This window comes from Oreochromis niloticus, linkage group LG8, assembly GCF_001858045.2.
Source record: "Oreochromis niloticus isolate F11D_XX linkage group LG8, O_niloticus_UMD_NMBU, whole genome shotgun sequence".
Taxonomy (NCBI): domain Eukaryota; kingdom Metazoa; phylum Chordata; class Actinopteri; order Cichliformes; family Cichlidae; genus Oreochromis; species Oreochromis niloticus.
This window is the reverse complement of record NC_031973.2, coordinates 24198696-24342874: the sequence shown is the minus strand read 5'-3', so window position 1 is coordinate 24342874 and position 144179 is coordinate 24198696. Positions and strand designations below refer to the sequence as shown.

Sequence of the window (144179 nt, the reverse complement as noted above, 5' to 3'; positions counted from 1 at the left end):
TACTTACATTAGCACCCAGACCTGAGTGACTGAATCTCATTCTGTCAGTTTTTCTTTTTGCCAACTCAAAAACCTGTAATTCCACTAAAAATATCACACTTGCTTAATTACTTGTATTGCATTTTTTGCAATTTTGCAGTCTGGCTCCCCTTCTGATGTTTTTGTGCATGTGTAGGTGCATGTTCTTGAACTGTCTTATGTACCAGGAGATGGAGCTGACACCAATTATCCTTTTATACCTCAATCATATAAAAGGATGCAGTCATGGGCGTGCGCACATCTCCGTGTGATGTGACACATATGTGCTCTACCATGTACCTTTGTGAAGACATTGTGTTTGAACACTGAATCTGATTTGTTATGAATTGTGTAATAAAAATCTGTTTTGTAATCATCTCAAGTGTCTCCCGTGAGCTTTTACTGCATATGTGCATAAACTGTCCTCACTGTTAGCTATTTCCACCCTTCTTATATAATGTCATAATAAATGGATGTGTCAGAGTGGCTACAGGAAATTAAAACGAGCCAAGAGCCTGCCTACATCGATGTACAATTCATAAAAAAATATTGATCCTTCCACTTCTGGACAAAATTAAATCAAACAGAAAACGGTAACAGCGTTGCTTATTAACATCACACTTTGTGTAGGCTTCATGTCATGTGTGCATGTGCGGAGGCAGGTGCTGTGAGTTGTGTAATGAGATCAGTTTTTTTTAAAAAAGCAACAACAACTCAAGCAGCACCTTCTTCGTCTGTCATGAGGTACCCTTGTCTTTTTTGCACCTTCATTCTCTCTCTGCATCATCCCATGCAGGGCGCAGGGAATGGTCCTTACAGGGCTCCGCTTTTCCAGCAGTCCGCCCACAGCCGCTGAGAGAAAGGTGTGAATTAACATGAGGATTCATTACCAGTCTGGTGCTGTTCTGCCTAGCCAGCATATGTGTGACATGGTGTTCCATATGCAGAGCGTGAGCAGAATTTGGTGGTAAAACTTTATTTTTTGCGTCAAAGAAATAATGGCTGCGGGTTTAAAAAATACATCGTATTTTATCTGGAGTTGACTAGACATTTATTTCACGTTATTGTTGTTTGACGGCACCACAGTAAACAAATCCTTCGGCTACAGTGTGCTCTAAGCTCTGAAATAAAACAGGAAATGCTTGAGTAATTGAGCTTTTAACTCTAAAGTGTAAAGGTACTGTGTCTACAACTTTATGGAGCGATATGGTGGTGGTTTAATACACTGAACATACAAACAATGTCTCCTGTGGTCCTTCTGTCTTTGTTTTATTGTTTCTTTGGAGTGTGGGCTTATTTGGGGGCGGGGGATTAACTTTACTTCCTTTTCTAAAACTTTGAAACACGTGTGTGTGTTTTTTAATTGTGTGATTCATATAACACTGTATACACATGTTTGCTATTAGCCGTTTACTGTTAGCTTGTCACTTCCCCAACTGTTTGTCATGCTATCACATCCTGCAAACCTCTTCCATTGTTTATTGAGGGGTTTTTCTGTTGTGTTTCATTCAACTTTTGTTGTGTTTTGTGTGCTTTTCCGTGCCACCATTGCACCATCTTGATATTTGACTTACTTTTCTCATTTTTTCCTGCGGTGCTAATGCCTTTTCTTTCTACCTTTCACTTTTTATTAATGTACTTTTTCATTTCGCTTCCCCCGTCCCCCGTTTTTTCTCTTTATGTGTGTGTTCTTTTTATTTGTGAAGAGTATTATCACTGTCACATGAGTGCTGTTAAGTTAAGGGACCCGATTCAGTATGTGATGATGGCATGCGTGGCAGACTAAACTTCTTTTCATTCTTCGGTAAAGATGTGGATGCTCTTATTCTGGTGTTTATTTTCAGGCATCAAGGCTGTTAGCTTTTACCAGTGTGCTCCTCACAAGTGGCTTCCTCCTCCACACCTACTCCCTCTCTAATCCCTGTGTGATACCTTAAGTAGCTCTCTCTCAGGATCACTTTTCTAAATGGTAAAGAGCGGTGTGGGAGGTGACCCAATGGAGGGCACTGAAACAGTGAAACCGTCTTTATGTGGTTTCATGCCACTTATTGGTGACTCATCTCTTACTCATTTTTACTGTTGCTTTTCATTGAGCCAGCTGGGGCTCAAAGGTACCTGTGTACCATTTAATGGGTACTTTATCTAGGATGCCACATTGGGCGATGTTTGCAAGATGTAAACAGGAGTGGTTTGAGTGGGGATTGACCTTTACCAGCGATATTTTCCACACTGTTATACTCTTCATACTGAGAATATACTTTATATTCTCAGTGTTCATGGACTGATGCATAATTAGTTTTTGCATGTGAGCTTATTTTCTAAATAACACCAAAACAATACAATAAAGGAGGTGCAGCCAAATGTGCCTTCTGGCATTGAAGGTGATGGTGAAAGAAAGAAGCAGAGAGGTAAGAAAGAGCAAGGGATGAGGGAACACAAGTAGCTCTGTTAGTCACAGCTCCTGTCTGTAAGATGGATGTATATGCAGCCACGATCACTGACTCCTTGGGCTGCTTCCCTGCTCTCCATCATGTCTGCCCCTTTACAGTCTGGAGGGTTTTCATACTCCACCTGGCTGCATATTTCATCTGTATGGCTCACGTTCACTTAGTACATAAGGTAGTCATCAATCCATGCATGCACGCACATCGTACGCTATAGTTGTCTGAAAGAAAGGTTTGTGCATGGAAGCGAATTGGGGAAAAACTCAGTATTTCTGCAAAATTACTACAGTAATATATCACTTTCTTAAAATATATCTTAAAATGTCTTAAAATAATTTATGTAATCCATCCATCCAGTCAGTTTTGCTTCTTTACATCAGGGCCACAGGGAAGCTAGACCCTATCCCAGCTATCTCAGCAGGGTACACCCTGGACATGTTGCCTGATGCAGAGATACCAGAGAGACAGACAGCCATTTGTATTCACATTTACACCTATGGGCAATGTAAAATTAACAGTTTACCTAACCCCACTAAATGCATGTTTTTGAACTGTAAGAGGAAGCCAGAGTACCCAGAAAAACCAACCTAAACATGGGGAGAACATGAAAACTCCACACAGGAAGGCCCTGGAAGCTCCAGGATCCTCCTGTGAGGCAGCAGCGCTAACCACCACGCCGCCATGCTGCCCTGAATTTTACGTAATACGGTAAAGTGACTACAAATCAAAACAACCCATTAATGTCGTGCATTAAGATCATCAGGTCAGTTACTCCTGGCCCAACCTAAGTTTAGACTGAAGACCAGAGGCGATCGTGCCTTTGCTTCAGCTGCACCCAACCTTTGGAATAGCCTCCCCGCTTCTATTCGAGCCTTGGACTCTATCCAATCTTTTAAATCAAGATTAAAAGCATATCTATTTGACTTGGCTTTCCTGACCAGTTAATACCCTTTTAAATCTTTTAAATTTTAAACTTTTAAATCTTTTATTAGATTTTATTAAATTTATTATTTTTTATTAATTTTACTGCTGTTTTCGTCTTAGCAGATTTTGTATTTATCTAACTCTCCTGGTCTGTTAGTGCCTCTATCCTGTCTGTGCTAGTGCCCGATTTGTACCCTGTTATTGACTTATGTTGACTCTCCATATTACTGTGAAGCACTTTGGTGTGCCTTCGGGTTTTTAAATGTGCTTTATAAATAAAATTGTATTGTATTGTATTGTAACAGTTGCCTCAAGGTGCTAGAGAGAAAACCCCCAACCATCAGACAACTCCACATTAGCAAGCACTTGGCGACAGTGGGAAGGAAAAACTTCCTTTTAACAGGAAGAAACCTTCTGGAGAACCAGGCTCAGAGCTGGTCGAGCCATCTGCTGTTGTGGGTGAGGAGAGGGAGGTGATTTGACAGTTAGTACATCATAATTATAAGCATGGGCCCAAGTTGCTCTCTGATGTGATTGTGTTAGATACAAAGCGTTTAAGAATAGAGAAATTTCTTGTATGAATGGCTGAATGAGGCAGACTGTCTTACAGCCATACTGCTCTGAGCAGATCCAATCTCATCTGATCCAAGAAGCTAAGCAGGGTTAGTGCTGCTTAGCTTCTGGTATCAAATGCTAAGCAGGGATCAACCAGGACTTGGATAGGAAACTGTCTGAGAATGCCCTGTAGTACAGAGTGCTGAAGGAGAAATGTGCTGTGTAAGAACCAGTCCATTCATTTTCTCTCCATGTTACAATGGTGGATAATTGTTCAAACATGGTTCAAGTCTAAAATAATGAGGTCAGCATATGAGCCAAAATCCTCAGACCTGGCTACCAGTCTCTCTGTGATATCAGCAAATAGCCCTTATCTGGTCATCTCTGCACAAAAGCCCCCCACAGTTTGTCTCTCAAACTTAGGGGGAAACAAAAGAACATTGGCTTCATGATAAATGGATTTGGTTTGATTTTTCATCTTTAACTAACCAAGCACACAGAAGGATTCTAGCTTTAACATCCAGAAAAATTCCAGTTGGGTAAATGATGAAGAAGTGGAAATGTTAAAATGTTTTTTGAGTGTTTAACCAGTCCCATTTTTTATTTTATTTTTTTAAGAGAAGTGCCATTGTTCACACTGAAGTGATATGTGTAGCTCTTCTGGATTAAAATGGAGGCTGTGCTCCTTAAAAACCACCTGTTGCCATGGTGAATCGTGCTACCTGAGCTGCACCGATGATGGCTTTTTATTTTCGTTATGTACATATGCATTTAGCTCAGAGTGAACATACTCCGAGTTTATTGTCATGTTCAAATTAGCTTCCCGTACTTCACATTTATTAGAGGCGATTCATTTCGCTGTTTGTCTATTAAACTAATTAACATGTTCTCTGTTGGTTGCACAACACAAGCTACCCAGACACGTGGGAGTGGTCAGAAAAACTGGCAAATACAAGGTTTCAAGGGGAAGGTTTGTTTGTTTGTTTGTTAAGCCGATGAACACTGCCCTATGAATCAGGTAAGGATAAAAAAGGTCACCTCAAGGAATGAACCTGTTTTGACAATTTCTTTAGCTGAAACACTTTTAAAAAAGCCAAAGAAAACACAGTTTGACAGGTGTAAAATTGTATTTTTGCACCAACAAAGTGATGTTCAAAGAACTAAAATTGGCATATCCTAGCATGCATTGTTGACCTCATAATTTGAGCAAACTGGATAATCAGAGGATTAAAGAAGAAGCTGCAGGCCTTCTTCTGTAAAAAAAAAAAAATGTAGCAAATGAATAATATCTAATATCTAAAGTCATGTCTTCAAAGGTACAATCGGTTGTTTTTTTAAGTTTATTATTATTGATTGATTAGAGCATAATCATATCTTCCAACAAACTGATGTTTGTCTCATAAACCTGGAATTAGTCCAAGACAATTAATGTTGCTTCTATATATTAACAATGAGATGAGAAGGCACTAACAGTCTCAGTTCATACCAAAGCTGTTAGAAAATTATCTTAAGTTCACTTGCAAGAATGCATAAGCTTACACAGTGAACATTAATGCAAGTGCTCGCCGGGCAATCCTGCGGGTTTCATTTATACACTTCTTCCAACGTTATACTGGGATGTGTGTGAAGCTCTTACACAAAAGCAGTGCAGTTACATGATGTACTTGTACATCATGGTTAGTGGAAGTCAAGATGGAGATGACCGTTCTGCCTAATCGTGTGTTATGTATGTGGGTAGAGACTGGCCACATATGTGGTGTGTCAGAGGTGGAGGATAAGAGAATTTGTAGGTGCTGGAGTGCTGTGGAGGCAAATTTTTAATTTGTATCTCCACCTTCAGACTGATGATACGATACTTCATACTTTTGTTTGAGGGGATCCCCTTCACCAAAGAAAGAGGCAACAACATGACCAAATGGCCATGAACAAAGACCTGACACGTTACTTGAAAATGATCCATCTAATCAGATGAAGCCCAATCCCAAATGGTCTCGGTGGAAGGGTGCCTGTAAGAAGCCAGCATTGAGGAAGGGAAACAGGAAGAAAAGCCTGATTTGTGCCAAATTACACAAGAGCTGGACTGAGAATCAGTGGCAACAGGTCTTATTGAGTGATGGAACAATTATGGAATCACTCAGTGTTGTTTTTTGCACCTCCTCCAGCTGAAGGCAGTGCTCTGAAAATGATCAAAAGTACCAAAGAACAGAAAAGGTGTGGGAGTCATTATCAAGCATCATGTGATGGTTGGTTTTCTGACACATGGTCACAGGAGCACATGTTGTAAGAAGAAGGCATGATTTCTTTGCTTAGAAAGCAACTAAAGTGATCTGGAAATAGGACTATATATGTGGACGCATGTGTGTGTGTGAAGGTGAAGAGAAGCCTTCTGATGTGATATTTTTAAAGTTGTTGTTTCTATTATTTTGCACCTTCAGCCGTTCTTTTGCTCTCTTTATATTCAAATGCCACCACATATATTATCACAATGATATTCACACTACAGGCTCAAAATATAATAATAATAATTTTTATTTTACTGGTTTTCACACATTTTTATTGGAAAAAAGTGAACATAATGTTGTTTTTTTGGACAAAATAAAGGGATTGCCTTGTTAGATCCTTCTCCCAGCGACAGCGAGACAGAAAACAATCCACATGAGAAAAAAGTGCGACTCAGAGAAAGCTTTGAGCAGACGTGAAAACAGAGAGGGTTTAAAATATTAATGCTCTGTGACTGAAGTCATTTATACACATCTGAATCAAACGTGCAATAGATGCTTTGACAGGACGTCTGGATGCTATTCAAATGACAGCTTTGTACAGCAGATGGCACACAAAATATTAAGCTATAGTCATAAAACATAAAAGAGGCGTTTTATTGATGTTGCTTATTGACAGTTTTGCGTAGTTTATTATTTCAGTAACAGAAGTTCAGCCTTCACCAACCAGCTGACTGCTGATATCAGAGGCTGAACGTGCCGCTGTTCTCGTCTGTCACACTGTCAGATTTTAGCAATCAAAAGAGTTCAATATAATTTTAATATTATGATGGCAATTTAAAAAGAAAACAAAGAAAATGAACGTTGTTTATCAAATTCATGTTTAATTAGAAACAGTGCCTGTATAATTAAAAGTAAAAACAAACTGTGTACCATACAAAATTTTCAAATATAATGAATTTGGGGTTTTTCAAACTATGCCATGGCTGCGGCTGCATCACTTATATTTGCTAGGAATTGACCAATCACACAAAAGGTACAAAGAAAGGTAAAAATAATGAACCTGTATTATTTAAACAGAGTGTTTTAGTATTTTAACATTGAAGCATCAAGAATAAAAAACACACATTCATTGGAGGAATTGATGATGAGCTGTACACAGTGTAAAACTGACTTTAGTGTTTCTGACTAACCTTTCAGCATTTAGCTGTATCTTTTTTTATCTTTTTATCTGATCCGAGCGTCTGACGTTACTCAGTTCACATTACCTCCCTTACTGTGATAGAGGGCCTTCATGCACACGTTAAAGTACATCGTTGTTGTACAGGCCTACATTCCATGGAGACCTCAAAGAGAAAGCACAGTGCCAGGGAGAGAGCTGTGCCTGGGCCTCGAGTGTTCACGGCAGGCTAAAATGACCCTCACACCAGGAAATGTCCCGGTCCACTCCTTGGTCTGGATGTCATTAAACTGTTGAAGGACAGTTTAATGACATCCAGACCAAGGATACTGATATTAAGCTGTAGTCACTGGCAACTTTGAAAAAAACAAAACAACGAGTCACTCAAGATGCATGTATGCCTGCAAAATACATTAATCTCAGGACATGGTGCAGGGTGATGAAATGTAGACACGTGACTCACCCTGGAGGTTTGCCAAGAAGGGCTGAGTAAATAAAGCATAATGTAGTTCTCTTGCCAGCGTCAAAGACTCACATATATCACAATGATGCGTTCTAAAGCCATTAACAGTTATGAACCTTAGGGAGGAATGATATTCTGCACTGATGGGCTTGTGAGAGTAACAAGCTCTTCCCTCTCTTCTTGAGCAGCTGGTGCCCTGTCCTATCTACCAGTTTCAGTTCTTTCCATCCACTTTCAGTCAGACTGAGATCAGGATTCAAATGAGGCTATTTCTAAATGCTTAACTGTTTTCCTCCCATCTATTTTAGGTGCTTTTAGATTTTTGTTCAAGCATCTTTGACCTGCGACTGAGACAGACTGTCTGACATTGGAGGTATCTTTCCCTCGCCTTGATGATCTATTGATTTCATTGTACCCTGCACAGACAAAGCAGAGCAGGCCCGTAATACAACTAAATCTCCTCTGCGTCTCGCAGCGGGAAGCTGGTTTATTCTTCAGAAAGCAGTTTGTTTCTTTTGTGAACGTAGAATTGATGTGACTAACCAAAACGTTGTGAATTTGTTTTGTCGAGTCAAAGGACATTCTTTCAGAAACGCTGCGAGCTGCCAACATAAATTATGACACACTGCAGAGTAGGGATGGAAAGCAAGCAGTGGACAGCCAATACCGGATTTCAGAATCCATCTGAGCCGCGTGCCTCCGAGGGATCAATTCGTTCTGATTAACGCTGGCATGTTTATCTGACAGTTGCTCGTTGTAACACAGTGTTGTCAGATTAATGACAGAGGAGCTTTTGCACACCTGAGTCTGCTTCACATTCACAGATGATACTCATTTCACACAGAAAACCCAGGAGAAAACAATAAGGACATTGATAAATAATGAATAATGATGACATATCCACAATCATCCCATCCATGCCCATGGACATCATGCTGGGACATCATCAATTACACCCTGTTCACTATTCTGCTCAATTTCTTGTTTTGACCACATGCAGAAGGCTCGGTCAAGCTGCCCTCGAACCCTGAAAGTGTGAGCAGCTGTACCGGGGAAGAAGGAGGGTGCTGTGCAGCACTTATTTTGACTATACTGGGAAGTATGCAAAGCAAACACTTATTGTTTTATTATTCTTATTTTGTTTGTTTGTTTGTTTGTTTTTGCTTTTGGCTTTTTATCTCTAAAATTGATTCTTTTGGTTATGGCAAGAATTGACTTGAGAGACAAAGTAAATAAAATCACTGTGATTTTGTGCATGTTGTGCTTATGTGTGCTGGAGTGAGGCATTGAGAGATGGAGACAGAGAGGAAGATGCAGAAGGAGAATGCTCCACTGTTCGCTGCGCCTGATGACTCATATATGGGTGGTGCTCTTATACACAGGACTGCATTTCTCCCCGTCTTCCATTCAGTTCTCTCAGATTTTTACCGGCCTCAAGACCGTAGCTGATATTGTGATTGTGCGTGTGTGTGTGTGTGTGTGTGTGTGTGTGTGTGTGTGTGTGTGTGTGTGTGTGTGTGTGTACCTATAATGGAAAAAATGTTTTCCTGGAGACACCTGCTGTAGCTGAAATATTTGAAAAGATGCCTTTGTGTCAGTTGGCAGATGTCTTACTTGTCTCTTAGCAGTCTTTGTTGACATAATCACCTCACTAAGTACCCACAGGCTGAGCTCATACTGAGTACTCCGAAGTGGAATATTAACATACCATGGCTGGTGTGTTCCCATTGCAAGATCGAGCCTCTAGATCGGAGTGTTAAACTCAGCCACATACATCACTTTGTTTGTTAATACAAAAATATCTAATGAGCCAATCACATGGCAGGAAATCAATCCATTTAAGCATGTGGACACAGTTGGGATGACCCACTGAAGTTCAAATCGAGCATCAGAGTGGGAAAGAAAGGTGATTTAAACGACTTTGAAGGGGCCATGGTTGAAACTGCTGATCTTCTGGAGTGCTCCTACACAACTGTCTCTAAGGTTTACAGAGAATGGCCAGGCTGCTTTGAGCTAATACAAAGGCAACAGTAACTCAAATAACCGCTTGTTACAACCAAGGTATGCAGAAGAGCATTTGGTTCAGTTTTGTTGCCCACATGCATGAATCTTGGCCGCCCATGACCACAATGAAGAGATCAGCAGTGTTATGCTACTCACCTGTCAGTGTTCATAATGTTATGCCTGATCAGTAACTGTATAAAGCGTTATCAGTCCAACATGAGCTCTTTGGTTTCTCATGCGTGCCAATGCAGACAGATTGGCATGCAAGTATAAATGTAAAATATGATGTTGCCCAGTGACATGGTGGGTTCTCAGATCTATTATAACTAATAACTCTAAGAACCACATAATGACATAATTCTCCACAAAAGCACAGTGCTTGTTAATGCACAACAAAGGGAAAAGTACAAAGAATCGCGCCCTTCTCTTCCACCTTCAGTTTTCAGGGTGATAAAGTCTGCAGAATGGGACCTGTTTTTCTCTGGCGTTCTCATCGTTTGACACTCTTACCCTGCTCTAATCTTATTTGAATATTAGAAATTTCAAGGGTGCAGTGTGCATGCACAATGACCGTGCACTCACCATATCCCCACACATAAAACTGGCATTCATAAAGCAGGAATCTGTGGTAAAAATTGTGAAGGCTCAAAAAACACCTCTGACCTCTGCCACACATATTTCTGTTTTAAAGTACCTTAAAACAAAAATACTACTTTCCATCCTTTATTGGAAATCATTTAGTATGCACCAGTGCTGTGTGATACTGCACATTTTGATCTCAATCTGATACTTATTAAACACAAAAGACAATATTGTCAATACCAATACAGATACTTTTAACTTATAAACGCAGCTTTCGTAGAGGAGAAAAATGTTATGACTTATGAGATGAATCAACATCAATTTGCAAACTCTGAATACATTTTAGTGACTAATAAATCATTGTGATTTTTACTTTCCACAACAATTAGTCAGCACAACAAAATCTAAGGAGCTTGGAAAGAAAAGCAACTGGACTTCTTTAAGTTAAAGACACTTCTTCCTTGCTGTTGTTTCACGACTTATAACATGTCTGATAAGCTGTGGTACAAACAAGGATTTTATGAGCAGATAATGACATGTGAGTGTTCAGCCCACTCATTGCTGAAAATGGAAGCAGAAACAAGGTTTGCATTTTCATATTTTTTAGACTTATAAAAGATCATCATGCAGTCCACGAAAAAGAATGCTTATGCATAGTTTCAGTTCTGAATCTACACAAGTTTTCATGTTTATGGCCCCACATGTCATGAATATTGCCTTATTGTGGGTGGGTGTGTGAAGTGGTTGAAAAGGGAAGCATTTGTGTATATGTGAAAGTGTCTGCCATGCCCTTCTCTGTGTAACATACAAAGGAAAAAGTTCAATCAGGCATTGGATTGAAGTCAGTGTGTGTGTGTGCAGGCGCAGGGTGAGATAAGAAACTACCCTTTAAAGTCCTCAAGTCACAGCTGTAGTGAGCACTGATTTCACAGCCTTTGCATGGTCCTGTTCATCTGTCTGTGAAACATTCTGCATGTCTGCGTGTCTTTGGACATCTGTGACAGGTCAGACACAGAGCCTGTTTACAGAGCGTGTCTCTTATTCATGTCATTCCGTCTGAGCCACACGCTGTGTTTCGGTCCATTTTATGTCAACTAGTCTGGTAGAGATGACCTTTAAGAGCGACACATGACAAACTGTAGATGCTAACAAAAGGAATTTCTTGATAAAGAAACAGGATCAGTGGTAAAGCATTTTCTGCAAAACAAACCTTTGTAGTCTGACGCTGTCCACCTCCTAAGATATCCCAGACGAGCCATTTGCACTTTGGCTCAGATAAAAGGAGCTATAGCAATTACTGACCACTTTTTTTTTTGCAAGGTGCATGAAGTCTGTGCAAAGTATGAGATTTGCTGCATAACACTGCCACCTTAGTAGAAATTATAGAACCATTAGTATTTGCTCTGTATAAATAATTTATACTGTAAAATAATGTACCATGATGCATATAATATACAGTGTTTCCAACCATTTTCTTAACCAATTACCCAAAATGGTGATTTGGGGGGGCTGGTTGGTAATGGTGCCAGGCACGAACACTCTGGACAGGTTGCCATTCTGTCACAGGGCTTAGTTTTGTCGTGGTAGATAAGAAAATACAAATGAAACTTCAGGTCGATTCGTTAGATTTTCTACAAAGCCAAATACAGAATTCTTGATGAACATTACTGTAACCAAGGATCCACTGTGTCCACTGCTGTCTACACTAGCAACTGAACCTTTTATAATATGTATAGTGGTAGAGGTAGCACTTTTCTTGTTATCAGCAATATGCCATAGGTGAACTCTTGGCACTACTTCTGATATCATCTTCGCCTTTCAGATGTTCTCTTTAGGGGGGATCGTCTGCCTCCATCTCAGTAAGTCCCCCAAATTTTCCTTTGCCAAACAAAGAATGTCCTTTCTCTAAGTTTGTCTCCAAATCACTCAACCTGAGCTACACCTCCGATTTACTCATTTCTAAACCCTTTTCTCTTGCTCACGCCCAACAGAAATCTTAGCATCTTGTATATTGTACCATTGCACCTCATAACTCTTTCCCATGTCTTTGTGGAGTTCATTGGGTTTATCCCTGTGTACTTTCTCCAGCTCTGCACATCTAATACATTTAACACATCTTTCACTCGCTTCCTCTTCTTAATTTCCTTAAAGTCATCCTACAGACATCCGATACTGCCTAGCTACATTCTCCCCTGACAGCACCTTGCAGTCTCCTATCTTTATCAGACTGCACTTTCTGCATAAGGTGTAGTCGATCATTTTTACAAAATCTGCTACCACCACTCCTTCCACATTTCTTTCCTTAATACCATACTAACCCTACAACTGCTTTTCACCATTGTTCCCTTCATCTACATGTCAATTGAAATCTGCCCCAATCACCACTCCTTCCCCCTGGGGACATTCTTGCCAACTTCATCCAACTTACTACAGAATTCCTCTTTCTCTTCAAACTGATCCAGCTTCCAGTTTCAGACTTGGGACCCTACCCGACAATCTCTTCCTCTCCAAGATTACCTGTACTCCATTCCTCCTCAAGAACAGCTTGAATCAATCTCCACTGTTCTTCCTTCCTTCCTGTCCACCTGGTCTGTCGGCGGCACAATATATCTACATTCATTCTCTCCATCTTGGCAGATGGATGCTTGGCAAAGAATTTACACCAGATGCGTTTCCTAATCCAACCCTCTGCATTTATTGGGCTTGGGACTGCCTCAGTGTCAGCTGACTAACCAGATAAACTTAATAGTAACGATACTGTTGTTAATTTTAGAATAATTACCCTAATCTTATCTACTAATATTAGTTAGCTTTAGAGATTTAGGAGTAAATCAAAGCTAACTGGATTGCCAGTCTCCATTTGTCTTTTGATGGCTGGGCAACTTGTCCATGGTGTACCCAGTCTCTTACCCACTCTTTTCAGGCATAGCAGCACTCCCATGACCCTGAATTGGATAAGTGGTTTTAAAAATGAATGGATAGGTAAAATGTCAGGCCTGAAGTGACAGGGTGGGCCAGGGTAAAAACTCAGGAGAGCCAGGGTAAAAGGGCTTTCATGACATTTATCCACTTGCGGTGGGCTTAAATGGCACTGGGTGAATCACCAGCCTCTTTGTAGGCCACGTTAAATGCCCGTCCCTAGTACTATGTATCAAAGTGCTATCAGAGTGGTAAACGGAAAGTCCCTTGGCTTCCAACTGCAGAGTTACCATTTCTTCAAATGTCGCTCCAGTGGTGCTATAACACATATGTGAGTCACTAAATTTTCTTTTTCCACTGTATATTAAGCAAAATGAATGCAAGGATCACACTGATCAATACTTATAATCTTTGAACTGAAACTCCCACAGAAATAATGGAATAGGTATGGCAGAAAACTGATGAATAAAAAGTACATTAAAAGCAATTTATTTATTTAAAAATAAAAATAAAGTTAATTAAATGTTAATTCATTTTGAGACTATGTGCAGGTCATTACATTATGTCTGTGGAATATTACAATCATTTTAACCTTGTAACTCCAAGTATATCATATCTGATGTATGAGTTTTCTGCTTTGAGACATCTGTTATTATCAGTTTGGATATTATAAATTAAAATGCATTCAACTGAAACGTCCGAAACATTAAAATTACAATTATAGCTCTGATATGGAAGTTACACCAGTTCAAAGTATAATAACAGTTTTCTTAAACTTTCTAGTTCCTCCACAAAACCTGCTGAAATTATCATAACATCAAAAAACATTACAATATGCATTTAACTAAGTTTTGTAAACTGAAAACTGCTGTGTAGCCTCTGTGCATTAAATCCACAGAAGATTAAGGAACACAGTTTCATTGTCTTTGTCAATGCGGAAAAATTAGAACATTATGGGAAGAAGTGGAAGAAGGGAATTGTATAAAAATACAATTCAAATAAAAATGGGAAAACATTGTCACTCAATACATTATGAAACATTATGGATTATGGATCTCCAGTCTTACATGACAAAGAGTCAAATGCATACTGAGGGACAAAACACTGAAAAGGTTAAAATTTTGTTACTCTGTTTAATCCAAATCTTTTACAATCAGAAGAAAAAAAGAGGACAGGACTATGTACAAAAAACAGGACTATGTACACAAAACAGGACTATGTACACAAAACAGGACTATGTACACAAAACAGGACTATGTACACAAAACAGGACTATGTATACGAAACAGGACTATGTATACACACGGGTCTGGGTCTGGACACACTGAGTGTAGAACAGACTACACAGGAAATAAGCCAAAGACAGCAAACAAAATACCAGATATGCACAAGAAATTTTAAAAAACAGTAAATAAAAATAACCAAAAGTTAGTCTTGTAAAATAAAACACAAAAAGATACCAGAACATGTGTAGGATTAAAATTGTCTATTTGAAAATTGTCCTGCCCTACAGTTTCAATATATTGCAGCTGTAACACTCCACTTACTGTACTTTGAACAAAATTGGTAGGACAAACCCACGAAACAACACTCCTAATGTTGTTTGCTGGATGGTAGGTGACTGTTTGCTAACACACTCAATTGAAGACTTAGAAAGATGCTAATATTGTGTTTTTACCGTTCGGCCCCTGTATGAAAATCAGTTAACGCGCATATTACTAAATAAGCTTTTTAAACACTGGATCAAGTCTCTACAATCTTTACTTTAAAAATCCTTTTAGGATTTGCTGCTGTGACTGAACTGGACTAACAGGGATAATTGTACCTAACTCCTGACAGAGAACCAACAAATCTGCCCTGAAATGCTAAAGGACCTGCTCTTTCAAGATATACTGTGTTTGAATCAGTCTTCCAACAAAAGCCTGCTGAGTGTTATTGATTTGGTAATGTATCAGCAGCTTTCCTTTTTCCTCTTCTCCTCTCACTCAGCTTTCTTGTGCCAGAGTTTTTATTTATTTATAGAACTCAGTTATTTATACCACCAAGAGGATTAATTGATGACTGGATAATGAATCCATGGGGCGTTGATGTCTAATTTTGAAGAAGTTTTCAATAATGTTCTTTGTACATTTGAATGTATTTACCTCTTTGTTCTCAGTGTTCTGTTTTTGAGAAGTGTTATTTATTGGTTTTTCAGATCGCAGCAGGGCTAGTTAGACCAAATGACAAAGGCGTCTACTTCCACACATGAAAAAACAGCATGTTACCCAACAACTAGCTGAAAAATAATTATGTTTCTCTTTTTTCTGCACTTTGAACACTGACAAAAGGGATTAACTCTGATAAGTGTCTTTAGGCAGAATAGGGGCAATCCAGCTTATTACTGATGAAGCACTGGTAGGGTCAGAGTACTGAAACCCAGAAAATGAGTTAAAGATCATGAAAAAGGTTAAAAAACATGTTTTTAAAAACAGCAGCTATATAACAGGATCCCTCACGTCCAGTCAAAGTCATTTGTTAGACACAGACTCAATATATATGTAAATTCTAAGGTAATGGGACTGCTGATCAGAATATTTAATACTTCACTATCAGTACTCACCATTTTATAAAACTAGATGGCTAGTAACACCCAATCACATTCATACCTATTTTCCAGATGTGCAAAAAACATGACCTTGATTTGCATCTTGGCAAAATTTACATCAGGCTTTGATTTTTCCACATGAAGTCATGAAATGTAATGATCACAGAGAAGTCATGTGCGATACGACTGATTTGAAACCAAGTAAAATTCAGGGTGGTATCGACGATACTGATCCCATACCGATACTTTGTACAAAAACTTAATGTGTTATTGTATTTCAGATTATAGCTTCATAGTGATTACAGGACATCAGACTACTTGTTCTTATCATTTAAAAATGAAGAATTATCATATAGAAATTTTAAAAAACTGAAGTTGTGTGTTAATTGACACTATTTGAACACATGTATCTTGTCATCTAACACGTTTATACTTGCCTGGACATTTTAACAAAAACATTCAACGTTCACACTTTCCCTCATTCACAGTAGTGCTGTGCCGACACTACAAATTTTGGTACTGATCAAATACCAAGTAAATACAGGGCCAGTTTTGCCGATATCAGTACCAACGATTACCAACAAGTTATTCAGGCAGCTGATTGGGGGAGAGTAGTGTGCCATGACTTATGAAATGAATTCTCAATTTGCAGATTCTGAACACCGCTATACCACTGTGAATGTTACTTTCCACAATAATACTTTCAGCTTTTCGTTTGTTTTATAACTGGGTTTTTGGAGACCTGGAATATAAATATTTCTGTCTTTAAAGCACACAAAAAGGTTTGGACAGTTTTCATAGTGCCTGTTTGAGGTTTATTTTTCAAAAAAGAAATAATTAACACAGTTCAGCGGGCTACATACTGAACTTGATGGATAAAAGCAAAGTATCGATCCAATTGCGCTAGTATCGATCTGATACCAGTACTAGTGTTGGTATCGATACTACCGATATCTGGATCGATCAAGCCCACCTCTATCACAGAGGTTTTGTAGAAGACACACTGCCATCCAAATCATGTGTCGCTCAGGCAAGACTTTGCTCATTTCAGCAAGACCACGCCAGACCACATTTACCACATATTACATCAGCTAGGTGCCATAGTAAGACTCAAGCAGAAAGGTTGCATGAGCGGCCTACCTACATCGAGGTCATCTACTGAAATCATTTTATACAACATTGTAGATGTACATTCTATATGAAAACATATGACAGGAAAAGTGAAACAATGAAAGCTCAAAAAATGCTTGGAAATGGAAATTCTATTTTAATGAGCATCATAAAAGTATTGCAACTGATCCCTTAAGTTTAAAAACACTTGTGTGGTGCCAGTAATGGAAATACATCCCTATCCCAGTTTTTTTGCCATGTGCTCCTGACACCTAATTCAAAACAAACATTTCTTTTTGCAATGAAAAAAATCAGTTTGTCTTTGTACAATCTGCAGGTCTTGTTTGTAGCATTCATATATAGGATAAATTGATTTGCTAATTATTTCTGTCTGGTTTTACAGTCAGGACTCTGTGCAATGCTAAAAACTCAAGCACATCCTGCGAGAGGAATTAAAAGGGTAAGTAGCAGCCAGGTGCTGCTAATCAAATACACTTGATTTATTGAATATTACCAAGTGTGAGTGCCTCTATCAAAGCAGAGGTTTGGGCAGTTTGTTTAGAGAACTCACATGAGCTAGATATCACACCCTACAAGGCTCAGTTAGCATGTTAAATGTTAAGGTTCATGACAGTACAATTGTAAAAATGACTGAACAAGTATGGCTTGTTTGGGTGGGTGATCCCTGTTAACAAAAAAAAGAGAAAGTATATGGCAGCATGGTTTAAGTTTGCAAAACCTTTGTCTGAACATGGAGAGCAATTTAATAGAAACAAACAAATCGTATTAGTGAGTTACAGTAAGGAGTAGGATTAGGATTAGGGTTGTGACCTCAGAGGATTAACATTCATCCATGTCTTGACATTAGGAAGCGATTAACTCTCGACAGATTTTTTAATACCGCTTGAATTTTTTTGTGAGCTCCTGTAGAAAGCCAAGCCTTTTTCGGCCCAATTTGCTTGCTATAATTGGTCAATTCCTTCACATAAGTGTCTCTGACTCAGCTGACACAGGCTGCTAATTGGTAATTCGCCCTCATTAGCCACACCTTTGTTATTCTGTTTACAACAGTAATGAAGTTATTCAGAATTGAGGTTCCTTGCTAAACTGATTAGAGTTTTTTTGTCTTCCAGCTCCCTTCTGGTTATTTTTTTCTCTGCTGCAGCACATTACTGAAACATAACTGTTTTATTTTTGTATCTTCAGATATATTGTATATGACAGATTTTTTTTTTCCTATCATTTCTATTGAGTTTCTTACATTGTTTACAGTACTTCCAACAGCAAAAGGGCTTTTTGGTGACTCATCCCAGAACTCCAGGAGTGATTTTCTCCCTTAGCTGTCTCATCCTCTCTCTGGTTTCTACATCGATGGCCAACAGAACAGGCCTAATTTCTCCTCCACAGCCTTTCCTAGTCATTACTTTTACTTTCACATCACTCTCTCTTCCTTTGTGCTCCTCTTGTCCCCCACCCAATCCCCTCACTCAAGCCTTTCTTGCTGGTTTCACCACACCCAGGATAAATGCTTTCAAAGGGTGAAAAATGAGTCATCATGCTTCCCTAGGAGGTCACTGTTAATGCATACCGATGATGGTGTGGCCAGATGGCTAGTGTTCTATGAAGGATTGCGTAAGGGGAGCAGTATTACACAAAATCAACGGGATAGAGAGGAAAAGGAGAGCCACATGGACTTTGAAACCAAACTAGCTGTATATAAAGGCTACCTGAGAAACTCATCATAAATAAAAAGAATTTCTGCAGATTCACCAAAAGTTAACATTTAGGAGACGCAAACATGACAACAGCGATCACTTTTTTGCACACACCCTACAGGTTTTTACAAGTATATGTGAGGAGTGGAGTAAAAACTTGGACACAGTTATAATCTGTTAGTGCTGTGTTGTGCACAGCACAGACTGTTCTGGGCTTTCAATTAACCCGGCCTTCTTTCCAATACAGATAGGCCACACTAGGGAAATTGTGATGGAATTGTGAAGGGTGTAGAAAACAGCTCTGGTACTAGTGTTAGTTCATTTACTTTGTCATTTTTTTTCTTCTGTGTTTGAAAGGATTGGTGTAAATTGTCCAAGGTGGTATTTGAACTTCACCATGTCATTGTGACCGTGTCTACATGCCTAAATGTACCTAATGTATCTAAATGTGCCAAAGAAAGTGTCCAGTGAGTGCATAGCATATAACACCTTAATCCTGCTACCCCCACAGCAATTTATATATAAAATGATGAACCTTCTGAGTTATATCAGTTAGTCATTTTCTATTTTTCCCTTTGCATTATATAGTATATAGTAGGTTAGGTTTCTCACATATTGTGTTTTCAAGTGCCCAAAGTGTTCTTGAGTGATGATAAAAAAAGATAGAAAATGACGCTGCTGGTCAGCAGGATGTTTGCAGGAGTTATGTTTGTACCTGCCATACTTTTTGAAAATCTGATGAAGGTGTAAGCTAGGCGACCAGACTTTGATTCATGGTAGTAACATCACACCACAAACTTGGAGTTACATTTGAAGGGGTGCACATGAGCTGTGACCTACAGCTGGATAGAATATCATATCTACAATTGCAATTTAATCTAATCTTAAGATGCAGCTTTAAATCACCATTTAGTCTCACATTCTCTTCGGAAACACTGGCAATGTACGGAGACCCAACTGCCTTCTCACCATTGCCCTTCAGAAATAACCCAGTTTACTTTTGTGCACTTTTAATCAGGTTTCTATTGTGAAGAAGATTCGTGACATGATTTGATTCAATTTTTTTTTAAAGGAGGGTCGAAATAACATCCACAGAAAAATAGTATCCAGTCCCAGTGCTCTCTGAATCCATTGTGCATGCTTGAATGGTTTGCTTCTCCAAATCACAGACAGCCAGACAGGAAAGTGAAAGCAGGGGTGAAACACCACACTGGAGCCAAAATTTTATGAGTGGAAGAAAGCTTCGATTCCACTGGCAGCACAGTCACAGTCTGTAACAAACAATAACAGTCGGTTAACTTCTAGCAAGCTACCAACTCTCTTCTCTCCTGTGCATATTCTCCAATTAATATAAATGAAGAGGGGCTGTGCAGTGAGCTAACGCAGACAGATCTCCCAACTTTATATCATTATTATTAAGTGTCTCTGACCTGTGGGGGAGCTGAGAAGCCTCCTCCTCACCAAGGTGAAAAAATAAGAAAAAAACAAATGCATGGTGGCTTTGCAGAGGTGGATGTGTAAGACTAGAGAATATAGGAATTTATTTTTGTTATATAGTGTTTTTACTTTTCACACCACTAATTATTTTCCCTTTGAGGTCTACTTTCTGAGGCACGTTTCCATGGAGTGCACCCAAAGGACTCCAGCAGCTGTCAGTTGTTCGGCCACTTTGAGGAGCCTTGTTAAGCTTTCCAAATTATTCAGGGAAAAGGAGGAGAGAAGAGAGTGGCTTCTGTTTAGTAGAACCATAGCATTTTGTAAAATTCCATTTTCATATACAAAAGTGAATGTTAGCTAAAGTCATTGTGTCAATAATGCCAAGTCATTTTTCACCATACAGTCTCTGCCCTTCAATACAATGAACCTTATATTTACCCTTAATATCTGAGTGACATTTAACACTGTAAAATGACACGTGGAAAGGGTTTAATTGTGTACATGATGTAAGATAAGTGACTGTAGTGACGTGCTGTTGTACTAGGGCTGCCACAAAAGGATTATTTTGATAGTCGACTAGTCACTAATTATTTTTGCAATTAGTCGACTAATCGTGCATGCATTGGACGTAAAACGTACATGTTATTGCACCAGCATGCATCTGCTCTTATAGAACTATTATTAGCTTACAGCTTGAAGTGTTTAAGGTATGTGCTAACTAAAAATAAAGACAAGATGATAGTTTATTAAACTTTCAATGAAGATTGTCTCTGTGGAGTTTAATAAACTCACCAATCTGCTCTTTGCTCCCTAAATATAACAGGACACTGGAGTAAAATCTCGACCATCTCACACTTCTGTTTAATCAGTTTTCTGTTTGACGTTTATTCAGCTGTGTGAAAACTATGAGTTTAATCTCAGCCAAACAAACAAAATACTGAAAAAAGCCAAACAATAATATTTTTAAGTTATCTAAGTGACTTATATATCATGTTTAAGCTGAGTAGCGAAAGACCGCAGGGATCTGAAAAGATGTGCTGGGAGTTTGCTGTTCTCGCCAGATCTAGTGAGCCTTGACCTCCCTGTTAGCTATCAAGCTGGTGGGTAACAGACGTCTCCAAAAACGTTGGAGCACTTTTGCAAATGTGATGTCTTGATAAACCAAGCAGATATTTGAAGTTTACACATCTACATTCTTGCCTGAAAATATCTTAAAAGTTTATTTTGTCACCCAAAAAGAGTAATAAGAGTAATATTAAAACGAAGTAGCTGCCGCCATTGATGGAAACTGGAATTGGCTAAGCTGCGCTATAAATTCTGGGATAGGCTGGGCCACGAATGATACACCCGACCCATCCTTCAAATCTCGGGAAAAGGAGAACGCATTTGGAGGAGTTTTGGAGAAGGCTTTGGACAGCTTTCATCTCGCTGTCGCGTCATCAGCCTATAAATGCGGCCTCCAAAGGATGCGGCCCCTGAATTTGGAAACAGCTACAATACCCGAGACTGCTTCTTCTTCTTCTTTGGCGTTTAAAGCAGCTAGCATCCTTGTAGATGCATTGCTGCCATCTTCTGTTTCAGTTTGTTATTACACTCTTAAATCCTACTACTTATTCCTGCGTCCTTCAGGATCTTACAAAGCTTCAAACGACGCCTCAACTATTAAATTAGTTGTCGATGATTTTGATAGTCGACGTAGTCGTGACCAGTCGACTAATCGTGGCAGCCCTATATTGTACACAATCCCCTTTTTTTGTTTTTTGTTTTTTAAAATCAACCAATCCCTGACAGCTTTGTGAGAGTTTGCAAAGAATTTCCCATTTAAAACTTTATTTCAGCACTGCTGCCTATAACCACCAAAGAGAACTTTGATACACAAATGATATTCCATGTCATTTATATCAGTCCGTATCATTTTTTTTATCAGTAGGTATCCCAATTAGGTGTGAATGCTCATTTCAAAAGTATTTATAGCCCTTATGAAGTTGAAGCTGGCATTTCCCAACCATATCTGTATTTCATAAGTCACAATGACAAAGCTAAAATGTGCTCAGCTGTTTTTGCAAAAATCAGAAAAACTCAAATTATAAAATGAAGACACTCAGACCCTTTTGTAAACTTTTACACTATTACGTCTAGAAAATCCTTTTTGTTGACAAATGTCAGCCATTATTAGCAAATATTCTTTCAACATATTGATTTCATTATATCAGCACTAAACCTAATTCTCATCTTATACAAGGGGACTGCTGGCCTTTTGTGAACCTTTGTCCACAATAATTACAGCTTCTTTAATTCACCAATCCATCCATCCTCTTGACTGCTTTTCCATTTCATTATTTTGAATTACTATCCTTCAAAAATCTAGTTTGCTACACACGTTTAGCATTACCAAAACGCTGAAATCCTGCACTGATTTCTTGAAATATTTCTCCTGCTTGCTCTAATCTCTTTTCAAATTTGACGAGATTTTTTTAGTAGCAGACTTGAACTTTCATAGCAACAATCCTTCAGGTTGTAATGACACAGAATTTGCATTTCATTTCAACTGGTTGAAGATGTTAAAGGCCCTCATGTGACCGTGGGCAAACCCTGCATATGTCTGATTTTGACACAGCTTTATTGTCATTCCAGAAGCAATCTGTATGGTCTTGCATCTTTGATGAACCGTCAGCAGCTAGCCTTTCCGCTCGCTTCTCTGATATATTCATATCAAAACACGGGTTTTCCAGTTTTCATTTGACTCGAGTAAGTGGTTTAGTTAGTCTTAGCTCATTAGCTCTAGATAAAATACGGATTAGCCTAAACTGTCAATCCTTCCTCTTGGTTTACTAAGTACATTTGTCGCCACAGGAGAGAGTGTAAGAACGCTGAATAGAGATGCAAGTAAACAAACTTGCTCACTGTCTTCACATGATAAAATTATCAATTACGGTCAACGAACTTTAACTCCATCGACCAACTAATTAATCCCACTCAGTCTGGGTTTCCACACACGTCTTCTTATGACTGTGAAAAGTTTCTAAATGTCTTTGTTAGCAAAATAAATGGTGTCAGATTAAACTTCAGCCCTGGAGCTTATCAACCTGACCTCTTTACTCACCCTGCTCTGCTTTCCGAGTTTTACTGATTCCGATAACAGATTTCCTGGACAGAGATTATTATATATGAGTTTTCTTCTTGCAAGAGGGTCTGTCAGTAATCTCCCCTTGTTTTCTATTTTATTATCAGTCAGTCTCTTTCATCTTGTTGCATGCCTGATATCCCCAAGAGAGTCAACGTGTTCCTTTTAGCTGGTTGTGGGCATCTTTCACAAATCCTTATCTGTTTTCTCTCAGAATCATAACTAACAGCAAAATTAGTAATGATGCTCTTGGATAAAGGTGAGCCTTCCGGTTTAGTATGTATGTAAAAATGCTTAAATGTACATTTGCATATAGTGTATGTTGAGAGGTAAACACTTATTTAGTTGTGGGTTTTTTAATCTGCAATGATTTACTATACAAAATTGTTATTATATTACAATAAACAGAAAATGTCAGGACAAGCCTGAAGGTTGGCCTGAGACTAGAAGTCCGCAATAGAACTGCGACCCCATAGACCCTCAAGCTTTCCTTGTATAAAAGATATCCAGGCGGGATTCAAGAAGTACACTGAACCAATAGTGAACTTCCACCTTTCACATTGGCAAAACTCACATTTTGAAATAATTTTTCCAAGCAAAACTAGACCACCAGCTGCAGGTCATTCAATGTCAAAATGTTTGCTGGAATCTCCAGAAAAGAAAAGCAGCACAGAAGTCAGTTAGGTTAAAAGGCACATGAAAGACTTCAGAGTCTGCAAAACTGCATTTAAAGCAGTCAGGAACTGAAGTATGTGGGCAGAAGTCCAGGTACTTGCCTGATGCCCCCCAACCCAGCAGATCCCGAGTGATGTGGTGCTTCCTGGATCTCCCCAAAGGCAGAGTATTCCTGCTTCCATCATCCTTCTCCCGCCTATTCCACATAATATTATAAGCTTCATTGTATTTAAAATTGAATGGCTCCAATTCTTCAGCATATCGTTTTGGTGCTATAATAAAAAACAGGCGTTCTTCGTTACCTTCTAGTGTTTGTGGTTTCTACCTGCTAATCATGATTCTCTGTCTACTTCCTCATTACCTGCTCAAGCTCAGTTCCAAAAAGCTGTTTGTCCCTCAGCCTCTTCTTCGGAGATGTTTGGTGCACACCACCAGCCACTACTGAACTTACAAAGAGAAAGAAACCACAGTAACTCACCTATGTGTTGACTCACCACTCTCTGCTACTTAGAACCCTGAGTTTGAAATCAGAGTGCTGAAATATAACAAAGCCACACATTAGAGTACTTGATTTGGAACTACAGTTCAAACACATTTAGGGAAAGGCAGATTTCATAACAAGAACAAAGAAAGTCAAGACATCATTAATCTTGAGATAAGTCTCAGATCTAAAAATTGCCCAATATGCTGTTGTATTACACTCCTTTCTTATTACAGTGCTGGGAGTGCCAAGATAGCGAATAGAAGTTTTACTGCAGCTGTTTGAAAAAAGATGAGCTGCTGAAAGACTTGCATTGGTTTTTAATACTGGTGGTACCGAGGCTGTAGATATAATGATAAATGTGCCCCATACGTCCTGTTTATTACTAAGCATGGATCATTTTCTGTTATGGAAACAACAACAGTGGGAAATGATTGTGTTTTCAATGATAATGGCACAATATCTGGTAGAATTGCTTCTTCTTGCCACCATAGAGCAGATTGCACAAAGCAAATAGTATTTATTGCTGGCCTAAAGCAATTAATTTACAGTTTCTATGTCAACTACATCTCAATACACTTCTTTCATATTGTCCAATAAAAATATCACATGCATTATAAAATTTCATAGGCGAAGAAAACAAAATGCAAACATCTTTTTTTCATTAGTTAATAAGCCTTATCATAGTATAAAAAGGTATTACAAGAGCAAAACTAACCTTATCTTGCAAAAACCTAGCTTTTATCTTTGTTAACAAATCTACTGTGTTTTTATTAAAAAGAAGTAGTAAGGAAATCCTTCCTCACCTGAGTATTGCTCTTCAATGTATTATTAACCCTGACTCTCCAATCAGAGAATGACTGATTTGTGACTGAGTTTGTGACTTAAACAAGTTCAAAGACATGAAAAAACAAAACAAAAACACCGTTCAGGTTAATGAAACCCTGACTCTCCAATCAGAGAATGACTGTAAGGAGCACCTGTGGCCCATTGTCCAGTGTATATTGGTGTTTTGGTCTCATTCATGTGAAAAATGGATTTAATGTGTTTAGGCCGACTGTTTCCTCTCGGGTCCCAGTGACATAAATTTCCTCATCAGACGTTACCGCATGATTCCGTGACGATGTGTGCGTGCCTGTTTTCTTGTGGCCACACAGATGCTTCTGTCTTGTTATTAGCTGTTAGCTATTGTATTTTAGATTGTATTAACTGAGTTGCCTTATTTTCTTTTTTTTCTTTGGTTTCTTTAGAGTTGATAATCTGTTTTTATTTAGTTCCCCACCATTATATAAGTAAACAAAAGCACTGACATAAATATGACCCAGTCACTACCCTCCACCATGGCAATGTTGGCATTACAGAGGAACGTAACGTCAATAATTTGCACTCTATCCAGCGCAGTGAGGTGACATATTGCCAATGTAGCCTATAAGTGCTGCGTGGGTGGTTGTAGCTCCTACACAGCAGACACCTGTTTGCTCAGTGGGAAGAGGTTGTTTCTCCATAGTACTACTTTGCCATGTCATAACTCTCTTTGCTCTACCCACATGGAGAGGGACCCTGTAGTGTTATAATAACAGTGACAGTACTGCTAATACTGTTTCCATTCAGTGGCACCATCTTGGATTGCTAGCTGGAGATATGTTGGTCTGCTCCAATTTTCCATGTGAAAAATCCAAGTTGAGGGGACGTTACACAAAACATTTCCGACTGGAACCTCAAAATTTCTGACTTCTGACTTATTCAGGAACAATGCTTTGTCTTTCTTTGTATGACCCCACCTGGGAGGCAGTGGGTAACCTGGAAATCATTTGGGGTGTGTGAGTAGTGCACACCAACGTGTTTGGAACAGGAGATAGCTGAAATTGGATGTTGTTTAGATTAACAAGCTGTGTGTCAGATGTTGAGGATTTTGGATATATTGATGAGAAGTGGGCTGCTGGAACAAGCCATACATGAAGAGAGGTCATATGTAACGCATGTGGGAACTACAGACTCAAAGAACACCGTTTTGTTTTGCGGTGAGAAATATTTAGTGAGTAGCGGCTAGCACTCCAGGGCACTCCTCAGTTTAGATCGTGTCCCCAAGTTGCTCCAAGCTAGCTGTATTAATTTGTTAGTTGGTTGTCCTGCTATTTCAACAATTTTAGTATTGATATTGTTGTTTTTTGATAGTTTTTTTAAAAATATATATTATATATTAAAATAAAGTAATATATCAACAATCCTGATGAGTTTTTTGTTTTGTTTTTATTTACTGATTTGTGAAACTATTGAAATGAATATGTCACATCTCTGCCTTGTCATGAATGAGTTTTTACTATCAACTGGCAATATAATTAAGGATCATTAGATTACTATTTCCTGTGGTGCAGTTCCCCAGGTGGCATTGTGGGTCTTCCCTCCAGACTTCTTGCTACTGCCTAAGGAAAGTAATCAGCCAGTACCGTGCAGCTGTAGTGCAAAAATGACTCGAGCTCAGATATTCAGACATCCAGGGTTTTGTACATAACTAATGAACAAAACCCCCAAATTGTGGCCTTATTTATCAAAGCTGGAAGTCTGCAGCAAGGTTGTTCTAACACTAGTGACTCACCAGTGATTAATTGTCAGGTGTTTAATTATGCCAGAAGAGAAGAACAAAAAATGTACTTAAAAAAAACAACCTTCCTCTCTCAAAGACTGTCAAGTTTTCCAACCTTCCTTCCACCCCATCGCTCAAAATCAGCAAAACACTGGGTCTTGGATTTCAGTGTGATGGCGCAAAAGCAGGCTTCTAATTTCTAGCTGTCACCTACTGATTTTCCAGCTCAATTAACAGTACTCTAGATAATTACGCTAATGTTAGCGCCACGAGCTGGTTGAAAAGTGTCTCTTGCTGATGTTTTAATGTTTACAGCGGATTCATTGTAGAGTGTCCTGTAAACGAGGTATTTATTATGCGCTTCATTATGTTTCAGGAGAAAAAGCTTTTTAGGAAAGGGGTAGCTAATGTGTTTGGGGAAGGCTATCTCAGGTAGCACAACTGCAGTAACTGGGGTGTAAACAGAACCTGTAGCCTGACAAAATGATGTAGTGTAAAATTATTGCTGGCCTTGGTAGAGAAGCTGTAAGTAGTTCTGCTTACACAAGAGCAGATAAGAGTAGAAGATGCATTTACCAGAGTCTCATCAATGCTGCTTGATGATTAGATTTATGATACTTCAGTCAGAAATATTGTGAGTCAAGGTAAACTTGAGGATACACACATCGATGCTTTGAGGACAGGGTCTCAATGGCTTGTGAGTAAGAACAGTGTCTGTCTCATAAAAATATTAGCAGTGGCGTGATTGGCTCTTTAGTGTTTTGGAATGTTTTAATTCTTTTTATTTAAGAACAGAGGCCTTAACTGGTGTAACAATGTGATAATTATCATACATGTGGACAAGCAACAAAGTTGGAATATTATGTCAATACAGTAGTACTAAAAACTGTTTCCTCAAATGACCACTTGAGGCTGTCTCCAAAAGTGAGTTAGTCCCCACATAATGCCATGATAAAAATATCCAACATACACTTTGTACTTCTTTGTGACAGCTGTACATGGGGTGAATTGTTTCATAACTAAAACATCTAAGCCACTGAAAAGGACCTTATAATTGTATTTGTCCTGTTGCTGTTTTTGGAACCCTTTTAATGCAGTTAGCGCTAATACCTGGCGCCCTGTGCTTTTTACAGATGAGAGCAGGTTCACCCTGAGCATGACATGAAAGGGTCTAGAGAAGCCTGTAGCATCGTTCAGCATGACCAGTTTGGTGGTGGGTCAGTGATGGTCTAGGGCAGGGGTGCCCAATCCCAGTCCTCGAGAGCTACTGCCCTGCAGCTTTTAGATGCGTCCTTGTTCCAGCACACCTGAATCAAATGAATGGCTCGTTATCAGGCCTTTGCCAGACTTGATGGCATGCCGAATTGGTAATCCAACTATTTGATTCAGCTGTGTTGGAGTAGGGATGCATCTAAAAGCTGCAGGACAGTAGCTCTCGAGGACTGGGATTGGGCACCCCTGGTCTAGGGAGTCGTGGAGGGACAGGCTAGGCAACGGCACCATTAGCTCCATTAGGTATCGAGATAAAATCCTTGGATCTACGGTCAGAAAATATGTCTGGTGGGATGGGTCCTGTGTTCCTCCTGGCACACAACAACGCCCAGCTTCATGTGGTGAGAGTATGCAGGCAGTTATTGGAGGGCCTAACTAAATCCAATAGAACATCTCTGGGATACCTCAGTTCATCTGACATGCACCTCAGACTGTCCAGGAGCTCAGTGATGCACTGATCCAGGGAAGCGATCGCCCAGAACACCGTTGGTCATCTCGTTAGGAACATATATATACAAACACACAATGTGGTTTTTTTTAATGTACCAGTACATATTATACTCTACTCTATTTGAGCACTAAAAGCACTTTTAATAATCAAAAGCAACAACTGACAGCTTTTCTCCAATGCTGAAACATTAATCATATGATAAGCATGTATAAATGCAAAATATGACCTATATGCATTTACAAATATCAAAGCACCGACAAACATATAGGCAGCATCATCAAACACCTCTCGCACTCTAAGCATATGGGCTGACTCTCCATTATATTCAGCTAATGACAGCTATGCCCAAATTGGATGAAAATCTGCTGTTAGAGTGCTCGCCAGGTGCCTCATTATGTTTGCAATGGCTCTCACTCGCTGCTAAATGCATTCCCTCCCAGTGGTGGGTGATGAAGGACAGAGATGATGTGATTTCTCTCCATCACCCTGTCATGATATCCAGAGGGACCTGCGAGGGGTGGTGGGGATAATGTAGGAGCTAGACACCTGTTATAACTGCCTTCTCTCAGGCTGAAGAGCATCATTTATATCATTTAATAATCGCTGGGCCTCCCCTGGGTATATCAGTCATGGCACGAGGATGCATATGCATTGATTAGCCTTTTATCCACTGTGGCATTTAGCTACAGGTGCCATTTAAGCTTCTTTTTATATTTTTGTTGTCATTCTTCATCATTATTTTTCTTTTATCTTCTCTGTTCCTCTACTTTCATCTTGTCAGAGATCAATACATTCATTGGTGAATGAGTGATCTGGTTAAATAAAGATTTTTCCCTAAAATGCACACTATATTTTGCAAAAAAAATACTACAATAGCAGTACAGTAATAACAAATTAAAATTCTTTCTTTGGCAATAAAATGAACAGAGGACATTGGCATTATTTTTTCAGTCAAAGACGATCCTTCATGCTCATTTTCATCTCCATATTTTTATCTTAGCAGTAGCTTTTGCATGACTTGCTGTTCATTTCACATAGATGCAGCACCAAAGTTTCCCCGCTGGCTTGACACTGAAGCAGTCTGGTTCAGACAAACAGTGATTCGGCTTAATTAATTAATTATTGGTCAGTTTGACCTGATGCCACTCTGACAGTGTCTAAATTTGCTATTTGCAGGAGCTGAGACAGGTGTGTTGAATTCAAAGTAGAGCTTAAGCAGCTGCAGCCACTCTGTAAGCAGCTCAGCCCCGTTGTGTTGGCCGGATCATAGTCTATGTTATAACCAGGGGTTTTCTTTCTCAGTTTTTGCCCGCTTGCCTGGATAAATCTTAGCTTCTCTTTTTTCCAGTTTCATCTACTCTGACTGTGGTGTCTGTCTCCAGCTCCTGCATGCTCAGTCTTTAGGCTCTTAGCCATCAGCACAGCCACCGTTTGTGGCTTTTCCATGCCTGCTGGCTGCCTCTGGGTCTTTTCCCTTCTGCCAGTGATTTTTATACCATTGGTATGGTCTGTCCGCTATTTTACAATCTGCCCGCACATGGGTTTGCTTGTTGTTGTCCTACATAAAATTTCACTTCCTTCCCCTTCCCTTTATCCCAACTGCCACAGGCCGAGAGGTGGGGTGGACAGGTCGCTAGTCTATCACAGAAAGACAGACGACCTTTCACACTCAAATTCAAACCTATGGGCAATTTAGAATCACCAGTTAACCTAGCCCCACTAACTGCATGTCTTTGGACTGCGGGAGGAAACCAGAGCACCTGGAGAGAAATATAGATCACACAGCTGCACACAAACTCCCATCCAGATGATTAGAACTCACGACATTCTCTCTGTGAGGCAAGAGAGCTAACCACTGGACCACTGTGCTGCCCCTGAAATAACCATTTTAGACACACATGTTCGCACTGACTGTCTGAAATAGGTACTGTGCATCTGTGTATGCTTAAGGCAAGGGTGTCCAACTCCAGGCCTCGAGGGCCGGTGTCCTGCCGGTTTTAGATGTGTCCTTGATCCAACACAGCTGATTTAAATGGCTAAATTGCCTCCTCAACATGTCTTGAAGTTCTCCACAGGCCTGGTAATGAACGAATTATTTGATTCAGGTGTGTTGACCCAGGGTGCTATCTAAAACCTGCAGGACACCGGCCCTTGAGGCCTGGAGTTGGACACCCCTGGTTTAAGAGGATCGTGACACTGTGGCTGTCATATTACAAACTTGAAGAAAGAGTCAGAGCCAAAACAGTGGCTAGTGCTGATGCTACAGTCACACTAGGGAAACCAATGGTTGGAGACCGTGGCATGACAAGTGTGTGCCTTTGAAACTGTTGCTCAGACTAGTCATCTTCAAAGTGACTTTGATGCATCAAAACAGGAATAAGTAATGTAACCAAAATACAACCAGTAAGGTGGAGTTTTCTATTGCAAAGAGATGCATCACAGACGAGCTGCGCTCATCAGCGCAGATTTATTCAGACTGATTTCTACATGTTGGCAAAATGTGTGCATTTATAAATTAGATGGCAGTTGTTTGTAAACGTTCTCCAGTCTGTGTGAGAGTGATTGCAGTCAGCTTGAGTCAGACCGCAACTGTTTGGAGACAGGTTGCCTCCCACCAGGCAACCTCTGTAAACACCTTGAGATGGAAAGTGGTCGCCCAGGGATTGAAAGTGTTGCATGCTCAGCCTCTTGGTGACCAGTTTACTACCTGCAGTCGGTCAGCCACTTGTTTTTCACTAGTCAGAAGGAGGTTGCCATCCTATTTTTACTCTAGTAAAACTGAGACATTTTTTTCTATAAGTGAATTTAGTTTTGAACCTTTTTTTGAAACAAGCATAGAAGTTGTAACAGCTTCCCAGTAAGCTGGTACAGTCAAGTCCAAACCTCTTTGCCTCTGCTTCTTCTTTATTATTTAACAGTCACAACACGAAGTCCTCTTTATATGCTGCAACTTGTCACTGCTGACATACCTGCTAAAGAAAACTGGCAAAAACTGCTGTGCTTCATCAGTGGGGCACCTGAATAAATGAACCCCTTCCTATATAAATGCATTAACTCAAGAGCCAACCTCCCCTTAGTGCAACAACACACATTCAGGAATAAATGGCTCTTACAGCAGTTAATATTATTGTGAATAAATGTTGCACATTTTATTAGGCAACAGCCAAAATTCCAAACTTGAGGCTTTGACTGTAATGACCTCGTGGTGGCTATGCCCATGCTTACCATAAGATTTAAGTCTATCCATGATTACCCCGACAGGCAATCAGACCAACAGAAGCACAAAGCCATGGCTGCTAATCTTTTCACAAACATAATTAACCCAACATGTTATCTTGATAGGTAAAATATTTAATATGAGTTAAAATTATGCTCACTTGCTTTCTTTAAACTGTGAGAAAAGTGAGAAGAACTTGACCAACCTGTTTCTTGAAAACAGGCCTGGTATACATACCCAAAACAACACTGGCATGCATTTGGAGTTGTATTCATTAACTTAAATGTCAACATTGCATAGTCAGTAGCAAAAGTGTTGTTGATTTTTTTTTGTTGATGATCTGTAAGTGAAGGTGATTATGCATTGAGAGGGAACTAAAAGGGCCATAAAACATATCATAAAACCAAAATAATGGGCAACTGCAGAGCCTGCTGAGAACTCGGTGGATTGATTGCTACAAATGACTAAATCTCACCTTTTTGATCTGGGTCTATCTAGTATCAAACTAGTAACATGCCCTTAGAAACAATCGAAATGTAATAAACTAAAGCATATCCATTACATATAAGGTGGAAAAAGGCTTTATGATAAAAGGCTGACAGTCTAACACCACTTTATTGGGTGTTTAATAACACTGCTTCCTTTGTGTTCGCCTTTCCCAGACAAAAGGTCAAACTGTAATAATGACACAATCTCTTGGTGCTATCCGCTCACACTGGAGGTAGAAGCCAGCTTGCATGAAAGACAATAGGGATAATGACGTGGTTCCCATCGTGAGCCGCTATCTGCTTCCTAATAATATGACGAGCCTGTGTTGTTGCGACGTACGCACACAGAGGCTACAACTCTTACACAGCTGTTTTCCTTCGAATTATTCTTGTCCATCGTACACGTGTGTAGGCGGATACGCTCTGTAGGCGAGATGACATTAGAAATAGTGGGGGTGGGGGGTAGCATTGCTTTTTGGCTTCAGAAATCTTATTACTGCCCAATTTCCTACTGTCTCAGGTGCCTGGCAACATCTTCTAATGTCTTCATAGTAACAAACAGGAAGTCCATTTAAAGGTAAGGCTCTTAACTCCCCCACTGTTTAAGCACTCTACTTCTGGTTGCCAAAGGAAACGTGCACTCTCCAGTTGAGGAGGAAGATGCAAACAAATGGAGCGAGCTGAAAGACACTCTGGCCCTCATTGTTGCTCACATTTGCAAAGTGCTTCACTAAACCCGCTCAAAAGCCCCACCAAAGATGCCACTGGGTAGAGATCAAAGCAAAGACGGGTGTACTCTGAATACATGAAAGTCATGTTCACCCTGTTCCTGGTCCATTTATAAACCTCAGATCAAGCTGCCTGTCGCGTGTGACATGTCGAGATCATGGAAAAACCATTCATCCACTTAAGAAATGGACTTGGCGAATATCATACTGCTTACAAGCTGTTTTCTAAAGTTGAGAGGTTTTGCAAGTCAGTAAAGCTTTTCAGTAAAGAATATATTAAATGTAGAAAATGTTGAGATGTGTAGACTCATTTTAAATTTGTTGCCAAGAACAGAGTCATGTTTACCTCTGTGGTGCGTGACCTTGTCTTTCATCAACACTTTGTGAGCTCATGTGACAAACTGCTTGGATTACTTTGTAAATGAGTTGTGTTTTAGCAGTTCAGGACATCCTTTGTCCTTTGGCAGGGCAGTTTGGCACCTGCAGTCTTTTACAGGTGAACTATGTATAATGATATTTGTCCTCAATTATTGTCCCAGTCCTGAAGAAGCCTGCTGCTGAAACCTTTAGTGATTTCAGAGATGTTGCTCTCACTCGCATTGTTACCAAATGTCTTGAGAAAATAATATTCCGCCTTGTTAAAAGTTAGCCTCCCTCTTACCTTTGACCCTGACAAATTTGCTCACAGGGCAAAAAGGTCCACAGAGGCTGCTTTTCCATGATTACAGCTCTCGTTGAGTATATCCTCATCCTGGATATACTCAACAGGAAATTGTGTCAGCTGTGCCTCTCCTTCCACCTGTCCACCTGAAAAATTTGCTTATGAACTGTTCTCAGGATGTCAGGGTGGGCCTCTACCTCTCCTCCACCTTCTCACTCAGCAGTGGCGTCCCACGAGGTTATGTGCAGAGCTCATTGCTTTACTCACATTACACACATGACGTGCATACATACGTCCTCCCACACTTCCAGTTTCATAATAAAGTTTGCAGATGACACTACAGTGGTGGACCTCATCTCAGGTGATACATACCACAACAAGGTCATAAAACTGGCTAATTTGCGTTGCAAACAACCTCACAAATAAAGACAAAGAAAACAAAAGAAGTGATCCTGGACTCCAGGAAGTGCAGACCTGACCACTCTCCCATTTTCAATAATGGAGACTGTGTGGAAATAGTCCACAGCTTTAAATTCCTGGGTTGCCACATATCTGATAACCTGTCCCAGTCGGTTCAGACCACTGCTACTATACAAAAGTCACAGCAACATCGGCACTTCCTGCAACTCCTAAAAAAAGAACAACCCGTGTGTGAAGTTGCTGATTACTTTTCACCACTGTGCGACACAGTGCATTTTTTCACTGTCTCCCTGTGTAGTATTCAGGCTGTTCAGTAGCTGATCAAAAAAGCCCTACAGAGGATCATAAATTCAGCGCAAAGGATCATCAGCTGCCCTCTTCCCTCACTCGAGGACATTGCTGTCATCTGCTACCTCTCCAGAGAACATCATAATGTCTATTTCTCGCCCCAGTCATCATCTTTTTGACCTTTTGCCCTCAAGGAAGCGGTATAGGTCAATTAAAACGTGCAGAAACCGATCCAGACCTCAGTGTTCTTTACAGCTTATGGCCATTATGTGTGCAATATTGTGTCAGTCAGTGTAGCACTTGACCTTGGACTTGCACTCACAGTATCTTAACTCACCCTGCCCTGGTCTGTTTTCTTGATGTTGTGTTGTTTAGGACTGGTGTATGTACTGAAATTTCAATCTATCACTGTATGTAATGACAATAACATTCTATCGTATACAATCAGCTGCCACTTTATGTAGGTACACCTCAATAGTACTGGGTTAGCGCCTTTTGCTCTCAGAGCGGTCTTAATTCTTCATTACACAACACAGCCATCCTGAACTGCTGATGCAAGACAGGATGGATCTATGCTTTCATGTTGTTTATGCCAAATTCTGACCCTACCTGTACCTATGTTACAGCAGAAATCAGGACTCATCAGACCACACTTCCAACAGACACATTTCCAATCTTCTTTGTCCATTTTTTATTTATTTATTAACCTTTATTTATCTCATTGTGATTTAACTCTTATTTCCATGAGAGACCTGGCCAGGACCTCACACAAGGTCTCTCTTGGTCTGCCTGTGTGAATGTAGCCTCACTTTTCATTCTCTTAGCCCACAGATGGGCTACTCACCCGGTGTGGTCTTCTGCTGCTGTATCCCATCTGCTTAAAAGCTTGGCATGCTGTGCATTCAGAGATGCTCGCATACCTTATTTGAAATGAGAGGTTTGAGTTACTGTTGCCTTATCAGCTCAAAGCAATCCAGCCATTCTGTTTAAGTCTATTATTTTAAAAAAGAAAAACTCATTTGTTTAACATAATGCGACTAATCGTCCCACCTATCTCCAACAAAATTTAACATCTTTTGGATCGTCCCTTCCCCAGGAACTCAGCGAAATCATAATTGGAAAAATGGCAGACGCAGTAAATGTCAGTCATTCTGTCTCTTGGTAAGTATTATGAGTGCCTTAGCACTTTACTCTATAGTATGTGAAACCGCTGAGGTTCTTCTAGCCTGAGGCCTGTTAAACACTCACAGAATCCCTGAAATCATTAGCCATCTCCCAAAGCACAGCAGTGCGTTCACAGATTAACTGCTTCTGAGGAGTACGCTGGAGAGCGCTTCTGTATTTGTCCAGTCCTTCTTTAAGGACTCATCTCTCAGTGCTGGCTGGGCTTGCTGGCAGAAAACCTCTTATGTTTTGCTTTTATATCTGAACTTTCTACCTCTTTAACACAAAGTCACTTTTAGCTGTGTAGTTTGCTTCACTGGAAAAGGTAAACTGATTCTGTAGACTGAACTGAACACCACAGAGAGAAGAAATACCCGTTAGCTGTCGGGGTTATAAAAACATTCTTCCTTGCACTCACGAATCCTACTTGACACTGGATGCACTTAAATATAAATGGACTTTTCCTGTCAGTTGGATGGTGTAATAAAGACAAATGAAAATGCACACCTTTCCCCAATGGAGAGTGAGATGTTCTCACCCAGCTCTTGTTTCCATAAATAAACAGCGTTATGCCATCCACTTTAATAAGAGTGGGCAGAAGTACTTGGATTAAAGTGCACAGGAGTGAAGGGAGCCAAAGTTAGGTGATTAAACGTAATTTAAAAAGCAAGCAGAATAAATCTCACTAACCAAATCACAAACATGACGAGGATGCGGGTCACCACTTTTTTCCTTTATTTTGTTGTACATACAGTTGTATTTTGATTTGAATAAATAGTAATAATATTTTTAGGTAGAGAAAAGTGCGACAGTGTCATTCAGTAAGTGCGCAGCACATGCTACACGTTACAACAGTGCAAGAACAGACCTGATGTCTGCATTTAGGATTCATTCCAGCACACGATCAAGCAACGCAGGGTGATTAAAGAACATACAGACGCTGCGACAGATGGTTCGCAGAAGGCTCAGAAGGGCTGCATTGAGTTTAAAAGCTGGTGAATTTAAAAGTGTTAACCTTGACTGTGTGATTCATTTTCATGACGCGCTGCTTTATTTATCACAGCACAAACTGTGGCAGACACAATGGCTACATCTACTGGCCATTCTGCAGAGCTACACTCATGTAGTTGAAGCCCTGGTGCACACAAAAGTCTGGAGGGGACTAACTAATATAGTTAAATTCTAGATGCAGTCCAGTTGCTGCATAAACATAACTGACAGAAAGACAGAAAAAAAACAGAATTACACACACAGTCTGCGTTCCCAGAAAGGTCGTCAAATAGGAAAACAAACACACATGCATGGTTCACTGAGCTGGATAGATTAAAAAAAAAACAGCATCAGATTGCACAATAAACATGAACTGTTATCTAGCAGCTCACAAGTGTTGAACTAGAGAAGGTAATCCCTGCAACACATGCTGTTCAAATGATTGCCCAAACTACTGCAAACACATGCCAGTTTTTGGCAGGAGCTTGAGAGATTTCTGCATAAATATGAGTGAGGACGACTTCTTTGGCATAGGAACCATACAAAAGGGTTCAGCACCATCACTCTCAATGACGATCTAAAAGACATTTTAGAAGCTTTATATAGGTTTGCAATACATAAACACAAAATGTGTGTTGAGTAGGATTAGGCCTAGACCAAATTGTAAATTAAGAAGAGATTTGAACAGTCAATATTAACGGGATCACATCTCATAAATAACACACAGGATTTAATCTGCACAGAAGTCAATTAAAACCTGAAGATAAGCTCAAAAGGCACGGCTTGTTATAGTCCCACAGGTCAAATTTCATTCAGCAGCTTTATGGCCAAGGTCAGGATCATGCGTCGAGGGGGTAAATGAGCAGGCTTTACCCAATTGGTAAAGATCCTTCAGGGGATCGTGCCCTGTCATCACGTCTGGAACTTCATTCATTTTCCCTTGGTTCTTCTTATCAAACGCTGCTGTAATCTGAGCCAGCGTCTTGCCCTTTGTCTCTGGCAAGGTGAGCCCCAGAAACACAGCAGATACCAAACACACGCAGAGGAAAGGCAGAAAGCAGAAGTTTCCCAGGCCGTTGACGATGAAAGGTAACAGCATTCCCATTAGGAACAGGCTAATCCACATTAGAGAGCCAGCGATCATGTAGGCCGCTGGACGAGCCGTCTGGTCAAAGAGCTCAGCTGGTAAGATCCCTGTCACTCCGGCTGGGCCCAGGCCAAAGCTGAGGATGTAAGAGAAAACGCACACCATGCTGAGGTAAGCCATCCCCGTCACTTTGCGGCTCTGGAGTGAAAGAGCTACAGTAAAAACTATAGACCAACAAGACATGAGACTGTAACCCCCGATGAGAAGGTACCGGCGGCCCACGCGTTCAATCAGGAGGTTACTCAAAATGGAAGCTGTCAGCTCAGATGCCCCCGTCCCAATGGTGATGTACTGAATTTTCTCTGGTGGGATTCCTGCTTCCTGAAAGATGTAGGAAGCATAGAAGTAGATGGAGTCATTTCCACAGAGCATCATGGCGCTGCTGGCGGCCATGACTGTTTTGAGTTGTGATCGTAAATTACGATCCTTAAATAGGGACCAAGGCGTCTTAGCAGAAGATGTAGATCCAGAATTTATGGCTGCGGACATTTGCTGCTCCTGAAGCAGCTCCTCCATCTCCAAAACGGGAGCCTCCCCACCGCGGAGTCTCCCAAGAGCCTGGAGACATGCTTCCCTGTCTCCCCTGTCGATGAGTAGGTACCTGGGGCTTTCGGGGAACCAGGGAAGGGTAAGGAGCTGGACCAGTGCTGGCAAAGCATTACTAGCCAGTAAGTAGGGCCAAAGAGGCTCACTACCCAAAACCTCAGTTAGTCCCACAACCTGACCCAAAAAGATCCCGAATGCGGTAAAGACGGCAGAGGAAAACGCCACAGCACCTCTGAGGTGTTTGGGGGCACTCTCTCCAAAATACATAGGCTGGACGTTCATGCTGACACCTGAGTTCATCCCCACCAGAAAACGAGCAATGATGATCATCTCAAATGACTTTGCCACCCGGCATGTTAGCACCAGCACAGTAGCAGCAAACATGAAGGAATTGTTCAAAAGCAGAGACTTTTTCCTCCCAAAGCGTACTGACATAGGGCCTGCCAGCAGGGCCCCAAGGAGGCCACCAAGAGAAAAGGCTGACACTATCAGGGTCCACACCAGGGTCACCTCAGGGATATCCAAGCCTGTACCCCAGCGCTCCATGTAGGTGTCATTAATAAACTTTTGGATGTAGCTGGTAGGAGCGTTGATGATGGAGATGTTGTAGCCGTACTGAAAGGTTCCTCCAATGGCAGCACAGAGCACAGTCAGTCCAAGAGTCACCCCATTGAATGAAGGTTTCCTGGTTTCTTCTGGTACGTTATCTGCGGACTTCATCTCAAAGCAGGCTCTTTAAGTGGCAGAGGAAACGTGTCCCCTTCGGTTAGTTGTTCAATCAGTCCAAACCCTTTATGTAGCTTAGAGAGGCGTTTTTCACTCATATGAGACTACGGTTGATCTCTAATGCGGTTCAAATGAAAGGCAATGTGATTCTTCAGTTAAAGCCGGTGTTATATAAATGTGCGCCTTTTTCCTGAGTTAAACCTTTCAGGCAACGTCCTACCCGCAAGAGTAATGCTGCAGTGATCCTTCCCCAATCAAATTTAGAGTTAAAGTTTAAATTTTAACTCACATTACAGAAAGTGTTTAAAACATTAATGAAAAGAAGTGAAACAAGTATTATTCCGAAAAATAAATCCTGCCAGCCTAAATTTAGGGAATTAAATTGATAAACGTGAACGGATGTTTCTGCCTGTGCGAGGCGCGTACAGTGTACTGATTGGTTCAAACTGATCACGTCATTTTTCTGCGATTACTACTGTCGCGAGGAAAAATGTAAGTGAACGTTGTCGTTTTTATTTGTTGCTCTTTTATATTTGGCTGCAATATATAAATTGCCAGGCACTACGCGAAAGTGTTAATAAGTGCACTGCTTTTAGTTTTACACGAAATTGTTAATACGCAAACACGAAAAGCAGCCTTATTATTTATTTATTTACCCAAAGGTAAGCTAGCTAACTTTTGAGCTAGCTTGATTTTGTTTTGCATTTACTATGAGTAGATAAACTGTGGACACTCAGCATTTGTCCTCATTCTTAAAAATGCATATGTCGCAATCACAGAAATGTTTTGCAGAACTGCTCAAAGAACAAATAGCTTTGCTTTCATTGGCATGCGAATCTCCTACAGAATAATGAACACAAAAGCAAGTTCATTTTCTCCCCCCTAACACAGAACTATAGCATCTATTTGACAAATCGACTAAAGCAATTTGTAGCTCGTGGTAAAAGAGTAAAAAATTATGTTTCCATAAACAAGCGGTCTTACTTGCATCAGTGTTGGAAAAAGTGACGAGGCAGATCCGTTTGCACAGCGACGGAAAGACGTTACTTTAGCATCCGTGTAGTTACATCAGTGAAATATTATTTAATTGAGAATATGAGAATAAAGATCCTTTTCCCTCATATACCTCAGGGTGTTAGTTACCTTTACCAACTGGGATGTGATCAATATCAGGCAAGGAGTTAAAATGGAGAAATAACGAAGGTATTCAACATAGTCTGACTAAATCAGAATCTCATTCTCCAGTGAGCATAAAAGGTAAGCCATAAGCTTCGGAATTGTAATTTAATAATTAAAGCAATGATGAAGGGAAAAATCCAGAAAAAGTATCGGTAATATAGGTAATCAACATTTAAGTTCAAAAAGCTAGACGATGACAATATAATTAAGTAAAAATTTAAAGAACTTTGTTTGCAGAGGATGGATTAAGATAATATTATGAACAGCCACTAGTAACCGTACTGCCAAAATACTGTAAATTTCAACAGTGACTATGAATATAATGTATGTGTGCAAAAACACAGAAAGATGAAGAAAATTTGCAGGTCCAAAGTATAATATAATATACTTCAGTGCAGCATATTTTGAAGCCACCTAACAGTTCTACCAGTGTTTGTTTAAAGTCAAAAACTGCCTGTCCAATAAAACAAAGAAAAAAGTACAATTAAACAGTATTTTTTGGAAAAAGTTTATTATTAATTTTCACAGTGTCATGGAGGGTAATCTAATAATTAAATAATAAAATGGTATTTTCTCATTTCAAGTAAAACAAGGTTTGCCTTCAAAAAATAATAAAAAGGTGTACTTTGAGTTTCCCTTTTCTTCTTTTCTTGAATTACATTTCACATATAAACCAGCTCAGCTTCAAGCCTCTTTTACTCCATTTTTGTTTTTCTGACTTAAGCACGTTTTATACTTTCCAAGTCCGCTTGGGTCCCACTGATGTACATTTTTGGAGGGGTAGTGCAGATTTTAAATAACCTTACCAAAATTATAAGAAAAGTTGTGCAGACTAAAATAGAAATGTTCCTTCAAAATCTAGTAAGAGGTCTGGGTCCATAAAGGCTTGTAATGTTATGGGGATGGAGCTGGACTCCCTTAAGGTGGTGTCAGAGAGGCAGATGTTGTCAAAGATGAGGACAATGCTGGACAATACAGCCCATCCACTCTATGACAGGAGCACGTTCAGTGAGAGACTGAAATAACCCAAATGCACCACTTAATAACACAGGAAATCATTCCTGCCTGTCAGTTTGCATGGTTTAATGTATGCAAATGATAGTCTATTTTTGCACAGTGCAAAGGTGTTGGTGATGTCTGGCACCTTAAATCTTAGATCTTTTTGGTTGTGTTCTCCTTTAACAGGGCGCCTTCTCCAACAAAAAGGAAGGATGACGACAAGAGCAAACAGCGCACCAAGGACAAGTCAGGAGCCACTAAAGAGGGAGCTGACAAAAGCCGGGGCCGAGACAAGAACCGCACCCGACGCAGCGCTTCTAGCAGGAGCAGCAGGTCAGATCACTAACCACCTGTTCCCCGCTGGTTTGAATGAGAGTTAGCTCATTTTAATTAAAGCTTTGGTACCAAACCCTTCTGTTGCTCCCCTCAGCAGATCATCCCATTTTTAGAAAATTAATAAATAAATAAATAAAAAATTATCATAATGTTCTCTTTAGGTCAAGCTCCAGCTCCAGCAGCAGCAGCTCAGGTTCCAGCTCTGGCTCCTCCAGCGGCTCAAGCTCCTCCGCCTCCAGCCACTCTGGCTCCTCCAGCTCCCGCTCTTCTTCCTCCTCGTCTTCATCATCCTCACCAAGCCCCAGCCGCCAACGCCACAACAACAGACGACGCTCGCGCTCAAAGTATGGAAGCATTTACTTGGGAGCACTCAAAAAACTGAATGTAGTAAGAGATTAGCAAGAGGTTGTGCATTGCCTGTTCAGGGAGTAATCCTCAGTGAGTCTTGGTTCTGGTGAGGGTTTTACAAAAAGAACTTAAATGTACTTTAAGAGTTTTCATATGAGACGCTGTCATTAACAGCTCACATGTTAAATTAAAGTCAGATGTGGTTTTAGGTCAAAATCACCAAAGAAGGAAGGCAGGGATCGACGACGCAGGAGTCCCACACCCAAACCGACCAAGGTCTTCCTGGGTCGGCTGACCAGAAACGTCATCAAGGTACACTCTTAACTATATTTCACTGTTACCCGGAAAAAGAAGGTGGAGGCATCAACTACCAATGCTACAGATGGAGGTCACAAATGAGCAAACTGGTTTCAGAATGGTTTTACAAATGATGACATCCTTGTGTTACCAGTTGAATCACATGGTGCTATTATTAGCATTAACAGGAATTTTTTCATGTTTACTATACATATGCCTGATTTTGAGTGCACCTGTGACTGCACCATTTGTTTCTGGGTAACTAGGAAATGACGTCATTCACAGAGCTTCCTGATTGGCAGAGCTAACTTGAAATTTCAACTAAAGTAAAAATTTAGTTATGGATGACCCCCCCCCCAAGTGGTGGAAACAAGCTTCCATACTCTTGTATTTAAGTCTTAAAGACAGAGAATCTGTGTGTTGTATACAAGGAGTGTGCAAGTGGACAACCATAAAGCCAGTATTTATTTTTACTTTTGCTTGGCAGCAAAGATTTTCTTTCACATCTGATTTCTGTTGATACGTGCGTTATGATAGATCCTGAAGGACTTTAGGTCACTGCAGCCAACAGAATAACAAGTAATAAACATACTGCTTAGTCACAGCTTTAAACTGTGAGCAGAGTTTATTTTCACAGGTCTTAAAAAGTTTTGTGTTTGCTCAAAAAATGTTTCTTTACAGTTTGTTTTGAAACTTTTTGTTGATCCCAACGAAGAAGAGGATCGTAGGGATGGTGGAGAGTGCTCACAGGGGAGTGATTAAGCCTTTGTTTTGGAGTTTGAGTCAGCAGCATTAAAATCTTTAGTAAACACTGTTAGCTACAAGCACAGTGGCCACATTTCAGTTTGAGAGAAAACTTTAGATCATTTGTAGTTGATTGTAAAGCAAATCTTTGTAGTTGCTTAAAATAATGTAGGCTGTCATGAAATGCTTTGCATTTCTATTATGAATGTAATACTTTTACCGGTACACTCACGAAACAAGCATGGAGATACTGATTTAAGCCTCTTAAGGCTGTAATGTGGCTACAAAGAACTGATAAGGTGTTAAGGACTGCAAGAAGGTATTTCTTACTCTAGTAATTATTAGCAGCCTTTCATTCCCTCAAATCCTGTTTGTTTTCTGACTCAGTACAGAAACTTGCTCAGTCTTTTCTGGATAATTCTGTGTTCCAGAATTTTTAATACACTCATGCAGCACTTCGTTAGTATGAGACTGAGAGAGGGAGATGATTAATGCTGCAGATGATTCAGAGCGTGGCAGGTGCCCGCTACACTGCTAATTGCAGAACAGTGGAGCTGTGAACCTCTGGGGGGGCGGGGGTCCTTGATGCTTTAATTCATTGATTTCCCACTTGATAAAAAAATAATCATTAAAATATATATTCAGGCTTACATTCTAATATATACTAATTTTCTAAATGGCATTCTATAATATCTAATAACTGTGTGTGTGTGTGTGTGTGTGTGTGTGTGTGTAACCACATGTATAGACTTTTGGTTGATGGTGCTTAGAATGCCCAGTTACACAGAAATGACCCCTAGAATGAACCCAGCTCTCATTCGAATTCAGGTTCAGATTTCTTTACTGTCATTCTGTCAATACATCACAGATGCACTGCTGAACAAAATTGTGATCACAGAAAAACAAAAATCAGAGGTTGGGTCAAAGCTAAGGTAGAAGGGAGACCAGTCTGTGGCAGGGGTGACTTCTGTCCCTCGTGATCATTTTGCCCTTGACAGGTGGCGTTGTTGGACCAGGCTCCCAACAGGTGGCAATGAGACCCCATTAATCTCAGCTGCCATCGCCACTCTCCCCAGTGGCTTTCTGTTTGAGGCACTGCTGCTCTCATGCCACAGTGTTGATACTGCGTGTTGGTACACTCTGTGTGGTGGCTCTGTAGGAAGTGGTGAGGATAAATGGGTTAAGGAGATGTGCAGGGGTCACACGAACCCCCATGAATATTATATGTGGCACAGTTTCCACACCAGTGCTGATGATATAGATCGGGCTGCGTATAGTCAAATACCAGCTCTTTGGGGGGGTTTCACTTTCAGAATCAGATTGTTGTTGCTGCAGAAAATTTCACCTCCTTGTAGTCCTTGTTATTATTTTCCTTGTTAAGACTTTGATGAGATGTTGAATTTACAAAGTAGCTCCTGAGATCATGCAGTGTTGTGGCTGTGAGGTGGTCCTGGAGTCTGTAATACATTTGGTACCCTGTCCCAGTCTAGTTGTATCTCATGGTCCTGAAATTGGTTCTATAATTTGGGTTTTTGTGTCTAAGGGCCTTTTTTGCCACTCTGATTTTCTTATAAAGGTTGGCTCTTGTAATTCTGAGGGCTGCTTAATCTCCATTAAAAGCAGAGTTTCTGTCATAAGGTTCTCACTCGCCCTGATATTGATACTTTCTTTTCCCATGCAACCTCAGCCACAACTGGTCATGACAGATGGCTGTGATCCTGGATCTGAGCTCTGAGGTTTCTTCCTGTTAAATGTTTTTTTTTCTTCCCATTGTCACCAAGTGCTTGCTTATAGGGTTTGATTGTTGATGTTTTTCTCTGTATTACTGTAGTGTCTTTACCTTACAGTATAAAGCACATCCAGGTGACTGTTGTTGTGATTTGGTGGCGTATGAATAAAATTGAATTGAAATTTTAGATCTAGCCACATAGAGCCTCAGCATGCTCCTCAGTGTCTGTGTCCTGGGCTGTGATGACAGCCCCTCGAAACACTGATCAGTCTGTGCAAATTCTGCAGTGCTACTCTGACTGGCCAGCTTCAAGATGGCCGTAGTTCTGATGAGAGGTCTGTATGCTGGAATTAACATGACAGAGACGTAGTCTGATGAGATGATGGTAGGGGCGGAGGACTGAATGCTTTGAATGCTGCTGTTATGTTTGAATAAACACAAGTAGTCATGTATGATCGACCCTCTAGCTACAAAATCCACATGTTGGAAAAAGTGGCGGAGAACTTTATTCAAAACCATTTGTTGGTTGTTTTGTGTCATTCATGTAGTGATACCAAGTATTCACCGTCACCTTTGTGTCTGTGTAACCATGGATGTAAAGAGCAGTGATGGAAACTACTGAGATTTTGCTGAACGGCCAGCATTTAACGGCCAAGTCCTCAGTGTGTGGAGAACAATGTGATAGGCCCTGTTTGTGTCCATGCACCATCTGTTGTTGATGTGGATACATACTCCACCACCACAAGGAATGCTGCTTCTGTGTGACGTTTTCCTCACTAAGCCTTGTCTGTGCAGTCGTCGGGCTCCTCAAACTGTAAATGAGCTAAGATTTCAAGTTCAAGCAGAATGATGAATGAAGTGACAACCGGGAAACCACAAATGGATCAAAAATCAAAAGAGGGCTCGCCAAAGACTTAATCCAGAGATGGGCAAGCAGTGGTCACATGATCAGGCTAAAAGAATCAGTTCCACCAGGAAGAACAAATTCTTTTTAGTTTAGAAAGTGAAAGTTACTCACAATAAAAACAGCAAGTATCCCAAAGGTTTTCTGTGTCTTTCAAAGGAGCACATCCAGGAGATTTTCTCCACATATGGCAAGATCAAGATGATTGAAATGCCCATGAACCGCATGCACCCTCATCTGTCCAAGGGGTACGCCTATGTGGAGTACGAGACCTCCGAAGAGGCAGAGAAGGCTCTGAAGCACATGGATGGAGGTAGGAAGTACTGAAGAGATCATTTCAGAGCCACGTTCTGAGTCATGTGCTTAAAGTGGATCAACTCTCATGCTTATGTCTTTCAGGTCAGATTGACGGTCAGGAAATCACTGTCACAGCTGTGCTGACTCCCACAGTGCGCCCCCCTCCTCGCAGGCTTTCCCCTCCCCGGAGGATGCCTCCTCCGCCCCCAATGTGGCGCCGCACTCCACCTCGTATGAGGAGAAGGTAATGAGCAAATGATAATCACCCACAGTGGAGAGGGAGGAGGAGAGAGGAAACACTAATGTTGATTTTACCACAACTGGAAACTCTAAATTCCAACACACTCTGTTTTAACTCTGTGTTTCTGATCATTTACTTTTTACCTCTTCTGTTACTTATGTTCTTTCTCTTACTTTTCTTTTTCTAGGTCTCGGTCTCCACGCCGACGGTCTCCAGTGAGGCGCAGGTCTCGATCGCCTGGCCGCCGCCGCCACCGGTCGCGATCAAGTTCCAACTCCTCGCGCTAGCGATCATGAAACCTGTCCTCTCCCTCGCCTCCTCTGGATTTATTCTTTTGTTTTGTCCTTTTGATCAGAGCAACAAAAAATGTGAAAGAAAAATGTTTTTGTGTTGTTACCTTGTTAAGTGACGAATGCAGGAGCACCAAAGTCTTTACCATTTTACCCAGTAAAGAAATTCAGGTGGTGTTTTATGATAATAAGACGTAAGAATTATGTTGGGCTTTAAATGCTTCATTTTTATTACATTGAAACGTTTTCGTTATTTTCTAATATTTTTGTTGTGTTCATGTATTTGAAAAGAATAGAAACACAAAACTGTAAATGAGCCTAAAAGGCAAATCTTCATGTGTCCCCAGTAAAAAAAAAAGGCTGTGAGATCAGAATAAAAAAAAAACGCTTGTATGTTTCTGAAACGTCCGTCCTTGAGACTAAAACAGTTTCCTTCTGCTGCCTGTCACTTATTTCTGTTGTCAGTTATGGTGTTGGGTAGTTGCTCAATCATATGGCAGTGAATAGCCATCATTGTCATTGCATAGCTTAGATAATCACACTAATCTGTATAGCTATCATATGACCTATCCACAATATTACCGTCTTGTAATTCTGCCACGACCTTAGAATGAATGACTCAGTGATCGTTACTAGATGGGTTGCTCTTGTTGGCTCTACCCTGAATGCGATAATAAAAGCAGCTTTATTCTTCAGCTTTATCAGATAGATCAGTGAAGAAACAACAGGAAAGCGAGGGCAGAGAGAAAAGGGGGAAGACATTCGGCAAAGGGCCGCAGGTTGGACTCAAACCCGGGCCGGCTGCTCTCAGCCATATGACATGGCACCCGTTCAACAAACTGAGCTAAACCAGCACCCATAAAATCAGTACTTAATTATAGTTCCAAATGAGTTGAAGACATAATTCAGACATGACAGAGACCTGTGGGCTTCCTGTTTTTGTCTGAATTCTGATAAAACTTTGTAGGGGCGTAGTGAGGGGTCAGAGTGTTAACTAAATTATATAATGACTAAATGTTAGTTTGACTAGGTCTTCAAGGTGAACTCAATGATTTATTGGTTGAAAAATGAGAAAGAGGCTTATAACTGATAAACTACGAGTCTTACAAGTGAGGTAAGTATTGTCAACATTTAAAGATTTAAAATATGTCATATTTGACCTCTGACCTCTCCTTCAATAGATGGATTTGAAGGTCAAAGTACTAATAATGCTGTATAGAGTTATTCAAAGCTGTTTCTTTCTGCCATTGTTTGCATTGACAAGATAAAACTATATATGGAGTGATATATGGGGATTCTAAATATCACATCATAACTTAGTTCAAAATCAGTTCCTTCTATCATCATCCTTACTCCCTCAATCCAGAGACTCATTTAGCATCGATATCAGTCATCCAGGTGGTTGGAAGATGACTTGGGAGCTGCGTCAGAAGAATGGACAAATGTCTCACTAACAGTCACAGTAGTGGATGTTTTACTGTCACAACCAGAGCCAAAGACCACAGCCGAAATCACGCTGGATGCAAACACAACAAACACATCCACACTGCAAAACCTTTCTAACCCTCAGGTTAAAAAAAATCCAGATATAATGAATGACCCTGACATTATGTAAGTTTGCCAGTACTGACAGTTTACGTCATTATTATAGGTACAATCTGTGGGTTAGTGAATTCCCTTCCCTCTTCTGGTTATATTTTGGGTAAGAATAAGAAGGCTGTTTTCTCCTACTGTAAATTTCCTTTGCTTAGAACTCGTACATTTAATCTGCCACTCTGGCATAAAGGGCTATAATGGACAGTGGACTGAATATTAAAAATGCCATGTCATGCAATAGCCCTGTAGCGAGTAGGTCACTGGTTACGATCATACTGTAAATCTTTAATTGAGGCTGTCAGAAGCTGGGATGGGACTGACTCACTGTAACGGCAGGTGGGTTTTTTTCGCCTCGCTTTGTAATGTTGCATCATATTTTATGACATCGTAAATGTAGATTGTGAGTAAATATTCAGCTCAGAATGCTTTTTTGCAACCAGAGGAGCCACCTGCTGCTGGCCTTTAGAAAGTTACATCTCCTATACATATAAAAATGACTGAGACTATGGCTCTAACATCATCAGATCAGATGAATAATAATCATCAATCAAGTCTAGCTTTTTTAACATGCTACTGACAAGACTGTATCATTGTGTTTCAAGGAAACCAAGCAACTTATAGTGACATGGAGACCTCTTTTATAAAGGAAACATACTGGCCAAACTATTGCATAACCACACTGAAGTACAGCTGTGTTCCTCTTTCTTCAAAAAGGTCTAATTTATACCACAATATCACATTGTGTTCCATTATATTCAGCATTTTGTTTTTTTCCTTACTAAAATAAATATGTTTGCCTGTTAACCGATGCAGAAAAGGTGCCAGCTCTTCCAATACTCAGTAAGACGTTCACCCATGCTTTCACTGGTAAATAAAAGCATGCCCTGTGATAAATGGTCCGCTCCACACATTTTTACTTCTTGTGATTATACGCATATGATCTGGTGTCAAATATTTGTATTATTTAAAATGTGGGAGTATGACTTGCATTTGTTTAAGCACAGGTGTGCAGCTCATATGAGACTGTACCTTTTACATCCTCTTGTCTCGCTCAGTACAAACCTCCCTCTGCACTGAGCTGCAGAAATCTGCTGTTGTAACATGATTCAGCAGAAGGCATCAGTATATTCAGGGAGCTTTCTCAGAGGGAAAAAGACAAAGTGATATCTGGGCCTGGGATGTATGTCATATATTTTATTATGCTGCTGATCCTTCCTGGACAAAGTAAGTCTGTTTCACAACCCTTTGTAGGAAACTCTGAATAGGACAGTAACTTGTGGTAAGGCACCCGTGAAATTGTTTAGACGTTTGTAGATGGGATGAAATGAAATCAAATAAAAACACAAACAAAAAGCCCTTTTGTTCACACGACGGTTTCATTCTATGATCATATCTACACTTTAATGGACTGCTGTAAAAGTTACATGATTTTACATTCTGTAAACAGCAATGCATTCTGGGAGCTTGAGGCAGTTTTTACCAGTAAATTGAATATACACCTTATTCTGTAAACTTCAAATTCAAACATACACTGTGGGATTATTTGAATTTAATTTAACTTTAATATTTTAATATATAGCTCAAAAATAAAAATAAAACATATTATGATAAGGTAAAAAAAAAAGTATATAGTTCATTATATGTACACTTGTTTACTGCCTTATTATATGATAGAGTTTACAGGCTGAAATGTTAGATTTTTAAAGCAAGTAGTCCACATGTATTCAAGCATATTGGTTTCGTTCTTTTGAACCCATTTTAATGGAAACCTCTCAAATAACAGCAAAAATCTGCCTTGTGCAATATGTTAAAAATGTGTGTATCAATAATAATTTGTTGGCTTTAGATCATATGTTTGTAATCTCCCTGTGAGTTTAAGGCAAGTATGGCCATTATGAACTGCTTTGGTTTTAAAGCATCAGTGCACACAGTTCAGTAATTCCTTAAAAAAATCCAGAAAACAAATCTAAACAACACAATCTGAAAGAGACTTTTATTTTTGTATTTTTTTACTTTGCTTTTTGATGTAGATGTCTTTATTTCAAAAAATGAAATTGTTCATTTTAATTTTTTTGAAATGAAAACCCTCCAGTATTGTGGAGAAAACCTCATCAATCAAGTGACCCCCTGATGAGCTCTTTGTCACGGACCCAGTTCCTGGGACTCGGTCCGTGAGCAGTGTGGACCTTTATTATTATTATTATTATTATTATTATTATTATTATTATTATTATTATTATAGTATTGGATGTATGTTTGCTGGACTTTGCTGTGTTCTTGTGTTCCATGCTGGTGTGTGTGTGTGTGTGTGTGTGTGTGTGTGTGTGTGTAGCAGTGACACTCCCAGGTCTGGTGGGTGTGGCCCTGCCAGCTGCTGGTCACGCCTAGGTTCTCACACACCTGCTACTGATCAGGCTCGTCGGGGAGCTACTTAACAGAACGATGGAGCTTCCTCCGGTGCAGGATCATTGAGTTAGACTCCATGTCAGTGTTTCAAGTGCTGTTAAGTGTATGCCTGCTGGAGTTGGTGCCGTAACGACTGCGTCTGTTGTTTTTTCCTCAGGAGGGGAGCGGGACACAGGACAGCAGGACGCACGGGAGCAGAGACCACGGAATACCAGCACTTAGGAGAAGGCACAACACAGGAGTTGAGGAAGCACACTGGAGATTTATTGTGTGGTGTACAATTACCTCACTGTAAATAAACGCACTGTTCATTGCACCAAGTCCAGCGTTTGGGTCCTTTCTCCAACATCCCCACGGCTTGCCCTGGCAAACCGTAACACTCTTAGTTTAAGATTTTTAGAATAAATATGTAGAAGCAACATTTCTGCATCTAAAGCAATCATTGTAGTTAAAATTTGGTTTATTTTGCTCATCACCTCCTGCCAAAATGTGCGGACAATTCTGCATTCCCATATACAGTGGAAAAATGTCCGACAGGCTTCCCCACATTTAAAACATGTATCTGGAATTCTGTTGTTATATTTGTTCAATTTCACCTGTGGTAACACCTGCTACACAAAAGCTACATGTTAGTTTTTGTAAGAAAACCAATTACCCCCTTATTTGTTGTTTATTGTTGTGACTTATTTTGACATTGTTATGTGTTGCCAGACCATGGTTATATTTCATTATGCCAGTAGATGGTGATCTTGCACTGCTGTGGAACTACCAGAGAGACTCTAGCTATAGGCTCTGCGCATGCGCAGCTCAGAAATAAATGAGCTCCGGCCTGAGCAAGACGCTAACTTCGGTGTCCTCTCTATTAATCCACAGGTACTGACAAACAAACTTTTATGTTACCAAACTGGTTCTAAATGTCATGTAAGTTGAGTAACAACTGTTCGGCTATATTTTGAGATGATTGTGATGATGTTGTTTTGTGGTATTTTGTTGTAATGAGTATTAGTGTATCATCGGCATAATGCTATAATGCTACGTAGCACTATAAGTATATGCCATGACAGTGGCAACCTGCGACTTCAGAAAATGTGTTGTACTGTTTGTTTTAGTGTTAGCCAAGCAGTACTGAGTACATGTATTAAGGGGAAAGGTTTTCGTTGGTGAAACAACGTTTGCAGTCGTCTGCCGCCATGTTGTGTTGCGTTCAGGGGACGCCATGTTCAAAAGTGATAGCGTATATGGCGCGAATGTGGGGACAGGTTGTGTGAATGTGAGATGGGTTATTTCGGTATGTTGTTATGCTTTAACCGCGAGTGTTTTGTTTAAGTTGTGAGTATGTAAAGTTATTTTGAATTAGTTTGTGTTTATTTTGCTTTTGAGAGAATGCTTTTTGTAACTTTATTTTTGTTTATCAACTATGTTATTTTATGGGAAGAATGCATGGTCTAGTGTGATTTGTATTGTGTATATGTGGAGAAATAAATGAGCTCCGGCCTGAGCAAGACGCTAACTTCGGTGTCCTCTCTATTAATCCACAGTTTGCTCATACTTGGCTACGCAGTGCTCTCTAGCCTGTGTGCCGCTTGCTGCCGGTCCAGATTCCCCTAGATCTGGTGCAGGTAACATTTGCATGATCCAGTTGTAATCTAATAGCTTGAGGTTACTATTAATCAATTGTTTTTGTGATTTTACACAAATTGACTTCCATGTAGCCTCAGAAGTATTGATATGTAAGTCATTCTCCAAGATTCTAACTTAAAATCTCCAGAAAACAAATCTAAATTAAAAAAAAAATCTGAAAGAGACTTTTATTTATTTTTTTATTTTTTATTTTTGATGTTGATGTCTCTATTTTTATTTCAAAAAATGAAATTATTCATTTCAGTTTCTATGCCAATTTTTCTATGATGCCAGTTCACAACAAAAGTTGCGTGAAAGCGCTTTATACTGTAAGGTGAAAACCCTGCAGTATTGTGGCGAAAACCCCAACAATCAAGTGACCCCCTATGAGCAAGCACTTTGGCGACAGTGGGAAGGAAAAACTCCCTTTTAATAGGAAGAAACCTCCGGCAGAACCAGGCTCAGGGAGGGGCGGCCATCTGCCTCGACCGGTCGGGGGGGTGATGGAAAGAGAGTATAGAGAAGGGAGAAATTGAGAAGAGAAGAGAGAGACTTAGTGCTGGCCATCATAGTTATTAGAAGAACTACTCATCAGATCATCTCTGTCAGTACCACGCCATCTCACCCGGACCACTTGGCACTCCTTTGCCAATCCTCTACCTGTTACTTTGCCTGTCTTTGTTTTGCTTCTCTGTAGCGGTGGTTCTCAGCCCAACTGTGGTTAAAGGTGTGGCTCTTGTCATTTTCGCAGTCGGTTCTGGTCCTCTTATTTGACGTCACAAAGATGTTTTCATCTGGCTTCCTCTTAATTGGCAAGATGGAATTTTGTGTCCTGTAGCTAGTGGTTGAGCAGGATGGAGCCATAGAATAGTGGCATTTCTGCTGGTCATGATATGACCTTTCATGTTTGTACAGTGTTTTTCTCTGCACATCTTTCCAATCAGTCTTTTTTCTTTTAAGATCTGGATCACTCGTATACTTTTCATTTTCTTCCAGATGCTTTCTTTTACACTGTGCTTTCGTTGGAATTGTCTCAGCATTTTTACTCTGACTGGGCCTGACTAAGTTGTGGCTGTTCCTCTGAGCTGAATGGGTAGAACCGTTTTGGCTGTGGGGGATCACTAGTTTTTTTCTCTCTGCTGCAGAAGGAGGGAAGTTCCTTTGGGCAGATTGTCTGGTGTCAGAGGTGGGCTTGTGTGGAGACTCTGTCCTGCTGGTGTGGAGACTGTGTCCTGATGTCTCTTTCTTCTTTGTCTTTAAGTAGTTTATGTGCTCATAGCAGGACTCAACGTAGGAGCTACTCTGGCGCATCCATGCAAGGTGGGTCAGTTTTGCAAATGCATGGTCAAGGACCTGATTGGGTGTCATTCGTTTTTGGGGATCGAGGTGAAGCAAGTGCTTTACCATTTCTACAAACATCAGGATATCACACCTTTTTGCAGTTGCATCTGCATAATCCTTATCTTCAATGACGTCGTTATATAAGAGTTCATCCAGAGACTTCAAATTTTTAACTCTATTGTCAACAAACTCAATCCTAAACTCCTGGAAATATTGTTCAGGTGTCTTGAGTTTCCAGTGGTAGATGTTGTCGGAATTGAACTCTCTGCGGAAATATTTTGCAGTCTCTTGCCCACAGTTTAACATTTTCTCTGGGAGTTCTCCTTGAGTCTCCGTTATGTATCTTAGCATGGCATATTCAGTTTTTCCAGGGTACAGCAAGGAACCAGTGTATAAACTCACTGCTATGCAGCCCAGAGACCATATGTCTATGGCTTCTGTAAACGGAAGCCCCAGAATAATCTCCGGAGACCGGTACGGACGTGACTGAATGTATGAGCCCACCTCGGCAGCTGAGGTCTCACAGGCCAGACCGAAGTCAATTATTTTAATTCGGTATGGCTCTTGGGGATTTTTCACCAACATTATGTTTTCTAATTTCAAGTCTGCGTGGATTGTTCCAATCGACTTGAGGTGGCTAAGAGCTACAGCTATCTGTATGACGATGGGGCGAATAGCCTTTAAACTGAGCGGTTCGCAAAATCTTTCTTCCAATAAGTCAAGAAGACTTTTTTCGAGGAATTCAAATTCAAGGCACAGATGTCCACAGACTGTAAAAGCCTGGTACCATTCAACTATATTGTACTTGCTGGAGTTACAGGCTTTAAGTTTTTGCAGGGCAGCCAGCTCTTGGTTTTTAAACGGGTCTTTTTGGTCCTGATCCTTCATCATTTTAATGGCTACAATCTTTCTGTCAGCCATTTTGACACATTTGGCAACTGTGCCATAAGTCCCTTCTCCGATAACACTTATAATTCGGTAGCTGGAGGTTCTGGAGGAGAGCCAGCCTCTGGGGACTAGCATGTCCTGGACATTGCTGAAAGACATCTCTGATGCCATCACAGTGATTAACACTAAAAGTTAGAAGAGTAAAGCGGATTTCACCTCAAAATATAATGAAATAAAATAGCTGGTTCTTCTTTCTTCTTCAAAGCGTGAAAAGGTGAAAGGTCTCCTCAAACGGTTTACTGTTAAACTTGGTTCTTGCAGGGGTGACCAAATGTATCTCTGCTCGAATGCTGGGATGTTTGCGAACACAACTGCTGTGAACAAACTGACAAAAATTGCTGATCCTCACTCCTATTTATGGAAAAAGAAGGATCAAAGATCCTAAGATGTCTTTGTGACATCATCACTCTGTAAGCCAATGAGATTCTCACATGAAATTTATGAATGAGAATGTTTTTTTTTAAACTGTTTTCAAATTTAATATGTCAGTTTTTCTTAGGCTACATTCAATGATGATGCAGCCTTGACATGAGGTTTGGCAGGTTGCTGGAAACAGTGAACACCTCAGACACGCAGCCTGCCATGGACAGCAGAGAGATGATCAGAAGAACGGGTTTACAATCAGCGACATGCTTTTTTTTTTTTTTTTAACCCGACCTGTTCATATTGCGGCATCTTGAATGATGAACGCTTTATGAGGAAGTGATGTGGGGCATGAGTACGGTGAACCTTCACTCAGACAACTCCCCGTCGCAGTATTTGGATCACACTTAGTCACATTAAATCTGTTTTTCAGGATTAAAGCTTTAACTTGAACTAAATTTTGCACGTGTGCTGATATGTACAGTGATATGGATGTTTCATAGCAATTGTAAAATTATTTTAGAAAGTGAAAACAAAAAGAATCTATCCTCTTTTCAAGTTTAAGAAGATAGGTTGCAGTAGACTTTTTAAATGGTCAGAGATTGAAATGTATTGACTTTTGTATAGTATTTTTTTCTCTCTTATTTTATTTACTAAATGTACCTGTATATTGTTTACATGTTTGAAATAAATTAACAACAATAATAATAATAATAAATTTGTATCACTGTAAAAAAAATGTATCTGAAATGGTAAAAATATAAAATTAGGAGATAAAGTATCATATCTAAAAGCTAAAGTTGGGGTTTTTTGGTATTCGTACTTAGAATTTGTGTGTTCGCATAGCTTTGCTCCCACATACATCCACCATCAGTACATCAGCGCTGTCACTTGGCAATGTGGAGAGATCACTGGAGGTAATGTAGAGAGAATAGGGTGGGGTTTACTCGCTAAAAGAGGCGTCCTAGAGACGCCGAAGAATCTTTCTATACTTTAAAAGTAAAACCTACATACACAGCTCTGATTACAAACCCCTTGCTTCCCCTTCTTTTCTATTGGTAACTTTCTTTCTCTTTTGTCACCACCAACAATGATTCACTCATCTCTGACCTGCACCAAAGACATATATGCGCTGCATTAAGTTGTCACATAGTCCAGTCAACGAATACTCTTCATCCTCAGCGAAACCAGACACATCAGGTCGAGATAGACTCACAGCTAGGCCAGTTACTCACACACAAATTGGCATCATCGACCCACAAATTTGATGCGTCAGTGCATTTGGGACATCTGTGCAAAGCAATCGAGGTACACACAACATGATGGAAAGGTGTCCGGTCCTCATCAGGACTTCAATTTAGGTAAATAGAACTTCAGATCAAGAACGACACATGACATATTACACCATGTAATTATTGACTCATTATTTACTTAGTGCTTCTATAGAGTATCAGAGGGTAAGTAACAGCCAGCCAAATCAAACTGATTATCAGTAAGAGGCAGAAGCTCTATAAAAGTAAAGTCTTTACTTGTCTGGAGCATTCAGGTGTGTGTCAGAGATATCAGCAGTGATCTTACAGACACAACTATTGCTGCCTCTCTACCTCAAAAGAGTTATAAAGTCATTTCCAAACAATTTGACATCCAGATCTAGAGCTACAACATTTAAGACCGCTTCCTGTCTTCCCAGAGGTGGATGTCCTGGGAAATTCCCAAGACCAGGCGATACGATGCTCAGAGAAACGACGAAAAACCATAGACACTACAGGCCTCGGTTGGTGTTTTAAAAGTTAAACTTCATGACAGTACAGTTCAGTAAAAAGACTGAACAAGAATGTTTTGTTTGGAAAGATTTCCAGGAGAAAGACTTTTCTCTGACATGGATGGATCCTTCGTTTTGGTAATTTCATGGGACAGTATCAAAAATACTCAAAAATAAACAGTCTTAAATGCCGAACAGGCATATTTGGTTTAAATTCCACCATACAGGATTTGAGAAGATCCAGGAAGCCTTTAAATTTCATAAAGGTTGTGTTCGAAAAACATAAGAGTAGTCAGTTTTTGATAAGCGGGTTTGTTTTCTGATGTCTCATCAATAGAAAAAGAACCGGTCAGAGAATGTCACTGCTGCAACTGTGTCAAAGGCTCCAAAATAAAAGTTTAGACAAAAAAGATTTATTGACAAGCAAAACAGCATCTCTATATATTACATAAAGTCATCTTATGTACAAAATTAATTTGTATTGACTGAAAACACAAAGTCCTCGTGCAGGAGCTGCATGTTCAGAGTTTTTGCAGTCATCCTTGTCAGCTCACGGTCACAGCACTTTTTTCTATGCTTCTGCACTTTGGAAACAGCAGATCTGGAGTCAAATCAGGCTTTGTTGTCTTTGCCTGCTTGGCTGGGGGGAGGATCCATCAGGTCCTTAAATCCCAGTTTCTCCAGAGGCTCCTTGGTCATCAGCTGACTGAAAACAAAAAATAAAACCAAGACGATTATACACATTACCTTTGTTGATTCACTAGGTAACATTTTTATTGGCTTTCTTACTGGTCCATTCGGCACTCCAGGTAGTCTTTGGACTGCAGTCGGCACATGGAGTTGTCATAGTTGTTCTCTCTGAGACATTTCATGAACTTTTCTTTGAAGGCTTTACACTCTCCTGGAAAAACAAGAGGACAAAATCAGGACTTGTGCATTTGTATGGTCATCTGTAACCCCACAGCAATAAAACTGTTTCTTCCAATGCACACAATGCTAGTGCTCACTTATAACAAGTACTTAAGGGGAACATTAAAGAATCAGGAGCCCACAGGTTGTCATCAACTTTCAGACCCGATAAGGCGGCCCATCACGATCATCAGTCAGGATTTACAGAAGAAGCTGACATCCACCAGGCCAGAAAGAACTGCACAAGTTATCGAGAACAATGGCCAACAACGTAATGTACATATATTTGATTTTTAATTGCCATTAAAAGTCTTTGAAGTAATGACACGCTAATGAGGGTTCTTTAGATCATACCCGCAGAAAAAAAAAATGTTAATAAAAACAGAATCAGTAAAGCTTGTATGAAACACAACATTTGTGCTACTGCCAAAACTTTTTGTCCACGACTGTGAAATATGATAATTTTCTAGCTTAATAACTGAAGGGCTGCTCCCAACATATTGCATGAAGTTTCTTTCCAGTTTATATAGAGCAAGATAGACTTTTAGGTTTTAAAATGAAAGAAAAAAAAATCAAACAGGTGAGGCATTGTCCTACAAAGTCTCCTGTTGATATAGAGTTGTTTTACATACACTCATGCGCATGAATGGTCATTCTGAGCTTTTACAATTTCTTTAAAGTGCAACCAAGGTGCAACTTGCTAAGGAACATTTAACCAAATAGTGCGGGTGTACATATATGAGCCTGTGTTGATTAAAGGAAACAATTTCAAACTTGTGCACCCAATTATATTTCCGAAAACCATGAAAGATGTGTGGTGGTCGATCTTCATTTTCATTAAATGTCTCTTATTTTAATAAAGCAAACTGATCAGAAGTTTAATGTAGTTAAGAACATTTATAACTGGTATAAATATAACGCGGAGCAGCACATCATACATGTTTGTGAAAATGCTATTTTCATTACAGTCTGTCCTTCAGACCTTCTGTCCTAATAGCATTAGCACCAAGTATCGCTGTAAACGTCCATGTACCAATCCTGCTAAAAGGCAGCTGGCTTAGTCAAAGGTCTATGAGTGCATTGCACTTATTTAAAACATTTCTAAATATTTATAGCATACACTGTCACAGTTATTATTAATTCTGTCGCTGTTGTGTCTGCGGTGAGGGGAACGAGTGTTATTTAACGGGGCAGACAGGCTCAGCTGGAGCTTACCGAAATGATCCAGAGGGAACGAGCCTTTGTCCGGAGGCCGAGGTTTAAAAGTCTTCGACCCGAAATTCATAGCGGTAGACATTTTCTCTCAGTTCACAGAGGACCGTCTCAAAATGTTTTTGAGATAAACAACAGCCTCTGTATTTGACCCTGCTGTCGCGCAAGTATGACGTTTTATTTTGAGGGCTCGGCAGACAGACATTAGTAATCGATTGATGGTATCGTAAACTGTCCGCCCTTTCGTGAAAGAATAAGAGCTGATTATGGGTTTAATTTGGGTCCTAATAAATGTGTAACTAATTTTTTTCCGTGGCATTAACAACCAGTCTGCTAAAAATGACCATGTAATGCACAATAGCAGACTGATACTATAGGACTACAGGGGGAAAGCAGTGATCAGAATTTCCCCTCATTATAAACAAATGACTTTGGATACTTTGCAAAATAAAGTTCTTATGAAAACTAAAAAACAGTTTCATAATTCAAAATGACATAACGGACTAAAAAAAGAAAATAATAATCATTTTATTTTTCCATTACTGTGCCTTTACACGTACACCATAAACTTCTCTGATTATTAACTCATAATGCTGTAGCTTTGTAAAACTCTGTAACTGTACGCTGAATCTGATAGAACAATAAAGTGTTCATACTGTTCTCTTAGATACTGTAAGAAATTGAAAATCATAACTGCTGATTGAAAATATTATTTAAAAATGATTTGATGCAACAACAAAAAAAGATTGCCTCAGGCAGCTGACGACGGTGATGAGGAACAGGAAGAGAAACTGTCACGGACGACCAAGCCCCTGCATGGGATGACAGACAGAGGAAGTGACTGACATTAGGAAATCCTACTAGTGGTTAGAAGCCGACAGCGCAGAGGCTCTGATGATGGCAACACAAACACTGGCCCCAAGTGCCAGATCCATAGAAGCAAGCGTTTACCACAACCAACAGGACCCAAGCTGCAGATGGCTGCCCCAGAGACTATCCAACACATGGCAGGCAACAGGATGTAAGATGCAAGCTGGGACAGTGTGCAAGAACATCTGTGCTGCATATACCCTAAACGTCCCCAAGTCCTGCTGGGAGACACCAACAAAGGTGGTTAAGAGAAACAGGCCAAATGTGCTGTGGTGGCATGAGAAGGTGCAGAAAATCAGAGTTGTGTTAGATGTGGCAATCGCAGCAGACAGCAACATCAGGAAGAAGGAGCAGGAGAAAATAGGAAATTACCAGCGGCTGAAGGAACATCTGGAACAGATGTGGAAGTCCAAAGTTATCCCAGTGGTAATCAGAGGTCTCCATCCAGGAGAGTGCAGCCCTGGAAACAACCTGCAACCTGCCCTCAGACAGGAGATATATGTTAATATGTATTTATTAATAGTAGGCAGACTTTATTCGCCTCTCCGATGCTGCGTGCGCATTCAGAGCACTTTCATGTTATCAGTTTCATTTAAATGCCACTTTTGCACGAGCGGACGATCCGACTCCACTGGATTCTTTAAACGTGCAGCTTCACCTAGCCCACCGCTGGATGTCTCACTTTTCTAAGATATAAGGCTGAAGGGAAAGCAGGCAGACAGACAGGAGGGGAGGAGGCGGCGATGGTAACGTGTGGGCTTGATTATTATGCAGCCAAAGAGCCTGGGTAATAGAGCTATCAGTGAGAGGCAGAGAGAGCTCTCGGCGCGGATCGCTCAGTTTCCCTTTCTCTCTCTCTGCTCTCTTATCCTCGGGCACAGCTCGGATCGGAGGTGGCAGGTGACCAGTCTGTCTGTCTGTCTGTCTGCTGGACCCCAGCGGCGGATGTTCTTGGGCACCTTCTTCCCACCGCGGTGAGGCTGGACGGATAAACTCACCATGGCGCTGGAAGCGGAGGGGAACAAGCTGCAGCTGCAGGACGTGCTGGCGAGACCGGGCAACGACAAGTGCGCGGACTGCGGCAATCCAGGTAAGGCAAACCTTCCCCCCTCCACCCCGTCCACCAGCCCCGTTACTGAAAACCCGGCGCCCGGTGGAGCCAGCGCATCCAGCTGCCGGTGCGCGTGTGCGTTTCGAGCTGCTGTGCACCAGCAGGGGGGTACATGAGCCAACTGCCACTTCAGAACCGCACAGTCTGAGCGAGTCTGGTGACAAAGGCCCGCAGATACCCGAGGACAAAGTAGACCAAAGTAGGCCTGACAGTGGACTCTGGACTTATAAGTCTGAGCCATAAACCCATTAAACTGTGTGAAGACATGCCAACTCTGCTCCTCACTGTGTGTGTGTGTGTGTGTGTGTGTGTGGTTTTGTGTTATTACAGTCTACACTGTCAGCAACCCCCATAAAGCTCAGTTATTACTTGTGTGTGATGGGTTTTGCTCTACATGTTCCCGACTGTGTGTCCACCCTATTCCTGTGCAGCTATTTTTGTTCATTTTTCACTGTCTTCATCTCTCCTCCTCCCCCCCCCCCCGCCCAGATCCTCCCTTCATCATCCTTTCAGTACACCCTCCTTCCTCGTCGCTCAAATGGCAGTAAACCAGTGAGTGGCCAGCCGAGGCTCCAGTACGGGCCCAACGCCCAGTGCTTGGAGCCGAGCCTGCCCGGGACGCCTGTTCCTTGGCCCCGGTTACGGCTCCTCTGAGGACTGGCTGTAGCAGAGCTGCATTTTTTTTTTTTTAAAATTATTTATTTATTTATTTATTTATTTATTTGAGCCAGAGTCACTTTTGCAAAACGAGATAGCTTTGTCTGAGGGGTAGACACTTAAAGAGGGATTTCATTGTGATTGTAGGAAGGTGGAGAGGTTGTTATTTTTTGTGGTTGATGCAGCTTTGAATTAGCAGCAGCATTTTTCTTTTATTTTCCTTTTTTTATCAGCAACCTACATAACAACAGTTCAGCCTTTGGTCAGTTGATAACAGCTTTTACACAATGGTTAAAGTGAGATTTGGCAGGGCGGGGGCAACACTGAGATCCGGTGTAGTGGTGCAGCAGGGAACAACGACTCACCTTAAAATAACTAAAATAATAGATTGATTTGTACCGTGAGCTCCAGTGGGCTTGTGTCTTAGCGGACAGCTTGAGTCCAAAACCATGACTACTTGATATTATCTAAGTATGTGCATGGATACCTCAGACTGCCCTCCACCAGGCCAATATGAATCAATCAATTCTTATCTGCTTATCCAATTCAGGGTTGCAGAGCGGCTGGAGTCTATCCTAGCGACCATAGGGCGAGAGGCAGGGTACACCCTGGACAGGTCGCCACCTGACACAGGGCTAACACAGAGAGACAGACAATACATCCACACTCACATTCACACATCTCGGTAATTTAGAATCACCAGTTAACCTAACCTTGAATCCAAACCCATGACTGCTTGATATGATATAGGTTTACACATGGATACCTCAACCAACCCTCCACCATCCCAAATAAAGTCAATTCAAATTAGCCACAGTGTTGCAGAGCTACGTCCACAAGAAGAGGTTTTGGTACATATCCGCTGAAAGCTAACAAAGTGTGAAATTATCACTTGAAATTAAGTTTATGGTAGCTAGCAAGGCATCACTGTTATTTTCGTTATACTTTTTGTCAATGAACTTAGTTTTTTAACCTTAATTAGAGTTATAAAAATTGATTAGTATGAACAATAGGCTCAGTAGATATTTTACTAAGTAGATTACAAATTAGTCCCATTGGTGTGCTGGGTTTGGTGGAAAATTGTGGAACTCTAGCATTCAGAAGATGCATCCTAGCTGACCCCTGTGAGACCCCAGCCCTACATGAATGCTATTAAAACATATGGGATGGTTGTTCAGTACCCAAATTGCTACAAAATCATCTTTCTTTGGCATTTATTCAATGGTAGGAGAAGAGAGTAGAATACTGATGGGCAGTAGTCATTAGCTTACATCCATTGTTAATTAGTAAATGTTAGCATACTTGAGGAAAGAAAGTACTTTGTAAGTGTTACTTATGCTGGAAACTAATTCTCCAAGCTGAAATTAAAATGAAACCTGATCTGTTATATATCTAAAAGACATCCTTGTCAAGTATGCTGTCTTCTTTAAGATGATGAACATGGTAAAGGTTATAGACGGTTAGCATTAGCATTGTTTCTGTGAGCGTGTGGCTGTGTTAGCATAAGCATTTATTTGCAAACCTGTACACACTCACAGGCCAGCTAGCATGACTACAGGCTGTTTGGGGAAAGCTGGCACAATGATTTACACTGATCAAGCGCTATTTGTCTCTTGGGATGTCGTTTTTGATGATTTGTTCACTGTTCTGCAACAGTTCACTATGCCTCAGGGAAACATTGGCATTGAGTGTTCCCGAGCTAAAACTGTTAAGCAGTTTTCCCTGGCAAGTACACCACTTTCACCTTTGCAATGATTGCACAATAGAATCTCGCCTCTGAAGTGCAGCTGAGACAGATGTTCTGTTCTGTGCGGCAGTGCCAATTGTATCCGGGATGTAATACAACAGTTTAGGGAAAGGAGCTGGAAAATCTGATCCGCCAAGTCGTGTACACTCATTTTCCTCAACAGGTGATGACATTTCTTTCAGCATGGCGCTCTTAACCCAAATGCTAGTAAAAGTGGGCTGCAGTGTGCTATAGTTTAGTTGAATCCAACTGCTTTGTTTCCTAATTACTGTGCTTCTTTCATGAAATTTCACAAGAGTACAAGCAGCACAGATGAAACCACCACCCGTACCACTTCCCCTGTTGACAGGAACCAGGAATCCCCAGGCTAATAATTCACATCTCATCAAGATATGAATTTTTGATGCTGGTTTTGGTGGTTCAGTTGTGAGATAGTTTCAATATAGTGAAAAACAGACAAATCCGCTCAATAGACAAAAGAGAAAGGAAAAAACCATCATTGTGGCTGTTAAGTAGAATATAACAGATACCGTACAAAGAGGTAAGTACAAAATGGGAAATAGTTTTTTCATATTTAGTGAAGCAAACATTTGATTTTCCTTAAAGGAGTGCCATCTATCCATTTTTTCTGCTTATCCAGTTCTGGCTTGTGGGAGAACTGGATCCCAGGTATCGAAGGGCGAGAGGTGGGGTACACCCTGCACTCCTATATCCAATCTAAAACCTGGAAAGAATCCACACAAGCATGGCGAGAACAAGCTGGTTCGTTCAGGCCACAGGCTGATTTCGAACCCAGAACCTTCTCCCTGTACTCAGAATTTTATTATTAATTTTACACATCAGTCACTGACTGAGAAACAGAGCAACACTGCACACTTCCCAGGTAGAAACTTGTCATCGACAAGGAGGATCTGCACTAAAGCAGCGGTCCCCAATCCGCGGGCCGCGGACCAGTACCGGTCTGTGAGTTGTGTGGTACCGGGCCGCGAGAGTTAAGGCTCGAGTGTGAAATTTATGGTTTTCGGGATTTTTATCGTTATTTTTCATTTTTATTCATCATTTTTATTGTTAACTCGGTTTCCCTGGGTCTTTTCCCATGTGTATATGAATACATTTTTTTTTGGTACCGGTACTGGTTTTATTTTGTTGTATTTATCTGCAATACCTTAAAGGCCGGTCCGTGAAAATATTGTCGGACATAAACCGGTCTGTGGTGCAAAAAAGGTTGGGGACCGCTGCCCTAAAGGATGCTCTACTTTTTCCCCCTCTTTTGCTTTAATAGGGCCACAGTTTACAAAATGAACAACATGTTGTGTTCAGTAAGAAATGAAACTAGCGATTGAGGCCATAAACTCATCAGGAGACTGTTTGGTAATTTCATAGATTGAGGGAGCATAAGGGTCATTTTTCACAGGCCTCCATAAAAAATGCACTTATTTTATCTCCCAGGAGATGCTGGCAGCATGTCCCTACCTCTCAATTAATCTTGTATAATGGCCATTCCCAGATGTTGCAGTTCACACAATTCTTCTTCTAGTTGACTTAGTGGGAGTACAGACATTTAACTTTGTTTGAAATCTGATTGCATTAGTCACAGTGGTGCATTTGTTAAAGAATCTGTATGCAAATGGTTTCTAAATTTAAGACCAGACCAGAAACAAAGACGAGCGACTGTTAAGTGGGTGTGAGGGCTTTCAGCTAGTTCACAAGTAAACATTTACACTCTGAAAAGGTCTTCTCCAGAAATATATCGCTTTCTGCAATGACTCACACGATAATTCAAATGGGATTAGGAAATAAGAAAAGCATACATTGTGCTAGACAAAATTATTATGGAGTCTAGTCTATTCGCTGTCATGTGGTTGTCTGGCTCTCGCCTTTTCTCGATTTCACACCTACAGCCAATTTAGAATCACAAATTAACCTAAATTAATCGGTCTGCGGGAGGAAAGCCGTGCAGAAGCACTCCAAAAAGAAAGATCTTTCTTGGTGAAGAATCAAATATGTCAAAAAAAAGGCAGTTCCTAGCTTTACTTTGCGATAAAGGTGACAGGTTAGCCTGCTTTTCCTGAAAGATGAGTCCATCCATTGTCCCTGCTACGCTACATCGCATGAAATCCTTCTATTGTTCGTGAATTTGCAGACTTACAAAGTAAAACACATCGCAGCATCAGCAGTGACCTGCCTGTCCTTCCTCACCCGTGTCTTATCGCCCCATCTCAGATACAACATTCATTAACCAGGCAGAAGGCTTGCTGGAATTGGTCTGAAAACACGCACGGCTTGTGGATGTTTTTTGTAATGCTTAGTCATTCTTACTTTGCCCTTCCTTATCTTTGCGTTTCTTCCCCTATCTTCACTCTGCTGGTGCGCTTTGATGAGACCGCTGAGAGGCTGAGCTGGGCGCCTGTACTGCGGGGTTTCTCTGTAGCTCAGCAGCACTGTGGTTCTGCCCTCTGCTGAGGACACACAAATGATTTTTTGCCTCCAGAGAGAAGCCTCAGCAATCCTTTTAGGTGTGCAGAAGGCGTTTATAGAACAGAAAATCAGCAGGTCCAAGATGAGATATGAGGAAGTTTAGGTTCCTTTTGCAGTACCACTCATTGCTTTCTGGGGGTTTTTTTTAGGTTTGAAACAAAAATAATGGATGAAAATTTTTTAATGACCTATGGGAGCTTAGCATTGTGTTAAAAGCTTGTAAGTGCGTTGAGCGTCTAGCCATACGTCTGAAAGCGGCCGGCCTGGGTTCAAGTCCGACCCGCAAAATAATCAGAAATAAATAATAAATAATCAGAATACAAGTTGACACTCATCTAAGTCGAGTTTGCTTTTGCAAACAGATTCGCTGTAGACGAGTTGCATTCTTCAGCATAGACAAAGACAGATTGAAACGGCAACTGTTTGCATATCTTTGCCAGTCTGAGAGTGATTGCTGTAAGTTCCTCCCACCAGGCAACATGTGTCGTGTGATTGAAAGTGGTTGCCCTCTGTGGATCAGTTCATCAGCACAATTACTCACAGTTGGTTTATGAATGCAAAAAAATGCGATGAAATGGGCAACCATCAATTTTTCCTAGTCACAAGGAGGTTACGATGCTTATTTTACTCCAGTCAGACTGAGCTGTTATACAGTTCAGGATCACATGGGCTTTAATTTTAAGGTGTTTTGAGCATTTCTTTATGATCTGACAGAGGACGAAATCCTGAACTAATGTTTTTACCTCATCCTTTGCAGTCTGCTTTCTCAAGAGCAGCAGGAGGTTCTCCACAGCTAATGCACTCTCCCTATGAAAATTGTTTGATTTCGGCAATGGTTGTCGTTCGGTTAGATCATGCAGTAGGCTGGATGCATAAAGGGCACTTGCTTCAGGGTAATTCTCAGTTACCTGCTCTATTCACAGTTCGCTCAATAAAACATTCTAACTTAGCTCTAAGCAGCGGGCAGGTTAAAGACTGTTACATTTCCATTCCAGCTCAACTTTTGTGTTCTTGCTTACAGTTCTGCTGGGTAACACTGACAAAAAACTTGAGAGAATATTTACAAGGTTCTCTTAACCATCTGTGCCAAGTATGGCCTGAAAGCCCCCAGGTCAAAATGGGAGACGCTCCCAGGGTGGTCGAGAATAACCGAGCTAAGATCCTGTGGGACTTCCAGATAAACTGGTGGTGGCTAACCAACCGGACATAGTGGTCGTAGACGAACAGAAGAAGATGGCCGTAGTGATAGACGTAGTGATACCGAATGACGGCAACATCAGGAAGAAGGAACATGAGAAGCTGGAGAAGTACTAAGGGCTAGGAGAAAAGCTTGAGAAGATGTGGAGGGTGAAGGTAACAGTGGTCCCAGTGGTAATCGGAGCACTAGGTGCAGTGACTTCCAAGCTAGGCAACTGGCTCCAGCAGATCCCGGGAACAATATTGGAGATTTCTGTCTAGAATAGCGCAGTCCTAGGAACAGCTAAGATTCTGTGCAGGACCCTCAAGCTCCCAGGCCTCTGGTAGAGGACCCGAACTTGAAGGATAAAGACTGCCCACAGGGTTGAGAGGGGAACTTTTAGATATATAAAATTATATAATGCTTGACTTGTATAAGTCAAGCATTTGTTTAGCAACATGAAGCTCACTTTAAATATAGAATATAGACTTCTTAAATGTGGAATCAGGCACTAATGACAAAATGTATCAGTATCTTTAGATCTTTCTGTTTCTTAGAGTGTGGTCTGTTTGCCTTGCTGTAGGCTCGATTTAGTAAAGTTACAGTCTTTTGATGTCATCCAGCAACCGACTGAAATAATACAGGGTTCTAAAAAAATATGGCAGCACAAAGCCTTGATACATAATAAGAAGCAGTTTAAAATCAATACAAAAATAGATGAGTAGATTCTTCTGGATTCTTTTTGAAATGTACACCATGGTCATAACACAGAGAACCTTTTGAAGTACACATAAAATATCAAATTGGTCTTTCTGGTGTTTAACATTAAGGTGTTATTGATTAGATCACCAAAGGAGAGCATACTGAAAATGAACAAAACAGTGGATGGTATATGAAATCAAACAGAGCATTTGATTGAAGGAAGTTGAGGTCAACCCACACTCTTAACTTTCCAAGACTCTTGTGACCTCATAACAACAAGCCCACGTAACACACACACAAACACATATACACATAGACAACTGTTTAGTGTACTTTTTTCAGACGTTTCATTGTCAAGGATTTCACCAAGTCTCCTTTTTAGGGAGTTTCAGGGAGACAGAACGCTAATTTGCTTTATTAAAACTACACACCAGCCTTTAGGGATTCAGTACAAAAAACTTTCCTTGAAGTATTTTATGTTCTAGAAAGCTGTTTGACCTGATGATTATGAGGTAACTGTAGACATATTGTATTAACATGACAAAGTAACCTGTCAGGAAGGTGTGCTTGCATGAATTAGCCAAAAAATCTGAGCAGGATTGTTCTGAAACAAATATTTAGCTATTTATTTATTAGCTATACATTTAGCTATTCTACTAAATATAGGGGTTGACACAGTGACACCATCATTATCAAAATACTGAGCCACATTACACTTAAACCCATGCCACTTTTACGCTCTGATTTTGTATACTTGGGCCAATGAGCCTAAAATCACCTTTAATTCTAAGATAAAGCGGTTTGGCCCAGTACTTCTGTCTTTATACCTTATACCTTAGTAAGGTTATAACTAAAAGCTACATAGTTTGTTTGGTCCTTCCATAAAATGTTTATTGTATGGGCATCAACCTCCATTGGTTTTGGATTGCTGTGGGGACAGTCGGCAATGTTTGAAGGCGTCCAGTATAGCTGTGAGATACCCCAGGAGTTCATTTCCTGTGCAACAATCATTACTGTTGATAGCTGGTAAAAGATCAATTGCCCTCAGTTTTAGAACCAGTGGCATTAAGATTGCATTTCAGCAAATGCATTTCCTCCTTTGTTTGTACTCGTGTACTCAGATTAGAAGTTGTGGGGGGAGCGGAATTTACCAAGCATGTCCAAGTGACCTTAAAATGAATTAACACAGTGCAGTGATACTTCCTTCAAGAACGGACTTCGAGCTATGGATAAGATCTATTAGTAAAAAAATGTCCTCAAGTTAAGAACATGAAAAGCAAAGAAAAGCAATGAGCTAGTAATTCTTCAATAACAAAGATGGAGTAATTTTTGTGAAACAATTACTTTAAACAAACCCATGTTTTGAACTTGAGAGCTAGCCCTCTATTTAAGTGAACCAAACTACACACAGTGACCACACTAGCCCACAGTGGGTCAAGGAAAATTATGATACTTAACCAACAGTCATAGCCTTAAAATCTATCCCCATGGCAACAGGTAAGAAACACGAATCAATGATTTGAGTAGAGCAAATTCAGTGGATTCAATGAGCAATATTTGTATTTGCAGAGACATTCCATCTGGGACGTCTGCCCTTTTAAAATGAAGAACCACTGAGAGAATGAAAGCATGTTGTGGTGTCTGGGTTTTTTTAGCAGCACATGAATGGGTCATAACCTCAGCTGGCCCTACTTTCTAGCCATTAACCTCCAACACAATGCCACCTCTGACATGGCATGTCTATGAGAGATACTGTACAAATGAACTCTGCTGCAGATGCATGAAAGTGCTTGCAGATGCTCACAGTCACAGGGGCCGCCACTGTAAGAATATAAATGCCCCTCACCCATTCATTCATCCTCAGTCCAAAGCTCCGGTGTCTCCCTAAGAGGTGAGCCCAATAAGATCTCCTGCAAAGCTTTTTTTCCTCTTCTCTCTGAACAGTTGCTCAGAGATGCAACACGGTACTGCTGCATTTAAAGAAAAAAACATGTCTCAAACAGCATATGCACTGTAAGAAAAAAAACAGTCACACTACATCAGGAATTTTCCACCTCCTGCTCACTACGACTGTGCATCTGTTGTTCACAGCTCTCCTGTTGAGAAACATCACTCATGTACATGTAGAGGAAAAAGCCCTCTGCGTATGTGCATGTTTGATTGTGTGTGTGTGTGTGTGGTTTTGTGTGTGTGTTGTTAGTCAGTCATGCGGCCACAGTAATCTCCCTGAGTGCCGCCTGTTTCTCTGTAAGGCCTGACTCAGACAGAGATGACCTCACCACCGAATGGCAGGTTGTATGTTTTCGTGTCAGCAGGGGTTGGTTTGGTGTGAGTGTGTGTGTTTGTGTGGGTGCCTGTGAGTTTTTATATTGTTGTTGCGAAGACCTAAAAAGGAAGAGGTTTGATTCCCTTACATCAAAGTGCTGCTGCTCGAAGCTTCATCGCACTCCCGAATGATTAAAGGATGACTTGACGTTTATAAAAGTGTCACCTGCTTGTCATGGGTTAAAAGAGATGAAATGGAGGAAGATTATCGCAGATGCCAGCTAAGTCTCTCGGGGGAACTCACATCATCCCTCTGCTTGCTTCTTCCACTCCTCCAAACCCTCATCTCTGTTCTCCGCTTCCATCCAGATCTCTAAATCTCTAAACCTTTTCGCTTCAGCCTTGAAATGACAGAAATGCAGAAATGGTGTTGGGTTTTGGGTTTTTTTTTTGCCTCCTTCAACCTTTCGTTCCCCTGCCTCTCATATGATTCCCTTGAGTATTACACACTGCTGTCACTGTGTGTGCATGTGTGTGTGTCTGTGGTGCGCCACGCTGAGGGCCTCTTTATTTAAGAAATAGCAGCTGCACAGAGAGTGAGATACAGAGAGAAAGACTTTTGAATGTTGCTCAGTAAGGGCACCCTCAGTACTTTCAGTTGCTTGTAGCTGTGCACATATGCAGGTTAGGATGTGCATATGTTCTGTAGCACAGTATACACACACATGCATATGCATCCATTAGCAACATCATTATCCATAAATGCCCCACTGACACACTAACGTTAGCCAATATAATCACATTTAAACTTATAAAATATATTTTGTTTTGGTTAATACTGTGCACAGACTGTATATAAACGATGGAAATAACTGGATCCGACTAAAAAAATGTTCATGGACTTGTTACTCACATGTTTGTCTCAATAAGCTCGCCCTGCTTGACTGTTTACTTACAATACAATACAATAACTGTACAGTAACTGGCTTGATGGAAGAAGACTACGGTGGTCCTGAGAGGTCAAATGGATTGCAACTTAAGCAGCAAATAGAAAAATGCTGCCAGAGCACACAAATCACAACAGAAATAGAAAAAATAATGGCACAGACCAAGTGACAGAAACCAAAACATGTGAAGGATTTCCCTGAGACACGCTTATAGTGGTCTTAGTGCTATGGTCAGGCCCATCCATCCATTTGCTTCTGCTTATCCTTTTTTTTCAGGGTCGTGGGGGGGGCGCTGGAACCTATCCCAGCTGTCATAGGGCGAGAGGCGGGGTACACCCTGGACAGGTCGCCAGTCTGTTGCAGGGCTAACACACAGAGACAGAAAACCATTCACGCTCACAGTGATAGGCAATTTAGATTGGTCATTTAAACCATCCCCACTAATTGCATGTCTTTGGACTGTGGGAGGAAGCCGGAGTACCTGGGGAGAACATGCAAACTCCACAGAGAAAGACCCCGGCCTGATGCTGGAATTGAACTTTCTTTTCGTAAATGATGCTTCCTTTACTTCCCATCCCTTACCTATTCTCCCTTAGTTATTGTCAGTAATCGGCCCAAAAGTTGAGATATTTCAGTATTCAGTGAAAAAAAACAAACACCGAATGCACACTGCCATGTCTACAGCTAAAAATACCAAACTTTCAGCTGAGAAACTGGAACAAGAAAGAAGATCACTTCCAAGTAACTAACTGTGGCTGCCAGGATTGCTTGTCATTTAGTCTTACCAGTCAGCTAACTTGAATTGTGATTCTTTGCATTTGCTATCCACCAATCAGCCCATCTGTGGTATTCACATGTGTGATCCTCTTTGTTTCTCATACTCATATTCTAACATTCAGTTTCTCACTTTGCTCTGTCTTCCTCTTTCCGTCGCATATCACGCCTCTTGACTTTGAACACTTCATCAGCATGGGCAGAATCAGCCTGTGTGTGATACAGTGACTCACATGCACCCTGGCTGACCACCCACAGATGCTGCTGCTGCTGCTGCTGCTGCTGCTGCTGCTGTTGTGTTGCGTTGCAGAGAGAGTTTTGCACATTTTCCCAGAGTCTTTATATGTGTGCATTTGTGTGTCTGATGCAACTAGCCCAGTAACTAAGGTCTGATCAGATCTCAGGTGGTCTGCTTCCTGTCAGTAGGCTAAATAGGATTTCCCCAAAATCATATTTTGCGGCCCTGCTCTCCTTTATGAGCAGGAGCACACTCAGCCACAGTCTGATGTAATATTCGCTTCATTTACTTTGCCTCTGTAACCCCTTAACAGTGCTGGCATCAGCACCTTCAGTATTTATAGTCTGAACCTTGAGCTGCTGTTCTTTTTGTTAAAGCATCTTCATAACAAGACTTTTGCACCCCTCCCTTTTTGTTTATCCCGTATCTTTCTCTCTCTATCACGCTCCTGTCCTGCTTTCACCAATTTCATTTCCTCCTTTTCCCTCGCTCTCTCTCTCCCTTTTACCTTCGTCATTTCTCTAATTCTCTCCCCCCTGGCTCTCCCTCCTTCCCTTTCTCTGTCTCTCCTGCAGAACCAGACTGGGCGTCGCTGACTTTGGGTGTGTTTGTTTGCCAGGCCTGCTCGCTCCTTCACCGGAGCATCCCACACATCAGCCGGGTCAAGTCTGTCCAGGACACATGGGATGCCAGTGAGGTGGAGGTAGGGTGGGAATGTCAAAAATCTCCACGTCCCTTTAACCTCAGTCCACTTGCTGACATTTGATATTTGACTCGTATCATTTTTCCCACCTTATTCCAACAATAAAATGAACGTGAGACAAGTGTTCCACAGCATTGAATTCCTACACTCCTACATTTTGTGTGGAGAGAAAGAGATGGAGGACTAACGCTGCTGTTTTGCTAGCATACTGCTCGCACTACGCCTCCACAGCGTCAGATGGTTTGGGGTCACAGGCAAGCGACAACTACAGATTTTCTCAAGAGAATACAGGAGGAGGTGTAGTCTGATCAGGTGTAACACACGGTGTTTAACAGGACAGCATCAAATATTTTTTTAAAATATGGCAATAAAACCAACATGGCGATGCTATTACATTACTGTGATGATAATGTCATGAACAGAGCTTTAATTTAACATCCACCTCCTCTGTTGTGCAGGAGGCACAGGGTCTTGCACAGGTGCACAAACTGTTTGCATACTGAAGCAACATTAACATCCGGCTCTAGGTGCTTTATACTGTAGGAGCCTCTAATAATACAAAGAAAATACAAAGAAAATCCCAACAATCAGACGACAACCTATGACGAAGCACTTGGCAATAGTGAGAAGGAAAAACTCCCTTTTAACAGGAATAAACCAGGCTCAGGTAGGGGAGTAGAGCCAGAGATAACTAAGGGATGGTCAGTATAACTAAGGGATGGTCAGTATAACTAAGGGATGGTCAGTGTCTCTAAAAGTAGAGAAGGTGTCTGTCTCCCAAATACAACCTGGGGGGTCGGGGGGTCTGAAAGCTGAAGGCTCTGCCTCCCATTCTGCTTTTAAATAACCGAGGAACCACAAGTAAGCCCGCAGTCTGAGTCTGATTTGTCAGTTGGATGTGGAGAAAGGTATCAGCTAAGCCATCAGCTGATGTGGGCAGACAGTGAGATCACCTAATATTCTGGGATTGCTAAACAACTAGCCTGTCCTCTGTCTGAAGGTAGCTAAATCTGTCTGCCTGCAACTTTGGAACTCGAGACTAGAGATTTAAACATTAATTGATTTTTAATATTTTACAAACCTGTTGGAAAAAGCCATCCAGTGTCAATACAAAGGAGAATGCAAAGGAAATCATTGTATTATTATTAATATAGTTTGTGAACTAAAATTATTTTAAAAATCAGTTTTACAATCTCTTTGGTTAGACAGAAATGGACAAAATTTTAGATGTGGATTGCTATGAAATTAGCTAAAGCTGATGTAAAATATTTTTGAGTCTGGTGCAACTGCAGAATAATATACAAATGAAACACTAGAATGTATCATACGTACGAGTATTAGTTGTGAGAAAATTGCTTTTAAAACCTATGAAAGCAACAACCGCAAACCATGGTCAAGTTGTAAAGTGAGCCACTCAGTTTAGTCGACTAGCTAACAAGGTGGCAGTATGTTTTTTTCATCACCATTATTCAAGCCAGCTACAGCTGAAATATTGCATAAACATAAGCTTTCATGCAATCTAAATCTATGCCTTATATTATTATTCATGTTTGTACAGTTGTCAAGAAAGTGGAAAATAGCCATAGAGACCAAAATTATTTTTGTAGCAGGCTGTGCTTTTAAAATCTATGGTGACTTACTCAGTTTTGGAACTAATGACCATTTGGGGAACTTTAGGTTTTCACACATGTGGCTTGGCTTCATGTTTTAGCACCGGGGATGGTTTTTTATTAGCAACTTGTAGCATCATAACTAAAGTGGTGGTGTTAACAGTTGTAGCAAACAGTCCCTTTTGTTAGGATTGTTTTTTGAGTTGCTCTTGCACTTGTTTTAGTAAAATGGCTTCTAGTTTTACATTTTGTGTGGTCTGAAATGTGTCATTCCCAAACTTGCACATACCTTTGAAGTCCACTAGTTAACATCAGGACAATTGCAAAAGCAAGGGAAAAAAGACTATTCGCCAGATGGTTGCGAGTGTTTGCTGGAGGCTAATGGCAGTTGCTGGGAGAATGATTGCTAAAGCCCCTGTCACGTGACCTACAGACCAATCAGTGACCCCCCAAGTCACATGTCACTTGGCAACAATGTGTACTCCTCAACCAGTTAGCAAACCCCCCCCTTGTGTTTGCTTTGGTCGCTAGCTTATTGCTAAATCGACCATTTGCTTTCAAATTAAAAGTTGTGCCTTTTGAAACATATTGGCCACTGTTGAGGTACAGCTTTTACTTTGACAACAAACTTTCATTTCCAGTTTGTGTCACACTTTTTCAAGTCGTATTATTGCTCGGCTAGTAGGAAATATCAGTGCTGGCAACCAAAGCATGCACTAGGATATTTTTGGCGACTGATTTCAGCTGACAGGAGCCAGCAACCTCCAGAAACTACTGCCAACCAGTGGGGGAATACATGATGTATCACTGGAGGTGACACAACCAGTGACTGTGTCAATTCTGCATGACATCACATGAGGAACCTGAATAGAAATCTATGGGAAAGCAGCTTTCTGTCTTGACTTCTGTAAAAACTTTCTTTATGAATTTATGGGCTCAGTCGCTTTTGGGTCATACTGTGTTTCAAAAAGGGATATTATCCATGGTATACTCATTATTTAGCAACATGGAAAGGCAAGTCATTACCCAGTGAGCAAGCAGTTTCACAATCAGACTTGCTCTTTTTTTTAAAACCAAGATGGCGGCGGTGCAAACGTTAATCTTGCTGCTTCAAAACAGGACTTCACAAATCCATGAATGGTCACAGTAGTCCACTTTTTATGCTGCCTATGGGTAACTTCAAGCCAAACAGTTTATTAAATGTTCATATTCTGTTATGAGTCGATTGAAATAACTGCCAGAATTCTTAATTCTTCACAAATATGTGCAAATCCCAATATAAGCGTGCATATTTGATATGTGACTGTACCAAATACATTCAGACAAAAACCATGGTAACTGAAGCTTAAGCATCACTATTGTTTCTATGGAAACAACCCAGTCAATGGACATGTGATATGGACTTAGTAATATGACAGAATTAAAAAAAATGATGAGGAGAGATGCCATTTAAAGGAAAAGTGGTGGGTTTTTGAAACCCAGTGCATCTGTTGACACATTCATTATATTTCTAGATTAGCCATAGTGTTTTTCTTCAGCGTAGAACAAAAGGCTGCATGATCAGAGTCAGAGTCTCATGTGGCTTGATACAGCCAGTATTGATCTTCCAATAATACTTAGATTTGCTGTGATGCCTGTGCCCTGATATGTGAATTCTAACCAGCTCCATAATTCTGACCTTCAGCCTAACTCTGACTTCGCAGTGGAAGGAGAATATCTCACCACAAGGATCAATAAGAATCATTAGTAAAATAATAGTTTACTCTTTTCCCTTGTGTGCCTTGTGATCATGTCAGAATACATCTTCAAGGCATCCTATTACCTCCCCTGCAAATGTGTAAACACAGAATGCATATTTGGACTTCTGTACTCTGCTGGGGATAAATAAAGTTGTCCGTGAATGAAACAGTGTTGGCGCTCAAAGACTGTCAGTCTGTGACAAAAAGGGACTCAGGGGGCGGTGATGTGAGTCACCAGGAAGGTTGAAGATGTGGGAGGACAGTAATTGGGATGTTATGGGGATTCGACTTAAGGGGTGAACAGTGGGGGTGTTAGCAAGGAAAATGGAAGAAGAATACACAGGAAGGACAGAGCATTTGGATAAAACCAGGACAAAAGCACATTTATTGGCGGATGGGGGATGCATTTGATTGAGGTACGGGAATACACGAGGGCTTTGTGACGTCCGTTTGGGTTAATATAATTGGGAGTGTTTTAGGATGATTTTGAGATCACTGTTGAGACCTCTGGAGCTCTGTTTTGGTCCCATACCAATAAAATGTCAGTAATCGGAGGAGCCACAGCAGTATTCACTTTATTAACTGAACATGGCTTATATTGGGATCAGTGGAAATGCGTCAGTGGTTGTGTTCAGCTAGGTGCCACAAATCCCCCTGCAAGGATATTACTTCATTTTGTTTTAGAATTGTAATACCACATAACGCTCTATTTACACCATGTACTAATGTTTAATCTATATCTGGACACATTATCTTACCCTTGCTTTTAATGGCGCAACGGAGCAGGCTCAAAAATATAACACAAGACACCACGTAACACAGCAGAATCTCATATTTAATTAAAGGCTGGTCATACACTGACAGGGCAAACAATCCAGGCGAAGACCAGGAAAAAGAAAAAGTCCAGAAAAGAGTCCCGAAGGGTAACAATGAGGATATGAACAAGAAGCACAAGGAATACAACTCTAGGAAGAGAATATGAGGAATATAGCTAGGAAACTGTCTAGAAAGCTTAACTTCCAAGACAATCTGGCATGTTACAGAGAGACAAAGAAGTATATATACTAAAGGAGTATGTAACTGGTGAATATAGTAACTAGATACATACATCACTAAAATTAGAAAATAAAATGGGAAGTGGCACAACAGAAACCCAAAACCATGACTCAAATATTGCATCTAAATGCAAATAAGTGAGGGGGCAGGCAAGCAGGATCAAGGGAAGCAGTCCTCCTTCGTGGGCTTTTGTCATTACTGGTACTAACTGGGGTCTCATAAGTTACCAGGATGAAGTCGAGCTGGAGCTTTCACCTTGCTTTGTGTGGCTGATTTAATCTCAGTTACACTTTATGCATTATGTACGTTCTTTTTTTATCCTTGCCCACACTACACTGCACGCTGCTGCATATTTATCAGTATATAAATTGAATCAGCTTTGCTATTTAGATGGATATGTATGTGCTTAAGCAGTTGGATATATAATAAATTAGATTGTAGATAATGAGAAGTCATTCAGTCTCACGTGCTATTGCAGTGTAAACCATGTTATCATGAAGATCGGGTTTAGCAGTAACTGAAGGTCATACGCCGCAGAAGCTTGAGACAGTTGCGAGTGAGTTTTTTTTCAGCCGTCTGGTGGAGTTAAAAATTCACATGAAGGAGAGGCACACAGTGAAATGGATGTGGTACAGAGGTGATTATACAAAATGACAGGAACAGCTGATTCAACATTGATTGATTTCATGTTCATTCAAGGTGCCAAATTCATCATTCGTCACATGAGATGAATTTCAGTGGCTTTCTTTAGAAATCTGCTTCTATTTGACCTTCACAATAAAATGCCACAGTGCTGCATCATTCCCCAAAGTCCCTTAAAGGATAAGAAGAAGCGTACTGAGGGATTGTGCCAGCTGGATTGAGCTAAGGGATTATCCTAGGATGAAATGTACGATGGAGGGAACAAGGGCAGGAGGAAGATGTGTCCCAATGCAGTGTGGCCATTTCCACCCTTAATCCCATAAGAAAGCCAGGGCCTTATTGTCAAGTGAACAAGTTCTAACATACTTAAGGTTTTCTGCCATAAAGCAATGGCTTTATGTGTTTAATCTAATTTAAAGTCAAATGTGAATTTTTTCTTTCTGTTATTATTGTTAATGATAGTAATAGTGTTAAAAACCAATATTACTGCTATTGCTATTACTATTACTATAAATATAATAAACTTAATGCAGGTATGTCCCCAAGTAAAGTATAGCAAAATTATGGTTCATTAAAAACTGGGTAGATAAAATTTATCTGGTTTTCCATTTAACCTTGATATCTGAAATGCAGTATTAAATATTGAGCTGCGGACAGTGTTTTGATGACTAGGTTTTTCTTTCTGTTTTCCTTTCAGTTAATGGCTGCAATGGGAAACGGTGCAGCCAAGGCCAAATATGAGCAGAAGGTTCCGGCTTTCTACTATAGACCAACACACACTGACTGCAAGTAAGTACACCTTTTAAATTAATCTCAAAACACAAACACTAGAAACACAGCCTTCTAATTTTAATAGTTGCACAAGCAGTTTATGTTTAATGTTAAATTAGCTTATTCTTTTCTTGTTAGCTAGCGGGTGACTGTGTGCTAGGAGTGAGTGAGCTGATGTTAGGCCCTTTCCTGTCAAAGGAACTTGTTTTTTTCTGTGTGTCAAGACAGCAGGAACCTCTATTTAGGACATTTCTTAGGTCTGTTTTGGTTTGTAGAAAAAAGTATCTGTTCTGGGCTAGGTGGAGGCACAGGATACAGCCCTAAAAACTACTAGACAAGGTTGATTAGCTAAACCCAGAGAAGACAACAGAAACAACTGCCATTTCTGTCCTCTTGATAACTACCAATCTTATCTCTGTTGTCATTTAGTTAGCCTACGTGGCAAAACCAAACCCATCTTGTTTCCCTCTATGCTTCCTATAGTGTAAAGTCTGCTTTTGTACACTTTCAGAGTTGAATACAGAATAATGTGTAATGAAAAGGTTGGGATTGTTGGGAACTCTACTTAATTATTATATTAGCTTTTCAAGTATTACATTCTTTCTTAAAGACCTAATGAAGGTAGAGTCCTCCAATAAACTCTCAATAAAAATGGCACCAGGCTTTCTTAAACATATGTGTGCGCATGAAGGTGTGTGGGGCAACATTTATTTAGCTGTTTCTGAATAAAATCTTCAATATGACTGCAAATGTTTTGGCTATAGTTCTTTCTTTAGAACTATCAGAGATTTGGGGAGTGCTGTACTTGGTTGCTCTGGAAAAACATGAGCTAGCTAGCTGATGGCTAAGGTTGCATGAATGTGTTTTACCATGAAAGAGAAAATCACACATATTTTACTATAGGAAAAGCAAGGTTAAAACCAGCTCAATAGGACGGCATTATTGTTAGTGAATTAGTGCTTTCTGTACTTAAAGAAATCGCAATGGCTGCTGTGAAAAAAGCAGAAGCAACAGCAACAACTGATATGTGCATGTAATACACACAGAGCTAAACGTGCTGTTATACCTATTAGCTAGGCGCTAAGGTTGGCCACCGTTTGGTGCTGGACAGCTAATTGCAGTGTACAGGGTGGGCCATTTATATGGATACACCGTAATAAAATGGGAATGGTTGGTGATATTAAAGTCCTGTTTGTGGCACATTAGTATATGTGAGGGGGCAAACTCCTCAAGATGGGTGGTGACCATGGTGGCCATTTAGAAGTCGGCCATCTTGGATACAACTTTTGTTTTTTCAATAGGAAGAGGGCCATGTGACACATCAAACTTATTGGTAATGTCACAACAAAAACAATGGTGTGCTTGGTTTCAATGTAACTTTATTCTTTCATGAGTTATTTACAAGTTTCTGACCACTTATAAAATGTGTTCAATGTGCTGCCCATTGTGTTGGATTGTCAATGCAACCCTCTTCTCCCACTCTTCACACACTGATAGCAACACCGCAGGAGAAATGCCAGCACAGGCATCCAGTATCCGTAGTTTCAGGTGCTGCACATCTCGTATCTTCACACCATAGACAATTGCCTTCAGATGACCCCAAAGATAAAAGTCTAAGGGGGTCAGATCGGGAGACCTTGGGGGCCATTCAACTGGCCCACGACGACCAATCCACTTTCCAGGAAACTGCAAATTCTGTGCGCCGATCTGGGTCATCCTCGTTGAGATGCTGCAGTAGCTGGAGTTTGTAAGGGTGCCATTTGTGAGTAGCTAATATCCGCCGAAGGGATGTTCGACTAATGCCACTCTCCAGTGACATGTGGCGAGTGCTACGCTGTGGGCTCTTGCTGAATGAAGCTAGGACAGCCACTGATGTTTCTTCATTAGTGACAGTTTTCTTGCGTCCACATTTTGGCAAATCCAACACTGAACCAGTTTCACGAAACTTAGCAAGCAGTTTGCTAACTGTAGCATGGGAGATGGGTGGTCTCGTAGGGTGTCTTGCATTGAAATCTGCTGCAATGACCCGGTTACATTGAAACCAAGCACACCATTGTTTTTGTTGTGACATTACCAATAAGTTTGATGTGTCATATGGCCCTCTTCCTATTGAAAAAACAAAAGAGTACGCTTGGGGAGTGTGATTGTGTGTACAGCGTCTCTTTATGTCCGTCTCCACGTTGGGTGAGTGTTGAGTAATTGTATATGAGAGCATGAGGGTGGGAATAGATGTTTGTATCTGTGTGTGCCTGTTTGTCTGTGTCTATATGTCAGGTTGGGTATCAGATGCCACCTCTCTGGGGACATCTCAGGCCCTCCAAGGTTTGGAGGCCCATCTCCCCCACCACTTCCCCTGCCGGTGGCAGACGCCCTCAGACATCGGTGCGTTGGTGGTTCTTTGTGTCCGGGGGTGGGCGCCCAGGTACCCACCGGCTCACTCCTTGGCGGCTGTTTATCGGGGCCTGGAGCCTGGGGCTCGCTCGGGCCACTTCGGGGATGGGGTGCCCTCGGCCTCTCGGCCCGGGGCTCGGTCACTCAGGCACAGCTGGCTGCCGGCGGAGCTCACGGGCACGTCACTGCAACCCCCCTGGCTTCTGCTCCGCGGCTGCTGAGTGACCCCTCATCTGGGACTCTCCTCAGCTCTTTCTGGGATAGTGGCGCGGCTGCCCCTCTGTTGGTCTTCCTTGGTCTCTTGTGTTCTGGGGGCCTCTGGATGTCTGGAGTTTTGATCTCCTCCATACCTGCTTCATGCCCTGGAGGACGGGGCAGTGGCCCCCCACACCCTCTAGCAGATCATTACATGAAGGAACCTTTTAAAAACAAGCGCGTTCATGCTCACAGGTGCACACATGGGTGATCACACACACAAACTACACCCTTTTTGGCTCCTACCTCAAAGCACACTGTGCGCTGTCGTTCTCACGTGCTGCACAATAATGTTTAATATTTAGTATTTACTGTCATATTCCCATATATCATTGTGATGTTGTTTATTACTCTCGTTTTCTTCTGCTTGCTTTCTTTTTTTTTTCTTTCTCAACAGGTGACCCAGGTGATCGATATATGTATTTTTTGTCTGCTTATTCTGTTGGTTTTTGGTTTTTGCCCTTCTCCCCCGTCCCTCTTCTCAGCTGTTTTTCTTTCCCTCTTTTTTTCTCCCCTTTCTTTCCACCAGTCAAGTCTGTCCCGTATTCAGCAAGTGAAAATAGAATAAACAATAAAAGGTGAATCAAATGGACCATTACGGCAAGGCTGGGATGGTCCATTTGGTAAAGTAAATCCGTTGGGCATCTTTCTTCGCCTTTAGACAATAATTCTGATGGCAAAAGAACCAAACGGGACAGGTTTAAAAAAAAAAAAAAAAAAAAAAAAAAAAAAAGAAAAAACAAAAGTTGTATCCAAGATGGCCGACTTCTAAATGGCCACCATGGTCACCACCCATCTTGAGGAGTTTGCCCCCTCACATATACTAATGTGCCACAAACAGGACTTTAATATCACCAACCATTCCCATTTTATTACGGTGTATCCATATAAATGGCCCACCCTGTACTTTTATAGCATTTGAGCTAAAAAGAAGCTGCATGTTTGTTCAGGAAACAGCTGTAGATTGTGTATCATGTGTTATATCACATGTTAATCACAGTGATCAGGAAGCATCACTCTTATTCTCTTATTTTTGGGCGGTTTGAAGCCAGGAGGACCTGATATAAACCGTTCTCTGCTTGAAGCAACTACCAGTGAAAGCACACAAAGCCAATGATTGACATATGACCTGGCAGTAAATACAAGAGTTACCTAGACAACTGGAGCCTGGAATGTCCAGAAGTGACCAGCTGTAGGCTTCAAAGTGATTCACAACGAGCTAATCGTTTCCAGTGTGGATGCAGCTTTCACCTTATGTTGTGTTGGTGATGTGTACACCACTGCAACCTTGAACTGCATAAGCAGTTGAGCCCAACCAAAACAGACTTTTTAAAACCAATACTGATACTGGATATTTTTTATATTTTATTAATCCCGTAGGAAGTTACTCCTCTGCATTCAACCCATTCACTCAGTGAAACAGTGGGCAGTTACCAATCCAGGACCCAGGAAGCAGTGTGTAGAAACGGTACCTTGCCCAGGGGTACCTCAGGGTAGCCGTTTGGTGGATTTGAACCCCCAACCTTTCAATCATGGGGCAAACACTCTATCTACTGAGCTAACTCTGCCCTATTTCCTGCTGGATAGACCGATAGTTCACAAGTTTTAAGAACATTCATAACAGCGACTTGGGTTTAGGCCAATTCATTCATTATGACTATACTTACTTATGTGATTGTGTTCATTTGTGGTGCAAAGTTTTCTGATAGTAGCTGGGATGTGCATGTAATACACACAGAGCTAAACGTGCTGCTATACCTATTAGCTAGGCGCTAACGTTGGCCACCGTTTGGTGCTGGACAGCTAATTGCAGTGTACTTTTATAGCATTTGAGCTAAAAAGAAGCTGCATGTTTGTTCAGGAAACAGCTGTAGATTGTGTATCATGTGTTATATCACGTGTTAATCACAGTGATCAGGAAGCATCACTCTTATTCTCTTATTTTTTGTGTGTATGAAAGACCATGAAAAGCAGTGTGGTTTTGTTTGTATTATTATTTTTACTATAAATCTGCAGGGGTTTTATTCAGCATTTTTGAATATTCTGGAGGCTGTTATGTAGTACACACTGCGCCAGCATGTGCTTTGAATCAGCCTCAAATAATACTTGAGGTAGCAAGGCTTTCTTTTCTTGGCATTTTAGGAGTGTTGTTCCATTTGTCTCCCTGTCTTCCAGTAAATTTAATGAAAAGAGACAACCAAAGAGAATCCAAAAGACTGACAGAAAGCCTAGAACTAGAAGTGAGAGAAATACCCTTCTCAGTATGAGCTGTCTGTTTGTGCTCTCATGTTCTGCTCCCCTGAGAATCACAGGGTTTAGTGTTTAAGACCCAGTGTCATCATTGGGTGTCATTTGAAGAAAAATTTGCAAGAATGTTTACCTCTAAATGTTGATAGAATGGTTAATTTATTTCCTCTGTGCAGAAAAAGAGATGGCGTGAGCCGTTTAGAGCATGCTGGGGAGAGGCAGAGAAGGAAACAGGATGAGAGAGATTGTTGGCATGGCGATGAGCTGCCTTTTTGTTTGTTTTTTAGCAGTGAGGAGGAAGAAAGTTTAAAAATGAGATTGCCACCTTTACATTAGGCTTTGGTACAAGGCTGTGATCAGGTTGCTTTGAGTTGCATTGCAATAGATATCTATGAGTGTTATATGACTAGATGCTTAATGGATATTCCATTATTCTGTTTTATTGAGGATTAAGTAACAAATCTAAAGATGCAGCAGGGATGAATTAAGAAGTTTAAAAAGTGTTGCCATGGCCATTGTAAAACTAAGGAAGAGGTTTATAAAAAAATAACATGTAAAGCACATTCTTGTAAAGCTACATGTCATACCCTCCTCCTATTCCGTGATATACTTCTATTTCTGTAGGCATTTTATGAAAGATGATGATATTTGTGACTTTTTTTTTGATATGGCTTAGATTACTGAACAATTCAAGCTATTTCATTTTGACGGGAGACTTCAGAATAAAGACTGAAGCTGTCCTGAAGTTTCTTCTTCCTCCTTAGGTTGTCAGCAGAATTACAGTGGCCATAAAAAGCCACTTACCTTGTAACTATATCTTATAATCAATTTGATGAGTTATGATCAGTTTTTGTTTTGTCAGTAAAGCATAGAAACTGGTAAGCAACCATTTGCCAACCTCTGGTTAGTAGGGGAAAATGTGTATTCCCAATCTGGTTGGCAAGTGGTTGTGGGAAGTTGCTTGCTTTTGCTTGGGTGAAGTAGGTCCCAAAGAATGTGCAGAGACAAAAACTTTTGTGTTGCTTTGGTTGTGCCTTACCACTAACATGCACACATTTCTAAAAGCTCAATTTTTGTTCTGAAGGCAAATGCTCTTATTTTTACAATCTCTTGGTAGGCAGTTTGCAAGTGGTTGCAGACCAGTCGTCATCATCTATTCAAACTATAGTCAGCTGTGGTAATCAACTAATGACCAAAGAAATCACAAAAGGTTTTTGGTGCTGCACCAGATACCTCTTAATGACCACTTTCTCCTAGTGACAGCAAACAGCTTCCCACAACCACTTGCCAATCAATTGGGGAATAGAGATTTTTCCATAGCGACAGGTGGTGGAGTCACTGGATGGTCTTTAGTTCTATGTGACCTCCAGCAACCACTCACATCTGGTCAGGGAATACTCACTTTTCTCTAGTGACCGGTGCTTTCAATGGGGTCACTAACCAGTCTTTTAGCTTGCATGTCTGTGACCTTAGCTTCACTTAGTTCAGAAGGGTCTTAAATGTTTCATCACAGTATTCCACTATTTTAATCTCCTCTGTGTGTTGGGAAAGTGTACAGGTGACTGCATGGTTAAGTCAGAAAATTCAAGTTGGAAGCCAGGAGTAATGCATTTGACATTTGTGAACTGCCAGGAGAACAAGTAAGAGAAGACCTTTGCCAGCTTGCTTGTTAGACAATAAGAAGGTGCAAGTTTAAACACAAATGGCTTCAGAGTAGCAGTTTATCTTAGAGGTGAAAGCTAGTGACTGAAAAGTGAAGAATAAAACCATGCCAAGGTCTTTAGAATTGGGGACAATAGGGTGTCGCTGTTCCTTTGTAATTTCCCTCTATATATTCTGGCTTTGTCCCGCAGACCGAAGACGTGTTGATTAGGTTAAGTAGTGATTCTAAATTGGCCATAGCTGTGAATGTGAGAGTGAGCCTGTATGCCTCTCTATGTGAATCTGAGTCCACAATGAAAGCGATTCACAGTGACATGGTGATCAGAAATAGAAGAAAGTCAATCACATTCAGTGACTTTATGTGACTATATGTGAAATAACTGTTGGCGGTTGGCGGACCTGATATAAACCGTTCTCTGCTTGAAGCAACTACCAGTGAAAGCACACAAAGCCAATGATTGACATATGACCTGGCAGTAAATACAAGAGTTACCTAGACAACTGGAGCCTGGAATGTCCAGAAGTGACCAGCTGTAGGCTTCAAAGTGATTCACAACGAGCTAATCGTTTCCAGTGTGGATGCAGCTTTCACCTTATGTTGTAATGGTGATGTGTACACCACTGCAACCTTGAACTGCATAAGCAGTTGAGCCCAACCAAAACAGACTTTTTAAAACCAATACTGTTTTTTTTTTTTATCTTATTAATCCCATAGGAAGTTACTCCTCTGCATTTAACCCATTCACTCAGTGAAACAGCGGGCAGTCACCAATCCAGGACCCGGGAAGCAGTGTGTAGAGACAGTACCTTGCTCAGGGGTACCTCAGGGTAGCCGTTTGGTGGATTTGAACCCCCAACCTTTCAATCACAGGGCAAACACTCTACCTACTGAGCTAACTCTGCCTTATTTCCTGTTGGATAGACCGATAGTTTTTCTTCTTTCAGACAAACAAAGTACAAACAGATTTCCCGAACATTTGTTATATGTTGTAATTTACTTAATTTACTTCTTTATGCATATTTACTCATTTATGAAGTTGCAGCGAGCCCTCTGCTGGACAAACTTTGGAACATCAACACTCATAACATTTTTGAAGGGTGTTTCTTCTGCCTCTTCCTTGCTTTTTAAATGCCACTGCAGATATATTGACAGATACCTAATATTGGGTCTAGTAAGGGGTTGAATTAATCTATGGATGTGAATGGATGTATGTTTCCACCTTAGGTTTGTCTTAATTTCTTATAAATCTCAAATACATCTTGTTTATACCTAAAATAGTATAAAAAACAAACCCTGATAATACTACAGCTTATTGTTGAGACTTTGCAGAGTTGCGTTTTTGTTTTTTTCCATAAAAACTTCAAGTCTTCAAGTTTGGCAAGAATATCCATTTCGAGGTGTGAAGTAATTTGATTTTGGCGGTCAAGGGTCAAGGTCACTGTATTTAAATATGTCGGTCTTCATTTCTTGGAGGTCATGCTGTAGGCAAAGTAAGATTCCTGAGCAGTAAAAAGTAACAGTGTGTATGTCTAACTGACAAAGAAAGAAATCATTTCAAGTGTGTGTACATCAGGGCAATTGATGATGAGTGTGCAATTCACATAAAAGCTAACTGTGTGTTTTCATCGTTTCTCCAGACTGCTGAGAGAGCAGTGGATCAGAGCCAAGTACGAAAGGAACGAGTTTGAATTTATCGAGAAGCAAGAGCCATACTCTGCAGGTACGTGCATACTGATAAGGAAGGCTTTGTATAAAAGTCCTCATCAATCTATATGTTCCTACACATCACTCTAACTGCTGGCTTTTTTCCCTTTTCTTTGCCTGTGAAAGATGAAGACACTTGCAGTATTCCAAAGTCAGAAACAGAAACTGAAGAACTGGTTTCAGTTCAAATCTTTTGACCTGGTGATGACCGAAAACAAGAGCAAAATAAGACAGCATCAGGCAGGACTGAATAATTAATAATCGCCTACGCACTGCAATGGCTTTATCCCAGCAATGTAAGAAACAGTGTTAGAGGAGCAGTTTGACTTTTTAGGAAATTGCACACTTGCTTAGAGTTAGATAAAAGGATTGACGCGGCTCATGTGTGTACGGTAAATATGAAGCCACTGCTGAGAGACCCCTAAAGCCCACTAATCAGCACATCCTGTTTGTTTAATCTGCATGTCCACTGGTTGCCTGGAAACCTCACAGAGATGGCGAGACTCAAAGATGAAAAAGCTTATTTCCAAAATCAAAATATTCCTTCAACACGTCTTTCAAAAAAATATTTAAATGTCACGTCATGTTTATGAGTTAAAAACAGCTCATCCCTGTTGGGGAGGAGGTCTTCAGATAATGTCCAACTGCTCAACTGTCTGTTCATATCCATCCACTACAACAGTAGAAAGACTGGGAAATAGTACTCGGGAACAGACAAAGACTGTATGTAAACGATGCATGTACCATAATCATTATGATACTGCTTGTGGTTTCTGGAGCTCAAGCTGCATTCATAAACTGGATGGGTTCAATGCACAGACGTTCAACTCATTTCAATTCAATTTTATTTATATAGCGCCAAATCTGAAAAATAGTCACCTCAAGGCGCTTTATATTGTAATGTAAGCCCTACAATAATTGCATGCCTGATAATTAGTGCTTAGTATCAGACCAATATAACCATAATTTACTCATCAAAGCTGGAACAAACTCCTTGGACAGCCTGCCTGTCACAGTAAGCCATATTATTTATCAGTCCATCCATCCAAAGAAGCTCACACCATACAGCTGTTATGAAGATGGATGATAGCTGTAAAGCTAAAATTATTGGCTGGCCGATATTATTGCTTGTATCAGTTATTTGCTGATATAGCTATGTTTATAAAAGCCACTAAGTGAACATTTAAATGTAAAGAGGAGAGAGAAAAACACCCTTCAGCCATGTTATGGCGGATGACGTTGCATAGTTTGTCCATCAGAGGGCGCAACGTAACTTTCCTGCTGGTGAACATGTGTTTGAAACAACACAAACACAACAATCAGCTGATCCAAGCATAGTCAGGCAGAGCGTAAAGGAGTAAATAAATAGCTACACGTAACAAATGTTAAGAAAATATGTTTATATTTCATTTGTCTAAAAGAAAAAAAAATATCGGCTGACTTGTTGCAATGTCATATTTTTAAATCATCAAATATCGGTATTTGTCTTAAAAATCGTATATTATACTATATATTATATATTATCCTTTATTGCTTTTATTATACTTTAATTAACTATAGAAAAAAAAAGCTATTTGTAAGAGGCTGTAAATATTTGAATTTCATTATTTTGTAGTCAGCCTCAAGTGGCCATTTAGAGGAACTGCAGTTTTTGGTAATTCTGCACAAGCAGCATTTTTCACCCACAGATGTTGGCGCATGGATACAAAACTTTCATGTGAACTCTGACTTGGTTGGGGAGGGGGTTAAAGCACTTTGTGTGTTACCTGTAATTTACTTCACATTTAAATGTATATAGCCACTTTTAGGCTTTTTGTAGCAGTAAATGTGCTCGCTCAAGCTAGAACTACATAAGATGAACAGATCTATGCTCAAGCAAGCATACCTCAAAAAAGAAACAACAAAGTGGCCGGTCTGCTGTGGTTCCAGGCTTGCATTGTTTACTCTTCAGTAAGCAAAACCTTGAAAAACTCCTTGGGTAAACATTTCCCCGTGGATGCCAGTAGCACAAATTCAATTACCCTGAAACATCCATTGACGACTCTCAGACATTCATTTTCATCCTTCTCCTCCTAAGTGGTTGTGGTATATGTTTGCGGTTAAAAGCATATTCGTGCAATGACATTGTAATTGTCACTGCTGGTGAATGGAACTGCCATTAAAAGGAGTATGCTTGCTTGTGTGTGTTTGTGTGTGTGTGTATGGAGGCTGAGAGTGGAGTACTAGTATACATTTCACATCTTGATTAAGATGGTGCTTTCTGATTGGTTTGCAGTGACCTCACCCATTTATTGTTACGGCGAGGAACCACACACTCAAACGCAAATACACACACACACAACAGAGTGTAATGATATGAGTCATTCTGTCATCTCTATTCGTGCCTTTGTGGTAACGTCATCACTCATTGTGAGGTGCATGTACATATACATGTATCTGTGAGTGTGTGTGTGTTTGAGATTGACTATATGCAGTAACTTGGAATGCACAGTGACCAACATTGATCTAATATGCAAAGAAGAGGAGGAGAAAAAAAAAGGTCAGAGAAGGAGGCGAGGGTGGGGACAAGGAGAGCTATTGATTGATGAGGTAATGCCAGTGTAGGTGGATGTTTAATGCCGGAAAGTCACAGACAGCAAGACATACATACGCATGCACACACACACACATATACATGCATATATGGAGCAGAATGAGTGCAGAAGATGAATAGATAGAAGACAGGTAATCAATGGCTGTTAATAAAAAGAACAGAAAAGACAGCAGTAAAGTAAAGAAATGTGAGTGAATATGAAAATGACTCTTTAAGCTTTTTAACTGTAAAGCTGCAGTTCACAATTTTATGTAAGCTTATTTTTTATATTAGCAGTGGTATTTGCCTTTTGTCTATGTCATAAAACTGTGTTGTAAGAGTTATCGCTGACCTCTGCTTTTCAGTTTATTTTACCAGCAGCCGTCATCTTTTTGTTTATTTTTTTTGGTTGTGATGAACCATGTTTGGTTTTATTTATAGGTGACATTCATACTTCCACTCAAAAAAAATGCTGGCAAATAAAACTAAACTGTGTATGTGAAAATTGTTTCATTTTAAAAAACATTGTTATCCAGAAACGCTACCACTGCGGTGATATTGAGGTCTTTGAGTTACCCACTGAAACCTTTCCTGGAAATGGAGAAGCTTTTGACACAATGCGGTGTTTTCATTGGCCTCTTCATAGCTTAACAAATAAACTACCTGCATGATTAAATAGTCCTGTAGGTGCAGGTGAAACAATCCTCATACAGATGAGGACAGAATTCGACTGCAGTTGTTACTTGTAGTTCTCAACGAGCCCATTCCTCTTCGGTGAATCTCTCGACTTCCTCCAAAGGTGGTGGTCTTCCAGGATGCACCTTGCCATGTTGGAAGATCCAGACCCAGTTTTTCTGCTTACTGCTTGAGGTTTTCTTACAAAATCATCACATATCCTTCTTTCTTTATAATTCCTTCAACCTTGACGAGATCCCCAGTTCTAGACACACTGAAGAATCCCACAGCACAATACTCCCACCACTGCTGTGGGGGATGTGTTCTTTAGGCTGTACACCTCTCCCTTTTTTTCTCCAAACATAAGCAGCATCTCTGTGGCCAGAGAGTTCCAGTTTAGTCTCATACGATCAGACGAACTTGCAGTATGCATCCAGGTTGTGGAGTGTAGTAGAATTAAGTTCTTGGTTCAATCTCTCAGTCTGTACAGGTTCTGTACAGGGTTGTGGTGATTGTCTTGTCCTCTACAATTCCTACTTGCCTGACTCCTTCACTCGTGTCCTGGCAGTTGCTCTGGGGTCTTTAGTCAGATCTCTTGCTACTTTTCTTTCTAGTCTTTGAAATCTTCTGTTTCCTACCTCTGCGAGGGTTGTTCTGTACTCTGTGGCTCTCTTTGAATTTCTTGATATTACTTCTCTTTCCAGTTCTTGACACTTTGAAACACTTTGAAACACTGTAATCATTTTGTATGTTCATCTTCTGCTTTGTGACCATCAACAGTTCTTCTTCTAAGTCTAAACTGATTGCTCTTGTTTTTGGCATGATGCTGTCTCAGTTTTAAAGAAAACTACTATATTTGGAAATGCTATGCTGAAAATCCCTTGCTCTTTTATAAAAGCACTTGGGAAATTTATGACAAATTCTAATTTCGTTGAAATTTCTAAACTTTATTTAGCGTAACCCCCTCTCCTTATTTGTCCTTCCCAGTGTAGCTTTTGTTTTTGGCATGATGCTGTCTCAGTTTTAAAGAAAACTACTATATTTGGAAATGCTATGCTGAAAATCCCTTGCTCTTTTATAAAAGCACTTGGGAAATTTATGACAAATTCTAATTTCGTTGAAATTTCTAAACTTTATTTAGCGTAACCCCCTCTCCTTATTTGTCCTTCCCAGTGTAGCGATTTCAGTTTCATCTTGAATGTAAATTAGTCGCTTCTTTGGAGGACTACCCGGTTACACTTCCTATAATTTTAAGTTACAAAAATAGATCCAGACAAAAAAACACTTCAGAGCTCGACAGAAATAGAAGATAAAAGCAAGAAGAAGAGGCAGCGTGAGTCAGAGAGGTTTACTGAAATAGACCAAAGGAGAAGAAGAAGACATAACAGGGCTACAAATAGTGCGGCATGTCATTAACATGGGGAAAGCATGTTCTATGTACAGAAACAATAAAAACCGTCTGCGCTGACTCACGCTGTTTTTTCCCCCTCCCCTGTTTGTTTCTTCCCGCTCTGCTGTGTTTTCTCACTCTTGCACGCCGTCTCCTTTTCCTCGCTGCTCGCATAAATGAGATTTCAAACGATCTTTGATTTCAGCTTAACTGAAGTATCATCTGACACCAACCAGTTACAACATCTCCCCATCACTGTTGTAAACGTCTCCTCTGTTTGATCTCCTGTCTCCTATAAAGGCTTTATGGTACCAGCTCCCCTACCACACACACACACACACACTTTTTTTTTCTTTCTACCCAGGGTACCGAGAGGGGTTTCTATGGAAACGAGGAAGAGACAACGGTCAGTTTCTCAGCAGAAAGTTCGTCCTGTCAGAGAGGGAGGGAGCGCTGAAATACTTCAACAAGCAGGATGTAAGAAACACGATACAGCCAATAGCAGAATTTCTCTTTGGTGCACAGCAGCCATGCTGAGGAATATGAGACTTTTACAATTCATTGTTTACCCCTGCTCCTGTCAAGGCCAGAGATCCCAAGGCAATAATGAAAATAGAAACCCTCAATGCCACCTTCCAGCCTGCCAAGATTGGCAACCCCTGCGGACTGCAGATCACCTACCTGAAAGACAACAGCACAAGGAACATCTTTGTTTACCACAGCGACGCCAAGGTACGCACGCGCATGTATTACACACATTTCTGCACAAGTAACTCCAAATTATTATGTACACTAAAATGACGGGCTTCTGCTTCTCACGCACGGAGCTTTAAAAATAGCACAGAGGAGATCTGTGTCCTCAAAAGATGACTCTGATGGCAGAGTGCAGACTTTAATTTGAGGACACTATGCCTTAGATTATGAACAAAGTACAATACTGTGCAAAAGTCTTTGCCACTCATCATTTTTTTATATTTTGCTAAGAGACTGGAAAATAGGGACAGCGATTTATTGAAAGGTGCAGACATACATGGATATACAGTACGTCGGGCAGAAACAGAGTTTGTACAATTCTAACAAGCTTGAAAGTCTCCAGCACAGCCTGAACTCTCTTAGGCAGCTTTCTTTCAGTCTTCAGGAACAGTTCTCCACGCTTCTCCAAGGACATTCAAAGCTCTTCTTTGTTTTTTAGCTTTTATTGGAGAGAAGACAGAAAAGGTGGGACAAAGACCAGGAGGAGAAGGCCTTGGGACAAACTTAAACCAGGCTTCTGCATCAACATTAATTCAGTTGAATTAAAGTGAACAACACGTTCTCATCCCAACACATAACATACCAACTCAATGTGACAAATCGTTGGTATGTTAAGCGTTCGGAGGCATGAGAGCCGTTTGAAATAATAATAATATTTATAATAATAATAATAATAATGATAATACATTTTATTTGAAAGTGCCTTTCAAGACATCCAAGGACACTTAACAGTAGAATAAAACACATAATAGAACAATGACAGAAGAAAAATAAGAAAACAAGAGCACAAGATAAAATAAACAAACAATAGGTTCACAGTGAATATGCAGATTTGAATGGATGGATTTTGAGTAGGGATTTAAACTGGAGGAGAGAATCAAGGTTTCTTATATCTGGGGGTAGAGAGTTCCACAGCCTGGGAGCAGAGCAGCTGAAGGCTCTGCTTCCCATGGTGGTGGGCCTGAAAGAAGGCACAGCAAGCTGAATAGAAGAAGAGGATCAAAGTGAGCGGGCAGAAGAGATAGTGCTTAACAGGTCAGAAAGGTAGGGAGGAGCGAGGTTATGAAGGACCTTGAAGGTGACCAGAAGAAGTTTGTACACTATCTGGAATTTCACAGGGAGCCAGTGGAGTTCCTGGAGGACAGGGGTGATGTGCTGGTAGGAGGAATTAATCTGTACATGTAAATGTGTTACGTTTGTTACGCGCTGGGAATGAGAATGCTCTGGAATTTTATTTATATAGCTCCAAATCACAACAGCAGGCACCTTAAGGTGTTTTATATGGTAAGATAAAGACAGTATGTGGGTCACCTGCACAGCCCAATGAGCAAAACCAGGACATGACATTCATACACTGGTCATCTTCTGAACATAGTGTTTTAGGTTTGCCACTTCTTCTTTTGTCCATTTTTCTTAAAGCCACGCCATGCTGAGATATTCCATGTTTTCAGCTAATTGCTCTTTCAGAATCATCATCTTGGTTTAATTATACTATTTTATATTTGTCCCATTGTGTTATCTTTGGCATGTTTCAGATTTTTAACAAATTCTGCACTTTAGTGACAGGCTGCTGGAAACAAAGTGTCTAAAAATACAATTAGTTCTTTGCTAAGCTGTCTGTTCTGTGTCGAAAGAACACTTGTGCGTTTCCTTGAGCTTTGCTTTTTATGCTTGCATGATTCATAAGTCAGTGTTAAGTGACTTAACAACAACAACAACAAAAATATCGCGCTGAAAACATTTTTGAAACTTTTATAGAAAGAAGAACAAGAACATTTACCTCCTTGGAAGCAAAATATAAAGAAAAGAGGGGCAAATCTAGACTTTTGCACAGTACTGGGAGCAGCCGGTTGTTCAATAACCAGGATGTTATATTAAGATGAAAATAGCTGTGATCGCTACAGTTTTGCCTGTTATCACGGAATTAATTAAATCAGTCACAATGAACTGAGTGCACTCCACCTGCTAGGCTTATTAACCTTAATTAATTATGAATACGTGTAAAACACGAGCATTTACATCAAATTAAATTTTAACTTTTAACTGTTATTTTAGTATTATTTGATACTGAAATGATGACAACAGTAAGCACCTGCACATATTTATGGGATTTCAGACCTATTGAGAAAAAAACGTGAAGAGGCCTGGAGTCCTGGGGAGTAATGAATCATTCTAGTTGTGAAATCATGTTTTGTCTGGTTATAGCTGCTACAGACACCAGCGCTGAAGCTAGTGCTGGATTAGCCAGTTGTTATACCAGAGGTGATGAAATATGCCAGTTGTAATACAAAATCAAAGCATCAAGCTGTGCCATGTTCGTAGACAAAAGCGTCAAGTGTCAACTTCTGAAAATGCAGCCACACCTGTTGCTTGATTGAGGGTCATAACGTTTGAAGGTGACTCTGAGTAAATGTTAAGGACATGCAAATACTGAATAATGTTTGCAGGCTCTCTTAGGTTGCGCCAGTTCATTGTTATAAAAGTGCAGGGTGTGGCTACAGGTGTTCTAGCCCTTCCGCTCCCGGGGGTAACGGATCAGTTCAAGAAAGCTCCTGACAAGGCACTTTTCTTCTCATGAAAGTAAATGCATGGATAAGAATGTCTGCACACACTAACCCACCCCTCCGCCCAACACCCACACCCCGATCTGCCACTGCTGCTGGTCACATAAATATCATTTGTAACTGTAAAATATCAGCACTGAGCATATTCTTTGACTCCTTCTTCCTCTATATACAGTTATCCAGTGGTTACATTTTTTTTTGTATGACCAACAGTAGGCCTTCACCGGCCACTTTATTAGGCACATGTTAGTAGGACTTTTGCCTTAATTCCTAATAGGATAGATTCATCTAGTCCTGCAAACATTGTTTAGTGATTTTGTTTCATGCTAACATGACAACATCACACAGTGTTTGCATGCATTTGTCGGCTGCACATCCGTGATGTAACTCTCCTGCTCCACCACATCCCAAAGGTGCTGGCTTGAGATCTGGTGACAGTGGAGACCATTAGAGTCCAGTGAACTCAGTGTCATGTTCAAAGAACCAGTTTGAGATGATGAGTTTTTTAACATGGAAGCAGCCATCAGTGTCCAAAGTGTGCTATTACAGAACCATCACCAGCCTGAACCGTTGATACAATAATGAGTAGCTGAAAAAGTATACCTAATAAAGTGGCTGTGAGTGTGTAAAATAGTGACAGAGCTCTTAGACACTGCACTAAATATCGTATAGTAAGCTATAGTTGCCCAATAATTAAGCTACACGCTGAAAGATACAAACAAACAGCATTAGCTTACTGAACAACACAAACAATCATATCTGATAACTTGTAAGATCAGCTGTCCATCATTATACTTCCTCCCTGATTACGATTCTGCTCTTTAACCTTTAAACTGACGGTGTGTCCTGCTGACAGTTTTACTCTGCTGAGCCTCACGTTGCTGCTACATTGCTGGGATTTGGGGCTGAAACGGAATTAGAGGGAGACATAATCAAAGCTGAACAGATGAAAGAGAAGAAAAGGAGAGGTTTTAAAGCCATTTAGTGGAGTGAGTAAGAATGGCAGAGGCGGAGGGTGCACTGCTCCCTCTGCTGGTGGATTAGCGTTCCTGCCTGCTGTCAAAGGAAGGGTTCACTGGGTTCATTCAGCATCCCTGTCACTCTTACGTTTTCTAGCGGATTTATCGACAGCGCCACAGCTTCCACTCAGCAACGCACGCCTTTGAATTCATTCTGCTGTGTGTGACAGATGCCAAATCTGTTTTATTTACTCAGAACAGAAATGACAGATTAGAATGAATAAGATATGAAGTGTGGCAGGCCATGGTACCACTGAGAGAGCTTTTTGTCCTTTGCAGGAGATGGTCGACTGGTTCAATGCTATCAGAGCGGCCAGGTTCCACTACCTGCAGGTTGCCTTCCCGGGAGCGAGTGACGAAGAGGTGAGGATGGTGTGATTTAAACATGCGCATCGCTGTTACTGAGCTTATAGTTTAAAAAAAATAAACAGCATTCTCAGAGGTGTCTGTTCATGATGCTTTTCTAAACCTGCATGGCAGTCTTGACGCCTGTGATCCCACTGCACATGTCCATGCTGAAATAAGGGCAGTTTTTAATATTTCATGCACGCTTTTTCTTTTTTCTTTACATGATTCTCTTTTGTCTGTTTGCTGCTCCAGCTGGTGCCCAAACTGACCCGAAACTTTATGAAGGAAGGCTTTATGGAGAAAACGGGTCCAAAGGTTGGTGCTGTACTTGTCATAGTGAACTAGGGATTGATAGTATCAGTTACACCTGAGTTTCAGTGCTCAGGTGACCTAAATATGGCCAAAGTGTCTCCAAGTTCAGAGTAGTGCATTGGTCCCTAATCTTTTAGCCTCCTGGTTTCTTAAAATGATGCATTGTCTTCTCACTCTAAGGAGTGCTGGAATTATTTTTAAGGTTACGAAGGCCCAAGGGAGTAAATCTGTTCAGAATTCTGCAATAATAAAGTAAACATTAGTGATTACAATTATTGTTCTTCTTTCTCATTCTGTGAACCTTTACGACCATAAACCAGACTGACCTAATTAAATCTGAGTAATACCTAAAGCTAAGGTTAGCTGTGTGGTAAATTGTAATTAATTATTTAAGAAAATATGTAAGTTTGAAAATGCAGTTGTGAAAGTGATGGAAAAAATGCAGATTTCATTAACTGTATATAAAAGATGGGCGTAATTTCTCAGTCTGAAAATGAAAGGGAGTTAAAATGCATTCTTTCTAGTGGCCAGCGGGGGGTGACTCCTCTGGTCATAGCATATATCATAAATATTAAATAATTACTTATTGATGTCGTCGTGTGAAGCTGGAATTTTGACTTTCGTTAAAACCTGATCTGATAAGTGAAGGGTGCATGAGGCTAAGAAACTTAGGGACAGTGTACAGTCGTAGGCTAGCTACTTGTCAATTATAAAATCAAGTCACCCAAAAATCAAACCGGGAACATTGTTTACAAAATAAGCTTAATGTTGTATCCAAAAAGACTTGGAGCTTTATTGCTTGGTTCTCCCATTTGGATTTAGGTTGTTAAAAAAACACGCTAATGCACTCTCTCACGCCACTCACCCTACTGACTACACCTGCTATTGTTAGCTTAAGTTTCTCTCCAGTATTTCTTTTATTGAAACAAAGTATTAATTGTCTTTGGTGTTCTTATCCCTTGTTGCCAAAACTGTGTAGACCCAGGTTTTTGTAGCCACTTCCTGTTGACTATTAGAAAGAATAACTTTCACTTTTTCAGACCAGGAAGCTCCATCCATCGTTTGTATACAGTCTATAGGTTGCAAGAAGAAGTATGGCTCTGTAGGAGTCATCTGCTCGCTCAATTTATTTTCTCAAATTGTCTCAGATACTAGTTTGGTTTAATACAGCATGATGGTAACTTTGTAAATCACCGTAGTTTAAGTGAAACAAACGACGAAGCAGAATATGATTTAGGGCGTGGCTACTTTGTGATTGACGCTACAGCATTTTTCAGTTTCTCAGTAAGGGCCAACAATTGCTCATGACATCTTGTTTGAAAACCATGTTAAGCTCTGAGTCCACAAAACGGTACTTGACAGCCTAATAGTTTGAGTCACACTGGCTATGTAATCTTTTATATACAGTATGTATTATAAAAGCTAAAAACTAAAGAAGAAATTCTGGCAGTTTGGAGCTTTTTTCACTTTAGTGGTAAAATTATGAATTTTTTTCTTTACCTGTATTTGAAGCAGGTTCTTTGAGTTTAGGGAGGAGTGAGTATTGCAAGTTATAACAAAACTTCATCTTCATGTCTTATGATAAGTGACTAAATGTGCATCTGTCTCCCTGCCTATTACATCTTTCAACAAATGTACTGTCTGTCTTACTCTGCGTTAGCACACTGAGGGCTTCAAGAAGAGGTGGTTTACGATGGATGACAGGCGGCTCATGTATTTCAAAGACCCTCTGGTAAGAAGAGCCCTGCATCGACCCAGCCTTTTGATTTGGTTCATTTGTGGCTTGCTTAATTTGTCTTTCTGTCCCTCAGGATGCCTACGCCCGTGGGGAGGTGTTCATCGGCAGCAAGGAGAACAGCTACACTGTCCTGGCTGGCTTGCCGCCGTCCACACAGGGCTACCACTGGAACCACGGCATTACCATCGTCACGCCAGACAGGAAGTTCCTCTTTGCCTGTGAGACCGAGGCCGAGCAACAGGACTGGATAGCCGCTTTCCAGAGGGTCATAAATCGACCAATGAGGCCACAGGAGTACGCAGGTCATTAAGTAAAACATTAGAATCCTAAAATGGTTTATTTTAAACACTGAGGCACACCCTGCACGTTTTGTTGTGGCGGAAAGGGCATGTGTAAAGCTTTAAAATCCTACCATAATATACAGACTTTCCTGTTACTGAAAGCCGTTTTCTGTGTGTCCCTGCAGTGGAGGCCCATTTCAAACACAAACCTTGAAGTCTGCTGGAAACCAAGCGCTCAACTGGACCAGCCCGGTCTCATTCAGATCAGAGACGGCCCCAGCGTGCGACCACTGACCATGGCTAGAAGAGGCGGGGTGGGTCTTATGGGTCACGAGGGGTTTTAGGGATGGGCCGAGATGGGAAAACACGAAGAAAGGAAAGGAAACACCGGCAGGACTCCAGTCTGTCTCGTGTAGGAAGCCTAAAACTCTAACGGGACTCGAGGCCCCTCATGGGGTGATCCAAGGCCAAAGGGTAGATGATGTCATCACTATTGCGCCTACCAACCTTGTGTTGTACATTATCACATCAGAAACCCTTTCCTCTCCTCTCCTCAGCCATGTGGACCCTTCCCCTTGCAACAAGCTCCTCTTCCCCCTCCCGCCCAGAATTTTTTGTCTTGTGAATGGTTCATTCTGTCTGTAATCTAATGTAATTATGTAATCTAGAGTCATTTCACTGGTTGCTTAACAAAGACAATGCATTGTTAATTTATTGAATGTACAGTTTTGATGACAGTGGCTTATTCTGTGTGCGTGCGACGTTTTTCATTGAGGACACTGTGAGGTTGAACCTCCCGCACTAAAACCCTGGTAAACCTGAAATCTGCAAAGTGCTGTTAACAACAAATATGCATACGAAACACACAAACATACACACAACAATCTCTCAGTGAGCACCTCTGCTGTTTCAGCAGCACGAGGTGGCATATCTGCATCCAGGCAGGGTTACCTTTCAAACCTCAATCTGACAGATGTTCTCTTATTTATTTGTACTGTTGAACATACTGAGTCATCGTAGACGGTTATCGCTGCTTTCCAGGATTGTAATGTGACAGGATTGTAATTTATATGACACTTCTACAGACGTTTCATTTACTCTTTGCATCTTGTTTTAAAGACACATGGTTGTGTTGATCCTTAAATCACAGTGATAGTTTGTTTCATTATGAAATCAATACAAATGATCCTGAAATGAGCTGCCGGTGTTTTGGATTGTCCTCCGTGTTCCCTCTTCTCTGTTGTCTTTCAACAGTTTTCCACACGCTGATCCATCTGCTGTCGCTTTCAAGTAACCTTGAATCCTGATTGGTGCACAAAAGTCTAAACTAAACCACGGCTGACAACAATACACAAATACACCTGTTGAAATTACTGTCTTTTTGAGCATGGCTGCCAGTGTTCCCCAATTCTTCCACTAGATGGAGCTCTTTTATCATCCCTGCCACTGCTCACGGGGCGATGTGAATCATGTGCGAGCATGTGGGGGACATTAATGTAAACTGAAGCAGTTTGTACCAACAGATGGCAAAAAAAGAATAGACTGACACTTTAAAAGCTGAACCAGCTTAAACATTTGTTCAGAAGGATACTACACTGACGGGACGTTATTGAAACAGTTAGAGATCCATTCTCTTAACTTACAGACAGAACATCCACATCGTGAACAGCTACTGGACCTTCTTGCTGTGAGGCAGCAGTGTTAACCACTGTCAGAGTGAGAGGTAGTTTTATATTGAAGTCGACACATCCTTACGTGTCTCTGTGTCACAGGTAAAATATAATAATATATTTATATATTCTCTGACCGGTTGGAGAGTGGTTGCAGAAGGTTGCTGGCTGTCATTCATTGAAAACGTTCTTTAATAAAAGACCCTTACTTGTCTGCAAACACTTGCCAACTGCTAGCCAATCCTTTGTAAAAATTTCCAAATGTGGCGTGCAATCCAGAGAAGATTCACTTTCAAAGTAACTTTTACTTTGAAGTCAGGCGGCCTTTGTTTCTGGCTTGTGTCACACATTTTAGGGTTTCACTAGCTCCTGTGTATTTCCGTGCTAACTGCGGCAATCTGCAACCAAAATAATCTGTAACTGGGCGGGAAATACACATTCCTAGCAACCGGGGGCGGGGGGTCACTGACTGATCTGTGTGAATACATAGGAATCGACTTCAGAGCAACTACCAGCAAGCAAACACTTGCCTACCAATCAGGGAATATAACATATTTTCTCATAGTTGCCAGATGGTTGTAGACTGTTCTCTATGCTGGTGTGTCCCAACATTGTTACACATCTAAAACAGTGGAACACTTAATATCATATGGTTACTGATCACATGAGTGCAAAATCAAAACTGATTATTCAATTTGTAAAAGCTTGAGTGACAAACTGATACACTTCAAGCAAAGTTAATAGATTTAATTAAAAATCATTTAAAGGCTCAAACTGTATTTGACAGTTAGCCTACGTTTTGAGCTACCATTTTGAAAAAAATGATACAAAGAGGTAGAAGCAGGGGTGAGAAACATTTTTAAAAAATAACCTTAAAAGTTATTCAGTAGTAAAGTCAATTTCTGGTGTTGTTTTTTTTTTTCACTCTTTTTTTTCTCAGAGAACTTCAGAAATTCCAGCTTCACAGTTGCCATCGAATGCAACACTATACCCAGCGCCGAGGGTGGTGTGAATATGCTCATGTCTCTCTTAGTGAGAAAGCAAAATGTCATAATTCCCAACATGTGGACCTACTTAAGACATATACTCAGCACAAGGATCACTGAATGAAATGATAGACGTTCAGTTCCCTCCTTTAAACTCAAATAAACAACCTTAAAACAATTTTCGAGCGACATGTTAGACACTTGGTTCATTTTACAGTAGATGGGGCTCACTGGTCAGCAGCAAATGGAGCTTGGCATGTGTGAAGTTGCACACTCACCACAGAACAAAGACTTAACTGAAGGTCTGTTGGTGCAAATGTCACCTGATGATCTCGCCACTCTTCCACAAACGTCCGCACGTTGGCTCCAGGGCTGTACGCACATGTGAATAAATCAATGTCTCTTCTGTCTGGCGCCCTTGTTGTCGTTGGCACCTGGGTTGTCACGGTAAACTGCTGAGACAGGGAGCCACTGAGCTGCAGCAGCCGGCTCGGACCCACACAGGAAGTGTTTAAAAACGGGTGTGTTTGTCCTAAAGATAATACGGTCACTGAGTGGCTGGAACATGTGGCAAACATTCATTCTCAGTGAACCTGCAGTCCTTACATGGACGTAATAAGCACAACCTCTGCTTCATTTTTGGTTATTTTTTATTGTCACGATAGCATGTTTTACACATCCATTGAGTGTAGGGCTTGTTTGTACCCACATTTCTTTCTTCTTTAATAATTTGTGTGTTTCTTGTGCATTGCCTCTGTGAAAACCTCACGCAGCTGTCCCACCCATCAAACCTTGCGGCTGACGGACAGGACAGCCGCAGTTTGGACTGTGAAATTAACTAATCTCCTCACAGGAAACTCAGCAGGAGCAGCTGTCACAGTGGAAATGAAGCAGCAGGAGGGACCGGGTCTGCAGAGAACAACTGATAGGACCAAGAGGGCCTTCAAAACTCCTTCTCACAGGTACAACTTCCTTTTATGTAAACTACAAATTCAGCAAAACATCTTTTATTTTGTCCAACTATCATACATAACCACGAAATGCAACACATGCTATACCAAACAGTTAAGCAGGCGTGGGCCTTTAAGGCTTGCAGGTCTCCCGTTTTTAATCTAATTAAGAAAAGTTACAATCTCCTGGTCATGTCGATGTAAATCACATTCTTACTGGCGAAGGAATAAGAAGCCCTTTGGAAACGCGTCACTTTCCAAATGACTTTAATAAAAGTGTATAAAAATTAGGAAACTATTTAAGTTAGGCGGTTTTAGTGTGGAAAAGTGTTATAAAACACCCTGTCTGAAATAGGTGCTACTTTCATGCTGAAATTTCATTAGTGTGGCATTTCAGTGGAACATTTTGGTGTCCAGGCGGGTTTAAATGTCACTCTGCAGGTGTTTGTACTCAAAGTGGAGAAAACGCTGAGGTTTTTTTGTCTGAAAATCAACAAATGCAGCACTATATGACACACTATATGAATTACGGCCGGCAATGATCATCAATGTGTAAAATTTTGGTCTGTTAGAAGTCAGTCTATATGGATTTATATTTTTGTCTTCTTCAAGGCCTGGTGAGGGTCGTATAGATGGGCTGCTCCCAGCCAGAGGGAGGACTATGAGTAGGTGGTGCCAAGGCCAGGCTGTTGATCAGTGGGGTGGTGTAAGACCTGCGGGAGGAATGAAAGTATGGGTACTGATACAGGCTGGCAGGGTAACCAGAGAAAGCGCTGTAGAAGCTGGAGTTTTGAAAGTCGGTGTAGTCTGACTGGTTGGCAGACGAGGAGGTGGTAGGGGTGGAGGAAGGGCAGACGCCCGAACCCAGGGATGTATACTCAGGTTGGTGTGACGGTGGTGGAGGACTTGAGGAGTTGTAGTGACCCGGGCTCATCCGCTCAGTTTTAATCTGAGGTTTTTGGCCACCATCCTCGTGCAGCCCGCCGGTCTCACAATTGGAAGAGGGTAGCGGCATTCCAGCGGAAGTCCCACCAGACATTTTGGACGTCCAATTTTGGATGTTGGGAGTGTGACAGTCGGTGCTGGGTGGGATGAAAGTACCGGAGGGGTTGCCGGTGTCTGGCGGGGTTAGAACAGTGGCACCGTGGCTGTTTGGAGGCAGGTACTGGTCGAGCTCGTGAACGTCAAAGGCGTCGATGGCGCCGATGACGTCAGTGCTGAGCTCAGAGATGTCTACGTTACTGAAGTCAATGTTCTGACGGTTGGGAGGAGGAGCAGCGCTGGGGCTCATTGTGTCCACAGACTGACGGTTCTCCTGTTTGGGTCCCATGTGCAGGTCTGTTTTAGGGGTGGTGGGAGGTGTTGGAGGCCCGTGAGACTGACCTGGAATGCAAAATCAAGTGAACCTTAATCAGCTTTTTCACCTTTAGCTAAAATAAGGGAAAAGAAAAGAAACAAGTATCACAGTGCCATCACCTGTTCTGTCTGAATGGTAATGCTGGTCCACTTCTCCTGTACCAGCCAGCCTGGCCACACCCGGGTCCATTTTATACAAGCCCTGCTTCTGCTGCTGCTGTTGGACCAGCGCATGTCTGCAGTCGCCCTGGTCCGGTTTGTTGCTCTTGCGTCTCCGAGGCTGGTACTTATAGTCTGGGTAGTCTTTTTTGTGCTGCAGTCTCAGCCTCTCGGCCTCCTCAACAAAGGGACGTTTCTCTGTTTCAGAGAGAAGTCTGAGGAGGACAGGGACGAGTCAGAGAACAACCGCTGGTGCTTCAAACACGGCAGGAAGCAAAAACCGTTCATTTGAAAAACAGACACCTTCCTTCTTTCATCAGTGATGTCAACAACTACAGTTATTCACATAAGTAATCACATAAGTACTCTATACATGTTAAAGTTTTGTGTATTTTCCATTTTATTCTACTTTATATGAATACTCCATCACAGAAATACATACTTTCTTACACAAGTACATTAACGCAGGACTTGTGAACATGTAGTGGAGCTTTTAACTTAAGTAAAGAATATGAATATTTCCTTTAAAACAAAAACTCTACAGTTACTGAGATATGACCAATGAACTAGCAGTTGGTTTTTTGTTTGTTTGTACTGTACAGATAAAGCCACAATGAAGTGGTTCCTCTGTGTGTATTACCACAACCACAAAATGATATTCCCGCCATAATAGCTTTGTTTATGCACAATCTGCAGGTTTTCCCTCATTTTACTGGAGTTCTTTTTTCTTTTTGTTTGTTTCAGTGAATAAAACAGGCCTGTCACGATATTAGATTTCCATTACATAATTGTGGTAATGAAAAAAAGGGGGGAAACACGCAGTAACATAGTAATTTTTAAAAAATCTATTCGATTCTACAAAAATGCAAGTGCATGGAGGAGTCCAGAGTCTGTAACTCCAGACTTACAGATCAGTCATGTTCAGTCACAGCGCAGTGGTTCAGTACTGTGCAGGTGTTCATCAGAAGAAACTCAGGTGTACTCACCGCCACAGCTTGCCCAGCGTCTTGCTGAGCTCAGCGTTGTGCAGATGTGGATACTGGTCCGCCAGCTTCCTCCGCGCTGCCTGCGCCCAAACCATGAATGCGTTCATGGGCCGTTTCACGTGAGGTTTACTCTTCAGCCCCCTCTCCCCCTGACTGGGCACAGGCACCAGCGACCAGTCGTAACCTTTTAGCACCTGCGACACGGCGTCGCGAATGCAGGTGGGGAACCTCTCGTCTTCCGGGCAGCTCTCCAGTTTGGGCGTAATCCCGGCCGGGCGCGCTGCCTCCTGCGCTTCGGGCCTTGCCGGAGAGGCCGGAGACTCTGAATCCGATCCATGCTGGGACGCAGACCCGTCGGTTCCCGCTGGACTGCATGCCTGCTGTGACAATGGCTTGTTCTCCTCAGTCATGTTTGGTGCTGCAAAGATCTACTGACCCCCACCCTCCAAAATCCCAAAGAGCTCTCTAGTTGCGTAAAGGCGCGCGACTTTGTAGAAAGAGTGTAACCCCGCGTAAATAACCAAAATCCCGGATTTGGTCTGTTGAATTTTTCCATTCCGTCTCACATCCTTCTCCAGGACCAGGCAAATTTTGACGAGGGACGGTTACATTCTACTCCTTGTAGCACTTTAGAGCTCGTGTCACTCCACCCCTCTTGTCCTATTGGCTCGTGCAAAGCTTGAGTTTCTTCAGAGCCCCTGAGTAGTTAGTCTAGTGCTGTGATACTGCACACTTTGGTATCCAAGTAAATCCAAGGCCAGTACTGATACTAATACTGACTCTGATACTTTTATCTTTTAAAGCCAGCTTATCTAAGGGAGAGCAGTATGTCATGATTTATGAGATGAATCATTCTGAACACATATTAATGACCAAATCACTGTGATTGCTACTTTCCACAATAATTAGTTACCACATCAAATCACTTTCATGTATGTCATGTGTTTTGAAACTGGGTTTTTTGAAGCCATTGAATATAAAAGTGCCTGTTTGTAAAAGACTTTGGGTCAGCTTCTCTTGTTTAAATGTGATATAGGCTATAAATAAAAAAACAAAAAAACATCATAAGCAACACATAAAGAATCAGATATTTTCAACAGTTCATGTCTGAGATATATTTTTTCAGAAAAATAAAGCAAAAAACATTAACATAGTTCAGTGGGCTACATATTGATGTGATACCAATACCACAGTTGTTACTGATAAGAAACAACATCAGCTTCAGTAAGTATATGTAAATGTATTCCATTATTAAAAATAACTGCATGCACATTTATTCTCTTTTTTGGATTCTATGAGGTGTGGAAACCTGTTCCACTGCTTGCCTTTCAATTTCTTTTTCTTTTTTAGAGCTATTATTGCTGACCTAATTCCCAGATGAATAACCGATTTATTTCATTGTTCAGTAGCTAATCTTTATTCTTCAGCTGTTATTTTCTTTTTAAATGTATCAGTAAGCACCTCATTACTCTTTATACTTTACAAAACAACATCGTTTACTGCAAGCAGGTGACAAGTTAATGGAAAGTCAATCTAAGGAGCTGAGCTACCACACGTCCACAGAGAAGCCTCAGTGTACCTCGGTGTGGATTCTACAAGTCTCTGGAAAACTACTGGAGAGATGGAACATTATTCTTCCAAAAGATATTCCCTCATTTGGTGTTTTTAAAGTGGTGTTGGAGAGCAGTGCCGCTCCAAATTCTTCCATAGTTCTTTCGTTTGGTTCTTGAGACACCTCATGCCCTACGGTCAGTTTGGAGGAGACCACTCCCGTTAGGACGGAAATGTTTCATCATAGTGTAAAGGTGTTCTTTCAGAACAACTCTCTGTTCATTTTCAGTGACCCTTCACTGTAAGACCCAGAGCGACTGCAGGCAGAGTAAAGAAAGTGTAGAGAAAGCTAGGAAAAACATAGAAAAAAAGAGTCTTTATTCTGCTAAAATTCCACTTGTATTCCTTACCTATTGATAAAAACAACAAATTTGTTAGTTTGCTAAAAATATTATTCCAACTTGCCCGATGACGCTTTGATGAATGTGAAACTCTCGATGTCAACAAGACTGTGAATAAACAGATTTCAAAAAGTTCAGTGTTTTTATTGTAATTGATTTTGATAAAACTTGCCTCTGACATATGCCCTCTATTCAATAATAATTAAAAAGACCAGTGTTAACAATGAAACTAATAAAAAACTAAACTACAATAAAAACTTCTCTTACAATAATAACTAACTGAACAACAAAACAAAAGGTCAAAATGAAAAAAGTCAAATTATAAATACAAAAGTATAATAATAAAAATAATATTGGTAATAGTAATAAAAACTATAATAGTTCTAATCTGTGATCTTCATTTCAGCCTCTGAAGAGGGGAATGCCACAAAAACTCTGACTGAAAGACACTGCTTTAAGGAGAGAAGCAAAATGCCTCCCGAACAGCTTCAGGTACAAGAACCCCTCAAGTCCAGGTTTATAGATTTTCCTTTAAATTTGTCATCTTAGGCCACTGGTAGAGTCAGAACATTTGTAAGATCCGTTTACTTCCAATAAATTAAATTTAAATTGGTTTTGAAAAAAATGTATACGCCATACATACAAACCGTATAATATTATTAAAGTTAAAATATAATAATAATAATAATAATAATAATACATACTTCCGCGTCTGTTTTGTCACGTGATCGTGACATCCTTAAACATGGCGGCAAGCGGTGAACGTGCCGAGAGCTCCGTGAGGAAAAGACGTGTTGGCAGCAGGAGAACAGAGACAGAGACAGACTCCGCTGTTAGCGGTGGAGTAGAGGGAAAACACTCCAGCAGCGACGCGGAGAAAGAGAAGCCGCTTCTGTCCTTACAGCCCGGGACTTTCTGGCTCACTCGCATTGTGCTGCTGCGCTCCGTCGCCTTTATTTACTGTATGTGGACACTTACTGTCTGCAGTGTGTGTGTGTGTGTGTGTGTGTGTGTGTGTGTGTGTGTGTGTGTGTGTCTCAGTCATTCTGTTTTTGGTTGTTTTTCTGTAGGGATTTACTTTTTTACATTAGCGTAACAGTCTAGTGCCACGGTATGTCACGCATGCGCACTTTACTGTAAATAAAACTTCCAATTAGTGACTGCACCTGCACCTACACCTACACGTGTGTTTGGCTGTTTTTTTTAACTACTGAAATTAATGCTCTGTTGGTGTCTGATAACCATCCATGTGAAACACGGGGATGGCGCAGTCAAGGACAGATACTAATCCCATGAATGTGAACGTTAGATAGAAAGCGCTTAAAAACAGCATAGAAAAAAGTGCTTGTGTGAATGAGTGAATGAGGCAAGTTGTGTAAAGCGCTTTATGAGAACCAGTCCATTTACCATGTATTCTGGTTTTTACTGGTGTTTCTTTCAAAGAGCTGAGCTTACAACCACCACCACCAGCGTTTTACCCACATCATAAATAAGCCCCCACCTGAATAGCTCCTGTCAGGGCAGCTAGGCCTGATGGAGAAGTTTACTTTTTACTTTGAGAAAAAGAACCTAATTGCATCTGTCTCACAAACTCCTTTATTTTTTATTTTATTTTTTTTAGTTGTGGCCTTCAGTGTTGCTTACAACCAGAACAAGCAGCTGATTGGTGAACATGGCTTGATGCCCTGTAAGAGCTACCTCAGAAGTGTCAAGCGCTATGTTGGGGGGAAGATCGGCATGGCTGCCATGGCGTACACCCCCTCCGTTCTCTGGTTCTTGGACTGGAGCGACATGGACGCCAACTTGGACGGCATCGCCCTGTTGGGGATGGCGCTGTCAGGGTTTGTCCTGGTGATGGGAATGGCCAACATGGTGATCATGCTCACACTGTGGGTGCTATACCACTCCCTGGTCAACGTAGGACAGCTGTGGTAAGTGTTGGTAAAATCATGCTTTCACTCTCAATAAAATTGGATTTAAAAAATGTTTTAATGTAGAACACCTAATCTTAAAATTGATCAGGTCAACGTTTTATACATTATTAAATACATCAGTAGTAGATCTTAAGAGCCTAATGCTTTCCTGAGGAGCTGGTGAAGAAAAGGAGTAAATATTGGATGTGAAAAATGTCATGATGAGAAGTTCAACTTCAAATGAGTTTGTGTTTGCTTTGTGTTTGCAGGAGGCAAAATATAACTTTTTACAGCCAGATTTGTAGAAAATCTTCAAAAAACTTTATAGAAGATCTTAAGTTGTAGCCAAATTTAGTGTGTAGATAAGCCCTGATTGGAAAGTTCTGGGTTGATATTAATGTTTGAAACTATTAGATTTTGAAAAATCATTAATTTACTGCCCACAATGTAAAACAAGTTTTGCATTCCTGCTACAATGCTTTTAATTTGAAATGAACAGGAAGTGTTGTTAGAAAAATAAAATATAATGTATCACTGGGAGCAGAATTTGAGTAAATGGTAAATGGCCTGTATTTATATAGCGCTTTCTAGTCCCTAAGGACCCCAAAGCGCTTTACATATCCAGTCATTCACCCATTCACACACACATTCACACACTGGCGATGGCAAGCTACGTTGACGAGTAGTCAAATATGGCTACGTAGAGGGCTGTGCAAAAGTATCAAGCCGTCTCATTTTTTTACATTTTGATTCAGAATTGTAATTTTTTTTAGTGATTTCAAACCATATTTCTCCAGGCTTTTTAAAGGTCTATCAATCATTTAAGTATAATAAAACACCTAACTTGCATTTTTAGACATATAACTGTGTGTGTGTGTGTGTCAGTGACTCAGAAAGAATATTCAGGCGACTTTTACGATGGAATATTTTCTTGCATATTAGTCACTAAAAGATTTCAAGTGAATTCATTACCACACCTTAAATATCCATATGATTGCTATTGCATAGCATACACTTCAGTTATGATTGGGTGTTTCAGTGTTTAAAAAGATAAGATTATGTGAACTATTAATGTTGTAGGTCCTAATTTGTACAAAAATGTTAGGTCCAAGCGCTCATGCCCGTGCTCATATCAGCATAAAGCGTACATACATTTAAAAACATTGCCTATAAGATGATCCCACAGTGATGGTTACCGTAGTCAGCTGTCAGCTTCCCACTTACTTCTCTACTAGACAGCAACTGCATATTTCATTTCGTGTATTCATGTTGTGACTTATTTTTCCGTAAAGCATTTTGGCTGCCCAGCGTGTTTGATCTCTCCTGACACCATACAGTCTATCAGAGTTTCACACCATTAACCTGCTTCCTTTTTCTCTTTCCAGGTACTCCTTTGGTAAGTGAACTTCCACAGAAGCTTCCTTTGTTTCGCCTCCAAAAAGAAGTGGATTTGAAGGAAAGCATTAATGTGAGACAGGTGTCTGTGTCATTTATATTTTTATAGAAGGTGAAACTGATTTTGTGAGATGTTTTAAACCTATGTTGAGCAACACTTTTTAGAAAAATCGAGTTATGGGTCACAATTTGAAGAGTTGGATTTAAATAGTGCTAAAGATCATCAGTGTTTGATCCGTAAAAAAAAGTGCAGTTCATGCTGCTATAGTTCTGCTTCTTATTAATATGTTTTTGGTTGAGTGGTTGTTCTTTGGTAATGGGAGGGCCTGATTGAGTCAGTCCTTTGGGTCGTATTTTGCACATGCTTCTTACACCAAAAGCATATCTACACTGACACATTGCATGAATTTAGAAGCCTATGACTGTAAGGAGAGGTTGACATATTTGTAAAGATGAGCCAGTCTTATTAAAAAATTCAGTAGATATCAAGATATGCTGCGAAAAAATCAACTACTTTGCAGCTTAGAGTGAAAACTCAGTATATTGCTTTCTGACGGGGTGAACCCAAAAAACTGTCATGGCTATAATGGTAAAGATGGTGGCGAGGGAAGTATAAACATGAGGTTGCATGTAGAGCTTCGGCCCAGATAAGTGGTGAGGTCAGCGGCAGCTCCATGATTGCCTAATGACACTTTGTAGTGAGAGACGCCAGGCCTGTGTCTGTGTCTGTGGTTGGGCTGTGGCTTCTATTACCCCGAAAAAGAAAAATCCCTTTCTCTTTTTCTGCTGCAACTTGGACTTATCATCACACTCTGGCTGACAGTGCAGCTGAAAGTCTGCAGATGAAGGTCCACTGTTCCAATATTAGTGCACTTAGCACTAATATTGGGTTGTTTATAGACATTTATAGACTATAGCATTAGAATTTTAATAGGTGATTCCAATTTAAATATTTGTTTTTCTTCAGTGCTTGAAACAATTCCAATCCTAATGAGCATATGCAAACCTAAAAATGTAACGTTATATTTGCTAAACATAAGCACTATCATTGTGAGCATATTATACTGACACTGCCATTTAGCTTCCAGTAAAATGTCAACGTATCTCTGGGAAAAAAGCCATTAGGTAGCCTGTAATAAGTGTCTTTGACCAGTCTGCTGGCGACCCATGTAGAAATACGGTTAGAGTTGGTTTCATTTTAGCAACATGACTTTTACAAACTGAAATAATTTACACTTCAAATGATGTCTCATGTAGTCCTGAAATAAGGATTTACCCCCCTGTTGAATTCAGTTTTAAACACAAAGAAATGAGCAGCTTAGGTCAGTGGTTGGTTTATTTCTGTAGTGAAAGACAAATTATCTACCAAACAGTCAAGAATGAATCATTCTGCCACAGTTAGAAATTAATGGGAATTTCAGAGAGGGAAATAACTGGAACTCAAATTGACTACTTGGTAGAGTAGCCGTTGTCAAGCAGAGATCTTTGCTGGCCTCCTCTAAATTCTCAAGGTTTTTAGGAAGTTGTTCGGAGATACAGAACTTCAGCTTTCTCTCATCTTCAGCGGGTGTCTTCTTGAGCTTTTGACTTTGAAGTATGTTTTGGGTCATTGTTTTGTGGGAAGGCCCACCCACAATGCATTTTCAGTGTCCTGGCTGAGTGAAGGACATTCTTATCCACCACTTTTCCATTTTTTTCCTCAATGTGATGCAGAGATTTTATAATATTGGCAGAAAAAGACCCCCAAAACATAATGTTTCCACTGCCATGTTTGAGAGTGTTTTTAGGGTGGGAGTCAAAAAGTATTTTCCCACAAAGCACAGAAAGTGGATTGATGCCATCACAAAATAAAAAATTATAGACTGCTCGTTTCTTTGAGTGCTCAAAATGATGAATTCAGCAGCAAATCAAATATTTCTCTTACTGTACATGCATGACAGTCCTGTTATAAGTTTTTTCACATATGTATGGCAAATAGGCAAGAAATCCACAAAAATGGTGGATGTTACCAGACACTTAGCCATTAAATAGGTTTGCAGTGACCACGCGGAGGTTCAGCAGCAAAAACCAGTCACAAAAAGTTGTTTTTGTTTCCCATCACTACTGATATTCACCCTGTTATGGCAGTAAGTTGGGGTCACAATACATTAATCGGCTGGAAAATGTTACTGACTACTTTGGCATAATTTAGAGTTCCTCTTCAACTTTGATAAAGACGTGCTTCTTCAGTGATATCCTGACTCCCAGAAACACAGTTAATGTGGTTTTATCGAGTACATTACCAGACAAAAGTGTGCCATTCCTCTTATATTTATTGATATTGTTCCAAATCAGAAATTTGACGTCATGTTGTTTTCTTGGGGCGCTCATGTGTTACTTTGTTGACCTGAAGTGTAATGTTCCTGCACCATTAAAGCAGTATTAGTGCTATAACACACTGAGCCTGCGTTAAGTAAAGCAGGTCATTGATGATCTTCTGATTGTTTGTGCAGGTTGGGAGAGTCAGCTGTTGGAGACGGGCTTCCTGGCTATTTTCTTGTGTCCAGTGTGGACTCTGTCCCAGGTTCCCCGCCGGTGCCCCCCGTCTCTCATCTGTATCTGGACCTTCAGATGGCTCATTGTTCGCATCATGCTGGGGGCTGTGAGTATAGCAGTTTATAAATACACAGAAAAGATCTCTGCTCATTTATAGAGATTGCATGTCATAGAAACAAGAATACAACTGCTTTGACAGTAAATTTTAGGAAGTAATTTCAAACAAATTCACAATAACTGAAAGATAAATGAGAAAGCTTACTTCTGTCTCCGACTTGTGTGCATATATCTTCTTGCAGTGGCAGTTTAAGCTTCTAAATTAAAAGCCTGACATAAACGCATCTCATTCATGTGAAGAAATGAAACCGTTTCTGAGCAGCGTCAATGTTTGTCATCGGATTTTAGACTGTTACTTTTGGGTTTTTGCTATAGAGCTCTGCCAGCAGCCGGTGATGCCAAAACAAATATATGGTCGACTAAACAATATGTCTCTTTGTTTGACAGTTTCCATGGTGAATTTTAGACCTCTGTCTGTGTTTTATCTGTCAATCACTGCATTTTCCACAGATTCAGTGGCATTTTTCCAGTTAAGACCACAAAGCGAGCTGAAACACAGGGAGCCCCCAACTCAGCGCTTCACTGTAAAAGGCTCTCATAGCGCATTTCATTCTCTGATGTACAACGTCAGAACGAATGTTGAGAGTTTTGTTGCTAAGGGCGACCGTTATTTGAAAGCACCTCAGCTATGCTACAAAACGGTGACTGCATAAGCAAAATGAAAGTGCTGTTATTTTTCAGAAGGCATAAGCAAAGTTTAATCTTTTAAGCAAAGATTGAGAAAGTTTTTTTGTTCTGCTCTTGTGCCACCAAGATACACGTATCTTAACAACTGACTACTGGCCAAGGAAACTGCTAGAGATCATGGTTTCAAAGGAGAAAATGCAATGACTTTGGTTATTTCCTAACATTTCATTTATAGGCTGACATTGAGGCATTCAGGTAATATTTCTTGAGACCTATTAGATATGCAGATATTCAAAACGTGTTGGTTAAATGTTGATGTTTTAGCTGGTTGCCTTTGTAAAGTGTAAATTGTCACTTATTATGATGATGATGATTTCAGGGGCTTAAATTTGTTCACTTTGTTGTTTAATGACTAAATACCTCCAAAATTGTGGCTAAAAACTCAGACTATATTCTTTTTGTGTCCCAAAAAAGAGAACTACTATTACTAGGGGAGTTATTTAGATTTTTTTAATTATAAAATGTTATAATTTGAATGTCAAGTACTTTTGAGTTGTTCTGTTGCAGTGTGCTTTGCAGATATACAGCAGTTTTGATAAGATGCATCAGCTCTGCTTGTTTTCCTAAGTTAAATGAAACCAGCTGCTGCACGTTATTGTTCAAAGTACACAGTGTTAAGTGTATGGATTTATAACAATGGATGATGTTCTGGGCTTTAGCTTTACAAAATATTAGATGAAATTATTGTTGGACCTGATTAGTATCTAGTCAACTGATCACCCTCGGTCTAATTGGATTAGCTGATTAGATTTTGTTGATAATTTATTTTGTAATGTTGTTAAGAATGTCAGAACTTTAAGGTTAAGGTCCAAACAGCATTCACATGCTCCTTTTGTCAGGAAATCAAATCCAGATGATAAACAATAAACAAAGGAACCACACTGACTGCAAAGCTCTGCTGCACATTTTCTACTTTGATTATGAGATGAACTTTCCCTTTTCCTTTCTTTTAATGTGAGACGTCCATCACGGTTTGATGGCCTTATAGTGGGAGAGCTTACGATGGTCAGAACTGTTCTTTGGAGGTCTGCTCAAACTTCACAAAGACTCAGCAACTTTTCAGTGTTAATTGCAGTGCAGTTCCTCCCACAGTGTTTGATCCACCCTGGCTGTATCTATTTATCCATCTGAAAGCACTGTGGTTCAACACTGTTCTTTGACTCCTATATTTGTGAGGATGACAAAGGTTAGCGTGTACTTCTTAAGGTCCCTGAAAATATAGGAGATGGGTTGCGTATGAGCCCATCATTTTTTATTTATTAATTTTTTTAAGCAATGAAATGTCCTACAATGTCGCACAAGTCATTTTTTCCCAATACTAATTTCATACCACATGCTATTGCTGTAGCATCTAACATTTTTAATATATTAAAAAGGAAATAATCTGACTATGAATGCATTAACCATGTATTATTAATTGGGATGGGCTAATAAGATAACAGTTTAAATAAATGTCATTTTCCGCTTGTCAGCCTTTACCTACCATTGAAATAAGTACATAAAAATCATTTTAACATCCTTGATAAAAATTTATACCCTGCTCTATTTAAACAAGCCTTACCTTCAACATAAAGTCCAATTTAAAAGCATAAATAAATGCCTTTGTTGTCTTGCTTAACGTTGTTATATAAATCTGATTTTCCCTGCTAATCTTGATGAGAACCATCTCCACTGTACCTTCTGTAGTAATTACCTCATTAAAACAAGGGGGACTTCCAGCACACATGCACACACAGAAATGCCCCAGCAGTTTATAAAAATATCACATGACCATATTTTATGCTAAACAACAGTGTTGACATTAAAATGTTTCCAAAATGTTGTAATTATTACACTTTTCCCCCTATTTGTTTCCTAATTAGCGTAGCTTAATGTATTTAATACATCATGCACATTGAGGTGGCATGTTAAGCTGCTCGAATGCATTTCAATTTGTGCCCTAGCAGCTTGTGTACAGCAGCAGTAGACTGTGAGGTTAATCAGGCAGAAAGCTACAAAATGCGAAGCTAATTAGATTTCAGAAGATCGAGTTGGCTCATTAAATATGAAGCTCTGGAAATACTCTAAATATAAAGCATTTTCACAAAAGGGGAAAAAGCCTCATTTTAAATTCTGATTGATGTTCAGCCTTATAGACCTTTAGTCCCTTCTGTATCTTAAAGGTAAATTAGATAAGTGACCCTCAGATGAAGTCTCAGCGTTGCAAGATGTGATTATGCTTTTTGAGTACAATGTTGGGTAGATACATTTTTGAGTATAAACATGGTATGCTTACTTGATCAAGCTTTTGTATGAGGACGGCATTTCTCATGTTACCAAGAATATTGACAACAAAGTCAAGTAATTGATAATAGATCCTTCATCTTAACTTGCTAGATGTTTCCTGATAGTTTAGTTGTAACTTTAAATTAAAATTGGTCTTGAAATGGCCTTCTAAGTTTGTTCATAGTAGATGAACCCAGTAAATTCCTGAGAGTTTAAAAGCGCCTCTTGATAGATGAAGGCAGTGAAAATACTGGTGTTGATATTTTATTTTTTTGTCAGAGAATCAATAAATTATTAAGTTCTGCTGTTGTGTATAGTGATTGTGTTGTATTATACATTTGCTGCTTGATCAAACATTTCCATTAAACACCGCAGCTGTAGGAAATATTTTGCTAGGTGTGGTTTGTGGATTCATAGAGTTAACGGTGTGTAACGTGAGCTGAAATCACATTTAGACTTTGGTTCTTGTGTTGCTGACACGTTGATTCGTCCAGACTGTTGGTGCACATCTGGTCGACTGGGATGGATAGACCCTTATTGCCTGTTATAATAAATAGATGTGGGTAACAATGAGTTCAAGGTGTACAAGAGAAGCTGCTCATGATCCCTGGCTGAATGACATTTTGGCTGTAACTGAAGATATGTTTAAGTAGAAGTCCAAATTATTAATACTGAAAGACTGACGTGGATTAAGGCTTTCACACAGTCCAGCTATGAGTCAAATGTAACTCAGACCTAACTTAAGGCAGTGCAAATGAGAGCAGCAAGAATGAGACAAAAGCAACATTGAGATTGTAAAACCTAAAAAAAGCTGAAAGACGCTAAAGAGCTGCTTGGTGCTAATAGGAATTGCACTGTAAGATAGTAATTCTCTGTTTATTCAATAACTGCTAGCATCAGGTTTCTGACAGCAGTCATTGTTTTCATTGCCAGCAAAACAATATTGATTATAGCAGCTTTAACTCTCTGAGTTCTGAATCATCATAGGTGATAACGCTCACTTTGTATCACAGAGGAAGGCAAAACGTGTTTTCTGGGGAAAATGCCAACAGTTTTTGATTTTTCTTTGTTCCCTGAATTATAACACTTGGGAGAACAATTCAATTTAAAAAAGAACAACTTTGCACAAAAATTAAGGAAGTTTGTATCTGGTTGACAATGTTTTTGCAGCAATGTTTCTTGGCTATAAATCTTATACCCCTGGAAGCCAGTCTACATATTTTCCTTTAAATGGAGCCACATGTGTAGGGAAAATACATTTGTAGGTTGCAACCATGATAAGTTTCTCTGTCAGTGCCAAACAGCTTATTCGGTTATTGAATCTTGTTTTGAGCTTCTGGTACCCCAGGTGCAGCTAATCGGGTGCTTGACTGGCAGCCTGTGGACTCTGCTACAGGGGTTAGTTGGCGTCTGCTCCAAGGATGCCTTGTTTACCAGGATGCCACGTTTGACTGATCTAGAGAGGCCATAGGGCAACTTCAGGGTGGTGTTCCACAAAACCGAGTTGAAACATTATTTGGAGTGAGTTCTAGTACCATCTCCAAATTGAAGTCAAGTTCTATATAACGGGAACGTCAGAGACGGGCTTTATTCTTCTGGTGGTGTTGTCTCCCAAAGAGATCTGTCAGCACTTAGGAACCATAGGCAGTGTTCTACAAATTTATAGTCAAAGTTTGAAGGAAGATACGGCCGACGGCTCTGCCCAAACAATCCAGAAGAGATCGCACACAATTCATCTCTGCCAGTATGTCTTCTTTCTTCAGACTTCAGTCATCCTAAAAATGACACCAAACAAGAGTCAATAGGAGAATAAGCTGTTTGCCATTGGCAGGGAAGATCTGAACAACCCACATACTCAGCTCTCCTGCTCAATGCACAGATGCATTTTTCTTACAGATGGGGCACCACTTCCAATGGTATAAGATTTATTGCCAAAAAGCGTTGTTACAACAAAGTAAATGTCCTTAGTTTTTGTGCTAAGTTTAGATATTATGATTGTCTAGGGTCTGGACTAGAGTTTGGATTACAATCATGCTTGGGGTTTTAGTCAAGGATGCCTTAAACCTCCCAGAGTTAACCCTTTAAGCTCATAACCATCAATGGGCTGAAAATGTTTGATGATTCATTGCCATTGTGTCATTGGCATATGTTGATAATATTACTATTTACTTTTCATAAGTGGCTTCCTGTTTGACTTCCAAGAAAGGCCTTCTTAGATAAACAGTATGTGTTCATTCATGTTGGAAAAATGCCATGTTGAACAAAGCAATGTAACACCAGTACTGCTGTGGCATTAACACCACAGTTCCTGTTCTCTTCTATTTTTATAGTCAGATTTTCATTGTTTGAATCCAATGGATACCTTTGTTTGCCAGTCTTTAACACCTAAAATACAGTAGTTTATGTTTCAAAGATTGTTGAAAGTATGCTGAAATGACAGGAAGTTGTCTATAAACTCCAATTTTCTTTCTTAATAAAATTTTGAGCGGATCATAGTTGTGAAAGGTTTAATCTCTCTGGTGTTCTTTGCTGAGTTTACAGGTTTATATCCTTTCCCTAGGCCTCTTGATACTGAAGAGATATCTGTTTATGTCAGAGGTTTGTATGTTGGGTAGTAATTGATGACATTTCAGAATCTCATGACTGAATTCAATTATCAACAACATCTTTGGCTTCATCACCTCAACAGCCAGCAGCCAAGTTTGTAATCAGAAAGAAATGTCCTGGTTTTTTGTAAATCTGGTTAGAGAGGTTAGCAGGCGATTTATTCCAAATTCCACGTCGACCACATGACAGGCCGATGTGTCAATATTGACACTTGGGTCCTGGATAGCGCCCTGTTTGCTTAATTCAGTTGGTGGAAAACAAGCCCTGACGTCGCATTTCTCTGCATTTCGGGCTTAGTTTGAATCATTTTTTTGTTTTTTCTTATTTTATTAAGGGAAAATCCTCAGTGAGGGACTATGGTTAACTTTTTATTACAGTCATAATCTGCATCATCAATTTAGAAATACCATGGACTCCTAACAACAGACTTGTGATTCAGTAGCATGACAATTTCTTTTGGCCAGAAACACTCCTAGAGCTCCGTAGGCTTTTTTCCCCCCCTGTATTTTTCACCATACTTATTTTTTAGCACTGACTCTGTTTATAACTGAATATTATGAGGGCTTCTTCCCAATTTGAGGCATTAGCACAACAGGGCTGCACAGCTGTGAGCTGCTATTGAGGTAGAGAAGGTCAGAAAAGCTAATGATGTTTTCAGACAACAAGCAAATTAGATTTGTTGTGTCAGATTTGATCTTTAGCGGTGGATCACCACTTTGTATTGTGTCTCATGTTGTGCTTAAATTGTGTCAGCCACTGAGGGGCTGAAGTATCTTGTCACTTCTTAGATATAGCTGCATGCTATGCTTTTTGTTAGAGTGTAGCATGCTAATGAATTTCTTCTCCATAAAGCATTTGGTTTATTTAGGCTCTGAAGTTTAAACATACATCGTGGATGAGTATGATTTTAGTGATGCCTTACATTTTCCACTGTAAGATTCATATTTTTGGTCTTTTGATTGAGACTTTAAAGCGTTAGTGTTGTCATGGCGCCCTGATAATGGACTGAAAGATTGATATAACTGCAGTGAATGTCTTCGTTTTGAAGCCTCAGCTTTATTTATTGCTGTCGCCATTGTGGATTTTTGGAACCAAAAAAATTACTATATTTACAACCCCAATTCCCCCAATTGTAACATGTGAATAAAAACCTAATGCAATGATTTGCAACCCTCAGAAATCCAAATTTAATTCCCAGTGGAACATTGAGGAAATAGTCATTTTGAATTTAATGGCAGCAGCACGTCTGAGTTAAGTTAAACTTGGCGTTTAGGTCAAAGGCTGAGCCAATGCACGGCTTTACAGAGCCACTAGCATGTTTTCTACACATTACATGTATATGAATATGTAAATTTGATGTTATTATTTATTATAACTCTCCAGCATTTCCAACAATTTGGTATACTGTGTAATTAATTTAATTTTAACCAAGAAATCCAATCAAAGGTTTTTAAACTCAGAGAGGAGAAGCAGACTCACTCATGTTTTCACCTCAACAAAATCAAGTTTACAGTTATTATTGGATTATATGTAATGCAAAAATAGTCACAGTTGTTGACAATAGTTTAGGTTGCAAATGAATTTGCACACCAAGGTCCTGAACTCCATCAACACACAGTTCTTGTCTATGTCTTAATCAGCTTCTTTCTTTGAATATTGATCTTCCTTTCCTTCCTTCTCTTTTCTCTTTCCTCCCCATTCATTGGCTTGTTTCCTTCCTTTTTTAAAATGTGCAGAGGCAACAGTACACCGGCTGGATCGAGTTGTAAATTGTAATAAAAACAATGTGTGATCTTGTTATATGTATACTGGGGTCATGATTGATGGAAGAAACAGTGTTATCATTGACTGGTTCATGTTGGACCATTTCCTTTTGAGACAGATTTTTAGTTGTCATGTGCTGACATCCATTAAGTCCAGCTAAAAAAAGTGCTTGCTGCTGTGAAGTTTGAAGTATGATGATGACTGAGGTCGATGTAGCAAACGTTTTATGTTTTGTCTTTTCAGGGTCTTATAAAAATCAGAGGAGACAAATGCTGGAGAGACCTCACCTGCATGGACTATCACTATGAGGTGCGTATTTTGCATTTAATGTACTCCCTATATTTCCAGCTCGCTGGTTCTCAGTGTTCTGTTGTGTTAAATGCACAGTGCAGCCTCAAGGCCCTTTGACATTTGACACGGCATGTACTGCGCTCACCGCTAACTAGAGCGAAGGACCCAAAAATTGCAGTCGCTCTAAGTGTGCTATATGTGCCTGCTCCTTGTCATTTCCAAACATGCATCTCTCTGACTTTATATCCTCTAGAGAGTTTGTGACGTATTATGTTCAAATGTTTCATAAAAAAATGTATCGCTTATTCCTAAAGAATTAAGCTTTGTTGTTTACACAAGACGTCTTTGCCCCCGAGGTCCTCAGAGCCATTGGAAAGGCTTTGGAAGTCCTTTATATGCATAGGAATGTTTTCCTTCATCGTGTGGCTGAACTTAGCGCAGCATGCTTCGTTTCTATTGGTCGTGTGAAGGTACGTCACAGCAGAATGCGCGAGGACTCTGTTAGGAAAGTGTTATTGTGCGGCACAAACAAAAGACATGAATGGGTTTCAAAGGGCCTTCAGTCCTCACACGTTGGGCCAGGAGCTGTTCACACTTGCTTCCTTCACACTAGAACCCCTTGGTGGTTCTAGAAAGTTTGTTAAACATGTTCTGTGCAGAACACAGATCAAAATCCCACGTTTGCTTGTGTTCTGAGTACAGTGCAGGAGCCGCCGCAGTAATGACCTCCTACAACCAAAGATTTCACCTAAGCTATCATATTACAAGTGTCCAGCAAAACCAGAGTCGTTTTTAAATTTCCCAAAGGCCCGTTTTCTTCAGCAGTCTGAACGTCTCAGTCTGATTGATATATAAAAACAGTGAACCTTGGCTTCGTCTCCTGGATGATGACAAAGCTGCAACAAACTCACATCAGGCTAACCACAGCAGGGCAGCACATTACAGAAACCGCTGTTGTGGGATTCAATAAATCAAACTCTTACACTGAGTGTGAGGTTGTGCAAATCCAGTGTTTGTTTTTCCCTCGGTGGGACACTCGACCGCTCTAACCAGCACTGCTCGATGTTAGCAGGCCACAGAGGGAGGAGGACCTTCTTCTGTCTTCTGTAATTAACATAGACAGGAATATTCTGGCTCCTATGAGACTGGATACATCAAGAATACTCCATAGATATTCACCCAGCCGAAAATACAATAGGAATGGAGGTTAGGTTGTAACACACAGGCTTCCATGGAGTTGATAGCTAGTGATGTGTAGGATTATAATGTGGAAGTATAAAGCACTTATATTTCCATCCTTTCTAATTATGGCTTTTCCTTCTTTCTTTCTTTGACTCTTCCTTATAAAATTTTTCCTAGATTTTCCCACAGTTTTCGCATTCATTGCCATACAGGGCAACAGAGTTTGTGAGGCCAAATATTGTCCACTGTCCAAATTTCACAATTTCATGTGTATCGAAAATGTTGATTTGTCTTAACCTCAACTAAATTGATCAAATGTCCTTTACATTGAAAAACTAACCTCAGTTAATTCTCCCCATGTTCTTACAGTGTATGAAATAATTATACTGTCTGTTCATATGTCATGTGATTACCATTACATCATAAAGACAATTCCCCTGATGACCTCGTTGTTACCAGTAAGATTGGTTGTTTTTTTCCCTTCCTTTTGACACCTTCATTTAAACTTGTACAATGTAAAAATAGTTAAAGTTGAGCTGATCTGTTGGTTAAAGTGTTGATTTTCAGTGTGCTCAGCAGTACTAGGGGCACACAGCTGTTACAGCTAGAACAATGAGAGCCAGATGTTGACCAATTTGAGCAATCGAAGGTAGTTTAAAATCTCTGAACTGTTAAATTCAAAGTGAAACTCTGCCTTGCTAAGTCCAGTGCACACAAACCATAAACACAAGCTGTAAACAGCTCCAGGTTTAATCAGTCTGGTGTGACCAGTAGCTTATTTTAAACTGAGGCTAGCATTAGCTCCACTGACAGTAGCCACTGTGATGTCAGCTGTTGGTTTTGGAGCGCTTATTCTGAAGCTTCGGTCTGACTGCTTTGGTTGTTGCCGATATCTGGCTGAAAGGGTCCCCCTAACTCCAGGTGCATGGATTATAAAAAGAATTGTTTTTAAATTGTGATGAAGGGTGAAATTTTTTATAATGACTGTGAGTGTATAGGGATTAATCTGCCTCTAGTAAGGCTCAGGAGAGACTGGTACTGGCACTTGCTGATTTGTTAGTTCAGGTAAGTGATGAACTAACATGATGAACATGATCCCGGCAGATCAGCTGATCTCGCATCCAGTTGGCGTGTCTTGTATAGAGCAAACTGCTGAAACTTCTTCAGCATACTCACACTTTCATTCAGCTGCAAGCTCCTTTGCAGCCCACTTGACATGACTTGATGTCATTGAAGTCTGGTCTGTTCTGCGATGGCGGCTGTGCTGCTGCTCTCCCATCAGGTTTTGAAACATATCTATATAAACTATACCAATTAGAAATGACCACGAGTGGAAATAGCAGTCTTATTTTAACTGTAATGATCGTCAAACCTATGCGTGACAGCGCTGGTTCATTTCGCAGAGCTTGTGAGTGTTGTGTAGCTGCATGTAGCTTGTTTGTAGCCTCAGCTACTGTGGTCACTGTATCTTGCTTGAATTATTAAATAAACTATAGATGCTTGCAGAGGAGATTCTTTAGCTACATGCTGACAGTTATTTAAGGTTAGTGTACCAGAAAATGAGTTTACACCTGACAAATCATCCTACAATGTGGAGCTTATTCCACGCTGGGTCACTTTCCCTGACCTGGTCCAATTTCAACAGTTAGCAGCCTACGGCGTAATGTACACACACGCACACACAGTACCGGAAGCCAGTGGCGCCAGGTGAACCTCATTAACCCCTCTGACACAGAGCTCCCTTTCAGATGAGCAGAGGAGCTGCAGATCTCCTCCTGTCCTGACTCTCAGGGGGCTGTGTAGCTGTGTTTCAGCATAGTTGCTGTTTTGTTTGCCTCTGTATGTTTGTTGTAATAATGCTGGTTTCCAAGTCCTGTGGGGCTGTTTGGCTGTCTGAGGTCGCAGGCCCCTTGCCCTTGGTCTTCCAGGGGTGTAAGCTGCAAGTTTAATAACCCCAATTTTCTGCAACATAAAAACAATAAAGGTTTGGGTTAGGATGCCAACTGTCTTGTTTTCATTTTTCCTACGCCTATTCCTGTACTATATTTATTTTTCACTCCCTGTAACAGTTTGCATGTTCAGCTTTCACATAGCAACCATCTCATGCACGCGTAATTTACCAGGCTGTATGAATCCTCTCAAGATGGTGTTTTTGGGTGCATAGGTGTGGTTGCTGTTATTTAAATAGGTTTCCGTCTTTATTTAGACATGGAAATGTTTCCCTCAAGGTGTGACACTATAAATTAATTTTCATCCCATCTCAGACAAGAGTTATTGCCAAAGTAAATCTGAAAAACTTCCATCTTAAGCTGTGAGCAGACTGTGTTTGGAAAATGTTTGCAGATCAGAAAAACTTTGCAGAACTTCAGGGAGGAATCCATTCATTAAAGATGAGGTGTTACCGTGGCACTTGTCACCTTGACCTTGAGCTTTTTCTCTGTGCAGACGCAGCCAGTTCCCAATCCCATGTCATACTACATGCACCGCTCTCCGTGGTGGTTCCATCGCTTTGAGACCTTGTCGAACCACTTTGTCGAGCTCATTGTCCCGTTCTTCACTTTCCTCGGCAGGCGGATGTGTATGGTTAATGGAGCAATCCAGATCCTTTTCCAGGTAACTTGCACTGTTCACAAGCAGCAGAGACTAATGAGAGCAAAGGCTGGATGATGATTGATGTTTATCGCAACTGAGATAGCGATCTTAATGGTGGTGCCAAGGTAGTAATGATTAAGAGGGGAGAAGTCAAACATCAAACAATAATGAAATATAAATGCACCTACTGATGTGATGTCATTGTCTCTGTTTGGGACACACTGTTCCTGTCCGGTGTTTGCACACACAGGTTTAACCAAGGCGGGCTGCTCGGAAAGATTTTATGTCATCATTTTATTTTTCATTCCGTGACAGTTCCTTACTGTTTGAACTCTGAAAGTTAATGGCTGACATGTTGGGATGTTTAATTGCATTTAGCTATTTGATCCACCACTGTACACTTAAACTGAATCTGTGCCTCATGTGTAGCCTGTGGTAAGCTCTCTGGTAGCGTACAGGTGTTGGTGCTGCCCTTCATTTTGTTAGAGCTCATTGGGTCGTTAATTTCTTTAAAAAAAACCATGTTTTCCAGCTTTTAAAGTGGTGCTGAAACACTGCTGATCATCTCTCCTCACTGTGCCTTCTCTGTCTGTCCCATTATTTTGGGCTGCAGGTGGTTTTGATAGTGAGCGGGAACCTTAGCTTTCTGAACTGGCTCACCATCGTTCCCAGTTTGGCCTGCTTCGACGATGCATCGCTGGGCTTCTTGTTTCGCTCTGGGGCTGGAGCCAAGAAGGCAGTGCTGGAGATACAGAGTGAGGATGTAGCTGGACGCACCCCAGCACCTACCAAAGGTATGCACATCCCAAACTTTGCAAACGCAGGATATTGTTGTTTACTTATGAATTTGAAATGACTGACAGACTGACAAGGTTGTATAGCATCTGGATGTGCTAGAGAAAGAATTATGGGAATAAAAAGGATTAGCACTTGGAGAGCTGAGTAGCTGGGAAAAGAATGACATCAAGTTTGTGGGAATTTAAAGTAATGCCGCTTAGATTTTTACAATACAGACTGCTGAAACTGGTAAAAGTGTGAGAGTGGCCCCACTCTAATTGGTCCCACTGGACCTATTAGTGTCTTTGCTTCACTGTAGCATAGTAAATATGAAATAACCTGGTACCTGGAGTTTGGTCATATTTGAATCATTTGAGCAGAGCCAGAAAGTTGGTCCTGGTGAGAAATGATTTTGGGTACCCTGATGTGTTTAACATGTGTTGGGGCAGGCAGACAGGTAGGAAGGAACTGATGCAGACTTAGCAAATGTTTGCCAGTACCAGCTACCCCGGCACATATCGTCCACACCTTTTCTACTAAGAATTTGCTTCACTGATCACAAACACATGCACACACGCCGGCTCACTCGTTAATGCCAACCTCCACTGCTCCAGGCCCGACACTAATAAATGTGTCACCTTGATTTAAGGTGCAGTTTTCCTTTGAGTCACTCGGCTTCAGGTACAGGTTTGGGGTGAATACACCTCCTTTTTGGCTAAACAGGAGCGACAACATGCACGTGCAGTTTAAATGGAGCAGATAACAGAGAAAGCAGTGAGCTCTATCCAGTGACAGAACATTAAGATGCATTTAGAAGTTTTCTTGTTTTTTCTCTTTGTGTGTGTGTGTGTGTGTGTGTCAGGTATGTTGATTCGTCGGGTGGTTAACATTTCTTTGGGCATTCTGATTGGCTACCTGAGCATCCCTGTGTTGATGAACCTGCTGAGTTCCAGGCAGGTGATGAACACATCCTTTGACCCGCTGCGCATTGTCAACACGTATGGAGCGTTTGGCAGGTACAGCCAAAGGATCAGAGAGGAACTCCTATATTAGCAGATATATTGCAAATAAAGATTTTTGCATACTAAAGAAATTAAATTTTAAAAATGTGATCCTTTATTCGTTTTCTTTAATGTTTCCTCTTCTTCCTCTGGTCAGCATCACTAAGGAACGTACTGAGGTGATTTTCCAGGGCACTCTGAGCCCAGATCCCAAGGACCCTGAAGCATTGTGGGAGGAGTACCAGTTCATGTGCAAGCCGGGGGACGTGTACCGGCGGCCGTGCCTCCTCTCGCCGTATCACTATCGACTGGACTGGCTCATGTGGTTCGCTGCCTTCCAGGTAAAACCTCACTACAGCATTTTTTAAAATTTATTATCCTAACGTTGATAAAGAGTTTGAATTTATGAATATTATTGTTGCTATTATGGCTGTTTATATGTAAATGTAATCAATGTGGAAAAGCTTTAGTACCCCATTTCCAACACTAGGGGGCAGTGTTTCCACGATAGTGCTCCACACTTGTTTTAAATCAAGCCTGAACTGTCGTGTTTGCCCTTCAGTCTTCATTTGTGTGTTTGTCTGGCTGTATCTGCTCATTATTTCCCCTTCTCTCTCTCGCTCACACACACCTTAATATTCCCTTGCTTCCTCTTTCTCACTTATTTGATTCCCAGTGTGACTCGTTAAAATTCTCCTCTCTCCTGATTTCTCTCTTCCTCATCCTGTCTTCTTTCCGTCTCCTTCTCCTGTTTCTATTTCAGTTTATAACACATTGTCTCCATCTGTTCGATCAGACCTACGAGCAGAGCGAGTGGGTGATCCACATAGCAGGACGCCTGCTGTCCAACGACAGCACAGTCCTCTCACTTCTCGACCACAACCCGTTCCAAGGCAGAGACCCACCCAGGTAAACGCACACAGTCTACACCAGCCTCACCAAAACACTCGCGTTAAGTTTAGGAAAGTCCTCAGAAAGCTACAGCTAAACTTAGACGCTGGTAAAAGAAAAGGGATAAGTCCAAAACCACACTCATTCACACAGCTGTGAGCCACCACAATGGCTCTGTGGAACTGACTCCTGCTCCTCAGCTTAAGTACTTCCACTGCTGATTGCTGAGTGGAGTCGGCTGTGTGCAACTCACAATAGCGCTTCAGAGGAAGAAGAGAGCAACACAAAGATACAACCTGTAGACATGTAACACAACCATCAATGAAAAGTGTGTATTATGTGTACAATTTTCACCTGCACTGGTCTCTGTCATGGCCAGCAGTGGAAGGATAGGCCATCACATAACGAGCTAGTTGAGGCATGCTAAGTAACTAGCTAACCGAGCAGATCTTTTTCAGGCAGTGGAATCGTTTAACAACACACACACTACATTCTTCCTCAGTCTTTTAACTTGCATGAACACCAGCGGCACAACATGCTGGTATGACCATCATGCTCCAACCCATACTGTATATAAAAGATGGACAACACCCACTTTGTTGTTACACTGTGATTGGTTAAGTTCTGTTGTTGCAGCTGAAACTTTTTTCTGTCGTTCTTAAATCATTTGTAATGTTTTTTGGTGATTTGTGTTGTACAACATGTTCTTTAGTCAGTGTCTGTTGTTTTTAAATGTGTTATATATAAACTGGACTGTTTTCACTGTCACCATCTTGGTGTTTTGAAAGCAGATGTGAGGAGTGACAGGAGGCTTGCTCAGTGACTTGTTATTGATACTACAGGTCTGGAAAAAAACATTTCAGCTGCATGGGATATTTTTGACAAATTTTATGTTTTTTAGGGTGCTGAATCCAAAATGATCTAAATTTCCCTCCATCACATACAGGTTTTTTTGCAAAACATGAGGAGTTTACATTAAAAAAGCACAACAGCAATGAAAAAATTAATATTTTATTACAATTAACTATGTGTCATTTTTCTAACATTCCTTACCTTTTGCTCTGAACAAAACAAACCTGTTGGGACACGATCATCTGAGCTCCTCACACCGCCAAACCCACCGTACCCTCCCCCTCCTACTGACCCCCCTCAATTTCTCGCATTTTCTATTTGTATTTCTCTCAGAAATATTAAATTAATGTAAGAAATCATTATTGGATGTGGTTTTCTGACTCAAGTAGAGGATACCAGATTTCAGTTTAAAAAGGGAAATTGAATGCTTAATTACACTAAAAACATGAATTTTGCAAGAAAACCTGACGAGATGGAATTTTAAAAAAAATTTTTTTTCCAGTTTCAATGAGTAAAAATCTATAAGAAACAGCCAAAAAATCCTATGCAGTTTTTTGGTTGCAGACCTGTGTAATTCATTAGCCAGAATGATGAGCAGCCACAACAGAAACAAGAAACGAGCTCAGGGAAACCGCCTAGCTGACTTCTATGTGAGGAAAATAAATAGACTATAGAAACAATGTTTTTCTGTGAGTCACTGTTGTTGGTAGACAAAGTATTATAAGCCCTGAAGAATGCACGCTGACAATAAAAATCATTACTTCATGTGAACGCAGTTTTGGGCTCTTCTTCCTTGCAGGTGGGTTCGGGGAGAACATTTCAGGTACAGGTTCAGCCAGCCAGGCAGTGCCAGCGCAGCACAGGGCAAGTGGTGGCTGAGGAAACGCATCGGAGCTTACTTCCCTCCTGTGAACCTGGAAGGACTCAGGGGCTACTTCCAATCCAGGAACTGGCCCCATCCGCATATACAGCAGAACAGAAAGTAAAGCCGTGAGCTCTGAAGCCACACAACTCACTGTGAAGAAAGGGTGGGATTAGATTTCATGAAGAACTTTTTCATTGATATCGAGCATCCACACATTTATTCCCACATGATGTGATGGTTTTTGTAAAGCTTTCAATTAAAGGTGTGGAATTGCCCGCCTTTGTATATCTGAATGAGTGCAGTTTCCATATTAAAGGGATCTACACATATGTAATGATCAGCTTTCCTGCTTATTCTTGTGTGTTTGGTTCACGCAGAGTGATGTCCCACCATATTTGTGTCTGTTCCGACAGTTTTTTAGATAATTTGATCATTTGTGTCACTAAGGATGTACTCATATGAGACATGGTATCTCCTTTCACTGTTATGCAGATGATTCACAGATCTACCTCCCACTGAAACGCAAATCTGTGAACCCTCTGAAGAGACTGTTCGATTGTCTGGAAGATGTTAAGACATGGATGGCTTTAAATTTTCTCAGTCTAAATGAACAGAAACCTGAGATCATTGTCCCGCCTTAGTGACCATTATGACCTTGGCCCCTTAGACAATTATAAAAAACATTTGCGAGGAATTTAGGTATGATTTTTGTTAGTAATTAAACATTCGATAGACAGATAAATAATGTGATCAAAACCAGCTTCTTTCACCTCCGCTTACTTGCAAAGGTGAAGCCATTTCTCTGCTTCAGAGACTTTGTGAAAGCAATCCATGCCTTTATTTCATCTCGCCTCGACTTCTGCAACAGCCTCTACTCTGGTGTTACTTCGTCATCTATTGGCCGACTACAGCTGGTTCAAAATGCTGCGGCAAGGCTTTTGACTGGCAAGTGGAAGAGAGAGCACATATCCCCTACACTCGTCTCGCTACACTGGCTGCCAGTAAGTTTTCGAAATGATTTTAAGATCTTGACACTTGTTTTTAAAACTTTGCATGGACTAGCGCCTATATATCTTTCTGATCTTTTAAATTGGTATATTCCGGTAAGATCTTTGAGGTCTGCGGACCAAATGCTTCTAGTTGTCCCTTGGTCTAGATTAAAACAGAGGAGATCGGGCTTTTGCTGTAACTGTTTCGAAACTGTGGAATAAACTGCCTTTACATATCAGGACCTCTGCAACACTGGATACTTTTAAAACTCGTTTAACCTCCTAGGACCTGGCGTCCACATATGTGGACATCACATCACATACTGAATTTTTCTCTACAAGGGCCTGATATCCACTTACGAGGACATTATACTGCAACTGTTCTATCGAAATTTAAAGCGAATGTCCTCATGTGTGGATCTAAAATCTGGTAATTCTTTATTTTTACATTCATCAGGTCCCAATCAGCCCAAACTGCAAAGAGAAATTTAAAATGCATGCCATGAAAGAGTTCGGGTCTCAGGAGGTTAAAGAACCATTTTTACTCTTTGGCTTTTAATTCTGTATGAGTCTGTCATTATTTTATTCTTATTATTTTCTTATCTTTTATTTTACTTTTTAATTTGATTATTTTATTGTACAGTACTTTGGTCAACAGTTGTTGTTTTTAAAAGTGCTATATAAATAAAACTGATTTGATGGTTGCCTTGTACCAACCATGACTGCAACCCCTCCACTGTGTATTCAAACTGTGCTGAAGGGTCCAGGAGCAAGTAAGCATCAGTGTGATCACAGTTAGCGATCACACTACTTGCTTATGTTGCTCGATCCAGCTGATCTGTACACAGCAGTTACTATGAAATAAGCTAGAATACTTTCACTGGGTACAGTTCACCAGATGGCGTGAGTCTGCTTTTAGTAGCTTGGCTGCAGTTAAAACGGTGTCAACTAAAACTGAACTTGGGCGGGTGTAAAACAGCTGCATCCTCACTGGGATTAGATTTCTGTGGTGAAACGAGCACAGCTTGAATGGATCCAGTTATTGAAAAAGAAAAGGAATTTACAGCATTTTTTTTTTTTTTAGGCACAAGTTGCATTTGACCATATTTGCTAAAAGGCTACACAGCAGCTTTAAACTGGTTAAACATGAAAGAAAAGTGTCGCAAATTTTACATTTTGCAGATCCACGTTTAGTCCTCGTGTGTGCTCATCCAACAAATCAGTCATATCATTTCATTCTGTGATGTAAAAGCTACCAGTGACCTTTACACGAAGTGTCCTTTGACAGTGAAGTTGATGCACGGATCTATGGCATTAGCTAATGAATTATTTTGTCACTATAAACTTGTATTTACAAGGATGTTTGTGCTGAAATTACGTCATTTTATTGCCTAAAACCAGAAATAAACAACAATAAAACAAAAATAAATGACAGACATGACATTAAGTCAGACAATATTAATAAAAAGTTAGAAGTGGGTTGCAAAGTAGCTTGCAGAAAATGTGGGCAGGTTAAAGCTGCTTAAACGGGGTAGCCATAGCAAAGCGTTAGAGCAGGGCATCTACAAATCAGAAGGTTGGTGGTTTGATCCCTAGCTGCGCCGTCTCCAAGTGTCATCGGGCAAGATGTTAACCCTTAGTTGTCCTCCAATTCATCCATTGGTACATTTACCATTAAATCAATTCAGTCTCACCGTGAGGCCTGACTGTAGATCAGAAGGTTGAGGTTTCAAGTCCCTTAATGGTTGTCGTTTCACAATTTTACTGAGAATATCAGATGATCTGCCAGTACTATGGAGGAGTTTGATTTTCTGGACTGCCGTTACACTCAATTAAAGATCACAAAGAAAATATATGCAAAAGTAGGTATAAAACTGCTGCTGACAACCAGGCAACTAATAATAATGATAAAGTGTCATTTCTCATTTATTTCTAGCAGTATGATATACTAGATTTCAGTAAAAGCAGAGGTATTAAAGTGAGCTAATACATGTAGCAATGTCATATTTTACATTTTTAAGGAGTTTTCAGGTGTTTGAAGACAACCTGCTAAAATCAGCATACTGTCAGTTTAGGAAATCAGTACATGTTGTCAATGATTTGTTCATTGCTATGTAAAAGCCCTAGACCTTATCACAGCAGGATTTTCTTGAATACCATACTTGAACTTTTAGATTGTGATGCCTAATATCTTGTTGAGTAATGATTTTTCCTTTTTTTCTGTTTTGGCTTAGAAATGAAGAGCGCTCCTGACAGGAGCTACAACTGTTGGTTATTGATTATTCTTCAGCTCTGAAACACATTTATTATCCGGAGGCCTCACAGAGTTTTGTGAAACGATGTGACCGATGTGATTAATTCTCCATCTAAAATACACTTTACAAACTTCAGAGGAGCGTGTTTATGGTTGCGGTGAAATATGGCGAGTTCTGAAAGTCTTGACGGTAAAATATTGGACAAAACAAGCTGGATTTGAACCAATAAATCTTTCCTCCATTCCGCGATGAAACGGCTTTGGCCTGTATTAGTGGGTCATTAATTTGTCAGCCTAAACGTTCAGCATCCGCTAAGGTCTGAGTTACGTCTTTATGTTACAGTCACGATTTCTTAGGGCTGCTTGACTTATAATTATATACAAGGTAATTTCATTTACTTAATAACACTAGTGGTAATCAGAGATGTGAGATGAAGGTGGGAAAACATGTTTGTATGCAAATGAAAATAACCTATAGTAACATAAATGGCCTCTAGATGGTGCTGTTCACCATGTTATCAGCGTATTTAGGTCTTTGTGCTTCATTCTTCCAGATTCACTGCTTCACAAACATTTTTCCTCAAAGGGAATCAATCTACCCTGTGTGTGTGTGACGTGTGTGAGCGCTACGCTGCTATTCAGGACCTTTTGTTGGCACGGTAATCCTTTTATCTGTTAATGACAAGTTTTCAGATTCATCAAAGATTGCCGGGTGTCTGCGATTTTACAGATATTCTTTGGTGTTGTATTCTCCTCACATGACTGAGATATTATTCAGAGTTGCTTTTATGATACCTTTTCAGTATCTGCAGTGATTTTTCAATATAAACATCAATGTTTCCCTCCAACAGCTGTGTAAAGTACCACAAATCATCTGTTTAAAATCTTAAAAAAGAGAGCAGGAATAATGATTTGTTTTGGTGTACATGACAAAGTGGATGTGTATTTTTTGAAAAATGAACACCTACACTGTGGCTGACAAAGTAATTTCCACCTTGCTTGCTTCATGGATAAATAATAGCTTCCCTTCCTGATGATGGAGGGTGCAGCATTCCCTGGAGAATTGACTATGACTACTGTGTATCCTGTGTGGACCCATATTTTTCATTATTTTCATCGTTAAATAATAAAAACTGGATATGAAAAAGATGCTCGACTAAACAGTGTTTCCTTTTATTTAAGTAACGAAACCGTTCATAACAGAGGAGCAGCCGTCTGGTTAATGCAGAATGAATGTGGCTGCATGTTGTGTTCTTAGAATATGACCATCTCATATTATTTTGATTTGAAATTTTTTGTAAAAGCCTCTTTTACACTATATGAAAAAAACTAAACAAAATTAGGGCGGGTGTGGGGGTTGGTAGCTAGCTACAAGTCTCAGCACATATTGACTTAGCCTAGCTGACTGTGTTCAGCCATGTTCCCTTTTAACCATTTTAAACATTTCTTCATTTAGTTCACAGTGTTTAGTTAATTTATTATGTTTATACATATCATAATTACATGCTTAATACATCTATGCCGTTTATTTCTCAAATAGCAAACTCTTCAGGTCTCCAGAACGCAGTGACATGACAGTAAGTCAGTCATTTTTAAGTTTATCTAATAGAAAAAAAGGATATTGAACTAATTCATATACATCAACTAGTGTGTAATAATGCTTTCCTTGAAATAATGCATTCTCATAAAAGCAGGTGCCAGTTTGTGGATACCGCCATGTTGCTCCGCCATCTTGAATACAGGGACCGAAATTGATCTTCCCATTCTGTCTTTTATGTATGTGGCTAGAGACCGGCAATATACAGAGTACACATGATAAGTTGCCTTCAATCTAAAGATCAGAAATAGTTTTTTAAAACTATGTATGACATTTGAACATTTATATTTTCATTACCTCTCCTCCCTCATTTCCACCTCATCCTCTTCCTCCTCACCTCTTATCTCCTGAACTAAAGTCGGAGATCAAGTACTTGCATAAAACATGCATAAACATGCTTATTTATTCCCAGTGTTATCATAATTACTTACTGTCCATAGATTTGACATGTGATTCCCCCTCACCCCTCACCCCACGCCTCAGGGCAGCTGACAATGAGCCAGCTTAACAACAACAACTGGTTATAAGCTAGCATTATAGCAGCTAATGGCTTGAATGTAATAAACAGTTTGATTACATTCTCACATTGTAGAAAAATTTATTTGATAAGTGCCCAAGTCCAAAAAGTTAGCCAACTGGTAGCAGTTAGCTAACTGACAGTAAAGCTGTTATCAACAATACACCTCCATAACGCTGTCATCAAGCTTCACTAAATAACCAACTCGCACTGGACTCCTTTCACAGTGTTTCACAGCCTCCTCCAGAGTAAATAGACATGAATACCTGCCATATTCAAAGGTGAGGTAAACAGCAGACTGACAGCTTAGACTCACTACAGATGAACAGTGGCCAGAATCTTAGGATGACATTTAATTAACACATATCCAGTTTTTTTTTTAATCCACCGAACGGTAACCCTGAGGTACCCCTGAGCAAGGTACCGTCCCTACACACTGCTAGATTGGTGGCTGCCCACTGCTTCACTGAGTGAATGGGTTAAATGCAGAGAGGAATTTTCCCACAGGGATCAACAAAGTATACATTATTGCATTATTGTTATTATTCAAATATGATGAAATATAGCGGATTCAAAAATGTTGTTCTTTTTACACAAAGTAGAAACACACTGACCAGCCATGGCCATTGTCGGATATATAAATTCAATGTTTTTGAGGCGGTGTAAGAAAACAGAATTGAGCTGACTGTAATCTACTGACATCTAGTGGTGAGATTTTCCACTAGATGTCAGTGGAAAATCTCACCACACAATACTTTTAAGCACCTTCAAGCAACTCAACAAGCTCTTTAAATCAGTGTGTGTGGTGGATGGATGTGTCTGTGTTGGTTCACTCACCGGAGCTGACAATACCACACTCACGCAGCGTGGATATATTTAATAGCCTGCTCATCAAATGCATCTGCATTCTGTTTGTTTCCAACCTCCCTGTACAATCACTTCCGCTGCCTTTCCTACAGTTTTATGTGGCTTTGATTGTTAACTTACAGATCGGCCACTGGATCACACAGACATCCACTGTGCGTCCTGATTGTGTAAAACACTGCAGGGTGGTGCGTCTGATAACTCTCCACAGCTCCAGTTTGGCACATTCCCAGTTGTCCTCTGATATAATATTAAAGCGGAGGTGGCAGCAGCGCTCAAAGACTAGATATGACCAAAATGGGTGTGGGCTGCAAGTTCAATTCCCTGCTGGTAAAATTAGGCTAGAGGAAGTGAATGAATCCCACAGCAGATGCATCAGTGATTGCTTAGAGTTGTTGGAAAGCTGTCAGTGTGAAGGCTTGTAGCTGAATTAGGCTGCACTGGAAAAGTATGCTCAGCAAGTCTTCCATGAACAAAACAGATCAAATACAGTATGCAACCCAGCAAATGAGTCACCAGTGCAGCGCATCATCCTTTGTTAACCCTTACATAAAATGCTTTTTAGGGTGTGTGTCGTCACGGTAGACGTAGGAAAATGACTGTTTACTTGCAATGAGGGAGGGAGCTCCTGAATATAAAGGAGTGACTCATGTGGTCTTTTTCTGTAACACGGTAGCTACTGTATTGTCTTGAGCTCTTCCCGGGAGCAGGGCAGGGATTTTGTCCTACACACACACACACACACAAAGAACATATAAGCAGACAGCAATAATTGGTTGGGTCAAATCTGAGTGCACAGCTGCAAAATCATATGTTGAACTAGACGGCACATCCTCCAGCAAGGCCAGCACCCTGTATTGCAATTTTAATGAATGTCAGTGAATCTACAGTGAAACATTATGGGGTTGTGCCATTGCTTATGCTCCATATCTCCACCATGGTTCCTGAAATTCAGCTTGTTTCTTTTTTCCTATTGATAACATCAATGATCCACTGCTCAAGGAAAAATGAGCAAAATCAACGTTAATTTGTTTGAAAATCAATAAAAAGGAAAAAATAAGATGGGTGTGAGTCAACCCAGAATGCTAAGTTTGAACTGGCATTGCATTGAGAGTTCCTCCTCAAAAATATAGAGTGTAAAAATTGATAACCAGATACTAAGTTTAACGTAATTGTTATTTAGTTCCAGTTCACAGCCGTTTTCTTAAGGCATTTAAGGTAATATTGCAGAAGAAAAAACAAAACTATGATCTGTGAGCAAGAACAGGACGAACTCCCTTTTAACAGGAAGAAATCTTCAGCACAACCTATTATGAGGGCTCTGAAATCAACGTCAAACATGGCAAACGTGCACCTTCTTGCATTGATTTATTCGTTCGAAAACAACAGGTCCTCAACATCCATTGATAAAAAATTACCTATTTTTTCTGCTTCTGCCAATATTATGGTGCCAACTGAGATTATGTCTACTTTTACTTGAAACCAGGTTAACATGCTGATATTTTCACATGAGAACGGATGGAGAATGGTATCCGTGCATTTTTCACATTTTTACTTAAAGAATCAAACAATTAATAATTTATATATAACACAAGAAGTGCTGCCAATTACCTCCTGGTCAGCTTTTGAATCATTGCAGTTGAAGAGCACTTTGTATCTTGGAAAACACAGTAGGTGACATGAAGGGGTGTCAAATATAAGGCCCGGGGGCCAGAATCAGCCTGGCAAAGACTGAAATCTGGCTCACTGGAAGGTTTTGAAATATGAAAATAATTAAATAAAAGCTAAACAATAACAACTAAAGAAGAAAAAAGTCTAGATATTTCAGGTTTGTTTAGTTTTTTGTTTTAGTTTTTCACAATAAGTACACAGTGGGGCGAAAGAATGGGATGTTTTGTGTGAATTAGTCTGTGCAGTGAGCTACCGGAACCTTTTCTGTAATTTTATACATTTATTTATTTGTGTTGACAGATTTTTGTCATTTGCTAGAGCAGTATTTCTTTGTCATGAGTAAAAACTGAGACGTACTGTTGAAGTTGCACATCTTTTTCTTATATCAAATAGGATTGAAAGTGTAACGTCTAACAGAAAGGGTAGTTTTGCTGGTGTGGCCCACTCAAGATCAAAGTGGGCTGCATGTGGCCCACGATGTAAGTTCGACATTCCTGCCTTGCAGTTTGTAGAGGATGGAAAGACTGCACTCTTAAATCTTGTACTGAGACACTATAAGAGATGTAAGAACCATAGATCTGCCCTTTATTGACTTCGCCCTTGGTTTTAATTGTATTCAGCCACATCTTCTTGCACACAGCCTTTAATTTAATTTGAATATAGATTTTAGCACAGTGTTGGCTCACTGGCCTCTTAACAAACAGGTCCTGTGGGTCTAGGCTATTGGAACCCTGTCCAGTCATCCTCAATTGGATCCCCTCAGGGCTGTGTGTGTTTTCTATCTGGTTCTAATACTAATAAGTATTAGAACAACCCTAGATCAAGATGCATGTCGACAGCACTATAATTGTAAGTCTTCTGCAAGATGTGGAGCAAGATTATGTCCCAGTCCTTGATGAGTCTGTTAGCCTGTGCGTTCTCCAATGAAATGTGGCTTCAACCACAGAAATGTTTGATTTCAAAGAAATTTGGGACGTTTAACTGTATTTTCTTAAGTTTTAAAGCTTTTCCCTACTGACAAAGACCTCCCCTACGACCATTCATATACACGAAAATAATTAAGTTATAGATTTCTGTAATTTTACACATTTACTTCTTACAATTTAATCCCAAAGAGTCATGCTCACAGATTCCTTTAATTTCCTACAATCATCATGTAGGAAAACTGAAACATATGGTTGAAATTGTACTTCTTTATCTTATATTAAAATGGTTCAGTGATTAAATGTGCAGTTTAGTGCTGTGTAATACTGTAAATTCTGGTATGCTCCAATACTAATAGTAAAACTGTTGCTTAATTTTAATATGTCTAACACACACCCTTTTTTTTCTCCTAGACTGTATGGTTTTGTCAACAATTCACCTTTTTGCTGCTTGGCACCTGAGATTAAAAATGTGTGTGGCCATGCCAAGCTCTATTCCAGTTAAATATTGACCATCCCAAAAAACTGATGACTCATTTGGCTAATGGGTTTTAGCATAACCATTTAGTTTTTTCCTGCTGTAATGCCACTCTAAATCCCAAACATCCATCAATGAAAGAACAAGCTAATTGTTTTACAACACAGGCAACCTGAAGTCCCACATATTACAGGATGCCTGCTTAACAGCTGTTGGACTTGTGCACTATACCCAAGAGGAGCTGCCTCAGTAGTATTGGACACAGGAGATACGCAGCCATGAATCTGAAAGTGTCTGCACAGAACAGCAAGAGGTAGAGGAGGTTTGATCCAAATATTGATAGCATCGATACCAACGGTGGTATTGGTGGTATCGGATTGATACTAACAGAATAGGATCGATACTTTCTTTCTATCCTCTAAGTTGAGCAAGTAGCCCACTGACTTGCGTTGAATTTTTTTTTCATTCTTTGCAAATTAATATATAAACCTCAAACTAAAGAAAATGTCAGAACCGTTTTGTGTTGACTGTCTATTTTATTTATAGCCTGTAGCACACTTAAAAAACAGAAGGTGACTCAAAGTGCTTTACAGACAGACTCATTTACATTCCAGGTCTCCAGTAAACCCAGTCTCAAAATACATGAAAAGCTGAAAGGTGCGTTTTAATGTGTAAACTAATTACTGGAAAAGTAAAACTCACAGTGAGTTAGTGGTCATTGGAGTTTGCAAATGGATGATGATTCAGCTCATAAGTCATGACACACTGCTCTCATCTGCCTTTAAAAGTTAAACGTATCAATATCGGTAGTGGGATCGGTATACTTGCCCCGCATTTACTTAATATCGGATCATACCAAAATTTGCAGTATGGCACTAACAACTAACTGAAATTCTGAATCGGTGCCAGAAGCAAGCTGGACCTTTAAGACAGGGAAATACACCCAAAACAGAATTTACATTTATATTGTGCAGTCTGTTTTTGCATTAAAAACTTGGAGCCACAGCCTAAATAAGATGTGGAAGCCAAGTGATATGCATAATACTGTAAAGCTTCCAGAATTACCCTGTAAAAAGACTGATTCCGGTCTCTCGTCCTTCCTTAAAACAATGACCGATCATTCATCAAGTCGTATCTTTGATTTGCCACATTATCAGCTATAAGAGATCTTATTTTTTTTTTCTAGATTAACGAGAATGCTTTTGTGCTGCATAATTAGAAAGTGTGTGGATCTTTTGTTTTAGTGTGGATTTTCCACACAACCATGCCTTCTCCCGCTCCCAACATCACGTTACGGGAGAACTGGAGAGAGAGGCGGGGAGGGAGAGCGAGAGAGAGGGTGCTGTTTACATTGTGAGCAGACCTCAGATTTACAGTCATCCAGCTGCACCGCGGAGACAACAGCTGCCTCTCTTTAAAGGACAGTTTTTCAGTTTTGTTGTCACTTGCCAATTTAGGCTTTACGCACAGTCATGATTTTGACGCACAGGTGAACTTACCTCACCTCAACGTACCCCGATCAGAACTCAAAAAAGGAGAAAAGAAAAGTGTCCAGTTCACACTCTCCTCCTCCTCGTTTTTCCTTTTTTAATTGCTGAAGCGGAGCAGGTCGTCAGAGTCATGTCCAGGAAGAAGACAGCGAAAGGCAAAGGGAGCTCCAAGAGCCCCAAGGCATCTCCGAGCAGCGGGAGGACGGGGAAAGGTTTGACCGCAGCTGCTGCTCCGTCCTCAGGGCTGGTCTATCCCAGCAGACCGTCCATCAGCAACAGCGGAGAGTTTTATGACATCGCCTTCAAGGTGAGCACAAGCTTAGCGTAGGGTATTCGTCTTATAGCGACTTCACCTGAAAAGTGAAGCGAATCAGCAGCAGCCAATTTTAAAAAGTCCCTCTTTAAAGGAAAAAAAGCATGGCTTATGTTCTTAGTTAAAAGTGTGCTTGTGTCCAGTGGAGATGCATGACTCTACAGACAAATCACAGTGAATGTCTGCAGAGATGAATCTAAAGATGATTAAAGATAATTCATTTTGCCCTGAAAAGGAGTCTTTTTCTTAAAATAGTTGGCTTTCTACTTTGTTTCTACTTTTGTAGTTTTCAGGCATGGCTGTGTATGGAAGTTAGTTTCGGCCAAGAAATATCATTTCCTATTGTGTTCATTTTTATTTCAGAATTTTCTTTTAGTTTAGTTTCTCTGAGATATCATCTCATCTCTTTTGACTGCTGGATAGTAGCTCTATAGACATACACCTTGTCATCTATTTTTTAACAGGCTTCTTAAGCCACTCAAGGTGCTTTAAAACAGAAAAACATACGTAACATATACAAAAACATATGCTGTGTGCTTATGCAAGAAAACAAATGTTGTTTTCAGTGTTCTGTTTTTGACAGTTTTTCCTTCTGTGCTTGAGATTTCCTCATGTTTACCTTCCAAACTGCTCGCACATGCATGAAATGCTGCTTAGTGCATCCGGTGTCTCCTTTCAAGTGCTGAACTTTAGAAACATTAAGTGTTGCTGCACACATGTAGTCCGGTGCAATAACATGGAAGAGCTGATGATGATGGAGAGGGGTTTCTATTATTAATGAAATAAATTAACAGCAGTGAAGGAGAGCAGCGGCACTTTTTGTTTAACAGGAGTGGAGCTGACAGAATAAGTGCTACTGCCATCTCATGGTAAAGTTCAGGTTTGAGATGTCCTGATAGCTGTGTCAGGAGGCAGATGCCATCAGGGATGAAGGTCTGTTTTAGTCTTCCCTTACAAAAAAATGTAACCCTCTCCCCAAAAAACATCATCTTGGTGTTTTGAAACCAGATGTGAGGAGTGAAAAGGTGGATGTGATTGACTGGTGCTCATAGGAGGTGATTGTCAGTCACATGATACGGCATACTTTGCTGGTCACTTATAGGCGCACAAATTGACAAAACTAACCCAAAGTTTCACTTGTTATGAGTAAGCAGATGAGCCCATAAGCTTATCAGGAAAGTGTTTACTGAGGTCAGGAAACTGTTTTGCCATACACACTTAAGTGCACCCAGAAGTTGTTTTTTGCATGCAGGGGTGTCGCCCACTGCTGGCTGTTAAAAAAAATGCAGATTTTGCATCCCTTCCTTCTTCTCTTTTCGCAAGCTACATCTACACCGTGTGTGTGTGTGTGTGTGTGTAGCCCATTTTATGTGTGTAAAAGAATTTTTTGAGTTATAGCTTATAAAGGAAAGATTCGGATCATTTAAAATCTAAATATATTTTCTGCTTTTCTATACTATGTGCAATTCTAAATATACTGTTGTGCAAAAATCTTGAATTTGTTTATATTTTGGTAGGAAAAAAGGTAATAGGTGCAGTAGTTTATTGAAATGTGCAAACTTAACACTTCAATAAATAAATGTAAGCCTGAAAGTCAATATTTCCATAAACAGGCAAATCCATCGCTGATAGTGTTCCATTGTGTGCTTTTCTACTTTTAGTGTATTGGCAGTGTACTTGGCATTACTGCTATGCTGAAAATAAAGCATTTTCCAATTATTGGATCTTGCATGGTGTATCAGTCTCAAACAGTACTTTTATCTGCATTTGTAATTCCATCAATTTTGACAAGATTTCCAACACCACTGGCTCAGGCTCCATTGTGTTTTAGCGGCTGTAGACACTCACTGTTTTACCTCTCCTCTGACCTCTTCCATGCACTTTGATGACTTATTTTTTCAAACTGTCATCAAACTGCATGGAGGTGGTCAGAGGAGATCCATCCATCTCTCTATAAGACTTACTGTCACTGATTTTCAGTCCAGTTTTGTGTGTAATTTCACATAACCCAGCCCTTTCTTCCTGTTTCTCAGATACGGTTCAGCCACTGTAGGGTTTTAGGTGTTTTGCTTCTTCTTTTGTCCTCCACTCATCCAGCCAAGATATACCAAGATACACTTTCAGTTAACAGTTCTTTGGTAATCCTCTTGTTGGTGCTAAAATACTATTTGATACCTGTCAATCTGTGTTATCTTTAACATTTTCTATGGATTCAGCTAAAGACATTGAAATCAATTATGTGTTTTTTTGACAATTGGTTCTTTGCTTAATTATGTCTGTTATGTGTACACACAACACTGGTTCATCCCTTGAGTTGGGTACCTTTTTATGCCTGAATGATTCATAGGTCTATGTTAAGTGGCTTAACTTAAAAAAATATTAATCATATGGTATAAGACTTGAATGAAGGTGAGTGAAAAAACAGCAAATGTCTAAAGAAATGCTTGAAAAGCCATCAGAAAACTAGAGAACTATTACTAAAAACCTATTTTGCAAATCACAAGAATGTCTGGAGTCTTGGAAGCAAGTACTAGGGAGTGACGATCTGGAAGAGCCAGATCCACAAACATTTAATGTTTTTTAGTTTTGTAAAAGCTCTAGATCTCCACCACGAAATTTGACTTGGTGGTTTTTACATACTTAAACTAACAGAAAGACAAAAAAGACAAACTGCAATGATTCACAAATATGTATCTTGATGCTATACTTGTTGTTAAACCCCTTGAATTAGTTTGTAGTACAATCATATCTTGAGTGTTTGAAGTAAATCTCTCTGTACCTCTGTCTTGGCTCTCGACTTGGCTGAGGAATAATCAATAATGACACAGCATTGACACAGAACATACATAATTGAAAGTATGAAATGGAGATGAAAAAGACTAATGATATTCTACATTGGGCATATGCAAATCTAAATTCTCATTATGTGGGTGGCAGCTGGTATTAATAATGCACCCTGATTAGCAACTGTTCCCATGGTAGACTGACCAAAATCACAGCTCCACTTTGACTTTGTGTGGTACTCCCACTTGTAACAGTTCAGTGTACCAAATGTCACCTCTGAACACAGCAAATCAAACCTAAATGAATACCAATATCAGAGTAGACCACTAAATAAGAGAAAAAAATGTATATATATTTATATATAATGTGATATGTAAAACACCATAAAAATAAACAGTTTTGTGTCCATTGGTCTGTACATGCTGCTTTTTCCCAGTTTAGTGTATTTTGTATATGTATTTTTTTATATACCTCAAACATCTTCCCACACTCACACACGCGCAAGGTTTAACATTTTATGAACCAATACATTGTCACTTTCTGTCTCAGGTGATGCTCGTGGGGGATTCAGGCGTGGGAAAGACTTGTCTGCTGGTTCGCTTCAAAGATGGAGCCTTTCTGGCTGGGAGCTTCATCTCCACCGTGGGCATTGACTTCAGGGTAAGCATTAGCATATAGGCTACATTGTGTCTGCCTGTTCGCGTCATTGCTTCTTTAGCCAAGTGTACGCTTTGTCAAGTTACTGAGAAATTAAAAATTCTATCCTTATAGTCCCTATGTGAATATCATAAGCTGTGGCTGATGCTTCCATCCAAAGGAAATCTCTTTCCACTATTTTTCAAACTTAGTCTGGCTCTGAGAATTGTAGCTGTTTGCAGTATGAGTTGTGCCAGAGATTTTATTTATGGAGGACATATGGTTTAGAATCTTTGGGAGATTTCTGAAATGGTAGAGATGTTCGCTGCCTCCAAAAAGTTGATCAGCAGTCGAAACAGGAAACATATTAGTGGAATTGTTTTGCACTAACACATGCACAGTAAAGCTTTACAGCTGTATCAGATCTATAAAATATGTATGAAGCCTCCAAGTCTGAAAAGCCAATGCCCAAGTACCTTAAACCTTGGGCTTTTTTTTGAATAGCCACCAGGAGGCGCTATCTGTGGTTGCTAAACAGCAGCTGTGGCAATTTTGATTAAATCATTAAGTCTGTTTTGTGAATTCTGATCATTCTAAAGTTCAGAAAGGTGGATTAACCAGGGATACTCATTAGCCATCCCTACCCACCCCCACAGCATCCAATTAATTTACAGGAATTTAATGTCTCTGATATGCTGCTTAGACATGGTAGTGACTCCCAAATCAGAGCCAATGAGAAACTCAGTGAGAATCAATAATTGAATCAGAATCGCTAAATTAACCTGGACTCTTAACTTTTGCTGTGAAAGTTAAAAATTTGACAGAACAATGTACGAGGGGCAAGCAGCAATTTGGGAATTAGCTATTGTAACCAAATGCAAATAGCCTAGCAGCTAGCTAACGCTCGATTTGCAGCCAAGTGACAACAGTGTATTATAATGCGAGGAGAAACAGCAGGTCCACGTTATTATTTTAGAGTCGTTTGTTTGAACAGATAAATATTTAAAATTAAGTCAGTGTCAAAATGTTGAAACTTCAGGATACTGTAAACGGTGAGGGTGTTGGGGATACTGCAAAAAATGTCTTAAAAATCCTGAAATGAATGTTCTGCCCACACCCACCAAGGCCAGGCTAGCATAGCAATTGCTCATAACAGGACCTCCTAAAGTTGTTTGTGGGTGTGTAGCATATTGGGGTTTTTTCTGGTATTGTGACATTCCTAAATAATATATTCATGAATAAAATATCATAACACAGATGTGGTGAGGTAGAGTTTAGCATGATCTGTAGAATGGAGATTTTTAGACTTATGTTCGTGCGGGTGATCGTGGCTTAAGAGTTGGGCGTTCGCCTTGTAATCGGAAGGTTGCAGGTTCGAGCCCCGGCTCGGACAGTCTCGGTCGTTGTGTCCTTGGGCAAGACACTTCACCCGTTGCCTACTGGTGGTGGTCAGAGGGCCCGGTGGCGCCAGTGTCCGGCAGCCTCGCCTCTGTCAGTGCGCCCCAGGGTGGCTGTGGCTACAATGTAGCTTGCCATCACCAGTGTGTGAATGTGTGTGTGAATGGGTGAATGACTGGATATGTAAAGCGCTTTGGGGTCCTTAGGGACTAGAAAAGCGCTATATAAATACAGGCCATTTATGTTTACTAGATTTTTCCTTTAAACAAGCACTACCGAGATTTTACATTGAATATTAATAAAGATGGAGACTTACACAAAGCATGATAACAATGAGAAAGGCTACAGTTCCTCATGATGTTAATTTATAACACCAAGCTTTCAATATCTGGTAAATAATATTTTGACAGCTTTAACACCAAGTGTAAACTTA

The 144179-nt window shown here is 40.4% G+C and overlaps 6 protein-coding genes, 1 long non-coding RNA gene and 1 pseudogene across 9 annotated transcripts in view; 5 read left to right on the top strand and 3 right to left on the bottom strand.

The window, feature by feature from the left end:
- Positions 1-36422: 36422 nt before the first annotated feature.
- Positions 36423-39452, bottom strand: LOC100693662 (solute carrier family 2, facilitated glucose transporter member 11 pseudogene; annotated as a pseudogene).
- Positions 39453-39509: 57 nt separating this feature from the next.
- LOC100693928 (RNA-binding protein with serine-rich domain 1) lies at positions 39510-46882 on the top strand. The gene is made up of 7 exons (XM_005447987.4): positions 39510-39611; positions 41484-41630; positions 41795-41977; positions 42191-42293; positions 45815-45968; positions 46055-46196; positions 46381-46882. Coding segments are annotated over exons 1-7 (831 nt in total). The 5' UTR covers positions 39510-39609; the 3' UTR covers positions 46481-46882.
- A 3508-nt stretch (positions 46883-50390) lies between these two features.
- LOC112847673 (uncharacterized) lies at positions 50391-57188 on the top strand. Its single transcript, XR_003221379.1, has 3 exons — positions 50391-50563; positions 50643-52104; positions 54656-57188. It is a non-coding gene; the product is annotated as an uncharacterized LOC112847673 (long non-coding RNA).
- On the bottom strand, positions 56917-58833 carry cox19 (cytochrome c oxidase assembly factor COX19). The gene is made up of 3 exons (XM_003438672.5): positions 58644-58833; positions 57309-57420; positions 56917-57225 (listed from the first exon to the last, which is right to left on the bottom strand). The coding sequence occupies exons 1-3, from the start codon at positions 58723-58725 to the stop codon at positions 57132-57134; spliced, it is 288 nt and encodes a 95-aa protein (XP_003438720.1). The 5' UTR covers positions 58726-58833; the 3' UTR covers positions 56917-57131.
- A 1629-nt stretch (positions 58834-60462) lies between these two features.
- Positions 60463-99236, top strand: LOC100693401 (arf-GAP with dual PH domain-containing protein 1). 2 transcript variants are annotated; one of them, XM_003438673.5, is made up of 11 exons: positions 60463-60600; positions 72182-72309; positions 78054-78145; positions 86321-86403; positions 91389-91501; positions 91610-91756; positions 95640-95723; positions 95961-96023; positions 97681-97752; positions 97832-98060; positions 98225-99236. In XM_003438673.5, exons 1-11 carry the CDS (start codon positions 60510-60512, stop codon positions 98251-98253), a joined length of 1131 nt encoding a protein of 376 aa, XP_003438721.1. In that variant the 5' UTR covers positions 60463-60509; the 3' UTR covers positions 98254-99236. The 2 variants fall into 2 exon arrangements, with proteins under 2 accessions (XP_003438721.1, XP_025765507.1); XM_025909722.1 differs by lacking the exon at positions 72182-72309.
- Positions 99237-101327: 2091 nt separating this feature from the next.
- On the bottom strand, positions 101328-104556 carry sox8a (SRY-box transcription factor 8a). The gene is made up of 3 exons (XM_003438674.4): positions 104147-104556; positions 103122-103375; positions 101328-103028 (listed from the first exon to the last, which is right to left on the bottom strand). Exons 1-3 carry the CDS (start codon positions 104554-104556, stop codon positions 102253-102255), a joined length of 1440 nt encoding a protein of 479 aa, XP_003438722.1. The 3' UTR covers positions 101328-102252.
- Positions 104557-106810: 2254 nt separating this feature from the next.
- Positions 106811-130262, top strand: lmf1 (lipase maturation factor 1). The gene is made up of 11 exons (XM_003438675.4): positions 106811-107060; positions 107720-108029; positions 109397-109407; positions 111899-112047; positions 119625-119690; positions 123300-123467; positions 124060-124240; positions 125086-125239; positions 125382-125565; positions 126021-126133; positions 127767-130262. Exons 1-11 carry the CDS (start codon positions 106844-106846, stop codon positions 127951-127953), a joined length of 1740 nt encoding a protein of 579 aa, XP_003438723.1. The 5' UTR covers positions 106811-106843; the 3' UTR covers positions 127954-130262.
- Positions 130263-138252: 7990 nt separating this feature from the next.
- LOC100694467 (ras-related protein Rab-26) overlaps positions 138253-144179 on the top strand; it is a 112841-nt gene continuing 106914 nt past the window's right edge. The window contains exons 1-2 of one of the 2 annotated variants that reach the window (XM_005447990.4): positions 138253-138922; positions 142262-142372. In XM_005447990.4, coding sequence (XP_005448047.1) covers positions 138746-138922; positions 142262-142372 — 288 coding nt within the window. In that variant the 5' untranslated portion in view covers positions 138253-138745. The remainder of the gene's footprint in view (positions 138923-142261; positions 142373-144179) is intronic. The other variant, XM_003438677.5, reaches the window with a different exon arrangement.

Excerpts from the sequence above, each read along its gene's own strand:
- lmf1 (XM_003438675.4), top strand. The coding sequence starts at position 106,844 with ATGGCGGCAAGCGGTGAACGTGCCGAGAGCTCCGTGAGGAAAAGACGT. Across the intron at positions 107,061-107,719 it reads CTCCGTCGCCTTTATTTACT|TTGTGGCCTTCAGTGTTGCT; the intron begins GTATGTGGACAC and ends TATTTTTTTTAG. Across the intron at positions 123,468-124,059 it reads CAATCCAGATCCTTTTCCAG|GTGGTTTTGATAGTGAGCGG; the intron begins GTAACTTGCACT and ends TTTGGGCTGCAG.
- cox19 (XM_003438672.5), bottom strand. The coding sequence starts at position 58,725 with ATGTCTACCGCTATGAATTTCGGGTCGAAGACTTTTAAACCTCGGCCT. Across the intron at positions 57,421-58,643 it reads GTTCCCTCTGGATCATTTCG|GAGAGTGTAAAGCCTTCAAA; the intron begins GTAAGCTCCAGC and ends TTGTTTTTCCAG. Across the intron at positions 57,226-57,308 it reads CTGGAGTGCCGAATGGACCA|TCAGCTGATGACCAAGGAGC; the intron begins GTAAGAAAGCCA and ends TTTTGTTTTCAG.
- LOC100693928 (XM_005447987.4), top strand. Across the intron at positions 41,631-41,794 it reads GCTTCTAGCAGGAGCAGCAG|GTCAAGCTCCAGCTCCAGCA; the intron begins GTCAGATCACTA and ends TGTTCTCTTTAG. Across the intron at positions 45,969-46,054 it reads TCTGAAGCACATGGATGGAG|GTCAGATTGACGGTCAGGAA; the intron begins GTAGGAAGTACT and ends TATGTCTTTCAG.
- LOC100693401 (XM_003438673.5), top strand. The coding sequence starts at position 60,510 with ATGGCGCTGGAAGCGGAGGGGAACAAGCTGCAGCTGCAGGACGTGCTG. Across the intron at positions 72,310-78,053 it reads GGGATGCCAGTGAGGTGGAG|TTAATGGCTGCAATGGGAAA; the intron begins GTAGGGTGGGAA and ends TTTTCCTTTCAG. Across the intron at positions 98,061-98,224 it reads GAGGCCACAGGAGTACGCAG|TGGAGGCCCATTTCAAACAC; the intron begins GTCATTAAGTAA and ends GTGTCCCTGCAG.
- sox8a (XM_003438674.4), bottom strand. The coding sequence starts at position 104,556 with ATGACTGAGGAGAACAAGCCATTGTCACAGCAGGCATGCAGTCCAGCG. Across the intron at positions 103,376-104,146 it reads ACGCTGGGCAAGCTGTGGCG|ACTTCTCTCTGAAACAGAGA; the intron begins GTGAGTACACCT and ends TGTCCTCCTCAG. Across the intron at positions 103,029-103,121 it reads TTACCATTCAGACAGAACAG|GTCAGTCTCACGGGCCTCCA; the intron begins GTGATGGCACTG and ends TTTGCATTCCAG.